This window comes from Zingiber officinale, chromosome 5A (genome assembly GCF_018446385.1).
Source record: "Zingiber officinale cultivar Zhangliang chromosome 5A, Zo_v1.1, whole genome shotgun sequence".
In the NCBI taxonomy this organism is placed as follows: Eukaryota; Viridiplantae; Streptophyta; class Magnoliopsida; order Zingiberales; family Zingiberaceae; genus Zingiber; species Zingiber officinale.
The window spans coordinates 131915476-132055442 of record NC_055994.1 but is presented as its reverse complement, the minus strand read 5'-3'; the positions used below and the strand labels follow the sequence as shown (position 1 = coordinate 132055442).

The following is a 139967-nucleotide window of genomic DNA, read 5'->3' as shown; positions in this document are numbered from 1 at the left end:
GGAGCTTTGCCCTTCCTATGATCCCGAACGGGAGGCTCATCAGATGAAGATCCTTGCTCCCCGTGAGCGGGCGCGATTTCTGGGGGAGTACGGAAGAGTGCCTGAGGGAACCCTCCTGTTGAAACATATTCCGGGCTGTCTGCTTGCGCCGCCCGGCCTGCTGAAGCCGAGGTTGTTTGCTGTTGTGCTCGCTCAGCTTGTGCTTTCTCCTTTTGCTGCGCCACTATCTTGGTTGCCCTCACCTCGACTATAGCGTCCAACTCTTCTTGTGAAAGCACCACGGTATGTAGTCTTCCAGCCTCATCCATTGCCTCTGCTCGGATGCAGGTGCGTTCCCATAGACGACGCCAATTTGATCCTGTCCGAACCAGGAGTCAACGGACGCTAGGGATGTGGCGCTCCCTGCTGGATCCTCGAGTGCTCCGACGAACCTGCAACAAAACCGGGCCGGGAGGGGTGTCCCGGCGACGGCCCTCCGACGCTCAAGTCAGGCGAGGAATAACAAAGAGGTGGCTTCAGAGATTCAGACCAGCGTACCTCCGGTGAAGAAATGGAGACCTTATATAGACCTCTCGAAGGAGCCTGGGCGCGCCAATCAAAGCAATCACCTGCTTTCGACTATGCCCAAGTATGGGTCTGTCAGAAGGGCATCCATAAGGTCATACCGCTACTGTATCGACCTCTCCATGATGTGACGGCAAGACCCTCTATCGTGAAATCTTGTGTACGACATAATCATCAGACATGCCTTTGCTGACATCACATATCTCGAGCCGAACGAATAGGTCGCTCGGCTAACCTTTGTATCCTCGCCCTTATCCTGGCCGAACGGACTACCCGCTCGGCCCTTCGGTTCCAGCCGGGCAGACACCCGCTCGGCTATTCAGTCCTCCCGCCTTGGCGTCGGAAACCCAAGCCTATGGCTAGGTTATCTCTGGCTCCGCTCAGACCTGCTCAACTGCTTGACGCAGCCATTACCCGCTTAGTCAGCCCTCCATCCGTCCTCAGGCTGAGACCCTTCAGGAAGTGGGTCCCCCATTCTTACCGCCGGATCAGTAAGTATGACAGTCGACTGGTATCGAGTTGTTAGTCTGTAACGGTCAATTTTTGTTCTTAGAGGTCAGTCGACTAGTGACTTTACCATTCGACTAGTGGTGAGAAACACAGTTTACATTTTCTCGCAAGCTCTATTTAATAGAGCTCAGGGTGGCCGACCATGGTTGACAAAATATATTTGGTTAAAGTCTATTAGAAGTCTCCTAAGTGCTCCAAGCTCTTCTTGTGATCTAAGGATTTTTGGATCAAGGTTGTGGTGAGGTTTCTCCACCGAGAATAAGGTTTGAGCTAGCCGAATTTTTCTGAGAAGTCATCCACCGATGGATCGGGATCATCCACCTTACAAACAAGTCATGGAGTAGGAGTAAGTTATCTCTGAACCACGTTATATAAACATCATAGGTTTGTGTGTTTTCTTCTTGTTCATTGTCTTATAGATTAGCTTTCTTCTTGTTAGTATTGTTTGTATTCCACTGCGTACTAATAAGTTGTAGGAGGCGAATCGAAGTGGATGATCGACTATTCACCCCCAGCAGCCGGACATTAAGGTCCCAACAAGTCATTCTTGAGAGACAGCAAGAGCTAATATAGTACAAACTATAATGGGCTTGACCACATTGCTAAAGGTCTCAACATAGTCAATTCATGGTTGTTGGTGAAAATCCTTAGCAAACAGGCGGGCTTTATAACGATCAATAGAGTCGCTTGCCTTTCATTTCAACTTAAATACCCATTTATAGCCAACAATATTTTGATGAGAAGTACGAAAAACTAAGGACCATGTACCATTACTCATGAGAGCATTATACTCCGACATCATAACATCTCGCCAAGTAGAATCCTTACTAGCGCTAGAATAGTTAGTCGACTCAAAAGGGTCAGAAATGAGAACAAAGAGACCCGGTCTTGGCATAGTGGTCATGAGATGTAAAAAACAAGCAGGAAACTTGAGAAGGCCCGTGTCAGACGTTGTTGGCGGGGAATCCGAGGAGGATGGTAGAGAATAAGCAGGAGCCCTGAAAAGGCCCCTTGTCAGACGTTATCGGCGGAGAGTCTGAGGAAGATGGTACCTCAGCTGGACGAGGAGAATTTCTAGTGATAGTGGAGGGGTTACCGAGCAACAATGATAAGAAACCATTGGCAAGTGACCCAGTAAGAATATCCAATATGATAGGAGTAGGAGCATGGAGTGATCCGAATCCTTGTGATCAATAAAAGGAAAAGAGGTCTCATCAAAAATCATATGCTGGGAAATAAATAGCCTCCCTGTAGAAATATAAAGACAATGATAACCCTTGTGTGATGGGCTATATCTTAGAAAAACACACTTGATGGATTGGAAAGTTTTCTTGTGACGATTGTATGGATGAGTAAGAGGAAAGAAATTGCAACCAAAAATTTTAAGGAACCATAATCAGGAGACCGTTGAAATAACATCTCAAAAGGAGAACAATAATCCAGTGTGGCAATGGGAAGGTGATTGATTAAGTATGCTAGAGTAAGAAATGTTTCATCCCAATAAAGGGCATAGAGGTGTGATCTAGCATAGCAAGACCCGTCTCGTGTGTGGGCATGATAGGCGATGTTGAATACCTTGCAGTTCAGGAAAATTATGGACACTACGAAATTCTCCCTCCCCCTAGCCCCACCCCAATCTATATGTATTGCTTTGATCATCCTATTAAATTGATTTTCAACAAAAGTTTAAAATTGGAGAAAAGTTGAGAGTACATCAGATTTGCGTTTAATAAAGAATATCCAAGTATAGCGACTAAAATCATCCACAAAATGCACAAAGTAGCGATATCCATTAGTAGAGAAAATAAGGGATGGTCCCTAAACATCATAATCTATCAAATCAAGAGGTTCTGCAATTCGAGACTGAAATAGCAAAAAAGGCCATTTTATGGGCCTTTCCAAATTGACATGCATCACATAAAGAAATAATCTTATTGCCTAAAGTAGGTAGATCATAATGAGAGATAAGACGAGCAACTGTAGTAGACGTTGGGTGTCCTAAACGATGATGCCCTATGTTGACAGACGTGCGCTCTCCAAGATAAGCAGATTGCCTAGTAGCGGGCTCACCAGTCTGGGCTAGACGATAAAGACCGTCTTTAAGGGTACCTCGAAGTAGTTCCACCTTCGTAGCCTGATCCTTAATAACACTAATGGTCGGATGAAATTCAAAAAATACACTATTGTCAACCGTAAAACGAGCAACACTGAGTAAATTCTTAGTGATGACAGGCACATGTAATATATCTCGAAGTTGCAATAATATGGCAAGGGTAAAAATAGATGAGTCACCAATATTTGATATGGGAAGAGTCGTACCATTGTCAACCATAATTTGTTTCGTACCTTGATAAAAAAGAGTGAACCTATACGTTCTCTAAATCACCTGTAAGATGGTCAATGACCCCAGAATCAAGGTACCAAGCAGGATCAGCGACCGTGCCAGGTCGACTATCATAGCTAATGGTGGTGGTGGAATCTTAAAATTTTGGTCAAAGTGGTGTTGATACAATGCTACAGAATGACACTTCCCATCACAAATTTGGAACTCGTATGATGTATGATAATTTGCAGCTATATGGCTAAACTTATTACACAATTAACACTTGGGTCGCCTATTTCCATTATGCTGACCTCCATAGTGTGAACGCCCTCTGCATTGTTGATTATGGGTCGAGAATCCATGTGAAGATATAAAAGGAGGTAGACTCGGATTATCTGAATATTGGATTTGAAATTGGTCAGGTGACCCATAAGAGTTGGGAGTAAGGGTTCAAAGAAGGGGGTGTCTAACATAGGGTCTCTTGTAGTGCCTATATGGAGCGGCACCTCCGTGAAAGTTTCTCCCAGGCGATTCGAGTGCCAAGTATGCCATTGGAGATGGCTTGGTGGCATGTAGCTGCTCCAAACATTGCTCATGAGTAAGTAGCATGTTGGTTAACTCTTCTATGATTATTGTTTCACTTTTGGTTGTTATGGCAACCACCATAGATTCATACTCGAATCTGATTCCTCCAAGGATTTAAAGCACCAGATTGGTTTCTGGAACCCGATGTCCAACGCCTGTGAGATCGTTCGAGATGGATTTTATCTTTTGTAAGTATTCAGTCATGAATAGCCCACCCTTCTTCACTGTCCATAGTTGAAGCCGGAGTTGCATGAGGCGTGCACCAGATTGTGAGGTTACCATTTTCTCCAACGATGTCCATGACCATAAGAACCTTTAGGTGGTGCAAGGGGGGCCAGTGACTTGACCCAAGACTTCCTCTAATAGTATTGACAGAAGCCAATTAAGAAGACATTGGTCTTGCTACTCCCAAATTACATATTCAAGATTGGCTTTGATCTCCTCTACACCGATTTCATTTCGAGTTACTATCGTCTCAACTGGTGTTACGGACTCTCCAGAAATGAATTGAAATAAGCAATGACCTTTTAGCATAGGTAGTACCTAGGATTTCTAGAGTGTGTAGTTCTTTTGGTTTAGTTTTGTCAATATTTGTAGTGAACGAGATTTCAGCCATAGGATTGTTGAAATTTTCGTTATAGCTCTGATACCAAAAAGAATAAAAACAAATCGATAGAAGGATATATTGTATTAATTCTTATCGTACAACCACAATTGTTGATACATTATTTAAAGAAAAATAATGATAAGTAAAGATTCATAATTTGTGGGATTAGATTCTTAATTTACGTGATTAGATACCGTCACTAAAGATTTGGAGATAATTGTAAACCTGATCCGGAATCTCTAAAATCATGAGAAATATATCCTTAACATGAGGGATGGTAACAAGGGTGATGACTCTACTTGACCCAACCTGACCCGACCCGACCCGGTTACCCGGGCCCCATCAGACCGCCTAATCGATTTTAACTTTTTTGTCATGAATGCTTTCGTGTTCAGCTTACATTCTCTTTTGATTTGGTGCCAGCTTAAAAGCTGTGAAGAGGAAGTGGCCACAACAACACAACGTATAAGCTTACGTGACGCTCTGGACTCTCTTTCCATTTGCCACTGATTAAACTTAGTGGCACTAGTCTCCAATAAGTCAACATTTTGTGATAATTTTAGGTCCAATTCCAAAGGAACTCGAGAGTCTCAATTGGAGGCCCAACATCATGCGACATTACAACTGAAGCTTCACAGAAGTTTTCAATCAAAGCCAATAACACTGCCATTATATAGCTCTCCTCTCTCCCTTCATCAGTCATTTTTGTACCAAACTATTCGATATCAAAATGGCAGGTCGCACGATAGTCCTGATCAAGGTGGTTTTGGTGGTTTTCTTATCAGTTTTTCTTCTTCGTTTGTCCGTGGCTCGCCTACTTCTGAGTGGAAGTGAAAGCTCAAGCTCAAGCTCAAGCTCTGCAAAGGAGGGAGTTGTGTTTGAACAACTTAACAAGGGCTTGGATTCGCAGTCTCAAACTTCCGGTTGCACCAATGGGCCTAATACCACTGGTGTTCCTTGTCCAATTGGTCACTGAGTTGAGCAACTAAGTCGAACCGTGGCTCTGTGTTGAATGGGGTAATTAAACAAGATATAGTCTTCCTTATATTTCGATTTTAATTTCTCAAGTTTAGCAATCTCATGTCATGTACTTGATTGTCATCCGATCGAATCCTTTAACTATGTGAATGCTTAAGAAAAACAATTACAGTAATCAGAGTGTTTCTGAGTAAAAAAACTGTGAATGTCTTTGTTCATAGAGTTTAATTGATCCCAGGTAAGCAACTATTGCATTCACCATCATACAAGAATTTTACCTCTGGGGCATAGCCGAGTTGGTCATCATATAGTAGATTAAAAATGAACAAGAATTGATTCCCGGCAAAAATACCCTCTCATATGGTGGCCTTTTCGATTTCTTAATTTATCTCTCTACATATGGATATAGGGTTAATTGTGTGTGGCGCTTAGAGTCAACGTATGACCTTTTATAGAAATCATTAAAGAATCTTGGCCCCACGGGATGCTACAATTGGTACTCTAATAAAAAATGATAATCTTAATTAGCCTCATTGACTATCTCTGGGGTGATTGATCCGACCCCACGGAAGTTTCCCATCGGCCACCAGGGTAAATCGGAAAGTGCATGTGGCGGTCAGCCCAGAAGCCTAACATCCTTTGATTACACCCCCCTCCATTTGGAGGAAAAATTTCTGTAAATACACCGTAGCTTAAATTCGAACCGCAGGTACCTAGGTGATAACCTAGATGTTCTACCGTGACACCATGACCCCGGGGGCGCAATTGGTACTCTACTAAGTCTTAGAGTTAATTCCCAATAGGAGAAAATTATGTTTTCGTTCATGTAATTTGTACTTTTTTTAATTTTAGTCATGTTATAAATCAATTTATATTTTTAGTCCAATAACTTGTAATATTTTTTAATTTTAATCATTTTTCTCTAAAATTAAAATTTTACATCAAAAAATATCCAGCTGACGATCGGAATACAGAGTTGTAACTTGAATTTAGGGGTTTTGATATTTTTTTATATGACCTATGTGACTTTTATTTTTTATGATCCATGTGGATTTTGTTTTTTTTTTAAAAAAAAAAATTGAAATTGAAAAATATTATAAGTTATTAGACTAAAAATATATTTATTCACTAAAATTGAAAAAAAAATATAAATTACATGACCAAAAACGTAATTTATCCTTCCTAATAGGTAAAAAAATACCTTCTTAAGTGTGCCTAACCTTTCTATGCAAAATGCCACTTAGTAGTAAGGGTAAAATACTTTATGATTTATCTACTTGTTTCTTACCAAAGGGCCAATGATATTGAGCTGACTTTGGACACTTCAGGTTATATATCATTGCTTTAGATTTTATTAGTCAATATCGTGCAGACGAATCGAGCCTATTCATAGCTTTTCGAGCCAAACTGCATGGAATATGTTTAATTAATTTTTTTAAGCTAAATTCTAGTTCATAATATGTTACTTCACAGATAACTAGCTAAAATCTATTTATTTTTTTCATAATTTTAATATAAATATACTCAAATTAAGATTTAAATTACTCCAAATCTATTTTAAATTATAGTTAATTCAATTTTACTCGAATCAAGGAACTCGAATTTTAAAAATTCTCACATAATTTTAGTCATGAACGACCCATTTATTCATGAACTCGAGCTTTTATGCAATGCGAATTAATTAAAAAAATATATGAAAAAAATTATTCTCAATCAAATCTCATTAATTATATTAGTTTCTACCCATGATTCACAAGGAAAGATTGAAATTTTTCAAAACTTAAATATTAATATTTTCATATTATTAGATTACATTGTATTAGCTAGAGCATCCATAATACTCTCATTAAACAATGTTAAAAGGGTTGTGAAGGGGTGTTATCCCTTTTGAACGCGTTCAAGTGGGCTGGGGTGGGTCAGCCCTGTCCCACCCCACTAATGTATTTTTTTTATTTTTTTAAATTTTATTTATTAAAATAGTTATAAATTTTAAAAGTAAAAAATTGAATAAAAGAAGTAAAAATTAAATATGAGAGTGTTTTTTAATAATAATATTATTATTTTTAAATAATTGAGTGTACTGTGAGAAATAATGAGTGTTAATGATAAAATGAATATACGTGAAAAAGATATATTGTTATAATAAGTATATTGCAGTGGAACTTATATTTTTTGATGAGATGATGGATATTATATGAAGTTAGTATTGTGGATGCTCTTAGTTTGCATTCTTAATTATTAATTTGTTTGCACACTAATAAGATAACCAAAAAAAATCTTTTCTACTCGTCCTGAGAAAATCAAATCCAAAAGTAATAGTTTGTAAATCCCAACGGTAGACATATATATATGCGTTAAATAAATAGTGAATACAATCATGAGCTGAATCGACAAAACTCAGTATCATGTTTTATTACAGAAGAAGTAAATTAACTCTGATAGCTAGCCAAATTATAGACCGTATTATTCCAAGAACAATTAGCAATCAGCAGAGAAATTAACTGCACGGGCACGCAGCGATCGGAGCATTCAGTAGTACTTGGGCATGTGGAGCACCACCTTCTTGGGCAGTTCGTCTTTACGCGCCCCGACGATCCTATCCACCACGCGCCCCTCCTTCAGGAAGACGAACGTCGGCAGCGTCTCGACTTCCAAATCCATGGCAACCCTCTGCCATTCAATTAACGACACCGAGCAATTAATTAACTGTAACAGCATGCAGAAGACCGATCGAAGAATTAATTTTTACCTTCAGTTGGTTGACGTCCACCCTGAGGAAGATGACACCGGGGAACTTCTCGGCCAGCTCGGAGAAGAGAGGGGCGATCACACGGCAAGGCCCGCACCAGGGAGCGGTGAAGTCGACCACCACCTGTAGGATCGATCAGCCCCAGTAGTGTTCAGTTCGTTTTACTGGAGGAGCAAATTAATTAATTGATGAATCGGATTCGTACCAGCTTCCTGGCTGCGTTGGCGAGCAGGATTTGGCGATTCCAGTCGCTGGGGGTTTGGCATGCGATCACGGATCCCTCCATTGCCATCCTCCTGGGCTTTTCTCCCTCGAATCACAGAGCAAATTACCAGATCAAAGAGGACTCGCTGCTGCTGCTGCTGCTGCTGCTGTCTCTCTGCCTCTGTTCAGCGTGCTCTATTTATAAGCCAAAAGGCTCGAATTAATGTCATTTCTTTTGAAAATATTGTATAAATACATAAATTGGAATTCCCTTGTCATCGTCGCTCCAATCGCGATCGCGCTATTTCGCCGTCTTTAATTTAGTCTTTCTGCAAAATTAAGAGTACATAAAAAAAAATTACGCATCGCTCACGTTGCCATCCACCGCGATAAAAAGGTTGGCGGCTTTGAGTTGCCACTTGGTGTCTCGATGCCTCGAATCACTTGCGCATTCGAGCTTGCATTTTTGGATAGATTAGTGCAATTTTACCACTGATCCTGAAAATTAATTATGAAATAGACTGTCCGACTTCATATTTTGTCCATAAAAAAAAATTCAGTAAGCACGATGACTTCTAAAATGATGTCCCGATTTCACCTGTAATTTAATCGTCGTAAGTGTGTCCTATATAAAAATTATACCCTTGGTTATTTAAGAATCATCACATCTAGTCCCGGCGCAATCGATTTTTATATTCGTTTACACTTTTGAGTGCCTAAACTGTGGATAGCTTGTTGCCGGATTAAACATGATTGTAGTTTAGAAATCATTGTGGAAATATGATTCTTGCTTGGTGGCGTCCACAGCCACTAGAAGTGCTCGTAATTAAAGAGATAGAATCGATTCAAAGAGGAATGTATGGATTTAAAATGCATGAGACGTCCTATGTGAAATGTCAATGGAATATTATGTTGCTGTCTTTCGTTATTGGACGCGTCTAAGTAAAAAACTACTGGCTGTCGAGATGTGAAGCGAATATCGAATTGTTTTCGAGGATAGCCGCCGTCCATTGGCAAGTTTTTTAAAGACGGGATGGGGACTAGGGTCACATCTCACTTTTGTGCTGATTTATGGACTAATATAAATCACAATGTTTGACATCATGATTAAATTATTTTAATCTAATATAAAAATTACAGGTCAAATTTAAACATTTCATCGAACTAAGCTTTTTGGTAAATTGAACGGAAACATTGCCTAAAAAAGATAAATATACGTTAAATTATAGAAAAAAGAGATTTTATACATCAAATTATTCCATCAAGTATAATCTAGTATTATAAAGGTTCATGCCTGCTCAGGGAGCTAAAAGATTGATAAATCACTGACACATCTTACTGCAGCTTTGTAAAAGATGCAGGTTATTCAGTACAAATTGGTGAAAACTGATACTTCCACATGATAATTACAAGAAAACGATTATGAACAAGAGAATGGGTCAATTAAGTCTTCTAATGCGAGTAGACTTTAATGTCACGACCCAAACATATATGTAAGAAAGAACTAGGACATACAAGAAAGAAGGAAAAAATGGTACAACAAAAGTATTACCCTCTGTGATCAATGAACTCCGTCGAGCATTAGGCTGTAGTGTCCAAAGCATCAAGCTGTAGTGGCCCCCGCTGGAGAAACAAACACATCCTTTATTTGAAACCTTTATATTGACTAGTAATAGCTAATAGAAAATATACCTGTTCTGCTGCAGTTATGCTCAACCACTTTGCGCCCTCTTCCAAACAATCACAGTTCCATCTGAATCAGATGAAGCCAACAAGTTCTCTCCATGATTCCAAGCAACTCCAATAACTGTGGAGCCATGGCCCTGCGGGAAGAAGAAATTCGATCGTAATCACAATCAAGTATGGAGAGTGCAAAATGAATAGCAGAGGTCTGAAAGAAAGACCTGAAGTTTGTTAACGCATGCATGCTTGGGCCGAGTCAAATCATAGAAGTAGACATTTGCATCTTCACTTCCCGAAACTAGAACATAAAATCAACTATTTAGTCAACTATGTGACCACTGAACGGTAGGGGAATTGGAAATTATGGTTTAAACATTAAACTCCATTAACAAACCAGAGAATAAGATCAACATATTAGAGCTCTTACATCAAATATTCTCATACAATGATCACAACATAAATGATGCAAAACATATGGTTAAGATTTAAGTTAGATCATAAAAGTAGAAGATTATTTTATTCTCAAGTGCTTTTCCAGCTGTAACATCCTTTTAGCCAATACCTAAGTTTCCAAAATACTCAGAGAGTCGTGCTTTTCCAGCTGTAACATCCTTTTAGCCAAGTTTCCAAAATACTCAGAGAATCGTAAGGGAGAGTTGTAAGGGGGATATTTGATTACATTTTGCTTTCAACACTATTTGAAATAGATTTTATTAAACCTTATCTAAAGAAATTGGCTTTCATCTACTTCTTCAATCATTAGCCTTGTCATTTGTAACTTCTTTTATAATAGTATTCATTCTCTTTGTCCATCTTCAATGGAGAAAAAATTGACCAAGCAAAAAATATCCTCTTTTTTGTGTTCCTGAAGGAAATGACCCAATCTTTAGTCACAATACCATTCTCCATGCTACTGACTTCAAACAAGAAAAATATCAACAGCTGAGACCATGATTTTCACAGATCCGAACTAACGTTTAAAGAAATACCTACACGATTTCCATGACATACGAAGAGCAGTACATGGAAGTTGAGTTATTCAGATCGTGCAGTAATCTGGGATAACAGTAGCTAGTTGACTTGCAATGCTGACAGAAGCATCCAACTAAATAATGATGGAATCTACCAGTAGTAACACAAATAAAACCCATTTATCTCCTAATATTGGTAGGTGCTTTCGTAGAGAGAATGCATGCAGAAGGTTTTGCGTCAAATCTTCTGGGGAGGTATTTTCTTGTTCATTGCTGAATTCAGCACCCCCTCTCACTCTCAGGATCAATAGCAAGAGCATAGGCATCACAGATTTAGGATCAATAACAAGAGCGTAGGCATTTTCACAATTGAGTAAGAGGGTGTTTGGCTGAGCTTATAAGCTCTCTAAAACAGCTTATAAGCTGTTTTGGAGCTTATAAGCTCTTCAAATTTGTTTGGTAATTTTTTTTTCAAACAGCTTATAAGCTGTCAAAATAAGCTGTTTTGGAGTTTATAAGCTGTTTTTTAAAAAGTATGGAAGACTCTACTTTTTAAAAAAAGATCTTATTTTAATAATTTGTTTATCTAAAATATCCTTATATAATTTCATAAATCCCCATCTTATCCTCCATAAATTTTTATAAGCCTAATATTTTTTTATCTCCGCCGACTTTTCTTCCAACGTTGTGTCATCTTCTCCGCCAATGCCTCTTTCTAATTTTCTCTCCCCCGATGTAGAAATTCACCCAAAACCTTCTATTAATAAAAATCTCAAAATCCTCTATTAATAGTATTATACCCTTTTTGGTAATTTTATTAATAAAAAGATCTTATAATACCAAACACATCAATATCTTTAAGTTGATTGTAATAAGTTCACCCGAATACTTTAACAACTTATTTTTAAAATAAGACCTAACAACTTATAAGCTCCTAAAACAACTTATAAGTTGTACGAGCTTATAAGCTGTTTTTAATAAGTTTAGCCAAACACCCTCTAAAATGACATTGCTTGGAATCTAGATTTCCTTATCAGAGCGCTACTTGTATGCACTTGGTGAGCATATAACATTTGGGCTTCATTCCAGAAGCTAATCATTTGACTGATTTTAAACACCGACCAATTTACCCAAGGGATGGGCAAAAATCCTGACAAATCCAAAAAGAAAATTCCAATTTCAATTTGGGTTTCATATTTTTTAATTATTTGAAAATTTAGGGATATACCATATAGGAAAAAAAATATATTATACATTGGATATTCTTTGATTGATGTACAAAAAAGAGAATTATTTTTCTCGAAAATTTTGGGTTTTGCATACGGATAGTTTTGATAATTCACATCCTTCCAAGTCACCCCTAAGTTAATCAAGCATCTTGATCACTACCCATAATCATAAGTTATACTGTTGTTTAAGCAATAACTCACTTTTCATAAACATAAGACATACTGAAAATTTGAGCAAAGAGACCGGTTAGAAAGAACACTAGATTAGTGTGATATACAAAAGATCAATACCAATTTTTTTTTTTTTTGCTATATTGACTTTACTAAAAGAATTAGATTAACAGAAGTATCAAGCTTAGAATTTTGCAAAACACATTGCCAAATAGAAATGGACATACCTACAAACTCCCCCTTTCCGAGGGAAAGCAGAGGGCAGAAAGAAGCACCAATGTTATGCGACCTTGGAGCTAATTTGAGAGAACACAGTAGAGTTAAATATCCTTGAACTTCCAGAGCGACACTGTAAAATGAAGCATAAATTAGTTGAATAAAGATAATTGTTCAACTGGATGTTGGTATAGGACCAAGGAAAAATCACTAATAACCTGAAGAAACAAATATTTCCATCTCGGGCACAGGCAAGAAGTACAGGTCCTCGTGCAACAAATGAGAATGTACGATATTGTACAGTTGTAATTGGAGATTTACTCCTGATACTTCGATTCTTATGAGACCTAGATATTGCTCCTGTATGAGAGTTGACTTTAACAGAGTATATACATCCCTGTGATTTTTCACTCAAATAGTTATTTTTTGCAATTAAATTGTATTTAAGAAATGTATTTAGTTCATGTGCATCAGACCATAACCTGAGCGTCACCAGCAAAGAGATGTTGTCCAGTGTGATCATTGTCCATAGCTGTAATCTCATTTTCAAATAGAAGTTTAGTAACAACATGTCCTGTGCTAAAATTGAGTTCCTGAGCCACAAAAGAGGGTCAATCAAATAATAAATCAAAGAAAGCAACCAAACATTGAAGTAGGTTTTACAAGAAATAGATGTAGGAAATGGAAACTTACGTTGATTTCTTTGTTCCCATTTCCAACAGAAAGCAAGTTGTTATTCACCTACAATACCCAGCAAAGAACATGCATAACAAGGATGAAATATAGTATATGAGGATACAATTTGATAATTGTGACTGTAAGAGTAACTTTCTGATTTCAAATGGGAACAAGACTTGTCCTTCAAAGAGTTCCATATGGGGAACAGTGTATGTTTTATTATTCTTCCTGGAACTTAGCAAGAAGGAACAAATTGCAATAGTTTAATACATAACACAAAAATTACTAGAGATTTTAATAATTCAATACAACTTGGTGTCCTGAGGTAAATATTGTTATTGAAATACACACACACACACAAGTAAAGCCAGGGTAAAAAAAAAAACATACAAAGAATAAGTTGCCATTTATGAAAATACAATGAAATTACACAACAATCTCAAAAAAAAAAAAAAAATTTAAAATCCTTTAAATATTTCAAAAATAATTAATTTCTACATCTCTCTATTTATTAAAGAAAAAAGTTCTCCTTTATTTGCCATTTATCTGCCTTATAGTTAGCAGCAACCAATATCCACTAGTGACTCACTATAAAATCACTCTCTCTTATTAGGCTTCACCCTTTCTCCTTTTTTCTTGTCAGATAATTCAGTTCATATACAGCTTGCAGGACACAGCCTTACAGGTTCACTAGACACTAAAGCAAAACAAAATAACATTTTGAATGGTAGAATAAGCAGATAAATATCTTCCAGAACTGATATTCTTGGTAATAGTTATTGGAAGTAATGCTGCAAAATTGATAAAATAGTCAAAAAGACAAATTGCCATGCCTTGAAGAACTAGCAAAGAGTTGGCCTTATTCTCCCCGAGTATCTTCTACTGGAAATATAACCAATTTAAAATATTATTTTTTATTTCTAAATGAGGATTGTGAACATCCATGAATGAGATTGTTTCCTCAAGAAAATGAACATAATTTCTTTCTAGGGTGCACAACACTTCAAGCCTACTTGCTCTTAATACCCTCCAATAGTAATAACAATTGGCACCTGTTGGAGACCCCATTATGTATCTCATTTTGTTCAGTTTGGTTTCTCAGGCACAAATATTCAGCAATATTGAGTATTTTAACAGTCAATATACCATAATGAAACCAACTACAATCTTGGCAAATAGAATAAACATGGAGAGTATTGCAACACATCATAGTGAAAACCCACCAAATGTGGCTTCTCAACTAGATGAGTTGATGTGTGCTCACTAGCCAGAATTTGTCATGGTGTATATACTTTTATTAATTCTAAATAATAATTGCATAGAGCGACAACCAGTGAGTCAACCTCCAATAAAGATCCCTTGTACACCAAGTCATGATACTTTCATTATGATCCAACTTATTAATTAAGAATACATTGAGAATAAAAATCGATGCACAACAATATCCTCAGAAAGTATATGAAAGATATAAATGCTTATACAATAGAGCATGAGGATCAGTGGCACCAACGTCGTCTATTTCTGAAGCTAAGCATTTTCCAAAGCACAGCAAGGTAGTTATCTCAATGAATATAATATAAATAATATGTAGAGAGACCTTAAATATAGAAAAAATAAATAAACTATCATTAAAACTCGCAATGGTTTCACATTATAACTACATGTTGATAGCTAGTAATAGAAGTATCAACTCATGTTGAACCTCAGATTCTCCCATTAGGGCTTATAAATATACATCGCCAATTTTATTGTCTCTACAGATTTGGCGGCTAATGCTAAATAATTATATTTCTTTAGAAATATAATAGATCTTATACTTAATTAATTTTTGTAAACATCATTTATTCTAAATAATTTTTCAGTGTTCACCAAATATGTGTCACACCACATGAGCCATGTTGTGACCCAATCACATGTTGTTTGTGATCTTTTTAAAATCCTTGCCTATGTTCTTTCTTGATTCCTTGGTTTTTATTCATCAATTCTCTATAATTTTTCACTGACCCTGCACTTTGGAGGGTGATACATGCCTTAAAAAACTATTCATTTGGAAAATGGTTAAGAGCATCTGTAATTGTAAGCACTTGCTTGGCCTAATGACTCTAATTGCAATAGGTGCCCAAGGGAAGCCCACCTAGGGAAAGATAAGAAACTCAAGCCTCTCCTTGCCAGCCTTAGGAGCTAAAGCAAGTGCCCAAATGCCTTTCAATATTTAACTGCATTGGATGCTATAAGTTTGAGAGTTGCTAATTCTTTAAGTAGACATGCTCCAAGCCCATTAGTTTTACATTGACAAGTACAGCAGCCTAATATATAAATATACAATTAGTATCTTTCCTAATCTTAATAGTTTAAATGTTTAGGCAATTTTAACATGGTATTAGGAGGTCCAAGCTTCAAATTTGCTTGTCAAAAAAAAATAATAGTTACCCACCCATAGCTCTGAGTCATGAGCCATGAGCCATGTGAGCGTGAGGGGTGTATTGAAGTTGGGATGCTCCATACCCATTACTCTCACGTGGACATACAACGGTCCAATATATAAATATAAATGTAGTCTCTTTCCTAATACTCAAACTTTTGAAATTAGTGTTAGTTAATCAACTTTAACAATAATAATTGCTTGCAGAAGCTAGTTTCATATTTTAAGACTCGGGAAAAATTACAAAAAGCATACAACAGGTAAAGGGATTTTAAAAGCTACAATTCAGCACAAATTGTTTCAATCTAGTTAGAACATGGAAAATAATTTTCCAAATAGGATCACGAGCTTATGAAAAACTTCACAACAAATGGAGAACTAGTGCAATGTTGAGCCAGTAGTTACTATTTTTCTCATGCAACAATATGTCATGCAAAACTTGTGTAAATCATATTGAATAATCAAGCATTATCAGTAATTATGATCCATGGCCAGTTTTTCCTATGTTGTATCTTTCACACCAACACAACAAATACAACAAAATGTTGTATAAATCTCATTGAATAATCAAGCATTATGAGTAATATGATCCATTGCCAATTTTTTCTATGTTGTATTTTTTCCACCAACACTGCAAACATAAGAAATTCTCTAGGAAGGATTATGTGTACCTTATCACATTCTCTAATCGGAGATGATCTATTAGTTATGAAAGAAAGAATATAGATTCTCACTCTTGTTGTATTTATTCGATTGTTTCTATTAATCAAGATAAAAAGAGCTAAAAATAATCAAAATTCTTGCGATTTTCCAGAGAACAAGAGAGAATTAAAAGAAAAAGAAAAAGTGGGCGAACCGGATGAAATCTAATGCATAGTTGGGGTGAAACTCCATATATTATTCGCATGCAATGACCTTTTGATACATCCCAGACGCGGACAGTTTTATCCATTGAAGATGAAGCAATGTACTGATTGTTGGATGAAAAATCAAAATCTGTAATGCAGTTAGAACTTCAAATAGAGCAAAGGAAAGATAGCTGCAACAAAATTTGGCATGAGCATCTTCATTTATAAATGCTGAATATTGATAGGAAAAAACAACATTGTACATATTGCACAAGAAAAAACAATCATGTATCTAGTTGCTAAAAGACTGAAATAATTGTTAAATGGGAAAAAAATATGTTTGCTTATCTTGTTACATATACACATTGCTATCTTATTTAGTTGCTATTATAACTATGCAGCAGTAAATGCAAAACCATCTTCTCATTATTTGTAGTGTGCTTCTTTGATGAAAGAGGATCCGAATATCTTTCATACTATTTTTAATAATTTTTTAGTTTTTTTTGGTATTTAAGGAATTTTTGGTATTAGGGTATTTTTAGAAATTTTCGTCTATTGTTTTTTTTTATTTTGAATCAGTTTAGGGATTTTAGGATTGTCAGTCTATTTAGAATTTTTCCTTTCTATCAGGATTTATTTCTTTTTTGTGTTTTAGGGTTTGAAGTCTATATAAACAATTGTTTGGGTTGATGTAAGGAAGTTTTTGATTAATAAGAATTTGTGGCCGCACCGTTTCTTCTCAAATGTCAAGTTTGGTTATCTATCTCCAGACATACTACAAAATTAATGGGATTTAGAAGATCGCTTCTAGTATTCGTGCGCAAATCAATGAAATCGATAGTTTACGTGTATGAACGTGATATGGAGCAACGAGTTCGAGAGATGATTGATGAACTGATGGGTCAGATGGACAGGGTTGTGGAACAACTTACTAAAAGGATGGATGCAATGTTTGAAAACCAAGATAGAAGAAATCCAGTCCAACTCCGTCACCTGACAAACTCGGATGTTGAAACGGGTGATGGAGGGAGGAGGATGCTTATGAAGAAGAAGTAGAGGAGGATCGCAGGCGTTGGGAGACAAGTATGAGAATTGAAATCCCTGAGTTTCATGGCAGCCTACAACCAGATATATGCATCCGCTCATTCAACGAGGTGGATGAAGTCGACGACGATGAGAGAGACGAGCACAAGATCGAAATATTTGGTGATCTAGTTTATGATGATAATGAATTTGATGAAGTTGGAAGAAGAGGATGATGACAATAAAAGTGTGTCTTCGCTCTTCTTTGATGTTCGACATCAAATGGAAGTTTCTCCGACAAACTGCCTCCCGAAAGTTGATTCCTTGCCCGATAGCTTCATTGAGATTTGCGCTGACCTCTCTTTGCCACCTCCTCCTGACTACGAAAAGGGATAGCGTCGAAGATTGTCCCAATTCAATGGGGAGAGATAGGATTTTAGAGTCAAAACCTGAGCAAGCATACCGAAGAGTGAGGTTTTCTTAGGTACAACAACCGGAGGAAACAGCCAAAGAGACGACAAGAGTTCGGAAACAGGAACAAAGGACAAGATGGAATTGCATCCAATAAGTCTAAAGGAAAGCAGTGAAACAAAACATAAAACTATAAAGCGTAACACAAAGTCAGATAAAGAGCTGCTAGAATTTACTTTGAAGTATCAAAAAGTTGTAGCAAAAAAAGATGTAGCGATCTCTGTTCGTGAGAGGCTTGAGTTACTTTGCAGGGAGTTGCAATGTCAGAATAAAATGTTGATGGATGAATGTCAAAGAGTATTCACTGAAGGACTAAACATGAGACAAGATTTATTTACAATGTTCAGTGATGCAATAAAGAATATCAGCAACAAGCTTGAGGTGCAAGAAGATGAATGCCTTTCTCAGCTCAATGAAAATGAAATGCTGAGAAATAAGTCAAAGCTCCTTGCTAACCAATATGCTCTGCTGAGCAACACTTTGGCCAAAAGTTACAGTAGAAGGCATTAGAACTTCAGTTTGCTGATCTCAAACTTTAGCAACAGGAAGAGAAGTCAGCTAAGGAACAAACACAAATTCAATTATATGTTTAACAACTTTCATAACTTTTGACAATAGAAAAAGATTAAAGATTACAACTAGCAGTTGATGAGGAGAGGTTTTACTAGTTCCGTGATGTCATGCTCGTCGGCGGATCGACGAGGATTTCCAAAGTAGCTGCCAATAGATTTTACCTAGTTGATGTCAAATGATCTTCCTCCTAGGCTACATCCCGATGTCACTATTCTAAACTCGAGGATGATTTTTTTCAACCCGGGATGACTAATGCAGGAGAATCCAAATATCTTTCATATTATTTTTAGTAATTTTTTAGTTTTTTTTTGGTATTTAAGGTATTTTGTCATTTAGAGTATTTTTGGTAATTTTCGTCTTTTGTTTTTTTGGATTTCGAGTCCGTTTAGGGATTTTAGGATTGTGATCTGTTTAGAATTTTTTCTTTTTGTCAGGATTTCTTTTCTTTTTTTTTTGTGTGTGTCTTAGGGTTTAGAGTCTATATAAACAATTGTTAGGGTTGATGTAAAGAAGTTTTTGATTAGTAAGAATTTGTGATAGCATCGTTTCTTCTCAAACTTCGAGTTTGGTTGTCTATCTCCTAGCATTCTATGGAATCAGGGTTTAGAAGATTACTTTCAGCATTCGTGCTCGAATCAATGCAATTGATAGTTTTCCGCTGCATCAATCTTATTCTCAAAATACACGTATAATCAATTCTCGTACTGCAACTTACACGATAGAGGCTATTTTAAAATTTTAAGCCTTACATGGTATTATATATTTTATTTCCTCAAATCTCTTAACTTATAATTAAAAAATGTGTTCAGAGTTTATTCATTTTAAACTAAATTCAATATACCCATTTTGAAACAAGAGCCAAAACTTATTTAGCACTCATACCATGCTTTTGTGATCATGGATTTCATCCATAATTTCATCTTTTTTGGAATTCATAAAAATCTCATGCACATCATGCATTTTTTATTATTTTGCATCATAACCTTTGCTGTCAACTAATATTTTCACAAAAAATATTCTATGGTGGAATATTTTTGTTCGAACAAGAACATATGACATCCTATCCAATAGACAAGAAATGTCAAAATTTTCTTTAAACAAAAACAGTCAGCCCATAAACAATCTCTGATCACTATCTGAATCATTGCTACTGTACATAAACCTTATGCCTTAGGAATGCATCATGTGTATAATAAACTTACAGAAAAAGGTTGGCTTGATATACCAATTTAGCTAAATTAATCTAGCTTAATCATTTCAATCCAGCATCTGGCCTAATCCTAGTCCTTGTCAAACAAGTTTTAACCATTTTGCGCAAAGGTTGAACTAGACTCTTAGCTAAGCATTATTTGGTTGGCACTGGTTGGGAAGATTCTATGTACAGTTAACCCACTGAACAGAAATTGACTTTACCTGGCCATCCTATGATCAGTTTTTGATCTTCTCTTGTCCTTCTTTACCCCAAAACAATCCTAGTCAATCATTGTCTGATACCTAAGAGTGTTCAAAATTATCGCATAATGCATATTCTAGTTTAAACATTCCTTCTTTATTTCCAATAGTGTTAATTTATATATTTTACAACAGAACAAATGTCTTGAATAGAAAATTAACTGATACATTGACATGGATAGAAGTAACATATGTGGAGCAAGAAAATTAGTATTGTGACAACATCATGTTTCACCATGGAAAAGAACAAAATGCAAAAGAGAGCCACCAAAGCATACTTTGGCATCCAAAATGAGAACAAGACTAGAACTTCAAATCTTTATAGACATACTAAAAGATGCTCTACTGGACCTAAACAATTAAAGAGCCTGCATACATACATCATCACTACAAGTGGATCCAGATCAAGGAAAACTATATGTGTGTGTGTGTATCTTACTATCTTATTAAGAATTTGGACCCTTTACTAACTAACTAACTCTCAATTAATTTGGTAAAGCCCAAAATTAAATTACGTTAATGTCCTTTTTTCTTTTCACACCGAAAATAATTTCAAGTTTTATTAGTAATTTCCACAGACGCATTAATCAGGGATTTAGAGTTCAAGACTCAGTTACGATGTATTATTGGAAATTTAGAAATTTTTCTTATTAATCAATTAAGATCTAGAGTTTGAGACTCAGCTACGGTGTATTATTAGAAATTTTTCTCATTAATCAATCAGGGATCTAGAGTTCGAGACTTAGCGTATTATTGAGAATTTTTCTCATTAATAAATTAGGAATCTAGAGTTCGCAGCGTATTATTGAGAATTTTTCTCATCAATAATTTTCTCTTTAGTCCCACATCTTAGGATCGACAACACTACGAGCAAAGAAACTTCTATAAATATCTTGAGTCGGCGGCGTTAGAAAGTATACTTTTCTCGACTTTTTGGCTAAAATCAAGTATGATATTAAATTAATTTTTTATAAGGGGAGTCCATTACAATAGCTTGCTGTTGGGATTCTCGAGCGTCACCCTCGCATTGCACTATTGCATGGGTTTGGCGCACCCTTACCAAGTTTAATTTATGGGCCTTTTGGCTAAGATTAAATGTATTATTTTGGCGCCATCTGCATTGCATTATGTCAAAAAAAAATTTAGAATAAATAATATTATCATTGAATAATGTTGGCTAATTACTTACAGAAAATATTCTTTTTATAAAATTTACGTGTATTCATATATTATATTACACATGCAACGTGTGTGCATGATCACTAATATATATAGGAAATCTCATACAAGATTCATCAAATTACTTGTTGAGAACATTTCCATAGGTATCCTTAAACTGAAATGATAGATCATGAATATACAAATCAGAATTGGTGAAGGGACTCTTTTGTTTATATTCCGAGTCATTTTCCTATTTTGTATGCATGCGAAACACATCTTAATATTCATATCTATATGCAAAATACTTTGTTCCTAGATGAAAGGAAATATCTGCACAACTGAAATGGTGGAAATATTAAGATGAAGAAAACACAACATATCAATGTGCTTGGACATTTTTTAGGCTCAATGAACAAGCAAGACAAATATGAACATTAGTAAGCTCAACAAGTTAAGATTTTTGGATAGTTTCTAAAAAAGAAGGTCAAGCAAGCTCTTGACAAAAGCTCATTTATAAGCTCACTCATACTACAAAGTTTCATCAACAAGTATTGAATTATTAATTTTATGCATGTATATTATTAGCACAAATTATGATGGTATGTTGTTTAAATAGTTATTTAGTTTGTATGTTAATATGCTCACATACTAGAATGATTAAGAGTCTAGTTGAGCTTAGTACTTGCTAAGCTTCAGGCCAACAAGCTTAAGAATTGACTCTTTTATTTATTAGGCCACTATGCGAAAATGTTTGAGCCCAAGTTAATAGTATCTAACTTATCTAAGCTTAAGTCTCCTCTGTTAGCCCATAACTAAATGGATTAAATGGGAGTGTTATAATCTCCCTCACTTAAGGATTAATGTTCTCATTAAAACCAAAACTCTAACTCATAGCCGAGAATCTTCTCTAATTGACAGCGTGTGAGGCCCAATGGTAGCTTCACCATCACAAAGGCAACCATTTACAGTACCTCACAATGCCTAGGATTAGGCTATCTCACTATGCATAGGATTAGGTTGCTCTAACACCAATTATCACATCCTACTTAGATGAGAGAAAAGACTTATTAACTTAACAGAAACTACCATTGGGCCAAAATATTTAAGCTTAAGTTATCAGTAACTAACTACTCATCTAAACTTATAAAGCTCCTCCATTAGCCCATAGGACATCATCTTGGGTATTTGATAAGCTTGATTGACAAACAAAGGAGAGTCTAGCCAAGTTTAGCTTGTTTATAGTAGCAACATCAACTTTGAAATCCTCAATATGGAGGAAATGGAAGGGAGACTAAGGTAAGCAGAATGAAGTAGAATAGAATGGAATCAAATTTGAGTCAACCAACCTGTGATAGCTTTTGAATGTCCTTTCAACTGATGACTTAGAGATGGTTGCTCAGAAGCGTTACAAATTGTCAAGCTTCCATCCGATGCACCATATGCAAGTAAATTGGAACTCATGTGTCCAAATTTTACAATTGTAGCTGGTAGTTGGACATTTTAGTTAATATCAGATTATTGGCTTTAAATGTAAGAGAAAAAAAAATGAAAGGATTCTTTCTTATCAGTTCAAAGTACCTGAAGCTCTACAGTTGTCAAAGATACAGTGCATTCCAACAAATGAATATGCAGGTTCAGCATGCCGGATCTGCCTGTCTGAATCAAGGCTATTATAGTGGCCAAAAGATAGGTTGGAACCTCTTAGATCCTTCAGTATAAAAGTTCCACAATTGGTTGTTTAGGTAGTGAATAGCAAAGAACATATAAACCTGAAAATAAAATGTGAAATCGTTGACAAAGAAAATAAATGCACCACCTACTCTGCTAGAACCCCCAGTGTCTGTGTCATAAAGTATAGATTGTGGAACTGATGATGGAACCCCACGGCCACTGACACATCAATTTAACATCAAAAAGGGAAAAAAATATCAAGTTATAAAGAATAAACATTGACAAACAAAGAAGAAGATATTAATTAGAGGATAATTTGACAAAAAGTAATTGAATTTAGAACGGGTCTGTTGAATTTGGCAAGTAAAAAATAACCAGTTTAATTGATCTTCAAAACTATGTAAAGCTACTCTGTATGCAAAAGCAACGAACATCCGACTTCAGTGCCTACCTGTTACCAGCACTGCTTGACTGGCTGGCAACATTCTCCCATTTCCTAGGCCTTCGAATAAAATTCCGATATGCGACGTATCCTCTCCCATTGCATCTCCACTCCTTACAACACGAATTCCGTATTCAATCACAATCCCCCAAAATTTTACCAATTTTACCGACAAAACAGCTAAGAACCGAATTTTCTATATCTAGTACGAAGGAAAGCAGTACCTGCCGACGATCGATACCCGGCGAGGAGACAGCTTTACGGTGGATAAGGAGGCGACGAATTCCAGTGTAGTTCGGGCTGTGGTGAGTAATCGGGGGCTGGAGAATGCAGCTCAAAAACTCGGGATTAAGATTAGGCCGCGGCTCTGCTTTCTCCTTGTCAGGCTCCACTAGTTCTTCACCTGCCTCCGGCATATCTCTCGCGTCAAACAAGATGCCTTTAACGAAGCTCGCGTTCCTCCTTGGATCTAATACCAGAATAACTCGAGGGGTTAACGATGCAGAATAAATGGCTACAGCATGGCAGCAGAAGTGTAATAGGAAACGTACCACACTCCGGCAAACATCAAGCTCCAGTTACTGGAACCGATTCAACTAGTTCAACGAGATTGAAACTTTGTTTGCCGCAGTAGATAAATCGTCGCCACCGAATTTGGGGTCGGATCGGATGTCTATGGACGCCAATCAGCGGATGGTGATTCCGCGTGCACAGCTAGCGGAAGGGAAGAACACGGCAATAGTCGAATCAACTGGAAACAGAAGGGAGATCGGAATAGATGTTCGCCGCCTCAAGCCTTTCCGGATCTCGGCCGAGGAAGAAGAGGAAAATGGATTTCTTTTGCAATTCATATGATTTTTGAAAAAAAATAATTTGTGAAAATGAATGGACCTTATGGTCAAAAGACCAAGATGTACGACTCTATGTCATCCGACGGGGCTGCTTCACTCATCGAATCAATGGCTTGGATTGCTTTCACCGGACATGAAATAACTCGGGGTCCACGTCGGATCCACGCTGGGAACCAATCATTTCCACATCAAATCTTAACGGTATGATATTTTGATGAATTTAGGAGAACAAGTCAGAACTTATTTCAATAATTATTTTTATAAAAGGCATATCTTAATTAAAAAAACATTTTTAAAAAATATATATATATTATATTTTACACCCTAAAAATATTTTGTTATAGGAATTATGTCTGTTATAATATAAAATAATATAAAGTAAAACCAGTTTATTAATGCTATTAATACATATTCATACATATTTTATATATAACATCTAACCTATATCACATTATAAGGAGGATATGTCAAGTAAAAAAGTGTGAGCGAGCTTTAGAGTGGGTAAAAGAGAGAAATGATAAGGCATGGAACTAGATTACATCGCTCCTAATAGAAAACTGGTCAATATCCCATGATGAGGACCACAGATATGGGCATGTGAATATAAATGTAGTTGAGTGTGTCAATTCAATTATGAAAGATGTTCGTCGTTTACTTGTTGCTGTCCTTATCGAGAACATATTTTATAACATGGTCAAGTACTTTGATAATAGAAGAAATGTGTACTCTGATCAGATGGCCAATGACAAAGTGAACATATCGATCGTAGTGCCTCAAACTGCTTGATAGACGTCTGAAACTGCATACACCCATCAAGTAACCTCTTTCAATCGTGAAGATGGAGTTTTTGAAGTAAAGATCGGATACTCCCGCGAAATGTGAAAAGGAGGTAATAAGTAAATAGTACATCTTTGCCTTTAACATTGCAGTTGTGAAAATTTTCAGGAGACGAAGATACCTTGCATGCAATAGCAGCATGTATGACAACTGGAAGACATTAGTTTGTTTATGTAGATGCTATGTATTTATTATCAACTACAATCAAATATTATAGAAGTAGTATTCATCCCTTGGATAATGAGGCCTACTGACCAATTATGGAAAATGATGGTTGTTGATGCCTAATACTTGACCAAAACACGAAGAGAAAAAAAGGTAAGCCAACGGGAAGAAAGAGAAATGAGACGGGCGTTGGACCATCCACAAGAGGAGTACAACATTGTCGACATTGTGGCCAACCTGGACATAGTAGAAAAACTTGTCCATATATTTGACTCTTTTTCATGTGTAACTTCAAATATTTTGTACCTTTGTAAAACATGTGTTTTTTAATTACCTTTGTAAGCCATTATTGATATTATGCATGATGTACTTATATTGACAAAGATTATGTGTGTAAGTATGATATAATATTTGATATACATGTATTCATTTGAGTCTGCATACAGATATGGACCATAAGCTTAGCCACACCGATTATCTTAGACATCCAGGTCTAGTTGACAGTGAATTATTACACATGCAGACGTTGCATAGATCTGAAACAATGTGGGATAATGTGGTAATAAAATAAATTATGTCATTGATTTCTTTCCCAAAGTATTTGTACGCATATGTTATAATCATGATAAAATTAATTTGTTGTAAATGTTTCTTCAGGTTAAAGCAAGTTGGGGTGAGTCATATGACGTCAGTTACCTTGAACTTTTACTTGTGAAGTGAATCGGTCTACATCAAAATGAGTATAATATTCAAAATGATCATTTTATTTATTGGATGAACTAGCAAAATTCTTGAGGGTTTTCCAGGTTGTATATCATCGTATTGATAGAACACTTTGTTAGGACCTTCGGACGCGGCTAGAGAGGGGGGGTGTGAATAGCCGACCCCAAATTCTCGTTTCTTCCTACAATTTGAGTTAGCGCAGCGGAAATAAAAAGTAGAAACGAAAATGGAGAAGATCAAACCTCAAACATGACGATATAACGAGGTTCGGAGATGATACTTCTACTCCTCGGCGTGTCCGTAAGGTGGACGAATCCTATCAATCCGTCGGTGGATGAGACCCCGGAAAACCGGCTAATAAAAACTCCTTCTGGGTGGAGAAACATCGTCACAATCTCTCTTGCAACAGCAAGATCAGAGTACAAGAAATACAGCAAGAAGCCAAGAACAATATGAATGTAAAAACACTGGTTTGCTTGTCTTCTCGTCGACTGTTGATGAAGCAGCAACTTCACGGATGCCAACCACAGCAACAACTGTTCAGTTGGAGACCCAGCCGAGGGAAGCTCACACGAAGCTTCAGGAATGAAGAGCTCAGCAAAGCTCAGATCGCAGGAGCAAGAAGAGGTCAACACCTTACTTGTTGTTGTTTTTTTTTCTGTAGAGGCCTTCAACCTCGATTTATATCCTGAACCTGCGAAGAAGACAAAGAAGACACAGAAATCTAGCCGTTGTGACTCAACGACTAGACCTGGACCGATCAGGCTCCACCCTGATCGATCCAGGACGGATCTGATCAGTCAGGGGACCGATCAGGCCCTACGCTAATCGGTCCCCAAACCGATCCCAACTCTCACAGAGAGTTGGTTGCGATCCTTGATCGGTCTGTGGACCGATCAGGCCATAGGCTGATCGGTCCCCAGACCGATCCCAACTCTCACAGAGAGTTGGTTGCAGAGCCCTGATCGGTCTGTGGACCGATCAGGCCATAGGTGGATCGGTCCATAGACCGATCCCCCCTATTCCTTCTCCCAATCTGTTTGGTTACTGATCGGTCACCAGACCGATCAGATGACCCACAGTGAGAATTAATGTATCACTGGATCGGTCAGCAGACCGATCCAATTTCCCAGCCTTAAACCCTAAAGCCTTCCTGATCTAGAGAACGAGCTACCGAGCCCTCTCCGACTTCCACGTCCGGTCCAGAGAACGAGCTACCGAGCCCTCTCTGACCTAGTCCGGAGAATGAGCTACCGAGCCCTCTCCGACTTCCACGTCCGGTCCAGAGAACGAGCTACCGAGCCCTCTCTGACCTAGTCCGGAGAACGAGCTACCGAGTCCTCTCCGACTTCCACGTCCGATCCAGAGAACGAGCTACCAAGCCCTCTCTGACCTAGTCCAGAGAACGAGCTACCGAGCCCTCTCCAACTTCGTCCGATCCAGAGAACGAGCTACCGAGCTCTCTCTGACCTAGTCCGGAGAACGAGCTACCGAGCCCTCTCTGACCTAGTCCAGAGAACGAGCTACCGAGCCCTCTCTGACCTACCATGCCAAGCTTCCATACTTGGACTTTTCTCCGTGTCCAGCTCCCTGCTTGGACTTTTCCCGTGCCAAGCTTCCATACTTGGACTTTTCCCGTTCCAAGCTCCCTGCTTGGACTTTTCCGTGCCAAGTCTCCATACTTGGACTTTTCCCGTGTCAAGCTCCCTGCTTGGACTTTTCCCGTGTCAAGTCTCCATACTTGGACTTTTCCCGAATCAGGTCAACTCAAGTCGGGTCAACCAGGTCAACCTTGACCAAAGGTTGCACCCACAATCCCCCAAGTTCCTATTCTTGTCAAACATCAAAATATAACTTCTCTATTCTTGTCAAATATCAAAATATAACTTCTCTATTCTTGTCAAACATCAAAATATACCTCGAGTCAGGTCAACTCGAGTCGGGTCACCCAGGTCAACCTTGAACTAAGGTTGCACCAACAATCTCTCCCTTTTTGATGTTTGAAAAAAACCATAATCAAGTTAGGTTAACCCGATAACCTAACTTAGGTTTTCCAATAGTTCTCCAATGTTCTTCCTTGAACATTCTCTGAACATTTTCCCCAAACTCCAATGTTCTTCCTTGAACATTCTCTGGACATTCTTCCCCTTTTTGACACACATCAAAAAGAGTGAATCAAGGTCAAGAGTTTCTTCCTAATGAAAGTCTCATACCTTTCATTGAAACCCTTAATTTCCCCCTTGATACTAAAGTCAACAATCAACTTAGTGATAATCCCATATCACTCATCCTCAGAAATCTTGACGAGTAAAAACTCCCCCTAAAAGTCAACTCCCCCTTGACCAATAGATAAAACTCCCCCTAAAGGTCAACTCCTCCTTGACCATTGCACCAACAATGTCTTGGAGAGTTTCAACCCTTTAGAAATCTAAAGCACCAACTTCCATAGCTGAAATTTCAGACAACAGTCGAAAATCAGCATTTTGGCACGCTCTGATCGGTCACCAGACCGATCAGGACTCCACTGGATCGGTCACCAGACCGATCCACACTGCCCTGGATCGGTCCAGTGACCGATCCAGACTTCCCTGGACCGATCAGAATCTTCTCTGATCGGTCCACAATTCTTTGATAAGAATTTCTGATTTTTCTCCCGAAATTCAGAAACCCCAAAAAAATTACAGAAAATTCCAAAAATTGTAAAATTTTGAGGATATATTCCTCATAACATATATTATCATGGAAAAATAGTTTTCTATGAAAATAACTCCCATTTTTAAATCTTGATACAAAGTTCGAAAGACTTTGAAATAGCTCAAGGTTAATCCATCTTTGTATCAACTTGCTCAATTATGAATGTTATCACTAGAAAAGCTTCATCAAGGTTTTTCAAATCAATTTTGAAATGATCTTAAACCATTCAATTTAGGACCACGATCTTAGGACTAAATGTACATGACTTGTACACAAGTTTTCCCTATGATCCTCAAATTCGAATTAGGCTCATCTAGGTACAAGAACTATGCACCTTGATCCTAACTCATAATCCTAATATCTCACACACATCTAAGGTGTATCAAACACATCCAAGTCAATTTTGATGTGAGATATGGGTTTAGGTCATCTTAAGCTAAGCTCTCATGCATTTTCTAAACAATAATTTGATCTCCATATCAAATTGTATTTCTATCCTTAAATCAAATTAATTGATCATAAATGCAAGAGATGATGACATGGCATAAAATAATATTATAAGTGGAAACATGTGCCAATGTCATGTCATCAAGTATGAAACTTAAATAAGGCATGACATATAACTAACCTAAGTATTATCATGACATTTCAAATGATAATAAGTTAAATATGATGTCATGGCATGGCATATGTCAAACAATATATGACAAATAACATATAAAGGTATAGAAAATATCTAATTCTAGCCTTAGTTGCCATTTTTGATAATTTTGATCATTTTACCATAAATTCTATATTCCTAAGTGTAATAGACCTAAAATCATCTACTAAAGATTTTTAGATCACTATGTACCAATTAGATTGATCCTAGAAAACTCCTCAAATGTGGTTGGCACATTCTAATCACCTTAGGAATAATTTTTAATTTCATTTTCAAGGCTTGATTACACCTTGAAAATTCCTAAAATGTCACCTTTTGCCATGAGTAGGTTAACTACCTATCCAATTAAGGTTGGCACACTCTAAACCATCTAGCATGAAGGAATCACGCTCCTAGGAACCCAATACCTATTTGAGCTCATTGGGTTCACTAAATATTCACTAGGGATGACTTCCCTAGCAACCCTCCTAATGACCCTCCTAGGCTTTAAAGTCTTGGTCATTTGGGACTCATCAAGATCAACTCTAGGGGTGACTCCCCTTGTGACCTTGGTGATGGTCTTCTTAGCCCTAGGTCTTGTTCCATAATCGAATGGAACATTATGATAAGCGGGCTTGACCACTTGAGACTTAGGTTTGTGACCCAAACCTCTCATATCCTTGGGCTTTGATTTTTGACCCTTAGACCCTAGAGTTGACTTCCCAAAAGTCAACTCTGGTTGACTTTTTCCGTCCGGTCGCTCCGCTTCGGTTCAGCTCGTCTCGGTCCGGGTTTTCTGTTCCGGCTCCACTAGCTTGGGTGATCTCGGCCATCCGGAATAGGGCTCACCCGAACCCATGTTCCGGCCTTCTCCTCGAGCAGCCTTCCTTCCCGGTTTCTCGTCCCTCGAATGTCGCGCACGTTCTTCTCGTCCACCGGTGTACTCTTCCGCGGTCACCTCGTCCCTCGGACGCACCGATCCCGTCGGCTCTCTCCCCGTGCCGTCCTTCTCGCTAGCCGCGTCTTCCGCTCGACTTCCTGTGTTCCTAAGCTCCTGCACACTTAGACACAAGGGTTAAACAAACGCAGGACCTAACTTAGCTTGTTTGATCACATCAAAACACCTTGGGTTCCAACAATCTCCCTCTTTTTGATGTGAGCAACCCAAGTTAAGTTAGGGTAACCATATGCAATAAAAACGATTTTATATTCCAAAATATTTTTCAATTGAAAAATTATAGTACCTCCCCCTAGACTTAACATACTTCTCCCCCTTTGATCACATAAAAATTGGGGTTATAAATAAGTCTAAGGTAAATTCAAACAAAAACTTTAAGTGTAAAATAATGTCTAAGTAACATTCAATTTAAAGACACTCTTCAGAATTTTTCTTTCGAAAAAAAACATTTAAGTAAAACATTTTTCAGATAAAACAGTCATAAAAAAATTTTAAGTTTGAAACTTATCTGAGCATCCCCAAAAAAATTTTCTAATTAAAAAAAATTTTAAGTTAATATTCATAAGAAACAATTCTAAGTCAATTTTAAAAAATTATAAGGTAATATTATCAAAAAAAAATTCTAAGATAACTTAAAAAAAATTTCTAAGTCAATTTTCATAAAAATTTCTAAGATAATAAAAAATTTAAAAAAATAAAATATTTTCTAACACAAATTGAATAACTCTTTTAAAGCATCAAGTAATTTAAATTAATGCCTTTTCAGTTAGTCAATTAAACTTTTCATTTCGATACTTGGCTTCCAGGTCGTGGCGAGGCACTAGGCCTTCTTGGTTATTGGAGCAACAACCACTTCCTTAGACAAAGTCTCATAAAGAAATTAGTTGTTTAATTTCCTTGCTGAAAATGCTAAGTCTAATTTTTAATTTTAAATTAAATAGGTTTTTGGAACCCAATAGAGGTTCCTACCTACAGGATTAACCAAGTATTTCCTAGGTATATAGATTTTTGATATATTTCTAATTTGATTTTGATGAAATCTATAATATCAATTTAAACCTCCATAATTTTTAAAAGTAGAAATATTTGAACCATTAGATTTTTTCAATCTTTCTATTTCTTCTTTTAGTTTTTCATTTTCAATTTTTAATTTTTCAAAATCCTCTATAAGACATGATTTTGCCAAAATTCTCTTTGTTTCTAAAATTTCATTTTCTAATTTGGCATTTTTATTTTCTAATTTATACATGGATTTAGTCATAGCTTTGATACCAAAGTAAAGTTCATCAAGGGGTAAGAGGCATACCTCACTTACCATATCAGACTTGAAGCCTGAATCTCCCCCTGCTTCGCTACTTCCATCTGAGGTCGCTCCCCCTTCATCAATGCTGGGTTCTGATGTACTTTGTCCTTCGTGGCTTGCCATCAGTGCAATCCCCGCATATTCTTGAGCTTCTGATTCAGATGAAGAAGTGTCATCCCAAGTTGCTTTTAGGTTGTGTTTCTTGGGTGTCTTCATTTTAACCTTCTTGAGTTCTGGGCAGTCTTCCCTTAGGTGTCCCTCCTTCTGACACTGGTAGCACCGTACCTTTCTTCTACCTTTTTGATTCTTTTTATTCTGCATTTTAAATTTATTAGATCTAAATTTTTTTTTAAAGTTTCTTACCATGTACGCTTCTTGATCGTCTTCGGAGTCTGACTCGGGTTCATCCTTGTTGGTTGCATTCAGCGCCATAGTCTGGGTTGTGTCCTTTGATATCTCTGCATATCTAGTTTCGTGTAATTCAAGGGTAGAAAACAACTCTTCTAAAGTACTTACCTCCAAGTCTTTTGAGATGTAGTAAGCATCGACGATTGATGTCCATTCCGGAGTTCTTGGAAACGCATTGAGCACGTAGTGAATAGTATCCCGGTTTGTTACCGTTTCACCAAGGTTTTCGAGACCAGTAACTAGTTCTTTTACCTTTGCATGTAAACCGGCTACTTTCTCACCTTTCTCCAAACGGATGTTCATCAGTTTGTTGTGGAGGATGTCCCTTCTAGCGAGCTTTGCTTCGGACGTGCCTTCGTAGAGTTCCAAGAACTTCTCCCAAAGTTCTTTAGCAGATAAATAGTTTCCGATGCGGTTGACCTCTTGAGGCGGTAACACGCTCAGCATGGCTGTTTGCTACCGACTCATTCTGCTCCTTCTTTGTCCAATCGCTCTCTTCTTTTTCTTTTCCATCTTTATCTATTGGAGCTACAAAACCATATTTCATAATAAACCGAATTTCAAAATCTGTTTTTAGGAATACCTCCATACGACGCTTCCAGTCTGCGAAGTTCCCCTCGAATTTTGGTGGGACGATACTTGGTCCCGCCATCTTGTTGCTTCGATCGGCGGTTAGTCCTCCTGAAGCGCCTTGGCTCTGATACCACTTGTTGGTCCCTTTGGAGGCCGACAAGAGAGGAGGGGTGAATTGCCCTACAAAATAAAACTCGAACCTTTCTCGGATTTCAACTATATAATGAACACTTGTAATAAATAAATAAAAGAGACTAAGTAAAGAAAAGCAGACACCAGAGTTTTACTTGGTTTGCAATCAGGGGATTGCTAATCCAAGGAATGTGAGCGCACTATCTGATTCTCCTCTGGGCGGAGTAGCCTCTTTACAACGTTGACAGCACAAATGAAAAGAACAGAATTGAAAGCACAGAAAGAATTGATTACAAGTTCGTTCAATAAGCTGTGCAGATCAGTGCTATATTTATAGCACTGGTCGGGGCGCCTTGAAGGGGTTCCGGGCACCCTGGGGGGATAAATTTTATCCCCCAACGGTAGGATCGAGTCAAATCTTGATCCTGGTCAAAAAGTCATCTCCGGGCGCCCGGAAGGGTTCCGGGCGCCCCGGAGGGGTCCAGGCGCCCCGGACCCCAAAAGTCAACTCTGGTTGACTTTTTCCGTCCGGTCGCTCCGCTTCGGTTCAGCTCGTCTCGGTCCGGATTTTCTGTTCCGGCTCCACTAGCTTGGGTGATCTCGGCCATCCAGAATAGGGCTCACCCGAACCCATGTTCCGGCCTTCTCCTCGAGCTGCCTTCCTTCCCGGTTTCTCGTCCCTCGAACACCACGCACGTTCTTCTCGTCCACCGGTGTACTCTTCCGCGGTCACCTCGTCCCTCGAACGCACCGAGCCCGTCGGCTCTCTCCCCGTGACGTCCTTCTCGCTAGTCGCGTCTTCCGTTCGACTTCCTGTGTTCCTAAGCTCCTGCACACTTAGACACAAGGGTTAAACAAACGCAGGACCTAACTTAGCTTGTTTGATCACATCAAAATACCTTGGGGTTCCAACACATGTATCGGTTTCTATGGTTATCATGCTTATCATTATTGACAATTGCAATAAAACTACTAGCATGTGTCTTATTAGAATTGCAAGAATGTGCCTTAAAGGATACCTTAGGGTTTGCCTTAGCTCCCCCCATAGATGTGCTTGGTCTCTTGTCCTTGTGAGGTTACCTCCCCCTTGGACATTGACTCCTATAATGTCCCCTTTACTTGCATTGAAAGCATACCACGTGCTCCTTGTCCTTGCGTATCGGGACTCCGGCTTCCTTGACTTTTGGTGCCGGTGGAGTCTTCCTAATCCTCTTTAGACATTTACTCTTGTAATGCCCATAATCCCTACACTCAAAGCACATTATATGTAATTTACTTAAGATTAAGTTGCTTGAGTTACCTAGGGTTGAGGATGGATATAAGCTCTCTCCTTCATCCCTTCCGGAGGTAGAGGCTTCTTCTTCTTGCTCCAATCTTGAAGAAGAACTCTCCTCCTCTTCTTCCTTAGATGTTGAGTAGTCCTCAACTTCTAATTCTATACCTCCATGATGTGAGCTACTTGGCTTACTTGACTCTTCTTCATGACTTGAATTGGAGCTCTCCTCATGGAACTTAGCCAAGTTGTTCCACAACTTCTTGGCATTGTTGTATCCACCTATCTTACACAAGATATCATTAGGTAATGAAAATTCAAAGATTTTCGTTACCTCGTCGTTGATTATGGATTGGTGGATTTGTTCCTTCGTCCACTTCTTCTTCTCGAGAGGTTCTCCTTCTTTATCCACCGGAGGAATAAAACCTACTTGTACACAATTCCAATTTACTAGGTTAGTCATAAGAAAATACTTCATTCTTACCTTCCAATACGCGAAGTCGTTGCGATCGTAGAAGGGTGGAATCGTGACGTCTTCTCCAAGTTGATCCATTCTCTAGCTCGTGCTCCCCCGGGTGTTAATCCGACGAAGAGCGACCTCGCTCTGATACCACTTGTTAGGACCTTCGGACGCGGCTAGAGAGGGGGGGTGTGAATAGCCGACCCCAAATTCTCGTTTCTTCCTACAATTTGAGTTAGTGCAGCGGAAATAAAAAGTAGAAACGAAAATGGAGAAGATCAAACCTCAAACATGACGATATAACGAGGTTCGGAGATGATACTCCTACTCCTCGGCGTGTCCGTAAGGTGGACGAATCCTATCAATCCGTCGGTGGATGAGACCTCGGAAAATCGGCTAATAAAAACTCCTTCTGGGTGGAGAAATCTCGCCACAATCTCTCTTGCAACAGCAAGATCAGAGTACAAGAAATACAGCAAGAAGCCAAGAACAATATGAATGTAAAAACACTGGTTTGTTTGCCTTCTCGTCGACTGTTGATGAAGCAGCAACTTCACGGATACCAACCACAGCAGCAACTGTTCAGTTGGAGACCCAGCCGAGGGAAGCTCACACGAAGCTTCAGGAATGAAGAGCTCAGCAAAGCTCAGATCGCAGGAGCAAGAAGAGGTCAGCACCTTACTTGTTGTTGTTTTTTTTTCTATAGAGGCCTTCAACCTCGATTTATATCCTGAACCTGCGAAGAAGACAAAGAAGACACAGAAATCTAGCCGTTGTGACTCAACGGCTAGACCTGAACCGATCAGGCTCCACCCTGATCGATCCAGGACGGATCTGATCGGTCAGGGGACCGATCAGGCCCTACGCTGATCGGTCCCCAGACCGATCCCAACTCTCACAGAGAGTTGGTTGCAGAGCCCTGATCGATCTGTGGACCGATCAGGCCATAGGTGGATCGGTCCACAGACCGATCCCTCCTATTCCTTCTCCCAATCTGTTTGGTTACTGATCGGTCACCAGACTGATCAGATGACCCACAGTGAGAATCAGTGTATCACTGGATCGGTCAGCAGACCGATCCAGATACCCATAGTATCATTGGATCGGTCAGCAGACCGATCCAATTTCCCAGCCTTAAACCCTAAAGCCTTCCTGATCTAGAGAACGAGCTACTGAGCCCTCTCCGACTTCCACGTCCGGTCCAGAGAACGAGCTACCGAGCCCTCTCTGACCTAGTCCGGAGAACGAGCTACCGAGCTCTCTCTGACCTAGTCCGGAGAACGAGCTACTGAGCCCTCTCCGACTTCCACGTCCGGTCCAGAGAACGAGCTACCGAGCCCTCTCTGACCTAGTCTAGAGAACGAGCTACTGAGCCCTCTCTGACCTAGTCCGGAGAACGAGCTACCGAGCCCTCTCCGACTCCATCCAGTCCAGAGAACGAGCTACCGAGCCCTCTCTGACCTACCATGCCAAGCTTCCATACTTGGACTTTTCTCCGTGCCCAGCTCCCTGCTTGGACTTTTCCCGTGCCAAGCTTCCATACTTGGACTTTTCCCGTGCCAAGCTCCCTGCTTGGACTTTTCCGTGCCAAGTCTCCATACTTGGACTTTTCCCGTGCCAAGCTCCCTGCTTGGACTTTTCCCGTGCCAAGTCTCCATACTTGGACTTTTCCCGAATCAGGTCAACTCAAGTCGGGTCAACCAGGTCAACCTTGACCAAAGGTTGCACCCACAATCCCCCAAGTTCCTATTCTTGTCAAACATCAAAATATAACTTCTCTATTCTTGTCAAAAATCAAAATATACCTCGAGTCAGGTCAACTCGAGTCGGGTCACCCAGGTCAACCTTGACCTAAGGTTGCACCAACACACTTATTAATGCTCTTCTTGAGAGATGGAGGCTGAAAACTCATTCATTTCACATGCCCAAAGGAGAGATGATAGTTACTTTGCAAGATGTTGTAATTCTGTTGGGACTACCTATTCATGGGCTAGTGATATATGGTAGAGCGAATATTTTCATATATTATTATTGTTTAAGGTTCCTAGATCAAGTTCCATACCCCTCGTATATGAAGCTTAGACATCTTTTGATTGGGTGGCTGGCTGAAACCTTCGATCTAACAAAACTTCCAACCAATACAACCGACAAAACTATACAATGTTATGTTTGTGCCATTATATTGCGAATGATAGATGGTGATTTGATGGGCTTTAAAACAAATGATTATGTGCATGACATGTTCTTTCAATTTGTCGAAGATTTACATTGCATGGAAGAGTATAGTGTTCGGGATCTTATGTCCAGATAGAAGGGAGTTGGATAGACGGTGCCCCCAAATCGATCACTTCATACGTATTTTTAGTTTGCGCAGTGGAATAATACAAATAAAAAAAATAGAAAGCTAATCTAAAATAAAAAAGGAAATACAAACCACTAATACGACGATTTACATGGTTCGGAGATAACTTGCTCATACTCTACGGCTATCCGTAAGGTGGATGATCCCTCAATCCGTCAGTGGATTAGCCCCCGGCAAACTCCGACTATCTCAAGTCTCCTTGTGGGTGAAGAAATATCACCACAACTCCAACTAAGACCTCTTGGAACACAAAAAACTCTTGAGCACTTGTTGACTACTAATTAAGGTTAACCACCACTAATTTCGTCAACCTTAACCAAGCTTCCAAGCCTTGGTTATATAGGTCAAGGGTTGGACAACCCCGCCTACCAGTCAGCTAGTGAAAGTGTCAGTCAACTGTCCTCTGTAAAATTTTGACCGTTACAACCCAACGACTCGATACCAGTCGACTGATAGTCAATTGCTCCACACTGGCTGAGCGAACAAAAGTATTCTGTTCGCTCCCAGTCGACTGATGAAAGTACCAGTCGACTCGTACCCCGAGTACAATCCCTCAACACTCGGACTCTCACCCTCGTGACTCACTTGACACTTCCTTGCAGTCTTGACCTTTTGCCTTCAAGCCTGCTTCCTTCGACTTTCGTCCCTCAGATGCATCTAAGCTCGTGGTTCGTCTCAATGTCATCCTTCTCGTATGCCTCAAAGTCGCTTCCCTCAACCCTTGTCCTTGTTGCCTTGTCCACAGTCTCTCGGATGCTCTATCTTTCACCGGACCCGAAGCCATCAAGCTGAGTTATATGTGTATCCTGCAAACCTGCACACTTATATACACATATCAAATATAAGGGTGAACGTAACTTAAATTCTTTGTTCAAACATCAAAACACATGGTCACATGGATCATTAGGATTGCTCCAACATATAGTTAGGGTAATACATGTCTTGCATACTTATACTGTAATTTGTGTAATGTTGTTGACCCATATATTAGTCAGATATCGAGTCCCTTATTGCTTCTACAACTATGAACATGGGAGCAATTCACTCAATGTCGTCCTATTATTAGGGGTGAGATAGAACATACGCCCATGCTTCCGCTCAGGACTAGGTACAATGGTTATTTATTCATATCATTTCATATTAAAGTATTTATGCTCATTCACTTAATAAATTTCAGGTGGGCAAGCAAGAAAGAAGTACAACAATCACCGTGATTCACTTTGTAGGGATGACACACCACCAAGTAAGATCTTTGTTATTTTAACCTTTGTCATTTACAATGTTAGCTATATTAATATAAAGAGTAATTGATATGGCCTTATGTAGATCTCTTGGGAGACATGCACAATTTATCCACTAGTTAGATCCAACTTGTCTAGGGCAAGACATTTGGATGGCTCAAGTACCCTTGATATGCTTCAATATCATCAAATGGTATTATCCAAATAGGGTATGACAACAATTCGACTAGCTCCAATTTATCCATGTTCCTCCTTTTTGTCATTGTGATTATCATTCAATCAATCAAAAGGGAAAGTATGAGGCTGATTGGAGGGTTGAATGGACAAAGGAGATTAATATCTGGAATAACTGTGAACAATTTGTGGTTCACAGTAACATCAGTTTATTGACCCAACACTATCATAGTCAGTATGGAGACTGGTATAAACGAGTAACGCTAAGATTTATGACAGTCTAGGGGGTCACTCATGTAGGAAGTGTAAGATATCATGAAACTCTCTAATTATTTCGCAAATTAAAATTCAATTGCACTTTAATCTCTATTATATTTATTTTTTCTTCTTCTGCTAGATTGATATTCACGAGAGAGCATGGATCTCTTCGTACTCAGATAATGCTCCGATCAGACAACATAATCGGATGGTTGGGGCTATTCTTGGTGCTTTCTGAGAGCAGCAAAGGTACGTAGACTACCCAAGTGAATATATCATTTAGGACAATATGCATATTCCTGATTGGGTTCACTCCTACCACTAATGCACCATCAGGTAGAGGTCCGAGAACCCATCAACTAAGGCAAAGGTATATAGATCCTCCTCGTATGAGTTGTGATACTATTTCTGAATTGCTAGTCTAGATAGATCTGTCAATGCAAGCTGGCTTATCTTCATTCACACAAGCTCGGACAAGTTTTGATGGTTATCCCACATTAAGTGGGTTTGGCCAGCACTTCAATCCCTAATCATCTTGAAAGTCATTTCCGAGTCTATCATCGTTGCCAACCTATAAATATTTTTGCCACCCGACCACTTTAGAATTTTCAATGTTTGGATCAGACTCTCATTTTCAGGGCAGTTTGGGACCTGATTATTTTACTCCCTCTATAAATATTTTTGTTCCATTTCAAATGGAACACATGCCCGCAATGTCTAACCTCCAATCAGTATATATATCTAGTATGTGTTCTCGTTTATCTGAAGCTAATGACAATGATCCACAAGACAATCATGGGGATGACGAAGAGGCTTAAAATAATGCAGATAACGACGCTATAGTCCAACAATCACACTAGCGAAATACGGATGGTAGAATTTCTTTTCTCAAACGATTCCTCCCACATCAATCAAAATCTTTGATGTCCAAGATGTGGTACCCGATTGAATATAATTTGTAGCATATTTGATAAATATTTTTATATTTAGATGTGTCAATCTTTCTATCAATAATATAAATATCGATTCTCCTTATATTTAGATGTGATAATCTTAAATATATTTACTAAATCTCCAAATTTCTTTTTTTTTTTAATTTTTATTAAAATTATTTGCTAATATAACTTATAATATATTTAATAAATATATATGTAAATTATTATTATTATTTAAATATATGTTAATAAAATAATTTAGCTTTGTAAAAAAATTATAAAATTGATTAGGACTTTGATTTTTTTTTTAGAAAAAAAAAATAAAACTTAAGCGTTAAAAAAACATGAATTTAAATCTCGTTATTATAAAAAAATTATCGGAATTTAAATCTCGAAAATAGAAGGTACTGGGTTTAAATCTTGAAATACGAGGAAAAAAATATAAAAAAATACTCATCGGGATTTAAATTCTGAATATGAATTAATCTCATCTAAACCTGTAAAAAATTTTATTTTTACATTTGTTTGTTTTGTAATAACTTTAGTATTCACGCTTAGTTTTAAAAAAATTCCCGATATCTTGTGCCATAGAAAATTTTCCCCCAAATTCCAATTGAATTGAATTCTCCATCTCGAGTATTCCGAGTTCCGACAAGACTGAGAGAGATCATTGAATTCCCTGATCAAGCATTTATATGCTCTTAAATTAATAAAGCGTTCTAAATTCTATTTGTGATTCGATTTTTGTGAAGAAGGGATCATCGCATGGTGCGTCTGGTTTGTCCCCAGATCCGGCGATGAAGGCGGCCTTCAACTCCCTGCACGGGCGGCAGGCAGTGATGGCGGCGGACCGGAAGTGGATAGCCCCTTTGGCCGTCGGCGCCACCGTCTCCCTGGTGCTTCTCCTCTTCCTCACCACACTCTCCTCCCCGGACGTCCCCCTCTCCCTGCTCCCTCTCTCCCTGCTCCCCTCCGCGCTACTATCACACCCTTTCACCGCCTTCTACGCCCCTGTCTACGTCGAGTCCAAGCTCCGTCAGACCCCTCCCTCCTCCTCCGTGGGCACCTCCCCGCCACCACCCCGCCTCGCATACCTTATCTCCGGAACCGTCGGCGATGGCAACATGATCAAGCGCGTCCTTCTCGCCCTTTACCACCCCGCCAATTGCTACGTGGTTCACCTCGATCTGGAGGCCCCCGCCGAGGAACGCGATGATTTAAGGGATTACGTCGCTAGCCATCCGCTCTTTGCAGCCGTCGGGAACGTCAGGATGATCACGAAGGCCAATCTTGTCACGTACCGGGGGCCGACCATGGTGGCGAATACTCTCCATGCCGCGGCGATATTGCTAAAGGAGGGCGGGGATTGGGATTGGTTCATCAATCTCAGTGCTTCGGATTACCCCCTTGTCCCCCAGGATGGTAATCGAGTTGCCTTTTCATTTTCTTTTATTGAATCAAATTTTGTTCTCTTTCATGGACAATGCAGTGATAGGCTAATTTGTTGGTGTTTGAATTAGATTTGTTGCATATGTTCTCATATTTGCCAAGGGATCTCAACTTCATCGATCACACTAGTAATATTGGGTGGAAGGAGTAAGCCATTTTCTATTGCGTGTCGTTTAACTTGTTAGGATTGGAAAATCGTTCAGAGCGATTTCGTTCATCCTTTATAGGTTCCAGAGGGCGAAACCCATAATTATAGATCCAGGGTTGTACTTGACTAAGAAAGCTGATGTCTTCTGGATTCCACAAAGGAGGAGCGTGCCCACTGCCTTCAAACTATTCACTGGTGAGTGTCAAACCAATCTTTACTACTACTGATTGCATTCTACAAAAAGGATTATTCAGATTTTAGAGGCAATCTGCTCCAAGCTTAAAATTTTGAGCTTGTTAATCTAGAGAATGACCTAGTATATTAATTATACATCCTCACTATGACATACAAGTGTCTTGTGCCTACCCGTGCCTAGGTCAATATGAGTTACAAAGGTCATTTAAATGAAACATACAAGGTATCAAATTTTGTACTATGAACTAAATAGACTAACCTAAAAAATAGAATAAATCTGTTGACGTAAATTCACTATTCATACATGGCAAGCAGCATCAACAATTTAATACAGATATGTATTACTAATTTTGATCCACTAAGCAGAACAATTTGTTATGAAGTTGATATTTCGGGAGATATTATTGATTCAAGAATAACCTTATTAAAATCAAATTTACAGTTTCACAAAGGTGTCTTGAGAAGATAAAGAATCAGTGATGTATAAATATTACCTTTGTTAAGCTAACCTTACATGATCTTCCATGCTAATTTTCTCACTGAGAAAATAATGCCTTCATCAACTAGATATAAAAATAAACTATTAGACGATTGAATTTTGAACCATATTATGATAATTTATATGATGCCTTAGCTATTGTTGTGGAAACATATGAATCTGATAAGGAAAGCTATCCATATATTTGATATGGTGCGAAGTAAATAGCTGAGAAATATGTGAAATCATGGAAGTTTAGTTCATGTCATACTAGCCATGTACACAAAGCATGGTGGAATAGCTTGGTCAAGTTAGCACTCTATCCAAGCTTTTTTGGGGTCCTGTTTACCAATTGCCTGATAAATTAGCATGTGCAAGTCACATAAACTCTGAATTTCTTATGAGTTTAAGTGTCTTAGTGTTTTGCATTCTGAAATTGAAGATGGGCATGCCTATGCTATAACAAAACTGAAAAGGACTAACTATGTAAACAATTTCAACTTGATAGTTTCTCTTTCATCACACTGTAAGTTTGGATAAAGATTTGTGACCAACCACAGATAAATTTAAAACTTCATCTTGCTGGCCTACGGAATGAGTTGTAATTGATTTAAATTTAGCAAATTTGCATTTGTTGGTATCAGCTATTGTTACCAGCCCTTTCCTAGCTAAGTAGGTTAGTAAATTCTTGTAAGAGCATCTCCTCTATGCTTTACCTAGACTATGTTTCTTGTATGCCCATAGTGAACAAGCTATGAGTCCAAAATTCTCATAAAATGTGCGAGATTCTAAATGTCCTAAATAGATCAGTTATTTGTGTGTGTTTACTTCTATCTGGAATTGTAACCATTACTATAGCTATATTACTTGCTTTAAGCAAATGGAATCAAAATGCTTTATGCTAGTATATTGCCCGTCATTCGACATATGCTACTATCATGATATTACCAAATAAAAATTTCACTTGGATCAGAAACCTGGTGAACAGTAATGTGTTTTTTCTTATATTGTCTAAACTATCCCTTCTTTTTTTCCCTTCAAGTCCTATAGTTCTGTCTATTAATATTGTGTTGACAGTGAGAGAACCAATACTTTGAATCAGTTTTAGGCCATAAGTGATGACACTCTTTTGCCTTTGCTGCCCTTTATAACTTGTTTCCAGTATAAATTTTTTAGTATATTCCATGTTTTCTGCAACAGGATGTCAGCTCATGTGTTTTACATGGTAAAGAACACTTATTCAGTCCTTTAATTGCGACTGGAACTTTCTGCATACTTGTGAAACTTATTATTTTTGTATAGTTATTTTGTTATATGCAAACATTCTTTTTCCATTTGTTTATCAGTAGTGTGGTACTCAAAATTGTTATGTTGTATCACCAAATATAATGATTCAAGTTTCACTTTGGTTCTTTTGCAGGTTCTGCATGGATGGCTCTCTCCCATTCTTTCGTTGACTATTGCATCTGGGGTTGGGACAACCTTCCACGAACTGTCTTCATGTACTATGCCAATTTCATCTCCTCACCAGAAGGTTACTTCCATACTGTCGTATGCAATGCACAGGAATACCGCAATACCACTGTCAACCATGACCTCCACTTCATTGCATGGGACAATCCGCCAAAGCAGCATCCTCACTACCTCAACCTTAATGATATGTCACGCTTGGTAGATAGCAACGCACCATTTGCACGCAAATTTCGAAGGGATCATCCTATACTCGACAAGATAGACGCTGAACTCTTATTTCGTAGGCCAGATATGATTGTTCCCGGAGGGTGGTGTGCAGGTAGTAAAGAAAATGGCAGCGACCCTTGCCTGGTTGTGGGAAACACAACCATTCTTCGACCTGGTCTTGGTGCGATCAGGCTCGAGCAACTTATGCTATCACTTTTATCAGATAAGAATTTCCGCCCAAGGCAGTGCAAGTAATCACACGGAAGCCTTCAATCAAAATTGTAGGTTGTGTAATTTCATGTAAGCACATGGTTAGCTCGCGTCAAGCACGATGAGATCAAAGGGGTGCATACAGAAGCTTGTTTCTTTATTAACATCAAATCCAGAAGTGCTCACGTTGAGATTGCTTTGACTGCGTATGTGTGTAGCCTTCATGTTGAGTCCATGTTAGCCTTGACACTTATTTCTTTGTTTCTTACATGTTCCATTACATAAAATTTTGAAATCCATCTGAGGTTGGAGAGAAAGAGCTGCATACAATATTTATGCTTCTAGGTATGTTTCAAGTTATCTTGTATTATTGTATTCTTTTTTCTTTCTTTGATTGTCTTGTCATTCGGAAGGCAGGATGTTTATATCTTCTTGAGGGATCAGGTAGGTCGAATTGGAAAGGCTATGGTGCATGTGTATCTCCCAGGTGAGCGGTTCATCCTCCAGATCCTAATTTGTTAGAATGGTTGACAACAGTTGTGACTTCTAAATGAATGAAAAGTTATTTTGGATACGAAGAAATCATACTAATAAACAATTTAAGATCGTCAATATATTTCAATTCATTAATTTGTCAAAATTAACCTCTACCGCTCTACCATTGCTTATGGGCTATTTTTACTTTTTCTTAACAGAAGCTTAGCAGCTATCAACCCAGCGTCATCAATCAATCGTCCATTAATTTACTAAAATTGAAATTCGATTAGTAAATACTTACAATTTTAAGAAAACATTCGGCCGCTGTACATGGTCCCGGAATTACTTGCACTTTTTCTTAATGGAAGCTCTTGTTGATCCATTTTTATTGTTGTTGTTATTATTTTCTCTCTAAAGCGGATTACATCAATTGAATAGCGCCGACACGGCGGCAATCCGTTGTGCCGTGTTCGCCAAATCGCCTACACTTTTTCGTTTGCTTCCGCACGAAACGCATGCTACTTTTCTTTTTACCCTTTTAAAAATAACGAATTACCTCCTCAGTTATTTCAAAGTACATCTCTTTCGGAAGTTATATTTGAATTCTCGAAATATCCGTCCTGAAATTACAATGTGATAATTCAGTTGAGAAATCAAAACTTCCTAACAAAGCCCCTATAATTAGAGATATTTTTTTATGCCCGCAGAAACACAAACTTCTGTTGGGAGATGCCTTTCCTTCTCTTTTTCCCCCTTTAAAATGCTTCACTGCTTAAGGAGGAGCCAAAAGTGGAACGATCTCCTCTTCTCTTCTCAGCTTTATTGCGTTCTTCTACCTTTGAGCTTCCTCCACCAGATCTAGCGTTAGGGCTTCCTCCTGCGAGCGTAAGGAGTTCAGATGGGGCAGCAGACTCTCATCTACAGCTTCGTCGCGCGGGGGACGGTGATCCTGTCGGAGTACACCGAGTTCACCGGAAATTTCACCAGCATCGCCTCCCAGTGCCTCCAGAAACTTCCCGCCGCCAACAACAAGTTCACCTACAACTGCGACGGTCACACATTCAACTACCTCGTTGAGGACGGCTACAGTGAGCTCCTGCCCTTGCGTTTCATTCTGTGGTTATTTTGACTTTAAGTTTGTAGCTCGATCTGATCTGTTCTTGTTTGACTGTTTATGCCTTGTTGTGTTCATCTTGAATTTTTGGGTTGACTTCCTAGTCAGATTCCGATGATTGATGGTAAATTTTGAGGAATTAGGTTTTTTAGTTACATTCTTTTGGTATTTGGGGAAGAATAACGGATTACATTGGTTGCTTCCTTATGTATGGCTTGGAATCCTTTGACTCATACGATTAGGTGGGGGAAGAAACAATTGATCTTAAGATGCATCTCAAAGTAATGAAGGGTGGCCTTAGTATTATTATTATGCGGTAGAAAGAAATTTAACTAGTTCAGAGAAAATTGGATGAGATGTTCAACTTTGGCCCTTTTCTCTGGATATTGTTGAGATGCTAGTAGCGGTCATAGCTATCAATGAGCTAAAAGATCTATAGAACAGTTTTGTGGAGTGAAATTTTTGGCATACAGCATAAATATCTCTAGCTGCTACATGTTCTTTTTGTATAATTGCACTTTACCTGCCTTTATCTCTCATGAAGCTAATTGTTTTTTCTCCTTTTTTGCGGTAGAGAAACAATTATTAATTCTTCTACTCCGTGATGTGTGTATTTTCACTCATTTTAATGTAAAATTGTGCAATTTATCTATACAATCATTTTACAAAGCAATCTATGTGATTGCTTTAGCCATAATACACTTATGAAATGGTTCGCTGCAGCACACATGCATATGCAGTCACTTATCTAATATCTCTAGATCCAGTTAGTTTATTAGTTCAGCTTGATCTTTAGGAATATATGAAAGAGATTTAATAATACAGTTTATGTTTAATTAATGCTAATATAATCAATTGGCAAAGAAGAGGCCACTTTCACTTGAATTTTGGATGTGCTTCAAAAATGATTGAAATCTCCATCCAATTAGATATTTATCATAGATCTCTATGACTAAGATATTTATTATAGATCACTATGACTAAGTTTCTGTGATCTAATTGCGCATATGCTGAAAACTACAAAATAATATGTAAGCACTCATTAGTATTCTTAAGAATCGTTTGAGGAAATGATGCCATTATCATTTTCCTTATTGATTCCTCAAAACCATCAGAATCATTTATACTCTCATTTAAATCAAGTTGCTTGCTATTATGTATTTTTTTATTGAAAAAAATAGAGTTTAAGACCTCTTATTGTTTCTACACTTTATTTAAATCTTATTCCTATCACTTTGTTGATTCTTTTTTTTTCCTAAAAAAAACAGAATATTAACTGGATAATTTATCATGTTCATGCACAATCTATTCATCAAAATAATATATGTATTTGAATGTAGTAAATTAGAATAATTTAGGTGGATTGAAGATTTGAATTGAATTTTGTGAATTATGCACAATGTGGTTCATTATCTCTTATGTGCCTAGTCTATGCATATACATTGCATCTATATCTTCAATTCATGATAATCAACATATAGAATATGCAATGCAAAGCACTAGTGCTTATAGAAATGCATCCCGGTAAACTGCTTTTTGGAAAACAATGTTGATCCATTCCTTGTGTCCAATTCCTATTCTAAACTTCTTTACGAAACATTGCAGATCATATTTAAAGTGTTCAATACCTATCCTGAATTTGTTTTTATGAACTATGTTTGGATTGCAAGGAATGTTGAGTATCTAGACATAATTATACTTGAATGATTGACTATTGCCATTGAGGAACTTTGTTCCAAGTATTTATAGTTGGCAGCCCCATAAACTATTTTCCCAAACAATGCACGTCATATTTCCAGTTTCCACTACCCATCCTGACATTGTTTTTCTAACTAGGTTTTCGACTACAAGGAGTGGAGTATGGAAGGATAATTATAGTATAACGGAAAATTTGACAATTTCTATTGAGAAATTTGGATTTTAGTATATATAGCCGGAGACATGTTATGCCAATATGTGATTATGACAAGAACTTATATGATACTACTGTAAGCAAATTTTGTTCCCTAAATAGGTAAATCTCATGTATTTGGTCATCTATCAATAACAAGAATGTTCATACAAAATTATATCAATCTTTGTCAGCTAAATATCTCTATTCAATCTATTTTCCCTATAATCTTAATCCCATTATATCAATGGGAGATTTTGTTAGCCACTTCCGTTCATCCTTCCCCATTATTAAGTAATTGATGTTGTTGTGAATTCCTTAAATTTCTCAATTCAGTCTCAGCGACATTAACTGATATTTGATGTAATGGGATATCTTGGTTTTGTTTTTTTGTTTCACTTAGCTTTTTTTTTCTGTGGATTGCAAATGAGAAACTTTTTATAATTTTGTCTGGTTTACATACTATATATGTACTAAGTTGATAATGCATTTTTGTTTTCATAAACTGGTGCTTTTTTAGTTGATACAAGCTTCATATCAGTAAGGGCACTGTAACCTATGCTTGTTGACGTAAAGAGTTGTGGGTTTTCCTATCTTTTCTAGGGATCTTGCAAACAAACCTGTCAATTTTACTCATCTGTGATATTCCAGCAAATGCCTTTTTGATGTAATATTTGCTACTTGTGACAGAGCGGATGGAGTCTATCTTTTTTTCTTGGATTGCCTAAATTTTTATTCACTGACCAATCTAATTGTACTTGACATATTTGTCCATATACGGATATACCTCGCATTGCCCATGAGCTGGCTTACTACTATGATCTGATATCAGACATCAATTTTGCAGCATATTGTGTAGTTGCAGTTGAGGCAGCTGGCAGGCAAATTCCCATTGCTTTCCTTGAGAGAGTTAAGGAGGACTTCACTAAAAGATATGGAGGAGGAAAAGCTGCAACAGCTGCAGCCAACAGTTTAAACCGAGAGTTCGGGTACCTTTTTAGTCTAGCCAACTAAATATGGGCTTTTGCTCAAGCATAGTTAACTAGAACCACTGACTTTCATTTACATCTCAGGTCCAAGCTTAAAGAGCACATGCAATACTGTGTGGACAACCCTGAGGAGATCAGCAAGCTGGCAAAAGTGAAAGCTCAAGTTTCTGAAGTAAAAGGAGTCATGATGGAGAATATTGAGAAGGTAGGAAATATCGCTGTTAAACACTCCAAACTGATAACAGAAATCAAACATTCCAAGTTGCCATATTGTTCTAGATATTTATTTCGGTCTCTACTGATCATAGGTGCTTGATCGTGGTGAGAAAATTGAACTGCTAGTTGATAAAACTGAAAACCTTCGCTCCCAGGTAACGATTGGCAGTGGCAGCACATGTTGCTTGATTTGAAGTTTCAGCACTGTCATTCCATGGTTTTAATTCTCATTTGTCCTGTGATTTGTGGTCAGGCACAAGATTTCAGGCAGCAAGGAACAAAAATGAGAAGGAAAATGTGGCTACAGAACATGAAGATTAAGCTGATTGTTTTGGCGATCATTATCGCCCTAATTCTGATCATTATCCTGTCCGTTTGCCATGGCTTCAAATGCTGATGACCTGATGCTTTTGGGAATATCGATATTGATTGTTGCTCAAACAGAATTGTTAAATTGATGATAATATATGATCTAGGGCATTATGTTACAGGTGAGAGTTTTACTACTTAGACAATTTCTTATGAAATCAGATAAGATCGACTACATATGACTCGATATATTTCAATGTATTTCTTACTGCTAAGAGAGTTGATTCCTGTGATTTGAAAGTAGCATATTGCCCTTATTTATTGTGTTCCGTTCTAAGAAGTAAAAATTGATGAAATAGCGGCAGCCACGCAAAAGAGGAAATAAAGAACCTTGAATCTCCTGTTTTCCTTGGCTCTCTTGCACGGTGAATGCATCTGTGTAACCTTCAAGATCGACCACTGTCAGCTTAATTAAACAAGTAGGTTTAATATGTGCACGGTGAATGCATTTTCGTCCATTAATACTTGGAATTGAAAATGTTTGAAGGAACCGCAGATTGAACGCAATGATTTACACATGAGACTTAAAATTATATATTAAGATTGCTTCTACTCGAGCTGATGATTGAGGTTTCAATACAGTTTAAAATCAGTGTTGTACGACCATCAGAAAATGGAAACTACAAAAGTATTTTTTGCATTTATTATATTGCATGAATCTTATGGGTCATTAGATTCAAAAGCTAATAGCATTCGTTAACAAGGCAATGCTAACACAGCAGAGGCACCTTGAATCAGTTCGAGTCATTCCATCATCCATTCTCTGCTGAACAAGATTTAGGAAACTAGTCAGCCCCTATGGAGAAACAAATGCTCGGCAGTAGCATCCTCAGCCAGCGAAGAATGAGAATAGCCTTGACAATAAACCGGCTAGAAGTCATAAACATCATTCAGTTGGATGCCTAAGCATGCCTGCTTTAAGGGAGGGTCAGCATGTGGTCCTTCTAATAAGCTATTTGCAATTGCTCCATAAGCTGCCTCGGTCAGGTGAATGCCATCCCAGGAGACTGAGCGAGATGGATCACTGCAAACCTTTGCATTTATGTGGCCACAAGCAGCATTTGGGTTGACGCCATATGGGCCATCGCTTCCGCAGCATGCACGTAGAGGAAACTTAAATCCTACAATCACAAAGATATCGATAAATCAGGATTCTGTCATAGAGTCGTCGTGTTCTTTTGAGCACGCATTAAACTTTCCTGGGACATCCCTGCGCTGAAAGGAACTGGATCTAAAGTTGTATCAGTTTTGTTTTCCTAAGTCACATTGACTTTAAGTAACTCATAAAACTTAAAAGCTGCTGATCAAAACATAATTTATGCAGATAACTTTCAGATATTTCTCTCGGTACAGCCATTTTCGCTATTGAAGAGAAATGGAGTTCAAACAGCATGCTAGATTTGCTACCAATCAAAATTTGGCTAGATTAACAAGTGTCAGAGGTTGCATTAGACTCAAAATGCATCCTCATATTTTATCAGATGATGAATAATCTAGTTTCACATTGTTATAGGTACTAAGACAATCTTATTCCAAGTTAGACCTAACGACAAGAAGTTCTATGACATCTTCCAATAGATTCTAAAGCATCAAAGTCCCGGGCTAGCGTCTGAAAAACTATTGTGCACAATATGTCAAGAACTTAAAACATGGTCAGTAAACTTCACTAAAAACAACTGAAAGATGATTAGTAATATTTATCTTTTGTCTGATAGGAGCGAGAGAGACACACACCGAAGACATGTGGAGCGCGGAAGAAGCTTAGCATGGCATCATAGTAATTAGCATAAATAATCTTCACTTGTGGATGAAGCTTCCGAAGCCGATCCAACTCCTCCTTGAGCAAGCGGTTATGGTACTGAGAGAGCTCATTCAACCATTTGATGCAGCTTGTTTCTGACTCATAGTATTCAACATTCTCAGTCTTGTAGATATCTAAATACACAGGCACACATCCAATCGGGAAGTTTCCCGGAACCAACATTGTCTTTGCCCCAAGACTGATTAACTCCTACTCCAATGAGAAAAGAGATTTCATTAAAGATCAAGAACATTAATCTAAGAACTAGAAGTAAAACAATAATCATAAGCAGAGGCCTCACATTGATCGCTGAACTAATTGAACCAATTACGTCAGGAACAAAGCTTCTTATTTCCTCCACTGTTCTTCGTTGGAAGAATGGATGGTTGTAGTCATTCCCACCAATCTCTCCCATCAAGATTAATGAACTATTCAATACATCTTTCGGATCTGGCATAACATACACAAGATTCACAATTTAAAGAGCCTCTTTTCATATAGTTCTTGGCTAATATAGCTAACAGAAAAATTATATTTTCAATGAAATTAAAATCTGTCTAAATATCTCTTCGAGCTATGACCTTAGCCAACTGAATCTCAATCCATTTTTGCAAGGTAAAATAAAACTATATTTGTCTTCATAAACTTTCTCTACTTTTGGTAATTCTCTCATTCACAGCAAATCTGTCTTATCTTATCAACAATCAATTTTTCTTTTCTTTTAGGCAAATACTGTTTTCCATTCAACCTTTGTTCAGTGGATGTCATGACACAACACCTAATCAAACTAAAGCCTAGCTCAAGTTTCATGTCAGCATAACTTAGACAATGTAAAAAAAAACAATTTTTTTTTTATCATTCTTATTCTCTTTTTCCCCTAATCAATGTTAAGCAAACATGGCCCAAAAGTTGGATGCAACACTAGGAACAAGGGGATAATTTTGTCATGAAGTCAATTATAGACGATGGGTGAGTCAAATAGTAAGATGGATTTGTCACAATCATAAAAAGATAAAGAGGATTCATGTATCTAGTATTCAACTCACATAACCATAAGCATAGGCATACCGTGACCAGGAAAAATCGAAGGCAGCAATTGCTTGAACAACCCGATCTGCACATGCAAGGATCTGTCGGTCCAGGTAGCTTGAATCCCCTTGGCTCTAAAGAAGGACAGATCGAGCGCAGTGGCTCCAGCGACCGCGAAGTTAACCCCTTTCCGGAAATCCTCGCCGCTCCCTCCGCCGAGATACGGCGGCACCAGAGGCAACCCCAATCCTTGCGCTGCACAATCCGAGAGCGCAAATCAAACATTTAGCCAACATTCCTCTTTCCGTGAAAGTTTTCGATCGACATTCTAGGGAACAAATGGGATAAAATGGTTGCGAAAGACGTACCGATAAAGTCGATCATGAGGCGGCCGTCGGAGAAGCGGCCGGTGGGGCGCTGGAAGAAGGTGCGTCCGTAGGGGAGGTTCCCGGTGGGGCCGCCCAGGGAGCCGAGGCGGATGGCGTTGCCGGTGTCGGCCAGGGAGTCGCCGAAGCTGTAGATGGAGGTGAAGCATTCGGCGGCGACGAGGGGGAGCGCGAGGGAGAAGGAGAGCAAGAAAGAAACGAGGAGATGAGGCGGAGCCGCGGCCATGGCGATCGCGAGAGAGATGGAGAAGGCGGCGTTGACCAGCTGCCGAGGAACTGGTCAGTTTTAGTAACCGGAAGCCAATCACGCGAGAGTGCAGTACGACGGCACGCATCAGTCTGAATATCATTAAGGTAAATTTCTTCCTATCTGGTCCTGATTTTTTTTTTATTTTTTTTATTTTTGAGAAACTAGAAAAAAAATGATATAATTTTAAAGGAAAAATAAAAGAGCATCCCTGTTTTTTTTTAATCATTAAAGTGACATCTGTATTTTATTTTAAAAGGGCATCTAACCGTCAACATGTTAAAATGATATAATTATCTCGAAAACACTAGCTGCGTTTAGTAGGATGTAATTTACCTTGTAATATAATCCAGATTATATTACAAGATTGATTATTTTATTTGGTTTCATTTTTAACTTGTAATGTAATGTAATCTGGATTATAAAATATAATGAAGTTTTGTAATCTGGATTACAAAAGAAACACATTGTAATCCGATTACATTACGAGGTCACCTTTTAATAAAAATTTGAATATCAAATATACCCCTAGTTGTCGCCGCCCATCTTTGCCCGCCGCCACTGCCACCGCCCACCACCGCCACCGTCCACCACTACCCCCCGGCGGCTGCCGACGATGGCCGACGACCGGCGGCGGCCAGAGACCGACGGCAGCGGTCACCGCAAGCTCCGACAGAGATGTAGCGCCTGCCGATAGAAGTCGTAGGATATTTTTGTCATTTTATAATAATAAGAATTCCATTCCTTATAAAAATAATTGACACCAAATAAAAAAATGTAATCATCTTTGTAATCAAAGATTACATATATTTCATTACCAAACGTAGTAATGTAATCAAGATTACATTACATTACACATTTGATTACATTACAAGCTCAATTACATTACACCCAACCAAACGTAGCTTAAGACATTATTATTTCTTATCGCACATATTAAATTTTAAATCCATCGATTAATTATATGCACATAACATGGCATGTCTATATTTAGTAATTACAAGAGCATCCACATCAGATACACTATTCAAAAATTTTACCTTAAATTTTAAATAAGGTAGTTAAAAAATTTTTGAATAAGCTACCCTATCCATTCTCTAAATTATGTATTTATGAACAATGCTTTTCTAAATTTAGAGAATGGATTCCATTCCCTAAACATTATAGAGGAGAAAGAAGAAATAAAGAAGCTGATATATGATATATTGAAAATTAGATATCTAAATTTAATAAAGTAACTTTTTTACCTTAAATTATACATTTTGGATTGGGAAACTGACATGGATACTCTTATAACTTGCTATAATATTATAATAGCTAATTATAGTTATAATAGTTATAGTTCATAGTTATTACAATACTAACTTATTTTGTTTAATAACATTCATGTGATAATAATTATGAAATAGTAATTACTATAATTACGATAGTTGAACTACGTAGATATAATTGCTATAATATTTTAGCAACTACAGTATTGATATAACTAGTTTATTGATTCAAGATTTAATATACGTGATAAAAAAAAATAATAATACCGAACAATCTATTTGAGGATGAAATGTCACTTTTAGGTACTATTTTGAATTTAATTATTATTTATTTCATTAATGCTTATTTTGTGGTGCATATCACAGAAATTTATAAAAATGAAGCCTTTCTATTCGTTATGCAATAATTATTCAATAATTAGACATCTTTTTCTCAATCAGAATTATGATAGAGTTTGCACTTTGTGTAATTCTTTTCCTCAATCACAATAGAACAGTACAACTCTTTGCAATTTTACTTGAGGCTCGAGTACAAAGAAGTCATTTGTTGAGAAATAGGGATTGCATCAGTACTGGTCCACCATACAAATATCGGCATTGGTTAATCTTCAAACGATCGCAACCCGAGATATCACACATTTTACAGTCCAAACAACAATTAGGCAACCAACTCGGAGCATCAGCCTGACAGATTATTCGCCTTGCCCATTATACATTTACTAGAGATTAACTTGGCTCCACGCTGTGTTTCACCTTGACATCGTTGATTTGCGAGGCCGTTTTCCCTCCATGGCGTCTTTCTTTCTCCGGCAATCATGGCAGAGGTATGGACCCTCCCACGGCCTTGATGTTGCAGGAAAAGAATCACTGGAATGAACTAATTGATCGTCATCTTGTACTTGGTCTGCCTGGCAAATAGCACAGCGTTGATTCCCTGAGTTCTCCATCGACGAGATGTTCTTTCCCAGTCTGTGTACAGAATGGCATTAGAAAAGACCAAGTTATGTCTAAATTGCAAATTTTGCTATTTCTATATATTAAGCATGGCTCCATTCAGAAAAGATTGGCAGTAATAAAAGAGATGCGAGGTGGACAACAATAGAAATGATGCCTCATACTAAATTGTATCGGATCGTTTATGAACGATGAATGATTTTTAGCACGTAAACTTGTAAACTTCAAAACACGATTAGAAACACATTCGGTCTCTCGGTGATACACTAGAAATGCTTCAAACCATGGCTTTACAAGGCATATATATAGTGGCATATATTCAGTTGACGGGCATATTGCAGTTGGTACTAAAAAAATACTACTGATATGTATGCAACAAAACATATTAATCAATAGGTTTAAAATTGTGCATGTTCTATCAAAAGATTTGACCAGCTTATTAAATGGATTATCTAAAGGTAAATGTGTTGTAGACAAGGAACATGATTAATTTATGACCCATTGATTTGAATTACCACCCCCATCGAAAACTCAGAACTGAGGCTACACAGCATCCATCTGGTTCACCACTTGCTGGATAGCCTTCCCTGTAGACTGTAGTCTCCTTCATCCAGACCATTACAAATAGGAACCAAGGTTAGGAGGGACAAAAGTAGCACCACCCACTTCTGGAATTTCAAGCACTGCAACTCATGACATATTGTTGAGACCAGATCCAACCTCCTGTATGGTTGTTGTTGGAGTTGAGCAGCCTGTAGCAAGAGTGGTTAGCAGTCATGGGCATCAGTTGTGAACCTATGGCTGTGCTGTTGGACCAACCAGCTATTGGTGCAAATATAGCTGCCAAGTATAATAAAGGGAGATACAGACCATCAATAAGGCTAGTGTACTCCCCTCCTTGGCCCAGCACAGTTGAACAATCATATGCAAGAGCGCAAGCGACATGAGGACAAGTTTCCCATGCCACTGAATTAAGTGCTTCGATGTAGAACCTCCAAATTCGACCCTAAAGCAACATATTCATCATTGACAGTTGAATATCCTTCAACTGGCACCATCCAATGTCTGCATTGCTTATTAGCCCTGTGATTCATGATGCCAGTCAACTCATTTCGCTTCCATATTCTTTCCTTCTTGATCTCGCCACCCTTATTGCATTCTCTCCACTTACACCTGACTGCAACCTCAAGTTCCTTGCAAAGATTCTTCCATCTCACAAGAAGTTCCAGTCCCTGCTTCCTCTTGCTAACTGTGCAAATCCAACCTCTGCTGTTCTTTTTGCATCACGATGATAGTACTTGGGTATAACTTGCTCCTTGTGTTTGTATTCCAGTCTGTTCTACATCGACCTCCTTAGGCTGGTTCCTGCACTACCAAGCATTTTTTTTTGTTTCCTTTCTTCTTTCAGCACATTCTGTAATATCCAACAAAGACCTAAACAAAGAAAAGGTCATGTTCCCAATTTGCTACTTCAACAAAAGGTCTAATTGTGCTTATCCATCTTGAAAACACAATCAGAAGAAAGGTTTCATTTGCAATTTGCTACTTCCAAGAAAGGGTCAAGCTTTGTTATCCATCTCCAATGAAGACCTAACCAGAGAAAATGTCATGTTCTCAAATTGTTGCTTTCAATAAAGGGTTGAGTTTCCTTCAGAACCCTCAAGTGCTTTTGTTTTCCTCAGTGTATGTTGTATGCCTAAGATTTATCTTCATCCTTGTTTTACTTTATCCTTTCTACCTTTGTCCTCTCTTTTTATTGATGTGCTAATCTAAGGTTAATGGGACAATTGGTTGCAAGCTAAACTAATTCCTTAAGTTGTTTTACAGCACGTGGGCATTATGTTTTCATTTCATTATGTTCGTGCCTTCAGTTTTAAGGGATTGATAAAAAAGAAAATTACTCTTATTGAAACAGATCAAGTGATAGCTTCGTCTAAGCTAAGGCATTGCAACACCAAGCCTCTCAGTTGTTTAATAGCGTTGCAGTATCTCAAACCTGAGCGTGATCAATATCTTCATCAAACATTCACTAGAATTCATGATTCAGGACTCATGATGTAGATTAATTAGGGAGTTTTAAATTTTATGTCTCAAAGTAGAATGTTTTAATTTTGAAAATGAAGTTTCAAACTTTTATGGGCTTTAAAAATTATGAGAATTTGTAAGAATTTATTTTGGCTCATTCGTAGCAAACCAAGCAGCTTAAATTGTTATTTAGAGGAATACACTATTCCAGGATGGCTATTTATTTCCCACGTTTGTATGGTTAGATTTATTACCAAGTTTTAAGGAGAATTGTCTATGGTTGGGGCTTTTAAAAGAGGCCCCCAATTGCTCTGGTTAGTTCATCTTTTTAGTTAATAAACTCTGAATCACTTAATGCAGTTTGCTTTTCCTCTGTGATTTTTGTTCATCTCAAAATTACATCAAATATTATAATAATTCCTAGTTTGGCTTGTCGGTGATTTTCCTTCAGCCACCGCCCATGCTCTCTACCACATCTGCCTTCTCTTCCACATGCTATTGCATTTGATCCACATCAATCAAGATCGTTTATCCTTCTCATCATTCTAGCATTGCACATCTCTCTGTGAATCCATGTTTCCATCAGATCACCACAAATCCGACCAAATTCAATCCACGAGTTGCAGCAACACACTCTTCCTCCAAAGGCAACTCTCACTGCCTCATGCAGAACCCAACACCAAGAGGTCTCCATTGCAGGTCAACTTTAATTAATAAAAAACCTTCCTAATTAATTTGCATCGTCTCCTTTAGATTGTACAACTTGAGAAAGTGTTAGGTTGGTTCTAGATGTCCACATGAAGCCTGATCCAAGTTAACCTCTGTTTATGTTAGCCATCAATATACATCACATCATTTTCAATTAACTTCTATTTTTTTTCAAATATAATATTTTTTAAATAAAGAGATTGATAATTGATGCGGTGATGATGAAGGGCCCCATCCCGCTGCCACGGTGGAGGTCAAAGTCAAGGCGGTCAACGTATAGATGGCATCAGTGGGTCGGGCTAAGTATGCCCCATCCGGGGAGAAGGCTCCGACCCGCCGTCGCCTTCGACACGAGGAGCAATCGAACAACCGACGCTCAAGGGAGACAATGTGCAGAAGCCGAGCCGAGTGACTACTCCGCTCGGCCAGACAACAGAGATCGATGTGTGCAGAGTTCAACTTCGGCCGAACGGCTATCCCGCTCGACCTAGCAACAGGTTTCAGCCGAGCGGCTACCCCGCTCAGCCTGACAGCAAGCTTCAGCAATAACACAGTGGACCTTCGGTCGAGCAGACACACCGAGGAACAGCGAGGTTCTGACCGATCAGACGGGACACCAGGGCGGCGAAATTCAAGTCAAGCAGCCAACCCACTCGGCCTAGCAGTACACTCCTGATGATATCCCGTGATATCCTTTTGGGAGTTGATGTCGCCGACACCGGGTATGGGCTGCCAGAAAATCGTACGGCGAAAACTTCCACTATCACTTCAGAGATATGCTCGGCCTGTTAAGGTACTGTGTGACACTTTTACTGACAAGTCTTTTCAGAGAAAGCTTTGAGGAGCGTACTCGCCTTGGGAAGCGTGCACGCGCGCTACCAGAGCTCTATATAAAGGGGGGTCCAAGTATCAGCGGAGGTATGCGATATTCACTATTTGTGCTATAGTCTTCTTGTTGCTCCGCTTTCCATTTCATCGCCGGTGACTAATTTGAATGTCAGAGGGCCAACGTCGGAGACCCCTTCCCTGACTCGGCACTGTCGTAGTCTGTGTTGCAGGTTCACACGGAGTCCACAGGAGGCCAGCGTGAGCGCCACATCCCCAGCTTTCCGTCTCCTCGACTTTCAAACAGGATCAATAATCATTACATATGAACTATTCCTAAACATATACTTCAGACTGATATAATAGGCTAACTTGATTGAGATGCACTGATTAAACTTTAAGTTAATATGATAATATCTGAGTGCATTTGCATATGCAGACATGTGATGCAATCAAGCATCACATGCGTCCAGGTACAGCATATTAACCACTTTTTAAAAAGTGGATAATCTAACTAAAATAAAATGCACAACAACGTGAAGGTAAAATCTAGAAGTTAAGATATATCAAAGCATGACTGGTCAAGTGAAATACTAATGGCAGATAATCAAAGTGTGACCACAGTAGTACCTTTCTTCCAGCATAGCCGACCCTTCCTCAAACAATTCCTCCACAGCTCCAACAGAAGACAGTTTGGTAGGTTTACCAGCACCATTCTTCGACTTCTTCCCGAAAAGGAGGGATCTGAACTTGTTTTGCTGCTTTAATATTGAAGGTTGTACAAATGTACAATCTGGTGGAATGATATCAACAACTAGGCAAGTTGTGTCATCTTTTAGCCCACTTTTTCGTAAAGCTTCCTAATCAAGTTGATCAAACAAGCATTCTTCAAGTGGTCCTGAGGAAGGAAAATTGTAACCAAATCAATAGAGACAAATTGGTTACATTTGTGATCACCTTGACAACAAGCTTCGCAGCAAGTTCTGCAGGAAGTCCTCGGCAAGCTTTGGCAGCTAGCTCAGATGGAAGAGCGTCCCAAATGCCGTCAGAAGCAATTATTAACCGTCCTCCAGCAGCTGAAAGCTGATCACCCAACAATCTAACGCAAATTAGTTCAAATAACAGGATAACTATGAATAACTAGACTCAGCAACCTTCACCTTCACTTGCTTCACATGAGGAATTGGGACAATGAACTCGCCTACATCTGTATCTCCAATCGACCTCGAAAGGCATAGCCCGCCAGGCCAGCATCGGAGTGGCCCAATCTGAGAGCAGCATCAGATGGATCTGATAATATGGGGCACAAGCTTTTGCTAATATTGAAACAATGCAGGAATTTTTTTTTGGTGATCCTTTACCTCTTTCCCTCCACAAAGGTTAAGTCTTCCAACCTCCCCACCACTGGCAGTAACACGTTCTCTCTCCTCAACATTCTCTTCCAGTCTATGGTCGACCGTTAGCAACGAAACTACGCCATCCAGTGAATCCAGTATGCAGCGAGAATCACCTACAGATGCAACCGTCACAGTCCAACCATCGATGACAACGAGTGTCGCCGTTGTCCCAGAAGTCTCCCCTGGAGGAACAAACAAGGCTTAGTTTAAGATTGGTCAAGAGCACAGAATTAAGAAACCAGACGAAGAAAATATTGCCTTTGCGCTGGAACTCGGTGTCTGCCTTAACAAAACCAGCAACAAGTGCCCGAGGAAGGGCTTCAAGCCACTCTTCTCTACCAATTCCCTGAGGAATCGTGCTCATGACGTGATCCAAAAGGTGCTCTTTTGCAAACACAGCAGCAGAAGCTCCATTGTGCCCGTCAAAGATCTGCCCACTAGCTGCTGTCAAACGAAAGGAAACTGCGGAAGCCCAAGACGAAAAGGAGAAGAGGATACCGCGAACACCGAGAACAAGGACGCGGGGTCGCCAGGAGCCCGGAAGCAGACGGGCCTCAGAAGGAAGTAATCTTCCCCCCTCTTAGCGAAACCGGCGTGGCCATACTTAATGGATGGCTTCTGAGACTTGCCGCCTCGGATCTCCCGGCCGATGAGGGTTGCCAGGGGTACCATGGGGGGCTGAATGCTCGGATCTCGTGGCCGTACGTCGGTTGCCATCGTTCGCCGGTGAGGCTATCGCCAAGGAACCCTAATACATTCCCCTCCAGCGAAATACTCACTCACCTTCACTTTCCCTCATCCCGGCACGGCACGTTGCCAACCTCGCATGCCAAACGAAGACGAGGACGATCAGACAAAGGCCGAGTCTTTGACCAAGAACTGGCTCCGACGAATGGAGCCCGATGTGCCGGCTGCAGAAATCGACCTCCCAGATCGAGAGGAGACAAGCGTACGGCGCGCGATTACATGGAAAAAATAAGCCAAATTGGGCGAACAAATCGAGATGAGACGATAAAGCAAGAGAAGCGGAAATGCTCCACACCAGATCAATCAACGGACCTGTAGGCTGCTACAAAGCAAAGATGACTGAGAAAAGAAAAAGATTCAACAGCGTAGAGAGAGAAAGGGATGAAAGGAACCACTTTTATGTGTCATCCAGTTGTTTCCCTTTCCATAACAGCGCGCTCGCTCTTCACTGGCAAATCTGAAAGCTCTCTCGATTCGCCTGGGAGTAGCTGGACGCCTCTTGTGCGCAGACTGGGACTGGACTGGGACTGGCCGCATGTGCAAGGCAGCAGAATGAGTGGACCACCGCCCACTGTCGCAATGGCTCGGAACAGGAATCGAAGGTCAGTCAATTCGACTGGATTGAAACAACAAGAATATCTCGGCTGAGTTGTTTCGGTCGGAAAAGATAGGATCCGTGACTTCAAGATGATCCAATCTTCTACTCTGGAATTCCAGATCAATGCTAGCACACAAGAACGCCGGTGATGATCGGAGGGCAACAGCAACAGGTTCGAAGAGGTCTCTCCCATTTTACAGATGATAATCTTCAGAACCTTTGCTAATCATATCATCGATTTCTTGTTGGGGATTTTGAAGCCTCAGTTGCATTACAATGGGGAAGTTGATGCATTGGCGATACGATTGATTTGGCATATTGAAGGTAACTCGAAAAAAAAATGGGTATGCTTGTATTCACACAGCCTTTGGCTGGATTTGCTCGAAATCAAACACTTGAAACATCAAGCGCCTCACATCCGGTTTGCCGTAGATGGTATACGCAAGCCCGTGTATGGCTTGCTGGACTGCAGTCGATGCAGGATTTCTCAGCCTCCGGTTGTGCTCAAACTTATCTTGAACCGACTCTCCGTAAATGATGAAGTGATGAAGGTGCCGATCCCTCAAGTATCGGCCGCAGAACTTGTTCATTAATGTGCGCCGGTGCCTTTCTTGTATCCATCTTCCGGGGGCATCAAGATGCTTCATTAGCAATCTTTCTGCCATCACGAGATCCTGAAGAAGAGATAAAAAAATGAAATCTTCTTATAAAATCTTCTTGGATGTTAGTTGGTAAAAGGATGGGAATTGGTTGAATATATTTCCCCAAATTACCCAATTATTTCATCAAATTCCAATTGTTATTGTTAAAAAGATTTCATCTTTCCTTTTAATAGAAGCCAAAATGGATGTTTGATACTACCGGAAAAACAGCATCAAGGAAATAATGACCAAGGGTCAGTTTCATGATAGAAGTTGTACCTGAATCTTTTGCCCAACATATTCCAACCGTTCTAGACAAAATCTTGGATGCTCGAACTTGTATTTGGATGAGTGTAAAAATGCCAACTGCCATATGCTAAATTGTGTTAAAACTGGATGACAGAATAATTGCAGGTTCGTACGAAACCAAGATATTTGTAACCTAATGAAAAACCAAAATAGTAGCGTGTTGATTTATCAATAGCAAGAGAGCGAGAAAAATCTTAATAATTTTTATACAAGGAAATGAGGAAGAACAGCTTCAGGCAACATTGATAAAGAAAACATTCCTAATAAAAAAGAAACGGATCTGATTCAGTGAAGAAGTTGCAAGGTAGCTTAGTCCAGTCCTATTGATCTGTCTAACAGATATTTGTCATTAACTATGTTTGACTTGAATTCTTCTATGGAATTTTTAACAAACCTATCGACTACATGCGAAATCTTTGTTTCTACTCTCATTGGAAAAGTATGACAGCAAATTTCCACCAAAATATTTGTCTCAAAGTACTCATACAGAGGCTATAATCAGGTGGCATCATTATACTTATTTCAGCTTTTCCAAATGTAGCCTATTCTGATGGAGTCATAAAGGTGCTGTAGTGAGATCATATTTCTTTCTTTCCATGATTGCTCCAGATGATATAATAACCAGTACTCGACCAAACAACTAGCAAAATGTAGCTTTAGCTATTGAGACAACACTGGATAAGGGAATAAAATGATGTAATTCTGAGAGGAATCATATGTAGTCCGGCACGAGCATGACAAGTTAGAGCACATCGCTAATAAATCACTAGTAAATTATGCCAGAACCGACGTCCAAGGGTAAGTTAGTTCTACACATAGATTTCTCAGGATGACTGCACCAATGAAAATAAGAGTGTTGAGATTTTTTTTCCTTCATACTGGTCTTCCTTGGTCTTACTTGAAAACACTCTACCCTGCCTGATTTCATTTTCCTAGATAGAAGTGAATATGATAATGTTGTCTCAGAACTCAGGGAAAATAACTACTAATAGGAGAGAAAGGTTTCTGCCAAAGTGGGCAACTTCAATAAATTTCGAGTAAATGGAAATGAAATTTGATTTGTCAAGGTTGTGATTGGGAATTAAAAGACAGGAAAAAATGGCAATAAGAGCAGGTTTGATCTACCTTTTGGCAGCATAAAGAAAGTTTGTACTTTATGATCCATTAGGATTTTAATCATATCACTGACAAGTGAATTAGAGAAAACAGTAGAAGAATTAGGAGGACAAATTTGTCCACAAAGAAGCGAAGCTATTAACTGATCGAATCTCCTTCCAATATTTCAGTTAATTACTTTCAAGATACCAATGCACCAAAAGACAACATGGTGTAGAACTTAGTAGGGAAAGAGAAATTGGAATAGGAATTAGACAAGATGTGAGGAAGGAAAGAGGAAAGTAGTTTGAGATAAAAGTACAATATATGTTTCCTGGACTCTAAAACATTCCCAAAAAAATATTAAAATCTTAAACTACCACATCCTTTAATGAACCATATAGTCTGTGAGTTCTAATGCAATCAACGAAGTCCACGCAATCATTTAGGTCTCTCGTGCAATATTTTGGAGTTCCATGCACTAAAAATGTGCATACTTTTGGTTGTTCTAATACACTGTCTGCTTATTTTTGCACCTAGAATACATTTTCCTGAAGTCCCTTACAAATCAATATGGTTCTCCATCATTTTTCTCCTGTACAAAAGAACCGCAGTTCAGAGGGTGATGTGAGAGACACTAGTGATTAAGATCCACTTGAAGTTGATCCAAGTGACAAAAAAATATGGCCGATTGTGTCATTCAATGAGAAATTGTTGCAAGGAACTAGAAGTAGAAGAAACAAGGTGGCCTTTGAGAATAGCGCCAGTTTCATCAGGTTTTTGTTGGAAGGGTGAAGTTTAAGGGGCAGTCAACCGCAAAGACACTGGTGGACAAAGAAAGTATCACAGCAAGGAATTAAATCATCCTCATGAAAATTGATTTGAAGTAAATCAAACTAATATGCATTAGATTTAAGGTTTAAGGTTCATGGGAAAAGGAAGAAGTTGAGTGCTAAGCTTTTTAAATCAAAATCTCTCTGCTTAAAGGCTTTACCATGACATACCAACTTAAATGATCCTGCAATATGTACTTGCAGTAAGCTTATAATTTTCATTGCTGAAAGTAATTTTTCTTCATGAAGTGAGCCTTGGCGCAACGGTAAAGTTGTTGCCATATGATCAAAAGGTCACGGGTTCGAATCCTGGAAACAACCTCTTGCAAAAAGCAAGGTAAGGCTGCATACAATGGATCCTTCCCCGGGACCTCGCATGGCGGGAGCTTCGTGCACCGGGCTGCCCTTATTAAAGTATTTTTTCTTCATATTTTATCATGTGAGCGATATATTAGCCATGGAACTGGTTGGCTCAAAGTGTCAGGAGCATAACTAAAGGACATAGCATTTTCCTCCATTGTAACTCTGTAACATGGTACATATTATCTAAGTTTTCACAAATAAGAAATAGTTAGATCTTATCTAGTTAAATCAATGTCCTACAGCTCATGATGCTTGCTTGACATGACACAAATAGATGAAACATTGGGAGATCTAAACATCATATGTATGCCAATGGACCCTGGACAAAGGCAGTATTGCGCCCAGACGTAACAGTAGAAGGGGGTTCAAAAGAAAATTATACAGATGATCCAAAACACCAGAACCATGAATAGTTAATAATTTCATAGTCAATCAAATTCAAACAAGTATAAACTATACAGCTGCCAATGGGTCCTACAAAATCAAAACAGAATATTCAGGGGTTACCTGAAGACCAAGGCCAAGTTCAATATTCCTTGCCTCAGCGACTTCTGGAATTCGATCATTCATGAACAAAGGATATCCCAATGCTTCCATGATTTTAGGCCTACTGTCAAAGTCCCAGATATTCCCTCGAAATCGATGCATACCTGGTGGTACACATGCTCTAAAAAGCCTTGGATGGGCAAAAAGAGCATCTTGTGGAGGCTGTATGGAACACGACAAAATGGCATAATCAATGATTTTTCAAGATTCTTAAAAATTAAAGATATAATGAGATGTTATGAACATGGAACAGCATGAATGATCAGTAAAATAATGCACTTGAAATAATCAACAACAGTGGCATGCCCTGTATGAAGCCATATCTTGCCAGCTAATTTGTTTGTTCTCAAACTCCGCCGAGACATAATCAACATCTTCCAATTGCCGCCTCAATTTTGGTTGACAGCTTTCATCTTCTGGGTCCATACCAAATGCCTCAAATAGTACACGATATACTTCAGGCATACCAAAACACAAATATATGGCTCCAAACAATGCCCAAAATACAGACCTGAAAAAAAAAGACAATACACATTATATGTAGTAATATCAATCGCCCCCACAAAACTTCCAAAAATAATCCGCCTTCAGAAAAAATAACAATATTGATTTTTCTTCCACTAAGCGGTCATAGTTGAGACCATTTATCCATCAAAAGAAGTAAAGAGTAAAGTTATGCTTAGGTTATTAAGGGTTGTGTTAGGTTATCAGCCAGCATTAAAACTATGGCAAATGTTCAATGAATAGATCTATTAAACTAATATTAATGAGATAATTTTACTAGGAATTAATTAAGTTTATTTAAATTATCTCAATGTTGGGAGTTGATTAAAATTATTAACCTAAAGTTATTTAATTAAACTCTAACTTACAACTTACCTGCGTACCCTGTTTCGGCCAAGCGACAAATCTGACGTGTCGCTGGGACCACGCGACAAGTCAGGAAGCATCGCCAAGACTGCACAGTGCGTCCGGGCCCATCGCCCGGGCTCGGGCAACGCTTCTGAGCCTATCGCTGGGCTTGGACGACGCATCCTAGCTCACGCGACGCATCGCGGTGATGAAATGGCGACGACGGTTCCAAGCATGGCGGTGGCGGAAGGAGGTGCGTTACCGCCTAAAACACTGTCTCAGGCAAAGGCAGTGCGATTGATGTCCACCTCCCGCCAAGGCGGTGCCCTCGGCTGCCATTTAGAACACTACTCATTAAAAGCAGGGAAGGGGGATAGGGACACAAGGAGGATCATATCAACGATCATGTATGATTTATCATTAGTTTATTTTTAGTATATGGTTTATGTATTATCACTATTTTATTTTTAGTAAGAAACACATTCTAAATGCACTTTTACCTATTGCTTAGCAAAGCAATTTCAGAGATGGTAAGTACTAAACTAGTTTTAGAGAATCTGAATAAGTATTTTGGCTTCGTCCTTTTGAAATCAATCTTTGCAATGCTAAAACCTCTCTTATTATTATCTCTTTTAAAGAGATATTTTCCTGATATCAGAATGGAAAAGGTAATTGTTACATCAATATGTCAAAGTATGCTTTGACCCATCTACCAAATTGTTCTCTTGTTGAATTAAAAACGAAGTTAAATTAATCTTTGCTTAATTTCCTCTACTTAGTATATTAGCTTCAAATTATCTTAGAACAACTTAATTTGGATTGGAAAAGTCTCTCAGACAAGGAACTAGAACATCTTTTGCTGACCATGTTGAATCAGCTTTTGAACTACAGTGGATGAACCAATAGCCCTAACCAAGCTTCGCTAGAATGGGCCTTAAAGAGTGCACAATATGATTCTTCTGTAGGTTAGAAAGGTCTTAAGACTTTACTAGTTGAGATATTAGCTGATTTGATGACTTGGCAGTAGACAAAGGGCATAAGTCTTGGAGTTTGAATAATAGCATATCCTTCTTCAATTATTTGAAATCCTACAGAAAACTTAATATGCAAAAAAGAAATGTCATCATTATAACTGAAATCAATCATTTTATCGGTTGACTAACCTTTTCAGTATATTCTATGCTTAATACATCTCTATTGTCTGACTTCAAGGCTCATGTTATAGTTTGCCTTTTGTATAAGAGAATCCGATCTCCAATTTCAAGTTTTTGCTTAGTGTTAATCTTGCATCTGTACTAATCAAACTACACACGTATAAACATCCATCAAGCTGGTATTTGTTCTAAACTTCTAAAGCCTGCCAAAAGATTAGTATGTCCTGCTACATCAATATTTTTTAATCACTAAAATGACAAAAACATCCCTCACCAAACCACTCTGTTGAACACAACAAGGTGAATTGTACAACATAACACACGCACACAATGGGATGTGTTGAATAAGTCAACTCCAATGTCTACATAGTGGAGTTATCCATTGACTTGCAAAATTTGTCAATCCTACCACAAGATTTTGATGGGGAGGAAATTGAAACATGAACAAAGCTCAAGGATCTTCTCTAGAGAAACAAGATATTATTAAGGAAGCCTCAGATGTTAAAATGTGAAGCCTCAGAAAGGAATCTAAAGTTTTTTTAAATCCTGCAAGGATTATCAAGCCACATCTCTGAAATACTTATATTAAAAACTGTTCTATTTTGTTTATCCTACTTCTTGATATCACGTACTTTTTTCTTGAGCAGCCATGTGGATGTGAGTCGCTAGGCTCTGATGGTAGAAATTACATGGAAATGAGTGGAGCTCTATGGATGAGATTAAAGACTATTATGACTTCAAATAAGCATTCTCTACTTCTATTAGATTATACTGTCAATATACTCAATACCTAATTCAATTACTAGTCTTGAATACATTTTATTTGGGATAAACATAGATGAGAACTAGTGGAATTTTAGGGCTGAGATTAGGACTATTATGACTATAATAAACATTCATTTACATTCATTTAGGCTGTGGAACTAATACATAATTTCTGGTTTTAGACTCCTGGATCCATTTTCTACACAAACTAATTATTAAGTGCTGCTTTAGTTTTGACGGGGGAAAATGAGCATTAAAAAAACGATAACTAAACAAGACTTACTTCGCTGGAGGTTCCTTATCCTTGCGAATCATTTTATCCATATCATCATAAGGAAACACCAGGTTGTGCAAGCTAGCTGCTTTAATCCATTTGGGAAGATTCCTCTTTCCTATCAGTTCAAAAACCATCTCCCTCATTGGCGCAGGCGATTCTCGTGGATAACGTTGCAGGAAATACTCAGCGAATGCAAGCTCAAGCACGTACTGCCCCAGGAAGCTGAGTCTGGAGTGTCCGTTCCTGACGTGCTTGGCATTGGCACGCTGGCAGTCTGGCGCCGGGTGCTGGAACGCTAGGTACAGCAGTGTGTCAAACTGCTTGGCTGGATTCCCATCGTCAAGTTGGTCGGACGAGTCGAGGGGGTACCCCAGGGCCTGCTTGGCCTCGAGGAGGTACTCGTCTATCCAAGTGCGGTCAGCATTGTTAAGGCGGGCGGAAGGAAGGCAGGAGCTAAGAAGCGGCAGGGACTTGAGGGACAACTGAGGGCTGTTGAGGAAGCGCTGGGTGAGCTTCGCATCGTCGAGCGGAGGTTTGAGGATGAATCGGCGTGGAGGAACCTTCTTCTTGGGGAAAGCGACCTTCTTGCGCTCGGCGAGCTCACGGAGGAGGCGCTGGGGACTATTTGGGGGAGCTTCTGGCACGGGCGTGCTGGCGATGGCGAGAGCCCGGCGACGGGTAGTCGTCCGGCGGGACCTGACGTAGGAGCGAAAGGGGAGAGGAGAAAGGGAAGTGGAGAAGGAGAGGTCGACGGATGAGAGGCCATGGAGCGGAGAAAAGAGCTCCATTTTCGATCTGTGGGTGTAGGAGAGCGGCGGTTAATTTTAGATTTTTGCAAGGGTTTGGAGTGAGAAAAAAAACAAGCATCGGCGATAAGGAAGGTGGAGGATTTGCTGTTTGGAGTGTTGGAAGATACGACGTGCACTTTGGTTGGATTTTTTTTTTTTAATTATCGGTAAAAGGCACTTAAAAAATATTTTAAAAAGACTCTCGTCGTACACCTCCACGATCCAGTGGATGAGATCGCCGGGGAAGGTTTGCATTCCAACCTCGCCCCAAAACTGCCGGCACCATCCCTTCTTCCGCTTCTTGGAGAGCTGCCCCAGAACCCTCTCCGCCTTCAACCAAATCCACGGCCAGTTCATCGCCACCGGCCTCGCCTCCCACACCTACCCCCTCTCCCGCCTCCTCCTCCTCCTCTCCTCCCTCCCTCCCCCCTCTCCTTCCCTCCCCCACGCCGCGGCCCTCCTCCGCTTCGCCTCCTCGCCTTTCCTCCCAAACACTCTCGTGTCTTCCCTTGCCGACGCCGGCCGCGCACACCTCGCCCTCGCCCTGTACTCCCACCTCTTCCTCCGCCTCCGCACGGCCAAGCCCAACGGTCACACTTTTCCCTCCCTGCTCAAGGCTTGCGCCGCAGCTGGCTCTTCCTTCTACCCCTCCGGCCGCGCCCTTCATGCCCACGTCGTCAAGTTCCTCGACCCCGACGCCGTCGACCACTTCGTCTCCGCCGCGTTGCTCAGCTTCTACTCCCGCTGCGGAAATGTGGCATCTTGCCGGCGCATATTCGACCGCATCAAGGACCCCGACTTGCCCGCGTGGAATTGCATCATCTCGGCGTACGCTCGCTCCTCCGGCGACGGAGGGGATGCTGACCCCCGCATGCAGAGCCTGTTCCTCTTCCGAAATTTGCAGCTTTCCTCTCCTTTTCGCCCTAACGAGATCACGCTCGTGGCAGTGATCGGCGCTTGCGGCGATCTGGGCGCTCTAGGGCAGGGAATTTGGGCGCATGCATACATGAAACTCAACCATTTGACTGTGAACCAGTTCGTGGCCACGGCTTTGATCGATATGTACTCCAAATGCGGACGAGTAGATCTGGCCGAGCAAGTGTTCTCTTCATTTCCGCACAAAGACACGCTCTGCTACAACGCAATGATTCGAGGGCTCTCTGTTCATGGTCGCGGCCAGCATGCAGTTGAGTTGTTCGACAGAATGACCAGAGAGGGCGTTGGGGTCGACGAGGTGACCTTTGTGGTCGTCATGAACGCTTGTGCCCATTCTGGATTGGTCGATGAGGGGCAGAGACTGTTCCATAGAATGAAGAAGGATTTCGGAATCGATCCAAAGACGGAGCACTATGGATGTTTGGTGGATCTGTTAGGTCGATCAGGTCTGCTCGAGGAGGCTAAAGAAGTGCTCGAATGCATGCCTATGAAGCCTAATCCAATCTTGTTCAGGACCTTGTTAACAGCTTGTGCAGTCCATAACAACTTGGAGCTCGGAGAAAGAGTGATGGCGAAGCTAATGGATTCAGAGCCGCTGCACGGTGGCAACTACGTGCTGTTGTCGAACATGTACGCAAGAGCAAGCAGATGGGACGGTGTGATACAGGCCAGAGCCCTCATGAAGAACAAGGGCATCGCCAAGTCACCTGGTTCGAGTTTTGTTTAGATTAATGGATCGAAGTTTCTGATGGGAGACGAGGCACACCCACTTTGGAAGGAGATTCATGAGACGCTGACTGACGATGGATAAAAGGTTGCATGAGTCGAACATGACAAGGACAAAGGAGTAGGGTTACGAGAGCCCAGCTGAGTTTTATAGTGTTTAATTTTATTTAACAAAGATTATCGAGTTGAGTTAAATCGAACCTAAAATGTCATTGAAATAATTATTCAAAGACTTTATTTCTTTTTTTTTTTTTTTATGTTACAGACCTCTCAATTTAAATTTATTTAATTATTTAAAATATTTTTATTTTAAACTTATTTGATTGGTTATAGAACTTAATAATAGAAATGTACTCGTTCATTTTGAAAAAAAAATATTTATTTATACGATGATTGATCTTGTCCAAAAGTGGTAAAGTCGGTCAGCTAGGGGCATGTCTCTGTCATTAACCAAGTGAAGATTTTACATTATCCTATGCAATACAGAGAATGTTAATGTCAGATCAGAGAGCGAGTTTTCGGTGTTAACCTTCTGATGCTTAAGCCAATGATCAAGTTGAGTAGATGAATAATAAACATTATAGTAAAGTGTGTGTAGAGAACTATATCATCGCATACCTTCACATGTAAATAGAGATTCTTTTTTAAGGACAAGTCGAAAAGTGTCTCTGTACCTTTCCTTAAACGAGCACGCAAATCTCTATGATTTAACAGGCTTGAAGCTTATAAAGCACGATTTGCTTGTAGGATATTCTTTGTCTTTTATAGCACAAAGTTTCAAAATAGTACAACTTAGCAAGTATATGGGGCCCATATTAGGCTGACCGGTCATCACTTAGGGAGGTCGTTAGCTCGACCTTATGGGACGTCCTCCACAACTCTGTCTTCACTTGTTCTCTCCCTTAGCTGTAAAGACACAACATGTCCAATCGCTCGACCTCCTCAATCGGCTGATGTAGTCGGGTTAGGTTTAGGAGCGCTAATTAATGAAGCTTGCCTGACGTGGATCTCCGACCGGTCGTATGGTCCTCCGACGAACCTGCAAGGAAGTCGGGCCGGGAAGGGGTTCCCGGCGACGACCCTCCGACGCTCAAGTCAGGCTAAGCTCAACAAGAAAGTGGCTCCAAGAATCGTAGAATGCGTACCTCCGACGAAAGATGAGGGTCTTTATATAGGGTTGTGGAGAAGCGGGTGCACACATACCGAGGTGTACACGTGTCCTCAGCCCATACCCCAGTAAAGACCTGTCAGTGAGCTTACCTGACCCCATACTGCTACAGTCCAAGCACGTCTTCGATGGGACAGCGGAACCCCCTGTCATAAGGTTTGGAGTACGGCCTAGTCCTAGAGCATGACAGCTGTCAGAAGATGTTCCTTGTCCTTCTCTCCCTACTCCATGCCGTGGCGTCCGGCCGGTCGGCACTCACCTCCCGTCCGCCCGGCCGGCACTCACATCACGTCCGGCCCTCCATATGCACTAGTATGCTTGGGAGATCCTCGATAATGTGCTATGTGGGGACTGTTCGCAGTATGCTACCTTATGTCTTCGACCGAGCGTGTCATCCGCTCGGCCCTATGATCCTGTTCAGCGAGCGTCGAAACCCCGACTCCCGCCGGGGCACCTTTTGCCATCATTTAGACACCGTGGGCCGTCCGGGCGTTCGACCCACCCTTATCCGGTCGGCCATCTGCCCTTTAACTTCCACGTGACGTTGACTTCCCACAACAGGGGTCCCCTGTTCTTACCGCCGGATCACTTGCCTCCCCTTCAAGTCTAGTCGAAGGAGGCGATTAGTCCGACTGACTGGACTGCGAATCTAGCCGAGCGGCGCCTTCGTACCATTATCCTCCGCTCGGCTGACAGCAGGGATGGCCTTGTAGGCAACAGCAACATTCCTTGAATCTCCTCGTAATCTGCGCCAATCTTCGACATTAAGGCTGAGCATGCGCTCATTAAATGCTTCGAATGGCTGAATGTCACGTGGTGCACTGTCGTCATCGTACGGAGGCGGCGGCGTGGTGCTTTGATGGGATCGAAGCGGTTCGAAATGAACGACGTGATGCGCGCTTTGATTCCCGTGACCTGGATCCAACGGTGGAGGCCGCCCGGACTCCACCCTATAAAATCTTCGTTTTCTCCTCCGTCGCCTTAATCCTTCTTTCGCGTGCTCCCGGTTACTCCTCGCGTTCTAGAGCTCCGGCGATCGTATTCTCCTGCTTCCGTCGATCCTAGGTGTTCTTCCCTCGATCCTCCTTTTTCCCGTAAGATTCTCCTCTTTTCTTTCTCGTTTCCGGTGCTTTCTTTGCATGTCTTTCCCCAGTTTTCGCTTCCAGGGTACTCTTTTCGCTTGCTGCCGTCTTTCTTCTACCTTTTTTATTTCTCCCGCTCGGATCATGGCTAGTTCTTCTCATCCTGAAGACCAGTCCCTCGGCCCATGGTACACTACCATGCAGTCCCGATTCGACCAGCGTGACTTTGATGTTCTGACAGACAATTTTGAAATCCCCGATGATTTTGAACTTCTTTTGGCCGGTCCCTCCGCTCGGCCACACAGGCCGCCGCGCGGAGCTTTCTGTGTCTTCCGAGACCAGTTTACTGCTGGTCTGTGTTTCCCTGTACATCCTTTCATTATAGATGTTTGTAACTTTTTCGGTGTTCCGCTCGGCAGTCTAGTACCCAATATTTTTCGCCTTCTCTGCGGGGTTGTTGTTTTGTTCAAAATCCACAACATCCCCCTCCGACCGGACGTTTTTTTTATTTCTATTACCCTAAGCAGTCCGAGCCGGGCACCTTCATGTTCCAAGCTCGGCCCGGTCTAGTCTTCTTTAACAAACTGTCTTCTTCCAATAAACATTGGAAGGAGTTTTTTTTCTATATTCGTATGCCTGATCAGGCCAATTTTCGGACCAAGTGGCAGGTCGACCTACCCCCCACTCCTGAGCTGAAGAAATTCAAGACCCAACCGGACTACCTCCATGCTGCAAACATGCTAGCCGGTCTACGGCTCGACATCAATAAGTTTCTTCACGAAGGAGTGATGTACATCTTCGGTCTGAGTCCCATACGGACTCCTCTTCCGACCAGCTTCGGTAAGAATTTTACTTGGGCGTTTGCTTTGATTGCTAACTGATTTTTCTCCTTTCTTTTGCAGCGGACATCGTAATGGAGTCGGTAATGGCCGACATTCTGAAGAGAAAGGCGGCGGCGCTCGAAGCCGCAAAGGAGATGGAGGCACTCTGCATCCAGCCGGTCGGCTCGCACAAAGAAGGGAGCGGGACACATGCTGGGGAGTCGGTCGCTCAGGCTTCTCTCCCAGAGCCAGCGGCTGGGGCAACCCTCAGCCAAGAGCCCTCCGCTCGGGGTGACGGCTTAGCTCCAGAAGAGGAGCAGCCTCACCCGAAAAGGCGCCGAGTGGAGACTCCCGTCCGCTCAGCCACATCTGCTGTTCAACCCTCCGGCCGAGCCACTGCAAGTGCTCGCGGTAAGGCTCCGGAGATCGAAGTCATTTCGTCCGATCGGACTCCTTCAGAATGGGACGAGCCGGAGGCCCCTATTGAGGCTATTCCGGTCAGCACCCTTCCGCCCTCTCAACCAGTCAGGCGTTCAACCATCCACTCTCAGTTTTCGGCGCCGGCCTCTGATCCTCTTCCGGATGCCGGTCGGACGACCCCAGGTCATGGTCGCACAATACGACTCACTCTTCATCTTCCAACTGAAGAACTGCTGCCAGAGGCTGACCAACCGACTGCGCTCGAGCATACCATCACTTTGAAGGGCCCACTAGCTGAGATGTGGGCCGACGCTCGGGCACGCGTCGCGCTCATCCCCCTCTGAAATTTGGCCAATAGCCATATGCAGCAGGCCACGGGGGTAAGTTTATTTTCTCCGAGTTTTGTATGCATTCCTTCCGATCGGCCAATAACAACTTCTTATTTCTTTTGTCAGAGATGGGTGGAGGAGATTGTTGTCTCCAACCGCCTGGCCTTGGTAGATGAAGAACTAAGGCAACTGAAGGCGGTCGTCGGTCCGTCCGGCTCTAAAGGCTCCTCCTATTCTGAGCTGCAAAAGGAGCTGAAGAAAGCTCAAGATTTGTTGGCGGCCGAGCAGAAAAAGACGGTCGATCAGGCCCATGCCTTGGCCGAGCCCGAGCGACAAGTCAAGTCGCTCGACACAAAAATAACTCTGGCCACCACTCGAAAAAACACGGCCATTTCCGACTTGGAGAAGAAGAACGTGGAGGCTCGGGGCCTGGAGCTGAAGGTAAAGGAGCTGATGGAGCAGCTTGATAGAGAGAAGGCGGGCCGCTCGCCCGATGCGGACAAGCTTCAAAATCTAAAGGATTCCCTTACTGCCTCCCAGGCGGCCCTCAAAGAATATCAAGAGGCCGAGCCGAGTCGGGTCGCTGCCCTAAGACAGAGCTACATCCGCTCGCCTGAATTCACGGAGAAAATCTGCGAGCGGATGTACACAGCCTTCGACTTGGCTATGACCGTCACCACCACGTATCTGAAGTCTAAGGGTCTTCTTCCGGAGTCCACTACTATTCCAGTCGGCGATCAAGTGGCGCTCCTGGACAACATCCCCAAGGACCTTTATGATTACATTGAGTAGACGTCTTTATATGTAGTTAGGCCGCTAGGCCAAAAAATGATTTATTATTTTTTTTTTTTGTACTTAGGCCGCTCGGCCTAAAGTTTTAATTTTAATGCAATGTTTTCCTTTCGCATACTTTGTCTTTTTGCTAGTTAATGTGTGTTGTCCGCTCGCCTATTATCACACCTCTGGTATTCGAAAGAAACTTTTACGAAGTATTTGGCGTTGCCCTTCCGCTCGGCTAAATATGTAATATTTCGAATACGTAACATTCCGCTTTAATAGCAGAGATCGCTCGCTAGACACCGATGAAGTACCTTTGGGTACTGGGCCGAGCGAAACGTAGAGACGATCGAACGATATTGACGGCGAGTTTCTTGGACAATTGCAACCTTTTTATTGGCCTCATCCGCTCGGAGGGTTTATAGACGCCGGCTCGTCTCTCGATTTTTAATGTCGGAGCTCGATGGTCTTCCGCTCGGAGGGTTTATAGACGCCGGCCCGTCTCTCGATATTTAATGTCGGAGCTCGACGGTCTTCCGCTCGGAGGGTTTATAGACGCCGGCCCGTCTCTCGATATTTAACGTCGGAGCTCGACGGTCTTCCGCTCGGAGGATTTATAGACGCCGGCTCGTCTCTCGATATTTAACGTCGGAGCTCGACGATCTTCTGCTCGGAGGGTTTATAGACGCCGGCCCGTCTCTCGATATTTAACGTCGGAGCTCGACGGTCTTCCGCTCGGAGGGTTTATAGACGCCGGCCCGTCTCTCGATATTTAACGTCGGAGCTTGACGGTCTTCCGCTCGGGGGGTTTATAGACGCCGGCCCGTCTCTCGATATTTAACGTCGGAGCTCGACGGTCTTTCGCTCGGAGGATTTATAAACGCCGGCTCGTCTCTCGATATTTAACGTCAGAGCTCGACGGTCTTCCGCTCGGAGGGTTTATAGACGCCGACTCGTCTCTCGATTTTTAACGTCGGAGCTCGACGGTCTTCCGCTCGGAGGGTTTATAGACGTCGGCTCGTCTCTCGATTTTTAACGTCGGAGCTCGACGGTCTTCCGCTCGGAGGGTTTATAGACGCCGGCTCGTCTCTCGATATTTAACGTCGGAGCTCGACGGTCTTCCGCTCGGAGGATTTATAGACGCCAGCTCGTCTCTCGATATTTAACGTCGGAGCTCGACGGTCTTTAAGGCTAACTTGACACAGTCGTTCGGCGAAGCTATTTGCCATCCTTCAATTATTTTGGCTTCCTACGTTACAAGTACATGGGCAACCGAAACGTATACGAAATTACATCAGCGCACCTCTTACCCAGCTCGGTACGGCTGAAGATGATTCGCACTCCACGGCCGATCCAGCTACCGCCCGTCTTCGTCTTCCAAATAATAAGCGCCCGAGCGGAGCTTTTCGATGATTTTGAAGGGGCCCGCCCTAGGAGCTTCTAGCTTGCTGACGTCGCCGACCGACTTCACTTTCTTCTAGACAAGGTCGCCGACCTGGAATGATCTGGGGATGACGCGCCGGTTGTAGTTTTGCTTCATCCGTTGCCGGTACGCCATCAGCCAGACGGACGCCTTGGCTCGCTCCTCGTCAACCAAATCTAGCTCCATGTTCCTCCGCTCGGCGTTGCCATCATCATAATTCTGGATCCGGGCGGACTCGACGCCGACTTCAACAGGAATCACCGCTTCGCCGCCGTACACCAGATGGAAAGGCGTGACGCCTGTTCCTTCCTTTGGGGTCGTTCGGATGGCCCACAGAACGCCCGACACTTCATCCACCCAACTTCCTCCCAGATGGTCGAGCCAAGCGCGCAAAATGCGAAGAATTTCCCGATTGACTACTTCAGCTTGACCGTTGCTTTGGGGGTACGCCACGGACGTGAAGTGCTGTTCGATGCCATAGCTTTTGCACCAATTTTCGAGCAACTTTCCTGTGAATTGCCGCCCGTTGTCGGAAACAAGTCGGCGAGGGATACCGAACCGGCAAATGATATGTTGCGAGATAAATTTCTTGACCATCTGCTCGGTGATCTTGGCTAGCGGCTCAGCCTCCACCACTTGAAAAAATAATCAACCGCCACCAATAAAAATTTCCGCTGTCCGGTCGCCATAGGAAATGGACCCACAATATCAATTCCCCATTGGTCGAACGGACAAGACACAATAGCTGCCTTCATTTCTTCCGCCGGTCGGTGAGAGAAATTATGATACCTTTGACAAAAAAGGCACGTCGCGACGGTCCGAGCGGCGTCTGCTTGTAAAGTTGGCCAGAAGTATCCGGCCAGCAGGATTTTCTTAGCCAGCGATCGTCCGCCCGGATGCCCTCCGCAGGATCCCTGATGAACTTCTTGGAGGATGTATGTCGCATCTTCCGAGCTCACGCATTTCAACAGTGGGCGAGAGAAAACCTTATTGTATAATTGGTCTCCAATGAGTGTGAACCGACCGGCTCTCCTCCTTAGTAGCTGGGCCTCATCCCGATCGGACGGTGTAGCGCCCGAGCGGAGAAACTCCATGATGGGTGTCCACCAGTCGCTCGGGAATGAGAGGCCTTCCATCCGGTCGACGTGCGCCACCAAAGCTACTTGTTCGACTGGCTGCTGGATGGCGACCGACGTTATTGAGCTTGCGAGTTTGGCTAACTCATCGGCCGCTTGATTCTCCGCTCAGGGTATCTTCTGGATAATAACCTCTCTGAAGTCGGCCTTGAGTTTCTCGAAGGCTTGAGCGTAAAGCTTGAGCCGAGCGTTGTTGATTTCAAAGGAGCCTGAGAGTTGTTGAGCGGCCAATTGGGAGTCTGAATGTAGCATCACCCGTCCGGCCCCTACATGTCGGGCAGCCTGTAAGCCGGCTATAAGGGCTTCACACTCTACTTCATTATTCGTAGCTCTATAATCAAGCCGGACGGATAGATGCATCTTTTCTTCTTGGGGAGAAAGCAACAATACACCAATACCGCTCCCGAGCCGAGTGGCCGATCCGTCCACAAATATCTTCCACATGGCTTCGGGTTCTGACCTTTGTACTTCGGTGACAAAATCCGCCAAGGACTGCGCCTTTATCGCCGACCGGGGCTGGTATTGGATGTCGAATTCGCTCAACTCCGTCGTCCATTTAATGAGCCGTCCGGACGCTTCGGGATTCAACAACACTCTTCCCAATGGGCTATTCGTCCGGACGATGATAGTATGAGCCAAGAAATAAGGACGAAGGCGCCAAGCGGCGAGAACCAAAGTGAAAGCCAGTTTCTCGAGCCCAATGTAGCGAGATTCAGCATCTTTTAAAATATGGCTCAGAAAATATACAGGCTCTTCTCCGCTCGCCCTTACTAGTGCCGAGCCGACGGCTTGCTCGGTTGAAGATAAGTAGATACAAAGTGGCTCACCCATAGTTGGCTTGGCTAGTACCGGAAGAGAATTCAAATATGTCTTCAGATCTTCGAAAGCCCGATCACATTCTTCGTCCCAGTGAAACTTAGTGGCTTTGCGCAAAATTTTGAAAAAAGGTAATGCCCGGTCGGCAGTCTTGGAGATGAATCTGGACAGAGCAGTTATCCGACCGGTCAAGCGCTGCACTTCCCTCAGATTTCTTGGGGGCGGCATATCTTGTAGGGCTTTCACTTTGCTGGGATTTTCCTCAATGCCCCGCTCGGTCACTATGTAGCCCAAGAAACGCCCGCCCTTGGCTCCGAACAGACATTTCTGGGGGTTGAGCTTAACTCCATACCTCCTCAGCGTTCTGAAAGTCTCTTCCATGTCTCCAAAGAGATCGGCCGCTCGGACGGACTTGATGAGAATGTCGTCCACGTATACTTCCAGATTTCGCCCGATCTGCTCTTTGAACACTTTGTTCATCAATCACTGATAAGTGGCTCCCGTGTTTTTTAGTCCGAATGACATCACATTATAGCAATAGGTGTCGTCGGCTGTAACGAAGCTGACTTTTTCTTGATCTTCACGGGCAAGCGGCACTTGATGATAGCCTTGGTAAGCGTCGAGCATACATATCAGCTCGCAGCCAGCTGTGGAATCCACCAGTTGATCGATCCGGGACAAGGGATAAAAATCCTTTGGGCACGCCTTGTTAAGGTCCCAGAAATCGATGCACACTCTCCACTTATTGCCGGGATTGGAGACAAGCACCACGTTCGCCAACCAGCTTGGGAACTGGACTTCGCGTATGTTGCCTGCCTCCAGGAGTTTCTCCACCTCCGCTCGGATTATGACATTCTGTTCGGCGCTGAAATCCCTCTTTCTCTGCTTTACTGGCCGAGCGTCCGATCGGACATGGAGCTCATGTTGCGCTATACTTGGTGAAATTCCGGGCAACTCATGCGTCGACCAGACGAAGACATCATGGTTTTTCTGGAGGCATTGGATTACCTCCTCCTTCTGGCTCGCCTCCAGATCGGACGCGATGAATGTCGTGGCCTCCGATCGGGTCGGGTGAATATGCACTTCCTCTTTTTCTTCATAAATCAAAGAGGGTGGCTTTTCAGTGATAGCGTTCACCTCGATCCGGGGTGTCTTCCGAGCGGCATTGGCTTCTGTTCGGACCATCTCGACGTAACATCGCTGAGCTGCCAGTTGATTCCCTCGTACTTCTCCCACTTTGTCCTTGACGGGGAACTTGATCTTCTGGTGGAAAGTGGAAATGGCCGCTCGGAATTCACTGAGAGCCGGTCGCCCCAATATGACATTGTATGCCGACGGAGAGTCCACCACGACGAAGTTTGCAGTACGCGTCCTTCTGAGCGGCTCCTCTCCTAGCGATATGTCCAGCCGGATCTGTCCGACCGGCTGAACTTCATTGCCCGTAAATCCGTAAAGAGGGGTTGTCATGGACAGCAGCTCGGCTCGATCAATTTGCAGTTGATCAAATGCCTTCTTGAATATGATATTGATCGAGCTTCCTGTGTCAATAAAAACGCGGTGAATAGTGTAATTGGCTATTACCGCTTTGATGAGAAGAGCGTCGTCGTGGAGAACTTCAACTCCTTCCAAGTCTCTGGGCCCGAAACTAATTTCGGGTCCGCTCGCCCGTTCCTGGCTGCAGCCAACCGCATGGATCTGGAGCTGCCGGACGCTCGCCTTCCTTGCTCGGTTGGAATCTCCTCCAGTCGGACCACCAGCTATGATGTTGATCTCGCCTCGGGAAGTATTACTTCTATTTTCTTCTTCCCGAGCGGATGGTCGGGGCCATTCTCTAGACATCCGGAGATTCTCCCGCCTTGGAGAGCGATGCCGCTCGGGAGTCTGTTGTTGTCGCCTGTCAGCTTGCGTCCGATCGGCTTCATGAGTTCTCTGTCGCCTGTCGGATGATGGCGATCGACGACCGCCACTCCGGGGCACGGGATGAGCGATCAAGGGAAGACTTCGACAATCCCTTGTGTTGTGCGTATCCGTCCTGTGGAAGGAGCAGAACATTGGGGTCCATTTCTTCTTTGGCTTGGGCCGCGCGGCAGCTACCTCTTGCACGTGGGACCTAGCATAGGGGGGAGCGGATTGCTTCGGCCCTCGGTCCTCTGGGTGGCTGATGAGCATCGTGCGGCTTTCGTTCGGCAGGAGGAGCCCGCTCGGTTGGAGTTTCTTTTTTCCTGGCCGCTTGGGCTTCCTCCACGTTGATGTATTCGTTGGCCCGGTGTAGCATGTGGTCGTAGTCTCAGGGCGGCTTCCGAATGAGTGATCGGAAGAAATCTCCATCCACGAGGCCTTGTGTGAAGGCATTCATCATGGTCTCCGAGGTGGCTATTGGAATATCCAAGGCCACTCTGTTGAACCGCTGGATGTAGGCTGGGAGCGATTTGCGGGCTTCCTGTTTGATGGCAAACAGGCTGACACTAGTCTTCTGATAGCGCCGACTGCTTGCGAAGTGGTGGAGGAAAGCCGTTCGGAAGTCTTTGAAACTTGAGATAGATCCGTCCGGCAGTCTCCGGAACCACCGTTGAGCCGATCCAGAGAGGGTGGTGAGGAAAACCCGACACTTCACCCCATTTGTGTATTGATGCAGGGTTGTCGTGTTATCAAACTTACCCAAATGATCATCCGGGTCGGTAGTTCCATTATATTCACCGATCGGCGGAGGCACATAGTGCTTGGGCAGAGGGTCTCGTAGAATAGCCTCTGAAAATTAGCGGTTGATCTGCTCGGGCGATGCGTCCGTTCGAGAGGCTTTCCCTTTTTTGTTATCTCATCTTGGCATTTCATCTGAGGATGATCCTCGATCTCGATTAGTTGCTGCGACTTCAGGAATGCGGAATAGGGCCCGATGGAATGCAACGGTGGCCTGAGGTGCTTCCGCTCGGCCTCCTGATGCTGATGTTGTTTGCTGCTCTGCCCGCTCAGCTTGTGACTTTTGTCTCTGTTCCATAAGCTTGGCGGCTCTTGTCTCGATCAGAGTGTCGAGTTCCTCCGTGGAGAGCATCACCGAGTGCTGTCGTTCAGCTTCGTCCATTGCTTCCGATCGGATGCAGGAGTGTTCCCACAGACGGCGTCAAATTGATCCTGTCCGTGTTGGTTGCTACTCGGAAAACCTAATGGTTATACTGTACAAAAATTTTGTACAAAGGTCTGAACATTTTCCTAGCTACCATATGTTTTTTTAAATTAAACCTGGATCGCCTGCGAAACTTAACACGTTTGATCCATAGTTTAATTTATTTGTTCCTTTTGGTTTTGACTTGGATCTCCTGCGGAACTTAACACGTTCGACCCAAATCACCTTAAGTTATTAATTCCATTAAATATTAATTTCCATAATTGGTTCCCAGTACTGACGTGGCGAGGCACATGACCTTCTTGGATATGGGAGCAACCACCACCGACTAGACAAAACCTTTTATGGAAAGCTAATATTTAATTTCCTAAAATAACTTTAGGTTAACCGAAAGGAACAATCAAATCACAAGAAAAAGAAATAAACATAAGAACACTACATCGAAAATAAATTCGAAATACTAGAATCGTAAGCCTCTTGTATTTGGTATTATTTCCAAAAATAACTAGTATGATGCGGAAAGGAAAAATTACTAGTTATACCTTCTAGAAAGACCTCTTGATCTTCTACCGTATTCCTCTTCTAACCTCGGACGTTGTGTGGGCAACGATCTTCCGAGATGAGAAACCACCAATGCACTTTCTTCTCCTCCTAGCTAGGTTCGGCCAAAACAAAAGAGCTTTACCAAGGATGAAGAAAAAACCACCAACCAAGCTCCAAGGGATGCAAGCTTTCTCTCCTTCTTCTTCTTCTTCTCCAAGTAGTATCCGGCCACCACAAGAGCTCCAAGCAAGATGAAGGATTCGGCCACCACAAAGAGGAAGAGAGGAAGAGAGGTTGGCCGACCACAACACCAAGGAAAAGAGGGAGAGAATAATAGAAGTTGTCACCCATGAAGGCACCCCTACCCCTTCTTTTATATTCCTTGGCTTTGGCAAATAAGGAAATTTATTTATAATAAAATTTCCTTAACTTTCCTTGACAACAATTAATTAAGAAAAATTAAATAAAATTTCCTAATTAATTGTATGTGGTCGGCCACCTTATGTAGAACAAATAAGATAATTTTTAATCATCAATTAAAACTTCCTTATTTGTCTTTGGAAATTTTAAAAAATAAAATTTTCCTTTAAAATCCCTTCATGATTGATAAAAAGAAGTTTTTATAATTTTAATTTTTCAACATGTGAATAATTTTCAAAGAGAAAAAATAAAATATCTTTCCAATCTACAAATAAGGAAAGAGATCTAATATCTTTCTTTAATCTTTTGTAGATCTTTTTAAGAGAGATATTTTAATTTTAATTCTCTTTAATAAATTATATCTTCCACATAATAAAAATAATTTTTTTTTTAATTTAATGGGGGTCGGCCACCTAAGCTTGGGTTCAAGCTAGGGTCGGCCACCCATGAATCAAGGCTTGGCCGGCCCTAGCTTGAACCACAAGCTAGCTTGGCCGACCCCCCATGGGTATGAAGGTGGGTATAGGTGAGTATAGTACTCTATAAATAAGAGGCTACGATAGGGACCGAGAGGAGGAATTGGTTTTGGTCTCCCGATAAAATTAAGCATCCCGTGTTCGCCCCGAACACACAACTTAATTTTATCAATAATAATTCATTCCACTAGAGAACTATTATTGAACTACCGCACCAATCCGAAATTACATTTTTGGGCTCCTTCTTATTATGAGTGTGTTAGTCTCCCTGTGTTTAAGATATCGAATGTCCACTAATTAAGTGAGTTACTGACAACTCATTTAATTAATGTCTTAGTCCAAGAGTAGTACCACTCAACCTTATCATCATGTCGGACTAAGTTCACCTGTAGGGTTTAACATGATAATCCTTATGAGCTCCTCTTAGGGACATTATCAACCTAGTATCTCTAGGACACAGCTTCCTTCTATAATCAATAACACACACTATAAGTGATATCATTTCCCAACTTATCGGGTTTATTGATTCATCGAACTAAATCTCACCCTTTGATAAATTAAAGAAATAAATATCAAATACATGTGCTTGTTATTTAAGAGCACACACTTCCATAATAACTGAGGTTTTTGTTTCTTTATAAAGTCAGTATAAAAGAAACTATCTCTAATGGTCCTACTCAATACACTCTAAGTGTACTAGTGTAATTATATAGTTAAGATAAACTAATTCCTAATTACACTACGACCTTCCAATGGTTTGTTCCTTTCCATTTTGGTCGTGAGCTACTGTTTATAATTTATAAGGTACTGATAACATGATCTTCTGTGTGTGACACCACACACCATGTTATCTACAATATAAATTAATTGAACAATTACATTTATCATAAATATAGACATTTGATCAATGTGATTCTTATTTCTAGATAAATGCTTATACCAAAAGCTAGGCTTTTAGTATACATTTTAACAGTTCGAAAGCTGAATCAACGGGCGCTGGGCACGTGGCGCTCTCCGAGTTGTTGACGTGGATCTCCGACCGGTCGTACGGTCCTCGGGCGAACCTGCAAGGAAGTCGGGCCGGGAAGGGGTTCCCGGCGACGACCCTCCGACGCTCAAGTCAGGCTAAGCTCAACAAGAAAGTGGCTCTATGAATCATAGAATGCGTACCTCCGGCAAAGGATGAGGGCCTTTATATAGGGCTGTGGAGAAGCGGGTGCACATATACCGAGGTGTACACGTGTCCTCAGCCCATACCCCGGTAAAGGCCTGTCAGTGAGCTTACCTGACCCCATACCGCTACAGTCCAAGCACGTCTTCGATGGGACAGCGGAACCCCCTGTCATAAGGTTTGGAGTACGGCCTAGTCCTAGAGCATGACAGCTGTCAGAAGATGTTTCTTGTCCTTCTCTCCCTACTCCATGCCGGGGCGTCCGGCCGGCCGGCACTCACCTCCCGTCCGCCCGGCCGGCACTCACATCACGTCCGACCCTCCATATGCACTAGTATGCTTGGGAGATCCTCAATAATGTGCTATGTGGGGACTGTTCGCAGTATGCTACCTTATGTCTTCGACCGAGCGTGCCATCCGCTCGGCCCTATGATCCTGTTCAGCGAGCGTCGGAACCCCGACTCCCGCCGGGGCACATTTTGCCATTATTTAGACACTGTGGGTCGTCCGAGCATTCGACCTACCCTTATCCGGTCGGCCACCTGTCCTTTGACTTCCATGTGACGTTGACTTCCCAGAATGAGGGTCCCCTGTTCTTACCACCGGATCACTCTTTATTGTCATATGACCCATATTTAGTCACATTAAAAGTAAAAACTTATACATCTCTCAATTATTAAAAAAAATCTTTCCCATAATTTTCATTATATATTTCTTATTTTTAATTTATATTTTATCTTATATATAATTAAATTTTTATAAAATTTAAATTCACATATTTTTATAAAATTTTTATAATAATCTCTCCTTCCTATTTCTCGTCTTTTTTGTTTTTAAATTTTTTATTCCTTTAAACAAAACGACTCCGTGTTCCATTTTCTCAAAATCAACAAGAAAGTAGAACTTCCTCTTAATATCCACATCATAGTTGGCTATGAATGCTCTTAGAATTTAGTATGCGACTAGCATACTAAATAATTTATAGTCACATTCGTTGATATATTAACGGGGAGTAATGACCTCCACGTGTAAAATAGATAGGGGTCATTATTCCCTACCAACATATATAAGTGACCCTCTATAAAAGTGGATCTTGACAATTCATAATATAATTAAGCATTTTTTTAGTATAATAAAATTAAAATTATGGGTGAACAACCTAAAATAATCAATTAAATTAAATTAATAGTAAAATTTTTCACTATTAAAATCCTTTAGGATGACACAATTTTTTACAAAAATTATAATTAAAAAATTATAGCCTCTGAATATTTACTTTAGTATATTTTTATAATAAACATTTATAATTAAAATATAATTTTAATTTTCAAAAAGGAACAAAGTGAAAAGAGGAGCGCCACTCCCCTACCTTCCATTAATTTGATTATTTTAAAAGTATATTTTTTTTATGAATATCAATTATTTTAATTAAATCAGTTCGATTTTAATTATAAATTTTAAAAATAAATTAAATCGATAAGCTTTTTTTTATTAAAACAATTATTTATGCATTAATTAAATTATAAAAAATTATTAAGATTGACTTTCTCTTTAAACTTTGGTATTGAATATAGGCTTGGTAATAAAAGGAAGTCTATAAAATGATTAAAAGTTTTATTTTTTTATATTTTCTTATTTTTTAAAAAAATTGATATTTTTTATGGGTCCGATTTATTCATATTCAACAATAAAATTTAATCCATTCAATTAATAAAAATTAATTATTTAGTAAGTTTGATTTTTGTCTTTGAATATTCATGCATAAATAAAGTTGGTTTTAACTTAATAAAAGGATTATCATGGCATTTTTAAAAGAGTTTAGTAGATATTCTGAACTTCATGGGTTAAAATAAAATTTAGGTAGGATCAAGGACACAACAGATACAAGTGGGAGAGAATTTCATGATATATATTTATATATATATCTTACCCTATAGTTTGCATAAAAATATAATGAAATTATTATAATATATTATCATTTAATTTTTATAAAATCATAACAAAATTAGTTCGGCTATGAATGCTAAAATGAAATCTAATCAAATTTTAAATCTAATATTTCCTGATTTATGTTGATGGCTCATGAGAAAATTGATCATCCTCAAAATTAATAACACTAATATTAACTAAAAAAGTCATTATCTATTTTACTGTCTGGGGACATGAAATTTTTTTTTTATAAAATAATAAAATTTTAAAATAAAACTTTAAATTTTTAATAAAAATTAATAGACGTTTTTAATAAAATTAAATAATTTTTTATTTTTTTAATTAATTATAAAAAATAACAATCTAAATATTGTTTAATAAATTAAATATTTAAGTGCGTTATTAATAAATTTAGAGTGATAGCGTACTATATTTATTTCTGCCTCTTATTCCTGCTCTTGCTGCTTAGGGTTCTTATTTCCGGTAGATTTAGGTTTCTCCTTCGATCGCAAAAAACACGTTCGCTCTCAAAATCGTGCGGGCAAAACTTTGACGATCCGATCAATGGCCGGACGAACGGTGCTCTCCGATGACGAAGGTGAAAAATTCGGTGTTCGATTTGTAGCAATCCTAAACCCTAACTTCTCTTTCTTTCGGCAATAAACTCACCAAACTTCTCTTCCCTTCGCACAGAGGAGGTTGAGGTTGAAGAGGACGAAGAAGAACGAGCGATGGAGCAGGATGCGGATGACGTTGCGGACAGGGATAATGATGATGAAGAAGATGAGGAAGGTACAGTTAAGATCTTGATTAATTTGGACCGTAAATTTGGTGTCTTTTGGGGATTTATCTTCCCAGGCAAGGGGCTTCTAGTGCCTAATGCGTTGTTCCTGTTGTTAACCGCAGAGGGCCAGGATGAATACGAACAGGATGGATTCATAGTGGATGAAGTGGAAGAAGAAGAGGAAGAGGAGGAGGAAGAGGAGAAGCAGGATAGTGATGAGGAGAGGCATAGAAAAAGGAAGAAGAAGAAAAGGTAACAGATTGAATTTACTTGTGTGATTCTAGCAATTGATAAGTAATGGACATCTGAGCTGTGTTTCAGAGATTCGGAGAAGAACTATGTTCTTGATGAGGACGATTACGAGTTGCTCCAGGATAATAACATAACTGGCTTCCATCGACCCCAGCCGGTGTGCTTACTTATATCGTTACTCATGATTAACATTGCGTGGGTATGCGTTTCTGATTTTCTATTCTTTTTAATTTTCTGCAGGGTAGCAAATTTAAGCGTTTGAAGAAGGCTGGAAGGGATAATGACATGGAGGATCGATCTGGGTTTTCAGATGAAGAAGACTTGGATAAGAGCAGCCATGGTAGCCGCACAGCTGAAGAGAAACTTAAACGTAGTTTGTTTGGGGATGATGAAGGTAATCACATACAATGAATATGTTTCACTAGCTGATTAGTATTTTGCAACTACTCACCCTTCAATCTCATCACTCAGTGGTGCCACTTGAGGACATTGCTGAGGAAGAGGAACAGCCAGAAGAAGAAGAAGAAGATGCAGACATCATTGGTGACGATGATGAAATGGCAGATTTTATTGTTGATGAAGAAGATGTTGATGAGACTGGTGCTGTTTTAAGGTGTGATACATTTCTGCTTGCTGGACATTTCTGTGTACTCTCTTTGTATTTTTCACTGCTTTCTAAATGTTTTTGGGACGCTTACTTATGACAGAAAGAAAAAGCTAAAGAAAAAGAAGCCAGGCCAAGCTCCAGGAGTTTCATCTTCTGCTCTACAAGAAGCTCATGAGATATTTGGTGATGTTGATGAGCTTCTAATGCTCCGGAAGCAAAGTCTAGCCTCCAGTGTTGGCGATAGTAGTTGGGGTGAAAAGAAGCTGGAGGATGAGTTTGAACCTTTTATTCTTTCAGAGAAGTATATGACCCCAAAGGATGACAGTATACGAGAAACAGATGTACCTGAGAGAATTCAGGCAACGAACTTCACTGCCAGTGTTTTAATTTACCTATTGCAGCATGATCAATTACCTTATTTCAGATTACTAAATATCTACTGATGGTTGACTTTCTTTACTTTGCAGCTGTCTGAAGATATTACTGGGCCACCTCCAACAGATGATAAGAGTATAGAAGAGGAGAGTACCTGGATCTACAGCCAACTTACAAATGGTGGTATCTCTCCTCTATTTGGTTATGACCAGTTTCTCAAAGAAATAAACAAAGAGGAAATTGGAAATGTATTGACAATGATTCATGTGCAGAAGTTTGATGTAGGTTTTATTTTGGATGTTTTAAATTATGTATCTTGAGGGCTTTTGAAAAGATGGAATACTCTGTTGTATTTTTTCCAGGTTCCTTTCATTAGCATGTATCGCAAGGAGTTGTGTCATAGCCTTTTGAAGGATCCTGATGCCAATGTGCAGGAGAGTGAAGGTACTTCAAAGCTAAAATTTCATAAGGTACTTGATAACTAATTCTGGTGTATCTTTTATGCAAATAGTTTGGAGATGAAATATGTTCTTAGAGCAATCTCAATTGTTGTTTAGGTTCTTTGGGCAGTTCAAACCTTGGACAAAAAATGGTTGTTGCTTCAGAAAAGGAAGAACGCCCTTCAATCCTACTATAACAGACGCTTTGAAGAAGAAGCCCGGAGAATTGATAATGAATCTAGACTTGCGTTGAATCAACAGCTTTTTAAATCAATCACTGAGGCATTAAGGGATGCAAAATCAGAAAGAGAGGTTGATGATATCGACGCAAAGTTCAATCTACATTTTCCACCTGGCGAAGTTGATATGGAGGATGGGCAATTTAAGAAACCAAAGAGAAAATCATTGTACAGCATGTGCCACAAAGCTGGGCTTTGGGAAGTTGCCAACAAATTTGGTGCAAATTCTGAACAATTTGGTTTACTTCTCTCGTTAGAAAAGGTGATTTTTTTTTAAAAACTTTTTCCTAATTTTATTTTGCCAAATAAGTCAAAGGTGTATGTGTGTGCTATTTCATCATTCAGTTCGTGACTTGACATTCTCACTAAACAAGTTCATGTTGATGGGGTTTATTTTGTGTTTCTTCCATAATAAAAGCTCGTTGATTTTTGTGAAAGAGGTTCTATTATTATTTTTTACATTTTTCTTTTTTTATTTCCTTCCAACAGATATCAGATGAATTGGAAGATGGAAAAGAAACACCTGAAGAAATAGCTGCAAATTTTACATGCACACTGTTTGAAACTCCTCAAGATGTGCTTAAAGGAGCTAGGCACATGGTATGCATGTCTATGTGCCATCTTTTCCTGTTTATGCATGCAGTGTTCTTGAAATAATCTTAGCCTGAAGCTTTATTGATCTTTTGTAGTTATGTTCTCTTGCAGGCAGCTGTAGAGATTGGCTGTGAGCCTAATGTTAGAAAACATGTGCGCAGTATCTTTATGGAGAAGGCTGTTGTGTCAACAAGCCCTACCCATGAAGGAAATACCACAATTGATCCTTACCATCAACTTGCAGGTGTAAAGTGGCTTCGCAACAAGCCATTGTCTGAATTTAGTGATGCACAGTGGTTACTTATCCAAAAAGGCGAAGCAGAGAAACTGATTCAGGTCACAATTAAATTACCTGATGAAATTCAGAAGAAATTGTTATCGGATGCTTCTGAATGTTATCTTAGTGAATGTGTTAGTACATCTGCTAAACTTTGGAATGTGCAACGGAAACTGATATTGGAGGATTCATTTCTCACTTTTATTCTTCCAATAATGGAAAAGGAAGCTCGGTCACTTTTGACTGCTAGGGCAAAAAACTGGCTTCTTATGGAATATGGAAAACAATTATGGAACAAAGTCTCCATTGCGCCTTTCAAACGGAAGGATGCAGAGAATGATTTGGAAGATGAGTCTGAATCAAGAGTAATGGCTTGTTGTTGGGGTCCTGGCAAGCCAGCTACTACAATTGTTATGTTGGATTCAGCAGGCGAAATGGTGGATGTATTATATGCTGGTTCAATAAGTGTTCGGTCCCAGGCTGCCGCTGATCAACAGAGAAAGAAAAATGATCACCACCGAGTTTTAAAGTTCATGACAGATCACCATCCTCATGCTGTCTGTGTTGGAGCAGCAAACATGGCCTGCAGGCAACTAAAGGATGATATATATGAAGTACGTAATGACTGTCTTTCTCTTTTCCATCTTTTTGATTATTTATTCATTTCTGTTAACTCTTGTATACAACCGTGTTAAGAAATTTTGATACTTTTAGCAACCTTAAACTTGTTATCATTCACTCCTTTTTATGCTTTGACTCGTGCAATGCCAAGATTCAGCTATTTTATATTTTTGTGATGACCAATCCCCACACAAATTGATTGTGACCTTGGGATGCAACAATTATAGCAAAGATGGATGAATTGTTATCAGAAGGGTCCACTATATATTTACCAAGGAGTTGACACGATGATTGATAAAATAATTATAGACTTAAGGTTCTAATTTGTCAAGTATTTCATATTCTCCAATTCAAAAATGTTTTCCATACATATTGTATGGTTTGTTGACCCGTCATCAACTTCATGTTTGAGGTACAAATTTCTGATTTCCGATGCTTAAAGTGGGATTTGTATGTTGGAGAATCATAATATATTTTTGGTTTATATATGGTTCTATATTAGTGATTGTTTGGTCTTTTATCAGAAGATATTCTTCTGGACACAAGTCAGTAGTTAAGATCATGTATCATGTTTACTCCAGAAAAGAAAAAATTACTTGCTTCAGAATATGTATGCCCCGGGTATTTAGTTTACTGTTGACTATTGCAATTTTTCAGATTTGTGCACTTAATTGCTTTGAAAACATTGTTTGTGGCAGGTTATTTTCAAGATAGTAGAGGATCATCCAAAGGATGTAAGTCGAGATTTGGAAAACATCAGTATTATTTTTGGTGATGAATCCTTGCCACGTCTTTATGAGAATTCAAGGGTTTCTTCAGATCAACTTCCTGGTCAACCTGGTAATTGTTTTTTTTTCTTTGGATTATGTACTGATTTCATGCTATATCTGTTTTAATGTTAATTTTTTAAAAGGTATTGTGAAGCGTTCTGTTGCTCTTGGTCGATACTTGCAAAACCCTCTAGCCATGGTTGCTACACTTTGTGGACCAGGAAAAGAGATATTGTCATGGAAACTTTGTCCCCTGGAGCATTTCCTTACACCAGATGAAAAATATGAAGTTGTTGAGCAGGTTATGATTGATGCTACAAACCAAGTTGGCCTTGATATAAACTTGGCTGCTAGCCATGAATGGCTTTTTGCTCCTCTACAATTCATTTCTGGTCTTGGGCCTCGAAAAGCATCTGCGTTACAAAGAGCATTTGTTCGGGCTGGGTCTATTTTTAACCGTAAGGAGATACCTATGGGGAAAATTCTTAGAAAGAAAGTGTTCATTAATGGTGTTGGCTTTTTACGTGTCCGTCGAAGTGGTGCAGCAGCAGCTAGTAGTCATATTATGGACCTTTTGGATGATACAAGAATTCATCCAGAGTCCTATGATCTGGCAAGGAATCTGGCAAAGGATGTCTATGCTGAGGATGCTCCAGATGAACCAAATGATATGGATGATGATATACAGGAGATGGCAATTGAACATGTTAGGGAAAGGCCAGACATGCTTAGGTTGCTTGATATCAATGAGTATGCCAAGAGTATTTTTGATAGGTATGGGACTGACAAAAGTGAGACCTTGTATGATATAAAGATGGAGCTTCTGCATGGATTCCAGGATTTGCGGAAACCATTTAAAGATCCAGGTCCAGAGGAGGAGTTTGCTATGCTCTCCGGTGAAACAGATGAGACAATCTCCCCTGGGCGGATTGTTCAGGTTACAGTGCGTCATGTGCAAGAGAGCCGTATTGTTTGTGCATTTGATTCTGGTTTGAAAGGTATGATTATGTCTGATGACTACTCGGATGAAGGGTTTGATCCTGAAAGGATACACGAAGGTGATATAATTACCTGCAAGATTAAGAATGTTAACAAGAATAGGCATGTGGTTTACTTAACTGCTAAGGCTTCTGATTTGAGGAATAGGCCTTTCAACATCCGTAATCGTGACCCTTACTATCATGAGGATGAGATTAGTTTGCAAAGTGATATGGAGAAGGCTAGAAAGAAGAAGGAACTTGCAAAGAAGCATTTTAAACCAAGAATGATTGTTCACCCTTGCTTCCGGAATGTCACTGCCGATGAAGCAATAGAGGTGTGTTGCATTAATAAATTGCACATGACGATCTGACAATTATTTGATTTTCTAATCAGGTAATATATTGAACTTGATTCCAAATATTTTTATTTTGACAGTACCTATCTGATAAGGAACCTGGTGAGAGCATCATCAGACCAAGTTCTAAGGGGCCATCATTTTTAACTTTGACTTTAAAGGTTTTTGATGGAGTGCATGCTCACAAAGAAATAGTGGAGGGAGGAAAAGATCACAAAGATATTACCAGTTTACTACGCTTAGGGAAGACCCTAACAATTGATAAAGATACCTTTGAAGATCTTGACGAGGTTTGGTTCACAATTAATACTTTATTAACATAATTTTCATCTCTTTGCAGGTGTATTAATTTGATTCCTGAACTGTCATTAAAATTACAAAAACTATAGCTGACATATCATTCATTTTTGATGCAATTTGGTTTAAAGTATTGACATCTTAACATGCTTTATAAATGATTAATATCATTAATCTCCATGTGATTGCTTGTTATACTATAGATGCAAACAGTAGCTATGGTTATTTTCCAGCTAAGGCTTTGTAAACACTTCTGTAATATTTCTTACAACTTGTAACTCAGTAGAAGTAAAAAGTCCACATTAGAACTTTTTATTTATAAATGATAGCTTGATGATGAAGTTTCAATTTTTTTTGGATACAAATTGATAGGATAGAAAATACCGTGGAGAGAATTTTGTTGCCACTCCACTCCTATGGTGCAATGAACACTTCCATTATCTATATTTCCTTTTCATCAATGAAAAGTGATATTAAGATGTTGGAGTGGGACCTGTTGGCAGGATCTCAGTATCAAAATGCGCAGGGCTGGCAGTCAGTAAGATTGTGTCTGTTTGCACTTGTGACAATAGTAGGCATTCTCGTTTCCTTTTTGCCTTTTCCCCTTGCAATTATCACCGTAGTAGGGTGGTGGAATTTGTAATTTGCACTTGATAGCCTGATTGATCATCTCTAACAATTTTTTTTGGAGATGTAAATGAGTCTTAAGCAAATACTGACTTTAGTTCAAATGATGAAAAGATTTATAATGGATACCTAGGCACCTAAAGACAAGGAATGGAGAAACGAGAAAATGCTTTAGGGAGCTGAAAGTAAGGATTATTGGGTTTATTTTGCCACATTCTCTAGTGATCAACTAAGTTTTAGTGAAATATTCTTCCAGGCAATGATATATCTTTCACTTTCTTCTTCTCATGTCAAATTTTCCAAGTCATGGAAGTGTATGCAGGATGACAACTGTGACATTTCTTAACTTTTATGTAATTAAGAGGAGCTTTTTCTAGGCATCTAACTGGTTAATATTTTGCAACTTTTACGTCATTCTGTTTTCCGCATATAGGGCTTTACTGGTTTTTCCATTTGTTAAATCCCTCATGTACCAATTTTGATGATTAAGTTACAGTTAGTTTAAGAACAAACTAGCAAAATCTAATGTGACACTTTACTTATTGACTTCCAGGTTATGGACAGATATGTTGATCCATTGGTAACTCACCTGAAAGCCATGCTTTCTTACCGCAAATTCAGGAAAGGGACAAAGACAGAAGTTGACGATTTGTTAAGAACTGAAAAGGCAGCAAATCCTATGAGGATAGTGTACTCGTTTGGCATTTCACATGAGCATCCAGGGACTTTCATTTTGTCCTATATTAGGACTTCTAATCCACACCATGAGTACATAGGGCTGTACCCAAATGGTTTTAGATTTCGGAAAAAGGATTTTGACAATATTGATCGTTTGGTGGCGTATTTTCAGAAGAACATAGACAAATTACCACCTGATTCTGGCCCATCCATACGAACAGTTGCTGCAATGGTACCCATGAAAAGCCCTGCATGGGCTTCCTCTGGTGGTGGATCTGTAGCCAGTGCTTCAGCTGGCAGTAATGATGGCTGGAGAGGTTATAATTCAGACCGGGAAAGATCAACAACTCCCGGTTCTAGAACAGGTTTGTATCAGAAATCTTATAATCCATTAATTTGTTTCTATTGTTATGAATATTCTAGATCCAAACTTTTGCTTCCATCAGAAGAATTTACAAGTCTCTAGATGTTGACATGTCACATCTGTTGAGTATTCAGTTCTCTTATTGCTACTAGTTTTGGTATTCTAGTTTGAAACTTGTGTTTAAACTTTGTTTGATATTGATCGTAGTAAGGAGAGTAGCTTCTTTAGTCCACGTAGTGTTCTTTGCATCTCTTTGCTGCTACTAGTTTTAGTATTCGGTCCTTTTTGCTTACTAGTTTTGATAATTTCGTCTGAAACTTGTGTTTAAATTTTGATTTTGATGTTAGTAAGGAAAATAACTTCTTTAGTTCACATAGTATGCTTTGCATCTCTTTGTTGCTACAAGTTTGAGTATTCATTTCTCTTATCGCTACGAGTTTTTGTAGCCTAGTTTGAAGCTTGTGCTTGAACTTTGTTTGATATTGGTCATGCTAAGGAAAAGAGCTTCTTTTGTTCAAATAATATTGTTGGCTAGTGTTGTTCACTTGTGATGTTTGTTTTACAAACAGGTGACAGATTTGACTCCAGGAGCATCAACAGTAGAGATGTCCATCCTAGTGGGGTTCCACGTCCAGGCCGAGGACGGGGGCGACCACATGGAAAAGGAAATAATTATGGCGGCATTGGACACGATTCTGATTATGGCACACCGAAGTGGAGCATGAACGAAAATGATGGCTTGAGCACCTTTCCTGGTGCGAAAGTTAACAACTCCCCTGGAAAGGATCCTTGGGGATGGGGCAGCGGGGGCAGTGGGAGAGGCAACATCACTGGTGATAGCAGCAGTGGTGGTGATTGGGCAGGAGGCCATGCAGATAGAAGCAAGGGAGGTTCGAGGGAAGGCAGTGGCGCAGGGGGCAGAGGCAGGGGTGCCTGGGAGGTCGGAAATGGCGCTGCTCCTGGCTGGGCCGGGAATGTCAGTGGCCGAGGTGGCTGGAGTGGAGGCAGTGATTTTGGTGGCAGAACTGGAGAGGAATTAGCAAATCCTAATGGTTCAGCCGCCGGCTTCGCAGCTAGCACTGGATGGAGTGATTCTAGGAGGTGAACATCGTCTCGCCTGCCTTCGATAGCACAGGTGGATGGTAACTAATACTGCTACTCATGTCCGTCTTCTGTAACGGCAGTGGGCTAACGTGTAAATTAGCGTATTTATCGTTGCAACTCAACGAACGATCTCAATTCCATCTGAGAGACAACTCAACAATGGCCTTGGCTTGTGATGTTTCTAGGTTACCGCGGTAGGAGAGTTTCAAGCTTCGACCAAACTGTAACTGGTGAAAAGCCTGTCAGGAAATTCTCAGTCTCTCTGTTGTCTCGTTAGCATGTACTTGATATATGTAATGTGGGTTGAACCATCCTTGTAACCTTGTTTTTTCACAGGACGTGGTCTCTTGCTAAATGATTGTGTAGGGTTTGGGGGATGCTCATGTACATCCATTCATTTTGTTTTTATTCACTTTTGTATTCATCAAGTTATTCGTCCTTTACTCAAATTTGAGTGCTTTCTTGCTCTTCTTCAAATAAGGAGTGGCCTTGCACACTTGAATGAAGTTGCTACTTTGTATCCATTAGGAAGTACTGCAAATAAAGCAAACCATCCTCCTCTTTTACATATCTCCACGTCTTAGTGTTCATCAATCCAAAACTCACCTTCTCCACAGTCCTTCCGCCGCCATGAACCTCATCGGCAAGCTCGATGAAGATTTGAGCCTCAAACCCGGCCTCGGCCTCCGAGCAGCAAAATGCCGATGGGTACGGCAGCTTCTCAGAGAACCACATCTCTCTGTTTCCGACAGCCCTCGCCTGCCCTTCGAATTCCATCAACCCAAATGCCTCGCGCCACTCCGCGGTCACCACCGTCCATGCCACCCTCACTTCGTCGCAGGAGTCGAGCGCCGCCGGTTCCTCTCCGTTCATCGGCACCTCGAACCGGAAGACGCCTCGGTGCGAAACGAGCTCCGACCCCGCTCGGGCCAGCGACAGCACCGGCGCGCCGCGCTGGAATACGTCGAGGAAGAAAATCAAGCGTGGGAGGTGGAGGAGGAGCTGGGAGCGCGTTCGGCGGCGGCGGGAGGCGGCGGTGTGCAGGAGCTGGAAGAGGTGGCGGGAGGAGACGGCGGCGGCGGTGGCGTTGTAGGCGGAGGAAGGGAAGAGGGAGCGGCAGAGAGGCGTCCATAGGTGGTCCGAGGTGAAGACGGCATGCCACGATTTGGAGACGCAGCATGCGACGGCGAGAGACTTGGGATCGCCCACGAACTCGGAAATGAGGCGGAGGACTTCCCACGGAGGGGAAGATCGAGCTTGTCTTCTCGGCTGCGGCATCGCCATTGTTTAATTTGTCGGACTCGATCTCTTCGGAAGGAGTATATATGTCCGAGGGCGGCAGCGTAGGCGTGGCGGAGCATGGAGAGCACAAGGTGTCGCGAACAGCCCGCGCTCGAGGTTCATGGCGGCGCCGCGTCGAACGCACACAACACGTGCAGTCGGGACGTCGTCCACGTGGTCCTTACTCTTTCTCGGACGGTCTCACGAGTGTTCAAAAATCCTCGTCATCGATGGATTATTTTTATTTCAAAAACTATTTTAAAATAATTTCAGGCATTTTTTATTTCTAAATTAGATGAGCTACTTAAATCAGCATATCACATCTACATTTTAACAAGATTACATCTCAAATTGGAGAAAAAAATATTTATCTCATTGAGTTCTTGTTGCTCTTGTTGACTCTCTGATTCTAAAAGCGATGAAACACTTAAAGTGGTTATTAATTTCCTCGAATACTCACTGATTTTAATAAATCACAAATATAATAATTTTTTATATTTGATCTTGATTAAATTTTTAGGATGTAACATGATGGTGTTCACATTCCTCTCAAGCTCCTTAAATGCTGCATGATCTTTGCTCTTCGACTGCAAACATTAATTGGCCAAAAGGCGATAACGCTCGCCCCCAACGTTCCCGTGGACCTTGCCCAAGGCGATCACGAGGAGGGTTAATCACGGTAACTGAAGTGGTTAAGGGCGCAGTGGGCTGAGGGACACGGGGATAAGGGATTTACGCCCTTGCTGCCGCCACGATTCGAACCTACGTTCTCATTGGGCAAACTTCTACGCCCCAACCACTTTGGATAACCCCGTGGGGCACCGACTGCAAACACTAATGATCCAGTGGTAAGAGGAGGGAGCCCGTCTGGTAGAAGATCAAAATGGTCAACATACTACAAAATGGTCAACATACTACACCCGGCAGAAAGTCAAAGTGGTCAACATTCGATAGACGTTCGACCCGGGCGGGGGTTACCTTCCTGATCAGTAGAAAGATTAGCCGACCCGACATCTCTGTAGCTCGGCCTGACGTCGAATTTCCGACGCTCATAAGACAAAGCAAGAAGAAACGGAGGCCGAGCGGGATGCCAAGCGGGCATCTGCCTGAAGGCCGTTAGCCGACGGGCCTCCACTCGGCCCGGGAAAGGCGCTAGCCGAGTGGTTCCTCCGCTCGGCCCGGGAAAAGCGCTAGTCGAGCGGTTCCTCCGCTCGGCCTGGTAAAAGACAGAGGGAGCAGGTGGCGAGATCTTCCTAGGAACCAATGTCGCCGACAAGAGGTATGACCAACGACCTGGTCGAACAGAGAATCGTACGGTGGAAACTTCCATTGTCGCATCAGGGATATACTCGTATTATTGAGGTATGGTGTCAGACATGCTTTCCTGACACACTCATTCCAGGTATGTTTCTAGGGACGTACACATCTCGGGGAGCGTGCACGCGTATCTGGGGAGCCCTATATAAGGACCCCCATATTTCGACGGAGGTATGTTTACATCTCTACTGTAGCTACAATTCTCGCTTCTGCTATACTTTTTTATTTCTTGCTGCCGGAAGTTTGACTTGAGCGTCGGAGGACCATCGCCGGAGAACCCCTCCTCGGCTCGGCACTGTGTTTGCAGGTCCGCAGCAGCGAGGGATCTACGTCTCTGAAGTCTTCGACCAGTCAACAAAAACGTCACGTCCCCAGCATTAATCGACTCAGCACTCGGATATGATCAAGTAACATCCTGCAGGTTTCTATAGGAAGTAGGATTGATTACCTTGTTTGTTTGTTTTTTTTGCCTTTTCTCTTTTGCTACAAAAGAAAGATGTTTGAAGAGATAGGACTTATTAAAAATTAAAAGCTAAACTATTATTCTTCGGCATTTTACTGACCGCTCATGTATATTTCGGGATTTCTCATTTCGTGTATTTAACTTTCACGATACCAAAATCACATAGCGCATTCCTGATAAACCCTTCCTTTCACTACTCTCTTAAAAGTTTCTCTCTCTTCTCAAAATATGTTACTGCACTCATTCAAAAATTTCTTGCACTCAATTTACACCGTTGAATTAAGTAGACGTCTAGGAGTATATTGATTTTGGTTTGTAGTGTTCAGAATCCCTTAGGTTAATTAGTTAATTTTGTATCCGTACGCTCAGATTTGAATTCAATAGTCTAAATTGATAATAATGAATTTTTAAACTTGTAAAGTTTATAAAATTTTTTACAAACTTATTATAAGATCTAAGATAATAATATTCACTAACCAACAACACCAACAAATTCATAGGACTCCCTTGATTCGAAAAATATTAAACTTTTAAATTTTTAAATAGTGTAAGTCCATAAGTGAGTTTTATCCAAAATTGATTGGTGGATATAGAGAACTCTAAATCTGAATTTGACCGCTTAAATTGAGAACATTCAATTTTTGAATGGGCATAGCAAAAATTTGAAAAAGAGAGAAACTTTTGAGAGCAGTGAAAGGAGGGATATAATGGGAATGTGTTGCATGATTTTGATATTTTGAAAGTTCAGTACGCGAAATGAGAAATCAAGAAACAATCTTTCCTGTATTCCACATGTTACACCGACAATTATGTCTAGGTATAAACAAGACCAACTTGGGGAATTTAACAAGCAACTAATGCACTAGGGTTCTTATTCAAGGAATGTGAATTTGCTGTATTTGTGTTTGGACTTTTTTCAGGTTGCAAAGGGTAATGCTGATTTTGACAAAACTGAAGGTCAACTCGAAGTCAATGCAGAGGCAGCAATCCACGACTCACCGTGTCGATATCACAGGGGAATGGAAGTTGTTTGGAGCCCTTAATTTCGCAGCTCGCCTCTCATCACATTCTTGTTATCGCAGATCCCAGGTTTTCTGTTTGTCTGTTGTGGATCGACTAAGAAAAACTTTAGACACTAAGCATTAGTATGGAATAATTTTCATCATGCAAAATTCTGTTTTCCTTGGAACGTAGGAGAATACTCTGCAATTCAAATCAAGAACTACACTATAAAGAGTTTCAGATTATCATTTCAGTAATCTCTCCGATGATTCATTTTGTTTTGTGTTAGAGGAAAGCCATCTTCTCCATTACTGCAGTGGAATGCCATTTCAATTCCTTCATCGTGTGACATTTGGAATGAAATCCTATTCCGATGATAGATCCACTTGCCTAAACACTAGAATTCAAAAGAAAGCACCAGCAAAGTTCGTGATCGAGTTGTTTGTTTCGAAAGAGACGATCACTCTCGTCCTTTAATGAAAAAATAAGTGTGGTTTCTATGGAGGTTCCTTCACATTTCTTTTCCTTCAATAAACTATACAATCATGATGAAGATATGAATATGTTCGCAGATCATAATTTAATTTTATCCGTGTAAAATACAGGAATTGATCGATTCGAGTCATCAACACATTGGAATACTCAATCTTTTTCTTGCTAGGGACATCAGTCTGCGAATCGATTCTATTCCAATCAATCATTCATTATCTAGCCTTTGTTTTTTTTCCCCTTAGCTCCCTTCTCATAATGTTGAATGGGATTTGATTCCCTTCTCCAAAAGCTTCCTTTTGATCTTCAATTCTTGTCTTCAGTACTTTAAACCCGAATAAACGAGAAAAAGAAAGCAACAGCGATTTCCATATTAACGACAAATGAAGTAATGAACCATTATTTGGACTAATGTATATGATACGCACATAGTGTGGGAAAATTTATGTCTCAAATTCAAGCACAATGCTCACAATTAAAAGACGACTTTAAACTAATGTAGGATTATATTTCATATGATCTCTCCATAAGTTTCATAGATAAACATTAAACAACAACGACAATTTCAAAATGAGAATATTACTACATATCGACAACCCTGAAGGAGTCGCGGTTCTTGACAACGATGTCGTACATATGGATGGACTTGAAGCGGGCAAAGTCTACGGGGAGGGAGATGAGGTCGAGCGAGGAACGCTTGTGGAATTGGAGGAGGTCCGGGTCCTCGTAGTAGCGCTCCCAGCCTAAAGCCATGAGCTTGCGCTCGAGGGAGGCATAAGAACCGATCACCTCATTGGTGGGGGTGAACACAAGGACTTTGCGCCGCACGGTGGACAGCTGCTCGTTGCCGGCAGCGCTCTCGACCAGCCGCACCACGCCGTTCTTGAACACCCAGACGCCGGCCATGAGAGACTTGAGAGGTAGTTGGGGTGGAGGAAGTTGTAGCTCATTGGAGACATTTATATAGATGGACTAAGATATGATGGGAAGCCGAGAAGGAATTGATCAGAATATAATTTACAGTCGAAGTTGAAGACAGAATCTAAATTTTGAAAGAAAGAAAGAAAGAAGAAATAAACAAGACTCTAGCTCTTTTTGGAATGATGAAGTCATTTTCCTCAACCAAACTGCCACATTCTTCGTTAAATAACTTGTAAATGTTGCCATTGTTTAATTTGGGTGCCACTTGTCTTGCTGACTAAAGTCTGAAAGAACTTTTTGTTATTACCCTCATCGCTCAATTTACATCTGGTGTTCCGAGAAATTCTTAAATATTTTAGATGGAATTTTGGATCTAAAGCGCACTTTTTTCACATTAATTTTCAAATCGAGAGCTCATCACAATTCACACATATCCTCGATGTAGGGGATTGAGGAATCCTCGCGAAGTTTTGCAATAGTTTTCTTATGATATAACATGTTCTTCGCTATCTAATTTTCTTATTCTCCCCCCAATTCACATTTTGCTTGGTGGGCGAAATGTAAAGCCAGACCGTCTTCCCAAGGATTAATAGTATGAAAAAAAAAAAGAATCAGTGGCAATATTAATTCAAGAATATGATCCTCTCCATTAAAATACGTATTGCACATCATATTCACTTCCTTATCATCTCGAAGAACCACTACACGAGTTCTTTACCCTAATCTCCATCGGTCAGAATTGAACTCTAAGCTAATTAATCAAAGTATTAATCAAGTTAAGCAAGATGAGAATATATAAAAGGAACGGAGAGTGGTGTCAATTCCTTGAAAAATGTCGATAGCAATTGGTGAAGTGGCTACTTGTTTAAGAGGAGTATTTATTCCGTTCCATTAAATTAAGTAAAGAATCTATAAGCCGCAATCCGGTGCATGTGAAGTTCACGTGGGGAGTAGCCTTTAGATCGAAAGGAACATCCACCCAGAGTGAAGAATGTATTGGAGTTTCATTTGATCTAACTCACTTTCCATCCAATGCATGTGAACTTCACGTGGAACTTTATCAAATTATATCGACAAGCCAAACTATTCTACACAGTGTGAAGTTTACATACAAGGTTGATGGGCATTACATGGTCGACGCAACAGCGGTACGTGTACGCAACAAGTTCACATACATACGAGGCATGGTAGGCATCAAGCGGTCGAAGCAACAGCGGTACGTGTACGCAACAAGTTCACATACATACGAGGCATGATAGGCATCAAGCGGTCGAAGCAACCGGGGCAGTTTTGGCGAGCAAGATTCGGAGTCCATCCGCACTAGTGACTGGTGGACTGCACGCAAAGTTCTGGCACACATGAGCTACCACTGGCTCGTCTTTTGGAGTTCCTTTTGCCATTTCAGCAACGTTGGGGTTGTAGTGCTCCCAGAATTCCATCTCCTCGCTGTTGTTGGGGTCTATTTGGATCACCTGCAATTTTTAATCTCAAACTTTCACCTAATCTATACAGAAGAGGACGAAGAAAAAGAAAAACTAGAATTTCATCGTTAGCTTTAATATATGGACCGATATTCTTGTTCGCAGTGTAGTTCCACGAGGATGAAGAATCTAATAAAGCACAGTCATACAAAATATTTGGATGATGAACCAGAAATTGGCAAAGCAGTATATCGATACAGATTACTTCAGTTTTATGTTCCTTGGAAGGAAATGGACTTAATGCTTTATAGTACTTCCCTGGCCAGCAATGCTAAGAATGCTAATTGTACCAATAACCATTTGATTGTTTCCCAATAGTTCTACCGTTGAACCTTTCGGAAAAAATACCAGTAAACATATCACCCTTAGCCACCTCCAACATAACAAGCACAAATAAAGAATACTGACAAAAAATGGTGAAAATGAAGAGTAGAATTTACCGTTCTGTTGGGATCGTATGATGTGAAAACAGCAGTCACCATGTTGGCAAATTCGGAAGATGATTTATCGCCAACCAAGACAACCTGTTTCCTTGAAGGAACAGTGAGCATGTGTGCCGCACAACACATAAGTGGGATGGCAATGCTTTGATCTTTTAACCTCTTTTCAAAAACAGCCTGGAGAGTAGTAGCGTTTGGGATCAATAGAGAGATGAAAGAGGTTGCAACTAAGACAATGTAATATTATTACAATGGATATGTTTAATTAATGGGCTTCTTCCTTGTAAGATGTTGCTTTGTGACCAAAAGGTCACGGATTCGAATCCTAGAAATAACCTCTTACAAAAAGCAGGGTAAGACTACGTACAATGGATCCTTCCCCGGGACCCCGCATAGCGGGAGCTTCGTGCACCGGGCTGTCCTTTTTTCCTTGTAAGATGTAACTAAAAACAATTTGTAATTCATATTTCACCTGTCCTTCACAATTTGTAATTCATTGATAGATTTCCCTCCATAAGATAATCTAAATTGCCATTGATGATTTAGAATAACAAGAAATACAATAAAAAAAGGAATTTAAAAACTTGCAAATTTGACAGTGATCCCACAAGATTACCGTAGACCAAATGCCATCTCATTGTTAGACTTTTTATCTAATCTAAGAACTAACAAGCTCGCCGTACAACATTACCGAATTTAATATCTGTACTCTGATCAGTATTTCGTTTAACTTACAGATTTACTCCAAGAGAAAAGGCCTATATTTTTCCAATGCAGAATATGAAAAGCAAGGATCCTTTCATACATTATATTCGATATCAAGGAAGTAAATATGAGTTCAAGGGGGGCTCATTTTTCAAATGGAGAAATGAAAATGCCACCTTGTTTGCAATATTATTTTCATTTTTGGTCACAACCAAAGGGTTGATATAAGGAAATTATCTATCAAATGGCTATGCTTTCACTGAAAGATTAAAATGAAACTGGTAATTAATGAATAAATCTTTTTCTAGTGCACCATCAGCAGGGCCAAGACTTGCGGAAGCATGAATTGTCTATTATACCAAGCAATAACATACCAGAAGATGTTCCGATGTCCTCCTATAATTGTCAGACCTTGCACCAGCAACCATAGATGACAACCTTATCAGATTGATTGCTGAAACTGAGTTTCCAGATGGCTCTGCTCCATCATGATCTTCCTTTACTCGGAGGAGGATGGAAGGATCTTCACCTGGAGTATTATAATAACCTCCTCCTTGTTTGTCCAGGAACAATTCATCCTGGCAAAGGAGTCACGTGTATCATTAAATAATTAAGGCAACATAAGCAAGGCCACAAAAAAAAGAATCAACAATTTGCTTGCCTGTGTAGCTTGTAACTCAATTGCCCAGGACAACCAGTCAGTCCTACCACCAAACTCATAAAGATCTAGCAAACCAGAAATGAGAAAGGCATAATCATCAAGAAAGCCAGGTGCTTTAGATGGACCATTGCGAAAGCTATGTTGCAGTCTGTGAATAGTTGAATCATACAGTTTGCTCTTGATAAAGGATACTGCTTTTTCTGCAACTTCTAGGTATTCATTTGGCTGCAAAAGGAAACAACATGCCAGAAATGAGTATCACACCATTCAAGATACTGGTCAAATAATGCATTAGTTTGCTAAATATGTTCTTATATTCTTGATACTTGCAAAGATGAGTGATGCTCTCTCAGATATAATTCAGATGCTAAAAATTCATCTATCCATTTCCCATGATGTAAACATCAAGATTGAATAATCCAATATGCAGAAACTAAGCTTCTAAAAGCAAAAAAACATGCTTCACAATGGAATTCAGATGCCTTTTCACAATTTTCTCTGAAAGTAGACGACAAATAAAATCTAGATCTGATCATTGGGCATAAACATCAAGATGAAATAATTTGTCGTTTTGTACACTGCAAATAAGGCTATAAACACAAGGTATATTAATCAGACACACTTGGACATATTCTGTCATAACTATGTAGCCAAGAATCGTTTAAACAACAAAGAAATGCTATCAACCCTTAATGAGATTCAATTTCCAGCACTTGGAGCTACATAATTTAGATTGGTAAGACTTCCTTTTGTAACTTTTATTGTTTTAGACAAGCAAAGTGTTTCCAACAAAACAAAATCAAATTATCACAGAAGGCATACAATGAGAAGCATCAGTCAAGATATTTTATTGAACTCTGAACAAAATGTAGCATAAATCTGCTCGTCTCTTCTAATAATGAATGGCAGTTCTATTTAATCATTGTTCAGTACATTTTCACGTATTAGTTATTAATCAAACATTAATTTGACAGAAATCTACAAACAATTGTATCAAGTTGTTCAGACCACTTGCATCTGTACCAAAGATAAGTAGTAATCTGAGTTGGTTCATAAGATGTGGAAGTATTGTGCAGTTAATATGTCTGGATCTAGAGGATAAGGTATTCAGAAGCTAAGCAACAATGAATCCAAGTTGAAGCCTTAACGATCTAAATTATTTGAGAATACTCGAACAGAGTCTGAACTGATATCTAAGCATTGGATATCTATCAAGACTTGTCACAATTAACAGAGCATCCTGTTGCATCATGCTTCTTCTTTGAAAGGATATGGAAATGCCTAACAATGCATCATCATCCTGTCTCCATTGCAAGTATGGAGAGGTACTTGTCGCTAAAGATAGTGAGTTCTACATTGTAGTCTTTATGAAACTAAGATTATTTATTACAATTGCATTTGATCGATAACATACAAAAGAATAACAGAACAATTAATTTTAGGCAGAGAACAGAAATATGTCCTACAAAAATTTCTGGAATGACCATTACAGCAGAAATAACAAGAATGGATCAAGCTCACATCACATCCCATCACCGGGAAATAAAATTGAGTTTCCTTGGGTTCTGCTTTGAGAACTTTAGAAGCTCTTGCAAAAGAAGAAATTGCCAGCCCATTCCATGATACAATTACCTGGAAAAGCAACGGACTCATTAAGAAGCCTTGTTAATACTAGTCTTCCAAAAATAAGGAATGTTTTATGCATAGAAGTAAAATACCTTGTCATCCAAATGTGGTCTTGGCCGTTTTGACCTTGCATCATATAATTTTTTACGGCATTCTTCCAAAATCTGATTGTATTCGTCTATAGACTTGTCCCATTTGGATGCCATGGAAGGAGCATCTTTTCTCTCAATTAGAACATTTTTTCCCTTAAATTCATCATGAGGATCACTCATTGGAGAAAGATCACAATTTCCTGATGGTTTAATGTAGTAATGATCTTTAAACAAATTTGCATGTTCTCCGAGAATCTCTTCAATCTACATCACAAAAAATAAGAACATTAGTGATATAAGAGGAAGACAATGAAAGAAGATGCATTAAGCAACCTCCTAAATGAACATAGAACTGGCCAATTTAATATGATAGAAACATATGATAGTAGCTTGTTTTATATAATTTTTTTCTCTTGGACTATAATGTTAGATGCCAATCTCACACCAGATCTTAAGTTATGTTCATGGATGAATGTTTTACATCAATCAGCATATATCGCTTGTGCTAGATAAACTCAATGTATTAATTGTTTTAGTTGTTGTTCAAATCACATATACTTGTTATTAGAAGTTCTGGTCCATTCAGGAACTTTATCTCTGAATATTTGAGTATAACCAGTCATTTGCTAATCAGATAATATTTTTTTCAAGTCATTATAAACACTCAATGACTCTATGAGAAGGAAAAAAGACCTCCTGACTTGTCCAGATATAAAAAGATCCTTCCTTCTTTGTTGTAGCACCATGATATTCAGCACTGTCAGCATCCTCCGCAGAATAAATTTCACCAGCATCTCCAATCTTATCTCTCCTCAAATAATCCAAAATATCATGAGCAACAGATGAGTAGTAGGTGTCCTTTGTGATCGAAAATGTATCTAAATAGGCATTAGCAAGCTGACCATGATCGTACAACATCTTCTCAAAATGAGGAACTGCGTACCATGGAAATTGCACACTGTTTAAACTAGGAAATGATAACTCCTGCTTAAGGAAGTCATTATTCATAGCATAGTGTAGGAACCAACTAAATACAAATAAATCAGTTTCTGGTAAGAGGAAGAGAAGATAAGCATCAATATTTGCTAACTACAACAAAGTGAAACTAGTTGACTCTAGCACATGATTTTATGTACATTTGGAAGATACCATAGTGACAGACTGACAGGTACTCTACTAGTTCAATATGGAGTCCAGCATTGTGGGAATATGCTTTATTTCCTTATTTGATCCGTTGATACTAAATGGTAATGCACTCTGTGTTTTCTGATGATTTTTTGCACATTGGGAGTTCATTAACCTTTGATATATTGAACACCTTTTCCTCGAAAGAAAAAAAAAAAACAGAAATGATGTTATCACTGTTATTAGTCATCACTGGTAGTATCTTTCAATATACTGAACCACCTCCAACTGTCAGATCCAGAATTTAATTAGAAATTGATCAACTTGAAATGTGCTTAACCTAAAATAAAATCTATGCTTTTATTAGATTTGTTTCATCTCGGACTGCAGTGGTGGCAAGAGACGGGCAACGACATTGAGCTCGGGCAATTAAAAGTTGATCTCATCAGATTTGACTAAGGTAGGATTGAAGCCACTATGATAAGAGTAACTGTGGGAACTCATAGTAGCGATAACCATAGGATTTATTCAGATATCTGAAATTCTAAACCATTCACAAACAATCACATTAGTTATAACTGTAGTGGCATTTTCTCATCCTCATTCTTTACTCTTGACTCAAATTTAAAGAGTATTGGTCAAGTTTGCAGTATTATGTTAGTTGTTGAGTTTACCCAATAGAGATACATGGTTTATTTTGTTTATGTTCTGTTAGGATACTAGTAGTTAATAATTGTTTTATTGTGATAGTTAATAGTTGTTTTATTGTGATTCCAGACAATCATTGGTGGATTGACCTTAAGCGGGATTACAGATACAAAGATGGTCATGTCACTACAATCCCATGATGATTCCAATGGCTGACACTCTGCATGCTCCTTTTGTTTGTATATGGCTTGCAGTTAAACATACTGATGTTTTTAGTTGATAATAAAGAAAATTAAGGAATATGAGTTATTAGAAAGAAAAAAAAGAGTCAAAATATGACAATCAAGGAACAATAATACATAGTATGGATAGATGATAAAATGACAGACTAGATTAAGATGGTAGGACATGTTAAAAAAAACAAGCAAAAGTTCTACAGTTAGACATGTTGAATTGATTAGACTTTTATATATAAGGGGAAGAAGAAAAACAAAAAAAAATCTTTAATGCAATTAAAGATGATGCAAGATATACCATTATTGCTACAGTTTGCCTAAAATTAACTAGAGGTATAAGATGTATAGCCAATATGAAATGGTGGGGGGGCTAAAATGGATTGTTATATTAAGTATAACTTTTTTTTAAAAGAATAAAAAAATTCTAACTGATTTTCAAATCTCCATTAGCAAGTAGTGATTCTACTAGTATTTTCTATAAGATTAGAACATTTATAGCTTGCTAAAATTATAAGAGAAACTACAAAAACTAGTTGTTGAGCGCTTACCATGCCAATGTTCGTCCACACTATACCTGTGAAATCCACCTCCAATATGATCATGGATTCCACCTCTAGCCATGCATTGCAAAGTATGGCAAACCATCTCCACATTTTTATTAGCATCACTTTGCCGACCTTCTTCCATAAGCTTCCTTGACTCATAAAGCAGAATATAAACTTCCACTGGCCTAGGAAATTTTGGAGCAGTACCAAAACCACCAAACTTTGGATCATAGCTACTTGCAAGCTTAATGAAAAAACCAATCAAAAATTCTGTCAGACATCAGTGGGGGAAAAAAATCTCAGTGCTCAATACGAGGAAAATATTATTGTAAAAGAGGAAAATAAATTGATGCGACTACTAAATAATTAGCTCGGCGCTGTGAAATCTGCACTCAATGGGAATAAGTCTTTGTTAAATCACCCAGCTGTTAACTATTAATTTCACTAAAAAAGGTACCATTTATGCAATTCTTTGCAATAGCAGGCCCTTCTAGCTGCATCTACTTCCCATAAAAAAAATGTACTAGGAAACATCAAAGGGCTGGGACCTAAAAGCAGTTCCACCATGTAAATCTAATATTTTCAGAGAAAAAAGATTTTAGTGAAACGAATTCAGAATAGTGTAGCACTCAACTCATCCAAGGACATGTTGGCTAGAGGATTGCTATCTGTCACAGAATTGCTTCATTACAAAAAACTAAGGGTGTGTTCCAAATTATGAGATGTCTTAATTCTTGTATAAACAAAATATCAACCACAAAGATTAATATAATATCATTATAATATTACAGTATAATAGTTTATATTCTATGAATATATGATGTGTTGTTATTATGGTTTCAAGTGTTGATGAATATCAGTTGGCACAACCAAAAGGAGAAAGATATCATTTCATTCTTTCAATATAGTGTCAGCACAGGTAAATACCACTATGCTACACATGCAAAGAAAATTTCAAGGGTACCCATTGAGACAAAGTGTACATCAGTTAATAGGGTGCATAACTGACCGAGACAAAATGATGCTCTTCCAAATACTCAGATTATGTTCGTCAATCATGTGTAGAAGGTAAACACTAAAAGAAAGTAGGAAGAGCAGCACCACTCAATGGTTATAGAATATTTTTCTTCTCATGGTTGATTCCTCTATTCCATTTGTTAGTCATGTGGAGTAGATGAAACACTGATGCTAGGCTCTACTTTAAGAAAAGAAGAGAGGAAAGAAAGCGCGTCGAGGGAGGGAAGAAGGGAAGGAAGAAAGGGAGAGGGATTTCCTTTGTTTTGTCTATTTGAAAATGAGACAAAATGACAACTTTCGTGCTTTGAATCTATCATTTCCAAGGCATGCAAGTTTATGCTAATCTTTTCAATATTTTTTCACTATTTATGTCCTCTTCCACCCACTTTTAGAAGGAAGTCAAAGTGGGGAAAATCGAGTCAAATTGTACCCCTTTTTCTTTTACCTTCTATTCCTCTACCTAACCAAACAAGGAAAATAATTGCTTCTCTACCCTTCCCCCTCTATTTGTGCTTCCTTCCTCTCAAGTAAACATTGCATAAAAGAAGATGCATCAACTACAGTACTAGAAGTAGTAAAGAGGATGACACAAGAGCTGAATAAACTAAGATATATTTCAACTAATATCTTGTACCTATAATTATTTCATTTTTAATTATGATATTTCAACTCTTCATACTTAACCGAGATATACTTATGAACACGTGTAGAAATCAATCTTAGGGGGCGTTTGGTTTAGGGGAATAGGAGTGGGGAATGGGAATGAGAATCATTGATTACCATTGTTAATGTTTGGATTATAGGAATAGGAATAAGAATAAGGGAATGAATCCTTGAAATTGGGTAATAACTCATTCCCATGTACCTCCCCTTCAATGAGTCATTACCCTATTTTCATCAATCAAAATATTCTCTTATTCCAAAAATACCCTTGACCTAAAACTAAAATTTTCTCCCTTAATATCAAATATCAAAATTTATTTATTATTTTTTCTTCATATCACTTCTCTCTCCTTGTTCTCTCTCATCATATTTTCTCTCTCATCATTTTATCACACACTTTCTCTCTCCTATCACACTTTCTTTCCTCTTTTTTCTCATTACACTTTCTCTCTCATCATACTTTCTCTCTCCTCAACCTCTTCCATCACACTCTCTTCCTTCTTTTTTTCATCATACTTTCTCTCTTATCATACTTTCTCTCTCCTCAATCTCTCCCATCACACTCTCTTTTCTCTTTTTTTCTCATTACACTTTCGCTCTCATCACACTTTCTCTCTCCTCAATCTCTCTTGTCACACTCTCTCCTTTTTTTTTCTCAACACACTTTCTCTCTCATCATACTTTCTCTCTCATCATCTCTCCCATCACACTCACTGTTTTTTTTTCTCATCACACTTTCTCTCTCATCATACTTTCTCTCTCCTCAATCTCTCTCATCACACACTCTCTCTCCCCTCATTTTTTTCTCATTACATTTTCTATCTCTTCATCCTCTCCCATCATAATTTCTCTCACATCATATTTTATCTCTCATCATGCTCTCTTCTATCACACTCTCTTTTCTCATTTTCTCTCATCACACTTTCTCTCTCTTCATTCTTTCTCATCACATTTTCTCTCTCATCATACTTTCTCTCTCATCATTCTCTTTCATCATATTTTTCTCTCACATTCATCTTTCTCTCACATCTATTTTTTTTCTCTTATTTTCCTTTAAGGGTAAAAAAGGAAATATTGATTTATTCCGATAGAAAGTATGCAACTAACCAAACATTGCTTTTAAGAGTGATATTCATGCTCATACCCATTCTCATTCCACAATACAATGATTCTCATTCCGATTCCTATTCCCATGCTCATACCAAACGCCCCCTTAGTACTAGACATCTAGGAAGTATCATTAATATGGGTCTAAGAAATTATAATGTTACAAGAACTAATATTCATTTTAGGATTAGAAATGAATAATAATGAATTGAGATGTTCATTAATTAACTAGTTGCTCTAAAATTTTAATTCAATTTAATTTATAATTTTTGTGGGCTTGTATTTAGATAATCAAACTAAGTAGAGGGGATTATAGATTAAAAATCTCAACATGCCGACTCTTCACATGGAACAATCCTGAAATTGCATCATTCCTATTAAATATTGAAATCTTAGAATGGGGAAATCCTTTAAAACTTTGGCTATTATCATATCTAATATGACACAACTTTTCAACCACAAAGGAGCTGGGGAATGGCATAAAAGAGCTAATTTGAGAATTTCAATTCAGTTAAGAACTGAAAGGTCATCCGTCATGAGTGTATCCCTTAAGATAACAAGATTACCAAGAAGAGTAATCATTAAATAACTTCTAATTCAATGGTGGATGAAGAGACTAGTTTCCAACTGTGAACGTCATATTGTTTTAGAAAATTATGCATGTCAAACTTAGAATGTTACTCATGGTGATTAGTGTGTCTTCTTCCAATAATATATCTTTGCATAGTTATTGGAAATTCTGCTAATGAGATAAAACTAGTAGATACATTTGCTGGAGTAATATAAACCATAAATACCTGTCTAGAACATCTTTTTAAGGAAACACGAGCTAACTCATCCGATATTTTACTGGAGTTAGCTGTCGAAGAAAGTGCTTCTGAAAGTTGTTCAATTGCAATAGTCCCACTTTTTTCCAGCATCTCACGTTTAGTCTCCCAAGCTTCTTTCACCTTTCTAGGGAAAAGAAGTAACAAAAACATAAGACAAATTGTTAGATTTCATGCAACTCTGACGGTAATAGACAAGGTCAGTTACCTAAGGATTGTCTTGAAACCAGGTCTTCCATACTTGTCATCAGGCGGAAAATATGTTCCACCCATCAAGGGTTTCAGATTAGGAGAGAGGAAGGCACTCAACGGCCAACCACCACCACCATATAGTGCAGAAACATATGTCATATATACCTACAAAAGGTCACCTTAATTAGAAATAGAAGCTAAACTCATCACACAAAAGTCAAAAAAATCACGCAACTTAGTACAAATGGATATCTTCCGGACCCTCTCAAAGTTGAAAGAAGAGATTGACAGATGAAAATTGGATTGCTATGATAATTCTATTACCTTATCAACATCAGGTCTCTCCTCACGGTCAACCTGTTTAGAGACCAACAAGTCAGAGAAGTCATCACACAATACATCTAGGCAGTCATAATATGGAAGCACAGAATAGAACAGTATCATAATGAAAAAGGGGAAGAAAATTATATAGGACAGTAAAAAAATATTGGTATTTTATATTGATGTATGAAAGATAAATAGTGTGCTTTACTTTTCTTTCCTTCACAAATTTTCAGTTGGTATAGTGGTATTTCTTTGTATGGAGGAATAAGATCTATGTAGCCGACCCCAAATAGTTAAGGCCAAATACTACTTCATGATGATAACATTAACAATAACTTCTTTATAAATTTTCAGGTTGTAGAAAGAAACGGTGTTTTGGCAAAAATATCATTCACCAGATATACATATGTTTTATAATCATTCTACAAAACAATAACAACCTTGATGCTAACAAACCAATCATTTAGCATTTTTGCAATCTCTTCATTCTCGAATGACTCAACTTCCATGACATGGCACCTACAATTACAAGGAAATTAAATCCAAGAGAAATCATGGTAAATAATTTCATTCTAGCTGGAGCAGGCCAGGAGAATTTGAATGACAGAGTAGCTTAAAATAAACATTAAAATTATATTTCAGTATACTCCTAAATGAAGCATAAATAGTTCTTCTCTAAGTGCCATATAGCACCTTCCTTAATCCTTCGTAAGAAAAGTCACACTAGCTAAATCTCATAGCTTTGACAGAACTGGACAATTGTGTGAATAAACAAGAAGGGAAAACAAATAAATACAAGATGAGAAAAAAAAAAAAAAAAGAGGGAGAGAGGAATTATGTTCGAGTTAAACTATTGGGCTCCTATGAACTGATGTGTAGCAGCTAAAGTAGCCATTATGTATCATTGGGTTTCAACTGATACTGACACTATATCTCTAATAGCATAGCAATATGATACGGGAATATCTCGAAGTGCATTCAAAACCCATCCGTTGTATTGCCCAAGGATGGGTCTAATTACTCAAGTACGTTTCCAAGGCCATTATAGGATTATGGATCTATTTATTAGATTTGTCTTTTCAATGAATGAGTTATTTGAATTTATGATTTCAAAGGGTCATGTTTAAATGCTTACTTGGAGACTTGTTCCAAGAGGCCGTATAAATAACTGTTCAAATAATGTTGAAAGGGGGTTGGAACTTTGAACCAGTACACAAGCTTCCCTACAGAGAGGAGGACTACTTCTTACTGTCTCTGTATCCCTTTTGGGTGGTGAGACATTCTTTTCGTTTCCCTTCGAGAGTGGTGGTTATATCCTGTATCTCTTGAATCGTGAGTGGTATTCGTCGGCTCGCCGCAACCTCCTTACGTTTGCTGGTCAGGCCCGACATCAAGTGGTATCAGAGCCTATAACCCGCAGGTTCGAGGTTATGGCTGGTGGTCGTCGTCGTACACAAAATGTTGATGAATCAGTAGCTCCAGTAGCTCGTGAGCGCGATCTTCGTGATGTGGAAATGGCCGACTTGAGACGGCAGGTTCAAGAACTTGAGCAACAGCTTCAGGCGATGCAACGTAATGACCCTCCTCCTAATCTTGAACAGAGGGGCATGGAAGAAGAGGAGATTAATCCTTTCCATGAAAACCGTTCTCAAGCATCCAACGAGAGAACTCAGTTTCGCCGTAATCGACATGCTCGGGACTTCAATTATGATTTTGGGGTCAAGGTTGATATTCCAGAATTTGAGGGCTTGATGCAGCCCGAAGAATTCATTGATTGGCTAATAAATGTAGAGTGAGTATTCGATTACAAGGACGTTCCGGAAAACAGAAAAGTTAAACTCGTCGCCATCAAACTCAGGAAATATGCCTCCATTTGGTGGGATAATTTAAAGGGGCGTTGAGAACGTGAAGGCAAACGACGGATTGAAACATGGCAAAAGATGAAAAAGGAATTAAAAAAAAAAATTCCTACCAGGAACTTACAAGCAAGATGCCTATTTGAAGTTTCACAGTTTTAAGCAAGAGGGCAGATCCGTGGAGCAATACACCGCTGAATTTGAACATCTTATGCTTCGATGCGATATCGAGGAACCAGAGGAGCAAACCATTGCTCGTTATCTGGGCAGCTTACATTCGGAAATATCAAATATTGTGCAACTGCAGCCTTATTGGACTTTCAACGATGTCACAAAATTGGCTCACAAGGTTGAAAGGCAATAAAAGGTGGTCAAGACCGGCGGCAACCATCTCCATCCCAAGGGAGGCTCGTCCAACCGAGGTAGCATTCTTCCCTCTAAGCCTACCGTACCGCTACCGTCAGCATCTTCGAAGAGACCATCAGGCAGTGAGGAAGCAAAACCGTCTAAAGCTTGCTCTCGTCAGTGTTTTAAATGCCATGGCTATGGGCATATTGCAGCCGATTGTCCAAACCGACGCATCATCACTCTTGTTGAAGAAGAAAGTCACTACGAGGAAGCAGATGTTGCTAGCCTCGCAGAAGAGGGCGATGTCATTTATGCTGACCAAGGGGAGCTCCTTGTTTGTAGAAACTTGAACAGTCAAAGAGAAGAAGACGAATCCTTATGGCTACGTCATAATATCTTCCATACTCGGTGTACCTCCCATGGAAAAGTTTGTGACGTTATCATCGACGGAGGAAGCTTCGAGAATGTCGTTTCAACCAGAATGGTGGAAAAGCTAAAGCTCCCGATAGAAAATCATCCAAAGCCTTATAAACTCACGTGGCTAGACAAGAACAAAGAAATCAAAGTGAGTAAGCGTTGCCTTGTTCAATTCTCTATTGGTAGATACAGGGATGAAATTTACTGTGATGTAGTCCCTATGGATGCTTGTCATCTACTTCTCGGGAGACCCTGGCAATTTGATCGGAGAACTCATCATGACGGCTATCGAAACACGTATTCTTTCACAAAGGATAATGCCAAGGTTGTTCTGAGTCCTTCCAAATTTGAAGAGATGACCAACCCAGCAAAAGGAGAGGGGCAGAACTTACTCTCTAGATCCAAGTTTTTAAGGAAAGCAAAAGCTCTGCATTCAGCTTTTGCCCTTGTTCTTCTAGAGGAAAATGAATTTTCTACTGAACATCCCATTGAAGTACAACCTCTCTTAAAAAAATTTACGGATGTTGTCCCTGAGGAAATACCTTCTGGGTTGCCACCAATAAGGGATATTCAACATTGCATCGATTTTATTCCTGGTTCTTCCATTCCCAATAAAGCAGCGTATTGGATGAGTCCAAAAGAGCACGAGGAACTACAAAGACAAGTGAAAGAACTTATCAATAAGGGCTTAGTTCATGAGAGCATGAGTCCTTGTGCGGTTCCAACCTTGCTTGTCCCTAAGAAGGATGGTACCTAGCGCATGTGCATTGACAGTCGGGCTATAAATAGAATCACCATTAGCTATCGTTTCCCCATCCCTCGCCTTGAGGAGCTTTTAGATCAACTTCATGGTGCTGTGGTCTTTTCAAAACTTGACTTGCGAAGTGGATATCACCAGATTCGCTTGAGGCAAGGTGATGAATGGAAGACAGCATTTAAGACGCGCGATGGGCTTTATGAATGGGCAGTGATGCCGTTCGGCCTCTCCAATGCACCCAGCACTTTTATGCGGTTAATGAATCATGTGCTTAAGCTTTTTATTGGCAAATTTATGGTCGTTTACTTTGACAACATTCTTGTTTATAGTAGGAGCAAGGAAGAGCACCTGGATCATCTTTCACAAATTTTCCAAGTTTTGCAGGAACAGAGGCTATATGTCCATTTGAAGAAATGTCAATTCCTAACCAATAGTCTAGTATTTCTAGGCTATGTTGTTTCCTGTGAAGGGGTAAAAATGGATCCAAGCAAGGTGGAGGCCATAGTAGGCTGGCCAGAACCTAAAACCATTCAAGATGTTCAGAGTTTTCATGGTTTAACCTCTTTCTACAGACGGTTCATTAAAAATTTTAGCTCGATTTTTGCTACAATCACTGAATGTTTAAAAGGAGGTGTATTCCAGTGGACTACAGAAGCCCAACAAAGCTTCCAACTTCTTAAGGCAAAGGTGTCAAGTGCTCCTGTCCTCTCATTACCAGATTTTGAAAGGCCTTTTGAGGTGGAATGTGATGCTTCTAATGTGGGCATCGGTGCTGTTCTAAGTCAAGAAAGGAGACCAATTGCCTTCTTTAGCGAGAAATTAAATGCAAGCCGAAGGAATTATTCCACTTACGACAAGGAACTTTATGCTCTTATCCGTGCTCTTAATCATTGGAGCCAATATCTCCTTTCAAAGCCATTTATTCTATTTTCAGATCATGAAGCTTTGAAATTTCTTAAGGGGCAGCAAAAGCTCAATCGGCGCCATGCAATTTGGGTGGAGTTCCTTCAAGCCTTTGACTTCGTCATCAAGCATAAAGCGGGCTCTCAAAACAAAGTAGCAGACGCTTTGAGTAGAAGGCACTCACTATTGTCTACATTACAATTAAGTGTTCCTGGCTTTGAGGTGTTAAAAGAGCTCTATGAAGGAGATGATTTCTTTGGCCAAATCTGGAAAGAGTGCTTCAAGAGACCCTTTAAGCAATTCTTCATACAAGATGGTTATCTTTTCAAAGGAAATTGTTTGTGCGTCCCTTTATGTTCTTTGAGGGAAGCTTTAATCTTTGAAGCACATAGCAGTAATGTTGGAGGTCATTTTGGTCGGGAAAAGACTTGTGCCGCACTGCAAGAAAATTTTTATTGGCCAAAGATGGAGCGAGATGTTAGAAAGTACATTGCAAGGTGTCGAACTTGTCATCTAGCAAAGTCTCATTGTAATAACACGGGGTTATACACACCCCTTCCTGTTCCCAAGACTCCCTGGCAAGACATTAGCTTGGATTTTGTGCTAGGGTTGCCGCGAACTCAACGTCACAAAGACTTAGTCATGGTGGTGGTCGATCGTTTCTCGAAGATGGCGCACTTTGTTCCATGCGCAAAAACCTTTGATGCATCCAATGTGGCTGAACTGTACTTTCGGGAGATTGTCAAACTCCATGGAATCCCTTTGACCATGACTTCTGACCGTGATACTAAATTTATCGGCCACTTCTGGAGAACTCTTTGGCGGAAACTTGGAACTCAACTTCAATTTAGCACTACTGCTCATCCACAAACTGATGGTCAGACGGAGGTCGTGAATCGCAGTTTGGGAAATCTTCTTTGAAGTTTTATCGGCAAGAACATTCGTCAATGGGACCTGCTATTGCCCCAAGTAGAGTTCGCTTACAACCACTCCATAAATCGAACAACAGGGCATAGTCCCTTTGAAATTGTTTATGGAGCAAATCCAATTAGCCCACTTGATTTGGCACCTCTCCCAACTAATGACAAGTTCAGTAGTGATGCTAAGGAAAGGGCTGGTCAGATCAAGAAGTTACATGAAATGGTTCGTGAGTGTATTTTAAAGCAAAATGCCAAGTATGCTGAACGAGCTAATAAACATCGAAAACCTGCTGAGTTCAAAGAAGGGGATCTAGTCTGGGTTCATTTTCGCAAAGATAGATTTCCTGCGGGGAGCTACAGTAAGTTAAAGCCTCGGGCAGATGGTCCTTTCAAGATCCTAAGGAAGATTGGAGAAAATGCATATAAAATTGATCTCCCGGCTGAGTATGAAGTCTCCAACTCTTTCAATGTGGCTGATCTTTCTCCATTTCTTGGTTATACTGCCGACTTTTAACTCGAGGGCGAGTTTTCTCGACCAGGGGAGCATGATACGGGAATATCTCGAAGTGCATTCAAAACCCATCCGTTGTATTGCCCAAGGATGGGTCTAATTACTCAAGTACGTTTCCAAGGCCATTATAGGATTATGGATCTATTTATTAGATTTGTCTTTTCAATGAATGAGTTATTTGAATTTATGATTTCAAAGGGTCATGTTTAAATGCTTACTTGGAGACTTGTTCCAAGAGGCCGTATAAATAACTGTTCAAATAATGTTGAAAGGGGGTTGGAACTTTGAACCAGTACACAAGCTTCCCTACAGAGAAGAGGACTACTTCTTACTGTCTCTGTATCCCTTTTGGGTGGTGAGACATTCTTTTCGTTTCCCTTCGAGAGTGGTGGTTATATCCTGTATCTCTTGAATCGTGAGTGGTATTCGTCGGCTCGCCGCAACCTCCTTACGTTTGCTGGTCAGGCCCGACATCACAATACCATGTTCCTACTCCCAATATGTATAGCTACAAAGATTGTATGGATAAGACACCCTCTTCCAGGATGCTAATAGCAATCATAGTGAGATATCATTCGACCCAACATATAGTGGAAATTTATAATTTATTCTTTCAACAATAAATCAAAACCCATTTTGAGTCATCTGGGACCAAATTCATCTTAGGAGAGTGTGCATTAGCAAAGGATTCGTTCTTTGATTTACTGCTAAGAATAGAAAAATCAATCAAGACAATACATCATGATTCTGAATAACATAAAACAACTACATGAATGAGAAATCTTACCAGTGGCACGTACTATATCCAACTGCAAGTGCAAAACCCATGTCAAAACAAAATGTGAAGAAACAAAATTAAAGGACATGAGAAAAAAAATTCGTATTGATCATGTATTCATTAAGCCATGAATTTCAGTATACACACTCGATAAAAAAATGGGGATGTTTCTTTTGCGAGCTTTCTCAAAAGCTTCTTCACCCCAAGGATACCAGTCAACCTTGAATTCGGAAAGAAAACAATGATAGTAATAAGAGAATTAGAATCAGCACGACATATATTTTGAAAAGGACTCAAAAATGTAAGAAAAACATGCATATCTTTAAAGATTCATGGCTTGAAGAGTTCAATACTCCCTAGACTTTATCTTGAACAATGAGATAAAATAGTTGTCATGTTGTTACAGGAGCAAATAAACCTCTAGTTGTTAGATCAGTTATATGGGCCAAGTAGGCAACCAACAGCACAGGTGCATAGCCTAGTGCTCAAACCAGTTGTGGCCCAACCATGAACTTTGCTTTAAGGAATTTTTTAGGGAGTTTATAATAACTATGATGATTCTTGAAGTTCTCTACACTTGTCAAACCTGGGAAGCATGTCGAAGATATGATGATGTTTGTGCATAAGGAAACCATGGAAAATTAAAGATACTACAGGGAGAAGTTTTTAACTACGAGAACTTCAGTTTTCAATGAGCGCTTAAGGTCACGTATTGCTTGATTTCTCTATGGGCAGTTAGAGAAGAGTTAAGAGAAGTTTGGAGAGGCTTTTGTATACAATATGGGCAATATCCTGTACCAAGTTTTCTGACATTTTTGCTCTCATATAATACCTAATGAATTTGCTTAAGTTTAACCATATAGTCTTACTCTTGTTCTTTTTGTGTAATTCTGTTTGCCAATTGATGGTGCAAAAGGGATTTTTCTAGATTGCACTCAAGTTGTTCATTGCCTACCACGGGAGTCGATGATTTCGTTACATGGCTCTGTAATAGAGATGATTCTGCATTCTAGGCATATTTTTCAATGCACAAAAGATGATTTCAAGTAATAGATTCGAGCACCAAGCTTATTAGAGTGACCTACCTGTGGCCTTTTGGTAATGTATGTACCAGCAAATGGTGCTAGAACAGGTTCAATCTCAACGAGTAGTATCAATTGCCAAATTGGAATGGTGCACCTAGGACTTTGTAGCGAATGGAACAATCAACACGAGGAGACAGATTTATTTTGTGGATGGCAGAGGCTTCAATCATTATCAAAGGGTTCTCGACTTGAGAGTGGTAGGGGGGAGGGTCTAATTTCTCATTTTAGCAATTAAGGATGCCAACTCTATTGATACAACAAACAATGAAGGTTTTAGAGTTGCCTTGCGTTATAGTGAAAAAGCTTTTCGTCAGGACAAATATTGAGAGGGAATGCGCAAGGGGGAATAAATTGAAAGAAATATATCAATTTTAGTGTGGCTACTTAGCAACCTAAATACTAAGAGGGAATGCCCAAAGTGAAAAAAATTGAAAGAAAGATATCAATTTTAGTGTGGCTACTTAGCAACCTAAATACTGAGAGGGAATGCCCAAAGTGAAAAAAATTGAAAGAAAGATATCAATTTTAGTGTGGCTACTTGAGCAACCTAAATATTGAGAGGGAATGCCTAAGGGAAAAAAAAAATTGAAAGAAAGATATCAATTTTAGTAATATAATGGACCGAGCCAATGCAACAAAAGAGAATGTGGAGCCCATCAAATACAAGAGATACATGCACAACAAATTTAGAAAAAAAGGGTACATATCAAGAGAATTGAGTCAGCTAGAATAATTGATTTTTAATTGAGTCAAGTATCTTTTTATTTTTGGTAAGAATAAACCTTTTTTATTCAATGATTGTTTTCTTCCTTTGTCGGGAAGGAACGCCTGGAGTTGTATTTAAATGACCGGAATAGTTCAATAAAGATATGAATTTAGTTTACAAAAAAGAAATCAAATCCATAGAATGAAAGGTTCTCTAATCCCCCACGAACCTCAAACTCTCCCTACCACCATAGGTCGTCAAGGTCGTAAAACTAAGAAGACGAAAATTGATCCCGCCGATAAGCCGGTAAACCGTCTCATTACGCGATCCATATCTAAAGGGCATAACACATACCTAATGAATTTACTTAAGTTTAACCATATAGTATTACTCTTGTTCTTTTTGTGTAATTTGGTTAGCCAATTGATGGTGCAAAAGGGATTTTTCTAGATTGCACTCAAGTTGTTCATTGCTTACCACGGGAGGCAATGATTTCATTACATGGCTCTATAATAGAGATGATTCTGCATTCTAGGCATATTTTTCAATGCACAAAGGATGATTTCAAGTAATACATTTGAGCACCAAACTTATTAGATTTACATACCTGTGGCCTTTTGGTAATATATGTACCAGCAAATGGTGCTAGAACCTCAATCTAAACGAGTAGTATCAATTGCCAAATTGGAATGGTGCGCCTATGATGCAGACCAACCCAATCTAATATAACCCCTTGAACTTTAAAGGGACATAACTTTTGATTCGGGACTCGGAATCAGATTCTGTCAATGCTCACGCGTGCAAAATTGGAAGATCTACGTTTCTTATAGGGAACCGTAACCGCAAGTTTCGGCCCAGAAACTACAGTTTAGGCTCTCATCCGAGCCTTTGAATATATTTTTACTATTTTTAGTAATTTCCGTTTTTATGATATTTAGTGTATTTCTGGCATGCCTGGCATTTATGGGTTAGGATTAAGCATCCTGTTTTGGTAAAATCTTTCTGCTAGGATTTTTATTACATTTTTTCCTTATCTAGCATAAACTCTTTCCTTTCTTTATAAGATGGGAATTGAGGTTATATATTAGGGTTTCTTTCCTTATTTGGGTCTTAGGGTCTGGAGTTTATATAAACAACCTGTTTAGTTGCTTGAGGATTGATCCTTGATATTGAATAAAGTTTCCTTTTTTGGTAAATGACGGATTTCTCTTTGTTTCCTCGGTTTCTTTTCTTGTTGTCTCCTCAAATCTCCTTTCTCGCTAGCCTATAGGATAATTGCTATCCTACTGTCAGCCTAGGACTTTGTAGCGAATGGAACAATCAACACGAGGAGGAGACAGGTTTATTTCGTGGATGGCAGAGGCTTCAATCATTATCAAAGGGTTCTCGACTTGAGAGCGGTAGGGAGGGAGGGTCTAATTTCTCATTTTAGCAATTAAGGACGCCAGCTCTATTGATACAGCAAACAACGAAGGTTTTAATACAAAGATCAATCAAATTCTTCCGTTTATCGCAACAGGCTCGTCGGACGGAAGAGGGGATCTAATCGAAAGACCAGAAGATAAAACACCAAAAGGCGCAAAATTATTCATGGGTAAGCGATAGTAGCGATGGGAAATACCGGATTGTGGGCGTGCTGGAGAAGGTATGGGCTGTGCTCGGACGCAAGGCGGTTAGTGTGCCGATGGGACTCGGCGGAGCTCGAGGACCCGGCCATTGCGAGGGCCACAAAGGCGGCGATGGGGCGTCGCCCGCAGCCGGAGCGAGGAAGGCAGATGCAGAATCTTAGCGGGAGGGAAGGAAGTCGGAGCAGAGAGGAAGTGGTGGCAGTGGAGACGGCTGAGGCGGAGATCATTACTAAGCGCAGGCGAGCGGCGATGGCGAGGATGGAACGCCATCTGGACATCGAGATTGCGTTTTATAACCGAAGTCGCTGGAGAGTGGATGCTGTTTGGATTACCCATATCCCCACGTATTCTGCCCCAAACGCTGAAGGGTGGCATAGGGTAGGCACTCCAGTTTCATCAGTTCACACTGACAGTGGATACTAGAGGAGCTTAGATCGGTCCGCAATCCCTGAGTACTTTTTGATTCATTTTATAATTTAGATGTCGGATCATCATTGATCTTCCTGATTCATCTAACTAGATTATAATTTTGAATCGAGACAGATGATCAGAGGCCGTCGGAGGTGGATTAACTATATGATACTGAACAAGGGGTGGCTTGTCTACCATCGACGGTCTCCAGCTACCTGCCTCGACCTAAAATTACAACCTAGGTGAAAAGGTGAATTCAGGAGAGATCGCAATTTATTTTGATCGGATTCTGATTGTGATCTGATATAAATTACGAAAGAGACCAAAAGAAATCATATATTATGGACAAAAGAATCTAGACTCATACTAAAGTGGATGTAAAATATCCCAATGCATGTTAATGTGTCCAGATTGAGTTGATTTATCTTCCTCCATATGTATGCAGGTAGGATCCTCTGGTCCGTAAATTATGGACCAGAGATTGATCCACTGTATTATTGATTGGTGGATTATAAATGCAGGCAGGATCCACTGATCCGTAAATTATGGACTGGCTACGTTTGGTTGAGTGTAATGTAATTTAGCTTGTAATATAATATAATGTAATCTTGATTACATTACTACGTTTGGTAATGTATGTAATCTTTAATTATAAGGATGATTATATTATTTTGTTTGGTGTCCATTATTTTTTATAAGGAATGTAATTCGTATTATTATAAAATGATAAAAATATCCTATGACCTCTACCGACGGTCGTTGTACTTCTGTCGGAGCTTGCAGCAACTAGCGGCCGTCGCCGTTGGCCTCCTCCGTCAGCCGCTGCCGACCGTCGACAACCGGCGACGACGATGACGACTACTGCCGCGGGTGGCGGCGGTGGCTGACGGCGATGACGATCGCTGGCGGCAACAACCGACAACTGACGGTGGCGGTCGACAGCAGTGGGTAGCCGTGGGCGGCGACCGTAGTAGACTAGGGGTATATTCGACATTTAAATTTTGATTAAACGATGATATCGTAATGTAATCGGATTACATAATATTTATTTTGTAATCCAAATTATAAAATTTCACCACTTTTTTGTAATATATTATATTACATTACAAATTTAAAATTAAATCAAATAAAATAATCAACGTAATATAATCGTAATTATATTATAATATAAATTACACCATACTAAACGTAGATTATAAGATTGGTGGATTATAATTTATCAAAATGAATTAATTGATACAATTTACGGATAAAGGATTCGTGCTCTTATGTATGGACCAGGTTCTGATGGTTCCACAAGAGTGGGTGTAAATTTGGACAACGATTTATTTCTACGAGAGCGGTAGGATGGGAAAAACGTGCTACGTGGCCACTTAACTTTCCTCCTATAGTTTAGGAAATCCGATCGCTGTTGTAAGGGTATTCTGTTAGCGCTCTAAATGAGAGCAATTGTGATCCACTATGCATCTTAAAAAAAAAAAAAAAAAAACTTCTCCCTATAATTTATTATATGAACTCTATATTATTAAATCATATATTTTTATCTATAATTTATTAGTAAATGATTTTATTTGGTATCTCCTATTATTACATTTCTAAATGATTTTTTTTTTATGATTTTAATGCCACATCAATATCATACAACAACATAAAAATTTACTATGTTTTTTATTTTTTTTAGATCCTATATTATCGAATTACACATATTTATTTCGAATGGTCCGCTCACATTATCAATTCCGAGAGAAAAAAGATTTAAAATTTTACTACTATCCTTGAAATAAAAACTTCAAATCTCACATCCACCATGATTCAAATTTTTTTTTTTCAACTTTTTTTGTCATTTTACAAACCTCTAAACAATCTTAAAGATGCCCTAATTTTAAAAGAAAAACAACTTAAAAATTTTACTACTAGTCTTAAAATAAAAACCTCAAATTTCACCTCTGCATTCAAACTTTTTTTTTTTTAATTTCATAATTTTTTCAAAAAAAAAAATGCTATCCCCGCTTATAGTTGATAGAGACCAATAATTGTCATTTTAGAATAGGGTTCACATAGTCAAACTTTTCCATCGTTGTTAGTCCGATACCCATGGGGCCCATCAGCACGTAGGTAGAGTGAGATTCCCAGTGGCACTCTGACTCATCCATTCAAGGAACAGCCGCTCGGTTGGATTCCCTTTGCAATTTGATACTCGAGCTTCTAACTTAGCTTGAACAGTTGAACTCATCTATTCAGATTGAACGTTGTTGGCGGACCCTCCGTATTTTGAACCTTGACCTGCATTACGATCAAGTAACTAAAACCAATGACAAACAGTTTGAGATTTTGAAAATCTTTTATTTTATCCGAACTCTCAAATTTCTACGCACTTTGCTTTTACTGTCCGATCACATTCAGTAAGAGCATCCTCAATTCATCATTGACGGTGGAGGTCGATCAGTATGTGTCCAGCTGCAGGAAGTTATATTATCGGCATCCAATGAGATGACAGATTTTGGACGTATCGCTACCCTTATAATTAAAACCTATGGTCCCTTGTTAAGTTGGTATGAACTCAGCCATACACAAGCTAAAGGTTAGGTAGGAGGAACCCGAACTTGCAATGCTTCATCGATGGTGGCCCAATCGAGATATTTATTCGCGGTCCCTGATTAAGTTGGTTGAGCGTAGTGAATTATGAACAGAGAAAAGGGCGGGTTACTTAATGGAGAGAAAGGGACAGAGAGTCGTCTTGTGTACGAAGGAATTCATGCACACAAAAGCTCGTTTCCCCTCAAAAACGAAGGAACAGAGGTGAAAGAATGAAGAATGTCCAAATTAGACCGTCAAACTCGGCCTCAACTTTCCTATCCTCTCTCTTTAGATTTGCGGAGGGGGGTTTTTTTTTTCCGAGAAAAAGAAGCGCACCAGATGGAGTCCACAAGCACTTGCGATATGAAGACGCGGCTAGCTTTTGACTTGCGCGACTTCGGCTGCCGAACTTTTGAAGGAATTGGCATTTAAGATTGGACGGGCTGTTGCACCTTTCCCAGAGTCGTCAGTAACCACCAGAATGGATCTGTGACTGATCAAATTGCGGAATGGAGAAGCTTGGGAGCTCAGATTCCAGGCAGAATCACACCGCCGACGAGTGGCAGACGGTGGCGCACCTGGCCTTCCACGCCGTGCTCTTGTCCGCGGTTGCTCTGCTATTCCTGCTCCACTTCCCGTCTTCCCTCACCCTCCGCCTCCTCGGCGCTCTCTCTGGCTCCCTCGCCGCACTCGCCGCGCTCTGCCTCCTCCGCTCCGCCGCCGCGGCCGTCCGTTCCTCCCTGGCCGAGCGGACCGCCCGGCGGATGGTGGCCGCCGTCCCGGACTGGTCGGCGGTGCGCACCGCTCTCGACGTCGGGTGCGGCGCCAGCGGGGGCACGCTCCTCAGCGCCGTGGCGAGGCAGATGAAGAAGGAGGGCTCCGGGGGGCGGGTGGTGGGGGTGGACCGGCGGCGGGAGACGGCGGTGGCGGTGCTGCGGCGGGCGGGGGACGAGGGGGTGCGGGAGCACGTGACGTGCCGGGAGGGGGACGCCCGGAGGCTGCCTTTTGCCGACGGGTACTTCGACCTGGTGGTGTCGGCGAGCAGGCTGAAGAAGGCGGAGGAAGGGGTGGCGCTGGCGGAGCTGGTGCGGGTGCTGAAGCCCGGCGGGGTCGGAGTGGTGTGGGGTCTGTTGCGGGGGCCCTGGTACGCGCAGCGGCTGCGGGACATGCGGATGGAGGACATCCGCCTCGCCGACGCCGGCCTACGGCGAAGCCACATCGTCTCGTTCCATAAGCCCATGCAGATCTTGGAACAGGACCAGTTCAACTCGCCGGCTGCGGCCGTCGACATCTGCTGATCCATGGATCGTCCTCCACTTCACGCAGTCCCTCGAAAGTGTAAACCCTCGAAAGTGTAAATGTCACAAACTGGCGAATGTAATTTCAAAGAAGTGAAAGTTCCCAGGACAGTTTAAGGGGGTGCTTGGTCCCTAGAGGGGAATGGGAATATGAAAGAGTATGATAGAAGTCAAGAATGGGAATGGAAAGGTTTCCATACCCCCCAAAATGGTATGTAATGGCTCATTCCCATGTTTGGAGGAATGAACCCATGGGACCCACCATTAATTACCCAAACCAAGCACCAATATTTCATTCCTTTCCCATTCCCCATTTCCCATACCATCCAACCAAGCACCCCCTAAAATTTCCCCTAGTTTTGATCCTTCTGTCGAAGGGTATCGTATAGCAAAAGTAGCTGGACTGATATAATATTCGACTGCGCAAGGGCCTCAGGTGAGGAGTAAAACAGGTGAAATTCACCATCCCAGAGGCTCCACGTGATCGGTTTATGAGAAGATAAATTGAGAAACATTATCTAAAATCAACTCTGCCCATCGGCCATTGTAGTAAGTTCTGTCCTGCAATAGTCAACTCAACTATACTTGACTATACCTCGGACTTAGATGTCTCAGCCACGCTGAATCAGATTCTATTAAGGGTTACTAAGGATAAAAGCAATTGAATAGTTTTGCATAGAACAATCTACCAGCAACCAAAGACATATTCGCATGTTACTAATTTTCATGAAAGTTATGGTATATGTCCAATTGTCCATAAGCTATTAATATCAACATTGGATAGATATCCCAGCATTATCCTCTAATCTGGATCTTATACAACATCTAATAGGAGTGAACTTTTAAAACTTGCTAATGAAATCATATATGAGGTCAGATATGTCATGGGGCTTCTCCTGGTTGATGAAGTGCCCAACCCCTTCCAACACCACGATGTCTTCGAGCAACGGAACAGCATTTTTGAATCCACCTTTGTGTATGTAGTCTTGGATGCCTGGAGAATGATATGCTAGGTCAAGATCACCCACAATGAATTTGGTAGGCACATTTACTTGGACCCCAACCCAAGGTGCAGTCAGTTCCCAACTCCTGCATTTTAATAAACGTAGAAATTATCAAATAATAAAAAAAAAATTAACCCCAATCTGCAAATTTTGTTGATGGGTACAAGCCACCACTGTTTTGGGTAAAACTATCTAAAGAAACTTACAAGTTCATGCACCGATAATAGTTCAATCCTCCGGTAAATCCTGACTTTTCGAATTTACTAGCGAAGTAGTTTATATCTTCTTCTGTGAGCCATGAAGGCAAGCTGATTGGGGTTTCAAGGGAACCTTCAAATCCTTTCTCCTTAGGTACCATTATGGCTGCCGGACTGCGGTAGGTCAAGAACTTTTTCAGAATCGTGGCAGTACCAATCTGCGCAAATTCAGCCTCTATTGTTCCATGTTCCTAAACAATTCATAGGGTCATGATGTCACAAAAGGTATTCATGAAAAAGACTAATTCATGTTTTTGCTATATGAAAAATTAAGAAATAGCATTATCATTCTTCTGAGAATAGTCATATTGCCATGTATCTCGACCGCAGATTAATGAGATGGTATTTGACAAAACAATAGCTTACTAAAACTTATGTACAAGAGATGATTCCCAAACAACCATATGCAGCAGCAACTGGGATGGATTTGGAAGCTAAGCCACCGCTGACTTTTTTTTGCAATTGATTATGACATAATTGTCCCACCACGAACTCAATGGATGCACAACCAGAAGACACAGAACCAACTAGACCATATGTTTTATGCTTGTTCACTGCATATCTGAGAGCAATGTTGCTCATGGGGTTTTCTAATGTTTGAAATGGTTTACAAGGTTTGCATGTAACTAGTGATATAGTAATGCATAGAGCTTGACGGAAGAATAAGATCCATATAGCTGGTCTAAATATAATTGAGATAGGATGTCTTATCGCAAGATTGGTTGCATCTTTTTTCTCAATTGAATATATTACACACCAAGCAATTGTCACGTCATTTATTTGTGGGTAGGTTAGTTGACATTGTGCAAAGTTGAACATGAACTCACAAAGAGGAAAGTTGCACACCAAGAAGCAAAAAAATAAATAAATAAATAAAGGAAAACACCTATTTTATCAACTATTGAAGCTATACAAAATTGTTCGCAAATATTAGTTTTTTTAATATACATTTTGATTAACTGCATATCCACCATCTTGACATTCTCATCTCCACTTCCTTAATTGTTTTTGAGTGTTGTTTACTAATACATAAAAGATTGTACCAATCTTATAATAATCCTTGTTACCTAAAGGACATGAAAATCACACAAAACTCTAGAAGCTCTCTCCATTTAAACCATCTATGTCTTATACTATTAATGATGTCTTCACCAATATGTTCTTGTTGTTGAGTAATAGTTCCAAAATATTTAAAGTTCTTTGGTTCATCCATCTTCATCACTCTCATATCTGAACAATCACATATCCTATAAACCAGGGCAGAAAGTTCAACATTGCTAAGGAGACCAGATTCAGGTAAATTATTTTATATCCTATCATCTCATCGACTCTTCCACGAAATTATTGTATGTGCATGCAATTTTTATTTTATTTTCCTACTAAAATTATTACCACTAATTGTTAACGCGTCAACAATTTCATCAAGCACCTAGTGGTGTATTCAACAATTATTGGGAACCTCTCAATTAATCATCAATCATAGATTAGCAGCTCAATTCACTAAATAGCTACCTGGAATCGACAAATGTAGAGATCCTCCCCAAAAATACCTCTGATCGCATCGACTGTCCTCTGTTTGGGATCGCGCAGGCTGTAGACCACGCTGAGGTTCACCAGCGCCTTCACCTTTTCCGGCCGCAATACGCACAACCACCAGGCGACATTCGCACCCCAGTCGTGCCCCACCACGAACACCTGCACATAAGCGCCGACCAGTCTTCACCATCATGCATAGTTCCTATACATCGGAAAGATTTTTCGGAAAGCGAAATACTTGGTCCTGGGCGAGGGCGTCGATGAGCGCGACTATGTCGCCGACGATGTGGAGGACGGTGTAGGCGGAGGTGGAAGAAGGGGCGTCGGTGTCTCCGTAGCCGCGGAGATCGGGGGCGATGGCGCGATATCCGCGTGCTGCGAGGGAGATGATCTGGTGGCGCCAGGAGTACCAAAGCTCGGGGAAGCCGTGGAGGAGGATGACGACGGGACCTTCTCCCTTCTCGGCGATGTGCATCTCGATGCCGTTCACCTGGAGCGTCCGGTGGCCTATCCCTTCCATCGCCGACGCCGCCTCTCTCTCTCGCTCGTTTTTTTTTTTTTTTTTTCCTTTCTTTCTTGTTTTTTCCCTAATACGAGGAGGGCTAAAACCAAATGAAAGACATGAACGTTTCTAAATATCCTCTTGGCACATTCGGCTTGCGGAGTAGGATTAAGTTGACTAATACCGAATAGAGTTGTTGGATGATAAACTAAATCGCCGGAACAACCCCTTAGACGGCCAGGAAAATTGGCCGGAACCCGAACTTGGTTGGTGTTCACGTTGACAAACGTGGACATCATCACGTTCCTATTGGTCAACAATACAGAGCAACGTGAGTTGCTTCGCTGCTCACATTCCAATTGGATAGTGACACCAAGCAATGTAAGCAACACAAGTCCATGCAACTCATCCTCAACAGCAACCGGCTGTTCACGTTACACACAACAACATGAACGGCTGCAACTCATCCATAGCAACGTGAATTGCTTGAGTTGCTTGTCCACGCAAACGTGGGCTGTGGGCTGTGGGCTGTGGGCCGTGGGCGGCGGCAGGTCTCTGTTACGCCAAACTCAATAAGCAAACTAAACCCGATCAAATCCTATTAATACACCTCTACATAAAACATTTTTTTTCTTAAAACAATTTTTTAAGAAAAATTCTTAAAAACCCAATTCTTAAAACAGTTTACACAATTTTTTTTGTACTTTGCTCCCATCAAATCCTATTTATACACCTCTATCTAATATCTAATTTGAAGAATAAGTCATCTCCCAAACTTAATAAGGAAAGTAAATCCTATCAAATAATATTAAGATTAATTTTGATTCAAAATTAAATAATTTTGGTTCATAATTAAATTAAATCCTTTTGATTTATTATCAAACCATAATAAATCCATATCATTTACAATAGGCATGATCCATCCGTACTTCTAGTATGCCAAACTCATTCCAATTTTCTCTTCGATTGGTCTAATCAGACTTAATCTCTTTTAATCTAGGAATCCAATTCTCAAATTTATTTTAAGTCTTTTGGATAAACTCGTAATACGTGTGACCCAATAAGTTCTCGGTTAAGTTGGTTGTCCATAATTAGCCATTAATTATAGATTGATCATAAATGTGGCACCTAGTAGTATATCATGATCTTCAATTGACTGAAAAATCAAACAGCTGATTCCATAATCACTTTTGAACCTTTTAGCAACTACATTTAGTCGTGCCTCGTTCTTTTTACTCATCTTATACCCACTTAGTTCAGAATATAATCTATGTGTCAGTCCTCATTAAGATGACTATGTCACACATAGCCTAAATAATACTTTTTCATCTTACGGATTCAAATTACTCGTACATATATCCAAGAGTATAATGTCTTAATATGTAATGTTTTAGTCAAAGACTTTGAGTAACAATCCTGATAAATAGTCATAGAGTACACATCTCCTCGCAAGGAGTGGTGAATTCTTTATGGATTATCCAACCACCTTCGAATATTTCGATTTATACCCAATTATCCCAGGTCCACAACTCTATGGAGATGTTCATTAGTTGTATCAAATCACAAGTTCTCTCATGTTATGAATCGCATTGTGAATATTCAATAAATGAGTTTAAGATTCAATTATACATATAGGAAATATGCACTCAAATAGTGAATTTCATTTATCTAATAAAAGATACAATATCTAAGGTGATTGCCTTAGGACACCTCTTAAATATAATAAGAGTCGCTACCATAGGACAAGGGTTCGGATCTCAGTAAAGTTGAGAAAAAAATGTTGGGGTTGCAAGGTTGTAAACATAGTCCCACATTGAAAATATATAGGAAAGATCATGGATTTATAAGAGAAAGATATCTCCATTGGTATGAGACCTTTTGGGTAGAGCCCAAGAGCAAAACCATGAGGGCTTAGGCCCAAAGTGGATAATATCATGCTATTGTGGAGATATCTAAATTCTTTTCGATCCAACAATTGGTATCAGAGCCTGGACTGCCAGAAGGACTAACCACCGACTGTGCACAAGAGCCATGGTCCAATCGACCATGTGGGTGGAATATTGACCTCGAACAAAGAAGTGGGGGCTCCCGTGTCCGGATCAAGAGAACCAGACACTAGGCAGGAAGTCCTAGTAGGTCGGGTTGACTGAGGGGCAAGAAGTCCTAGTTGCGGCTAGGCAAGGAAGTCCTAATAGGTCGGGTGGGCCGAGGGGCAGGAAGTCCTAGTGGGTTGAAGATCAGACGTTAGGGAGCTTGTGGTCCTTTGTTTGAAGGGGGGGGATTGTTGGGGTTGCAAGGTTGCAAACATAGTCCCATATTAAAAATACATGGGAAAGATCATGGATTTATAAGAGAAAGATATCTCTATTGGTATGAGACCTTTTGGGTAGAGCCCAAGAGCAAAACCATGAGGGCTTAGGCCTAAAGTGGACAATATCATGTCATTGTGGAGATATCTAAATTCTTTTCGATCCAACAAAAAAAGCCCTCCCTACACTAGCCAACTATGGCTTCCCGATTTATCTCCTCATATATGATGGTGAGACTAGCGGATTCCAACTTATGTTACCATTGATCTTTGGCACATTCCGTTTATATTGACATTGATTTTGGATTTGCTAAATCAAATAGATTATACAAAGTACTTTTATGTGATGAGCTTTTCTTGAGCATGCTCTCTCCATGATATCACTATTGGAACATCTCCAACAAGGTTGTCATTGTCCTAAAGTTGTGCCCAATGTATAGTTAACTTTGAGCTCTGTCCCATAGAGGTTAATGATGAAACACAGGAAGAAAAGGTGGTCAGTTGTCTCGTCCGCCCTCTGGCACAGTAGACAGGTTTTGCAGTCTACATACAACAATCTATCCTTAGTGTACACTTTGCCATTTATGAGCTGTCACATGATGAACTGGTGCTTCGACATAATGTAAGACTTCCATACAACTGTTGCCCACGCCTTCATGCTACTTCGTGGCTTGAAGAAGTCATATGCAGCAGCTTTACAACGCAATTTTGGATCAAACCATGAACTCAGCATTACCGCAGCCTGAATAGCAGAAATAGCCCCCTTGTTGGACTGTCAAGGCTGTTACTATTTGGAGAAAAAAGAGTTATTTGACTTAGACCCATTTTCTTGGAGGGTCCATACTTTTGGAAAAAAAAATTCAATTATAGTGTAAATTGGTTTAATATAATCCTTCACACTCCAATCTTTCTCGTAAACCGATTGAGACCCTTTTTTTTCTTTTCTTCCCCCTTTTCAATTCTTAAAAAGTGATGAAAGAAGTTATGCTAATAGAATCATTTTCCAGTAGCTAGAAGGTTTGAATTTTGCTTGGTGTGGTAATTTGATACAAGTTGTTGCATGCTATCAAAACAGTGAGAAAATTTCTTCAATATGAAGATATGGATATTGATATTGCTATCAAATGTTTATAAAGAATTATTTTATTTCTAGAAGAATTTAGAAAAGATGGTAATCCGGCGGTGAGGACGGGGGACCCCCATTGAGGGGAGCCAATGACACGTAGAGGTCAAAAGTCAAAAGAGTCAGCATGAGGTCCGACCGATCGGAGAAGGGTTGGGTCGACCGGCCGAACGGGTCCGAGCGGAATCAAAGACAACCCGACGGGGAGTCGAGTTTCCGACGCTCATGGTGAAAAGGGTCACCAGGCCGAGCGGGTAGTCCGCTCGGCCGAGGCATAGAGCAACACGGCAGGAACAATGTCAGCCAAGCACGTGACTGGGAATCTCCACGGTCGGGCCAACACCTACGCCAGGTTGGAAGTGATGTGCCTGTCAAGCAGCTGGACGCTCAGCGCGGGGAAAAAGGAGACAAGGACAAGGGGACATTGGGGAACATCTTCTGACAACAGACATGTTCGACGACCAAGCCATACACAGAATTTTAAGATGGAAGGTTTTGCCGTCCCATCAGAGAGGTGCTCGGACTGTAGCAGTATGGTGTCAGACATGCTCCTCTGGTAAGCCCATACTAAGGTATGGTAAATGACACATGTACGCTTCGGTAGGTGTGCATAAGCCTCCCCACAGCTCTATATAAGAGCCCTCAGACTTCGCCGGAGAGACGTGATCCCTGATCTTTGGAGCCACTTCATCGTTATCCTCTTGCCTAACTTGAGCGTCGGAGGGTCGTCGCCGGGAACCCCTTCCCGGCTCGACTTCCTTGCAGGTTCGTCGGAGATTCGTTCAGCCAGTCGAAGACAACGGAGAGCACCACGTCCCAGTGTCCATCGACTCAGCGCTCGGACATGATCAAATTGGCGTCGTCTGTGGGAAGACCCTCCTGCCGGAAGACCGTCGAGCTCCGACGTTAAATATCGAGAGTCGGACCGGCGACTATAAACCCTCCGGCCGGAAGACCGTCGAGCTCCGACGTTAAATATCGAGAGTCGGACCGGTGACTATAAACCCTCCGGCCGAAAGACCGTCGAGCTCCGACGTTAAATATCGAGAGTCGGACCGGCGACTATAAACCCTCCGGCCGGAAGACCGTCGATCTCCGATGTTAAATATCGAGAGTCGGACCGGCGACTATAAACCCTCCGGCCGGAAGACCATCGAGCTCCGACGTTAAATATCGAGAGTCGGACTGGCGACTATAAACCCTTCGGCCGGAAGACCGTCGAGCTTCGACGTTAAATATCGAGAGTCGGACCGGCGACTATAAACCCTCCAGCCGAAAGACCGTCGAGCTCCGACGTTAAATATCGAGAGTCGGACCGGCGACTATAAACCCCTCGGCCGGAACGAAAGACGCTTGAAGAGAAGCGGCAAGGAAAAGTAGTGACAAGTCATATGCCACCTACGCCCGCTCGGGAGGCCTAGTTGGCCGAGTTGTGTATCATAGGCCCCGACCAATCGCCCACAAGCATGCAAAGTAAAAACGAAGTTGCACAACACAGATAAATTTTTCATTGAAATTAGAGGAATCAAGGCCGAGCAGCCGAATTACAAAAAGGGAAGTTTTTGGCCGAATGGCCGAATTACATAAAGACTTCTATTCCAGAAAATCATAAAGGTCCTTAGGGATGGTGCTAAGGAGCGCCGCATAGTCTTGGGCCGGGATGCTGGCGGAGTCAGGGAGCTGACCCTTGGACTTCAGATAGTCTGTCGTGGCAGTGATGGCAAGCTCAAAGGCAGTATACATCCGCTCGCACACTTTTTTTGAAAATTCGGTCGAGCGGATGTGCTTTAGCCTCAGGGCTGCGACTCGGCCGGGCTCAGCCTCCTGGTACTCCTTGAAGGTAGCTTGGGAAGCTTCAAGAGCCTCCTGTAATTTCTTCAGCTCGTCCTTATATTTGATGGCTTCATCCGAGTGGCTCGCCTTCTCGCCATCCAGCTGCTCCATCAGCTCTTTGACCCGTTGCTCCAGGCCCCGCGCCTCGATATTTTTCTTCTCCAGATCGGCGATGGCCGTCTTTTGCCGATCGGTGGCTAGGCTTACTTTCCGGTCAAGTGACTTGACCAGTCGTTCGAGTTCAGCCATAGTATGGGCCTGGGCGGCCATCTTCTTTTGCTCAGCCGCCAACAGATCTTGGGTCTTCTTAAGCTCTTTCTGCAGCTCGGCGTATGAAGGACCCTGGGAGGGCGCACCGCCCAAACTCCTTAGCCTCTTTAACTCTTCGTCCACCATGGCCAGACGATTGGAGACAGCGATCTCCTCTACCCATCTCTGATATAAATAAAATCATTAATAGCCGATCGGAGAAAGCGCGTAGAAGACTCCAAAAAAAACATAGTTACCCCAATGGCCTGCTGCATATGACTGTTGGCCAGATTGCCGAGTGGAATCATCGCGACACGTGCCCGAGCGTCGGCCCACATCTCGACTAGGGGCCCCTTCATGGTGATCATGTGCTCAGGCGCGGTTGGCCGGTCGGACTCGGGCATCAACTCTTCGGTGGGGAAATGCAGGATGACCCTGATGGTACGGCGCCGACCGGGAGTCGTCTGAGTGGAAGCTGGGGAAGGATCAGAGGCCGGTGCAGAAAACTGGGACAAAATGGCCGAGCGTTGGACTCGGCGGGGAGAGGGCGGAAGGGCGCTGACAGGTATGGCCTCGAGGGGGTCCGCGGACGCGTCCAGTTGGGATGGGGTCCGATCGGACGAGATCGCCTCAACCGCTGGGGCTTTGCCGCGAGAATCGGCGGTGGTCCGTTCGGACGGCTGGACCGCGGAAGTGGCCGATCGAAGTGGTGTCTCCGTTCGGCGCCTCTTTTGTCGGAGAGGGCGCTCTTCCTCCTGAGCGGAGCCTTCCTCCTGGACGGTTGGTCCCTCGGGTGGCGCCTCCACTGACCCGGGGAGAGGCTTGAGCGGCCGACTCCTCGTGGGTCGCGCTCTCCCCTTCGTGTGAGCCGACCGGCTCAATGCCAAGCAACTCCATCTCCTTGGCAGCTGCGGCCTCGAGCGCCGCCGCTTTCCTCTTCAAAATCCCGGCCATCACGGACTCCATGACAATGTCGGCTGCAAAGGAAAAAGGAGAAAATCAGTTAGCAATCAAAGCGAATGCACAAGTAAAATTCTTACCGAAGCTGCTCGGGAGGGGAGTCCGGATCGGACTCAGGCCAAATATGTACATCACCCCTTCAGGTAAGAACTTGTTGATGTCGAACTTCAGACCGGCTAGCATGTTGGCAGCGTGAAGATAGTCCGGTCGGGTCTTGAACCTCTTTAGCTCAGGGGAGGTTGGCGGTCCGACCTGCCACTGGGTTCGGAAAGGGGCCCGTTCGGGAAGACGAAGATAGAAGTAGTACTCTTTCCAATGTTTATTGGAAGAGGGCAGTTTATTAAAGAAGACTAAACCAAGCCGAGCCTGGAACATGTAAATACCCAGCTCGGACTGTTTAGGATAATAAAAATAGTAAAAGACCTCTGGTCGGAGGGGAATGTTGTGGATTCTGAACAAGACAACAACGCCACATAGAAGGCGGAAGGTGTTAGGGACTAAGCTTCCGAGCGGAATAACGAAAAAATTACAGACTTCTACGATAAAGGGATGGAGTGGAAAGCGCATACCGGCTATGAACTGGTCGCGGAAAAAACAGATAGCTCCGCGCGACGGTTTGTGTGACCGAGCGGAAGGGGAGGGTAAGATAAGTTCACAGTCAGAGGGGATGTCAAAATTGTCCATCAGAATCTCGGCGTTGCTCCGATCGAAGCGCGACTCCATGGTGGTATACCACGGGCCGAGGGCTGGGTCTTGAGGTTGAGAAGAGCTGGCCATAAGCCGAGCGGGAAAAGGAGCAAGAGATGGACGAAAGGGCAAAAAGCTTAAGAGAGGGGAACGAATCGTAACCAGGAGACGAGAATGCGAAGAGAAGAAGAAAGCACGAGGAAAAACAAGAAATGAAAAGAAGATGGCAGAAGGACCTTACGGAAGTAGACGAAGATCGAAGGAAGAATGCGAGAGGTCGCCAGAAGAAGCAGCAGCAGGATCACTGGAGCAGGAACGACAGGGAAAACTTCTGGGCACGCGAAAGCAGGAATGCGGCGGAGGAAGAAGGCAAAAGCTTTATAGGGTTGGGCCCGAACGGCCTTAGCCGTCGGATGCAGGTCGCAAAAACCAAGGACTCTATTGGGCCGTCCATTTCAAACCGCCTCGGTCTCGTCACCCGCGACGCCGCCGCCTTACGATGACGGCAGCAGTGCCATGTGGCATTCGACCACTGGAGTGCATTTAATGAGCGCCTTCACAAGGTACAGAGCGCATGCCCGGCCTTAATGTCGAAGATTAGCGCAAATTTCGAAGAGATCCGAGGAATGTTGGCGTTGACTGACGCCATAGCTACCCCCGTGGGGGTCGAGCGGAGGATAGTTTCACAGAGACGTCGCTCGACGTAACTGGCGGTCCAGTCAGTCGGACTAATCGCCTCCTTCGACTAGACTTGAAGGGGAGGCGAGTGATCCGGTGGTGAGGACGGGGGACCCCCTTTGAGGGGAGCCAATGACACTTAGAGGTCAAAAGTCAAAAGGGTCAGCATGAGGTCCGGCCGATCGGAGAAGGGTTGGGTCGACCGGCCGAACGGGTCCGAGCGGAATCAAAGACAACCCGACGGGGAGTCAAGTTTCCGACGCTCGTGGTGAAAAGGGTCGCCGGGCCGAGCGGGTAGTCCACTCGGCCGAGGCATAGAGCAACACGGGCAGGAACAATGTCAGCCGAGCACGCGACCGGGAATCTCCCCGGTCGGGCCAACACCTACTCCAGGTCGGAAGTGATGTGCCTGTCGAGCGGCTGGACGCTCAGCGCGGGGAAAAATGAGACAAGGACAAGGGGACATTGGGGAACATCTTCTGACAACAGGCATGTTCGACGACCAAGCCATACGCAGAATCCTATGACGGAAGGTTCTGCCGTCCCATCAGAGAGGTGCTCGGACTGTAGCAGTATGGTGTCAGACATGCTCCTCTGGTAAGCCCATACTAAGGTATGGTAAAGGACACGTGTACGCCTCGGTAGGTGTGCATAAGCCTCCCCTCAACTCTATATAAGAGCCCTCAGACTTCGCCGGAGAGACGCGATCCCTGATCTTTGGAGCCACTTCATCGTTTTCCTCTTGCCTGACTTGAGCGTCGGAGGGTCGTCGCCGGGAACCCCTTCCCGGCTCGACTTCCTTGCAGGTTCGCTGGAGATTTGTTCAGCCAGTTGAAGACAGCGGAGAGCACCACGTCCCCAGCGTCCATCGACTCAGCGCTCGGACAGGATCAGATGGTTATGATAATTGTAAGTACCACAGGATAGTTTTGATGTGGTCAACTAAATTTAGTTAGGTCCTGTTGTATTTGATCCTTGTATCTAAGTGTGCAGAAGCTTAGGAATACAAGAAGTTGAGCGAAAGACGCAGCTAGTGAGAATGATGGCATGGGAAGGGAGTCGACGGGCTTAGTGCATCCGAAGAATGAAGTACTACGGAAGAGTACACCGGCGGACGAGAAGGATGTGCGCGACAGTTCGAGAGATGAGAAGTCAGGGAAGAAGGCTGCTCGAGGAGAAGGCTGAAAGATGGGTCCGGGTGAGTACATTTCCGGATGGACGATATCACCTAGATGATTGGAGCAACGGAAGAGCAAATGAGGAGCTTGTTGGTTGCTACTCGGAATATCGTACCAGTTCCCCGTACAAAAATTTTGTACAAGTCCCGAACCTTTCCTAACAACTTATTATGTTCTTTAGAAATTAAATTTGGAATCGCAAACAGAACTTAACATTATTGATTCCAAATTCAACTTATCTGTTCTTAGAGGTTTAGACTTGGATCGCAAACGATGCTTAACATTATTAATCCAAATCCACCCATGTTACAAATTTGATTAAATATTTATTTCAGAGATCGACTTTCAGGTTAAACATGGCGAGGCACTAGGCCTTCTTGGGTATGGGATCATCCACCACTTCCTAGACAAAGCCTTTCAACGAAATTCAATATTTAATCTCCTTACAGTAACTCTAGGTTTAACCATTAAGAACAATCGAATCACAAGATCGAAAAACAAAAGAAACACAAAATCGAATCATAAATCCGAAACCTAGAATCGTTAGCCTCTTGTGTTTGGTATTTCAAAATCCATACAAAAGATGAACTAGTTATAATGCGGAAACAAAACTAGTTATACCTTTTGTAACTTATAGACCTCACGATTTTCTGTCGTATTCCTCTTCTTATCTCGGACGTCTTGTGGGCGACGATCTACCGAGATGAGAATCCACCCAATCCTTTTTCTTCCTTCCAAGTGTTGTCCACCACCACCAAGCTCTAAGGGATGTTAGGAAACAAAGCCTCCTTTCTCTCTTTCCTAAAACAAGATCCAGCCACCAAAAGCTCCAAGAGATGTGATGCCGCCGGCCTCCAAGGAAGAAGAGAAGAGGATGAGCAAGAGAAGAGGGTCGGCCACCACCAAGGAAAAGAGAGGAGAGGAATAATAGATGTGTTATGTCATGGGGCAACCCCTCCCTCTTTTTTATAATCCTTGGTTTTGGCAAATAAGGAAAGTTTTAAACATAATTAAAACTTCTTATTTTCCTTGCCAATGACAAAAAAAGAAAAATTTAATTAAAAACCTCCTTTTAAACTTTTAGTGGCCGACCACCTCATTGATCTCAAATAAGGAAAGTTTTAAACACAAAATTAAAACTTCCTTATTTGTTTCCGAAAATTTTTAAAATAAAAATTTCTCTTTTAAATTCCATTCATGTTTGGTTTTAAAAGGAAACTTTTATAAATTAAAATCTCTCTTTTAAAACATGTGGATGATTACAATTAAGGAAAGCTTTCTCCAAAAATTA

General features: G+C 40.6%; 13 protein-coding genes and 2 pseudogenes across 22 annotated transcripts; 6 read left to right on the top strand and 9 right to left on the bottom strand.

Moving 5' to 3' along the window:
- Window positions 1-7880: 7880 nt before the first annotated feature.
- On the bottom strand, window positions 7881-8799 carry LOC121983254 (thioredoxin H1-like). Its single transcript, XM_042536205.1, has 3 exons — window positions 8522-8799; window positions 8317-8439; window positions 7881-8237 (listed from the first exon to the last, which is right to left on the bottom strand). Exons 1-3 carry the CDS (start codon window positions 8606-8608, stop codon window positions 8097-8099), a joined length of 351 nt encoding a protein of 116 aa, XP_042392139.1. The 5' UTR covers window positions 8609-8799; the 3' UTR covers window positions 7881-8096.
- A 1035-nt stretch (window positions 8800-9834) lies between these two features.
- On the bottom strand, window positions 9835-24379 carry LOC121981867 (WD repeat-containing protein 13-like). The gene is made up of 14 exons (XM_042534626.1): window positions 24083-24379; window positions 23756-24000; window positions 23541-23644; window positions 23239-23308; window positions 22997-23126; window positions 22765-22902; window positions 16747-16886; window positions 13484-13531; window positions 13273-13383; window positions 13009-13187; window positions 12802-12923; window positions 10425-10501; window positions 10213-10343; window positions 9835-10143 (listed from the first exon to the last, which is right to left on the bottom strand). Exons 2-13 carry the CDS (start codon window positions 23945-23947, stop codon window positions 10233-10235), a joined length of 1422 nt encoding a protein of 473 aa, XP_042390560.1. The 5' UTR covers window positions 23948-24000; window positions 24083-24379; the 3' UTR covers window positions 9835-10143; window positions 10213-10232.
- LOC121983684 lies at window positions 21174-21316 on the top strand (annotated as a pseudogene).
- Window positions 24380-40128: 15749 nt separating the features above from the next.
- LOC121981865 (beta-glucuronosyltransferase GlcAT14B-like) lies at window positions 40129-44067 on the top strand. Its single transcript, XM_042534624.1, has 4 exons — window positions 40129-40940; window positions 41039-41114; window positions 41195-41310; window positions 43209-44067. Exons 1-4 carry the CDS (start codon window positions 40316-40318, stop codon window positions 43721-43723), a joined length of 1332 nt encoding a protein of 443 aa, XP_042390558.1. The 5' UTR covers window positions 40129-40315; the 3' UTR covers window positions 43724-44067.
- Window positions 44068-44917: 850 nt separating this feature from the next.
- Window positions 44918-48949, top strand: LOC121981866 (vesicle-associated membrane protein 721). The gene is made up of 5 exons (XM_042534625.1): window positions 44918-45243; window positions 48008-48149; window positions 48234-48354; window positions 48458-48520; window positions 48619-48949. The coding sequence occupies exons 1-5, from the start codon at window positions 45054-45056 to the stop codon at window positions 48760-48762; spliced, it is 660 nt and encodes a 219-aa protein (XP_042390559.1). The 5' UTR covers window positions 44918-45053; the 3' UTR covers window positions 48763-48949.
- A 399-nt stretch (window positions 48950-49348) lies between these two features.
- Window positions 49349-52286, bottom strand: LOC121981864 (GDSL esterase/lipase At1g28600-like). Its single transcript, XM_042534623.1, has 5 exons — window positions 51933-52286; window positions 51604-51819; window positions 50837-50985; window positions 50469-50745; window positions 49349-49855 (listed from the first exon to the last, which is right to left on the bottom strand). The coding sequence occupies exons 1-5, from the start codon at window positions 52174-52176 to the stop codon at window positions 49605-49607; spliced, it is 1137 nt and encodes a 378-aa protein (XP_042390557.1). The 5' UTR covers window positions 52177-52286; the 3' UTR covers window positions 49349-49604.
- Window positions 52287-53911: 1625 nt separating this feature from the next.
- LOC121981861 (ribonuclease III domain-containing protein RNC1, chloroplastic-like) lies at window positions 53912-68567 on the bottom strand. 4 transcript variants are annotated; one of them, XM_042534618.1, is made up of 11 exons: window positions 67564-68567; window positions 64816-65020; window positions 64471-64671; window positions 61643-61729; window positions 59876-61396; window positions 59636-59807; window positions 59342-59559; window positions 59141-59248; window positions 58938-59063; window positions 58611-58840; window positions 53912-54437 (listed from the first exon to the last, which is right to left on the bottom strand). In XM_042534618.1, exons 1-5 carry the CDS (start codon window positions 68343-68345, stop codon window positions 61079-61081), a joined length of 1593 nt encoding a protein of 530 aa, XP_042390552.1. In that variant the 5' UTR covers window positions 68346-68567; the 3' UTR covers window positions 53912-54437; window positions 58611-58840; window positions 58938-59063; window positions 59141-59248; window positions 59342-59559; window positions 59636-59807; window positions 59876-61078. The 4 variants fall into 4 exon arrangements, with proteins under 4 accessions (XP_042390552.1, XP_042390553.1, XP_042390554.1 ...); XM_042534619.1 differs by lacking the exons at window positions 53912-54437; window positions 58611-58840; window positions 58938-59063; ... (2 more) ...; window positions 59636-59807; window positions 67564-68567 and adding an exon at window positions 65389-65663 and having other exon boundaries at window positions 61008-61396; XM_042534620.1 differs by lacking the exons at window positions 53912-54437; window positions 58611-58840; window positions 58938-59063; ... (2 more) ...; window positions 59636-59807; window positions 67564-68567 and adding an exon at window positions 65389-65654 and having other exon boundaries at window positions 61008-61396; window positions 64789-65020.
- On the bottom strand, window positions 55099-60049 carry LOC121980030 (probable protein phosphatase 2C 33). Its single transcript, XM_042532002.1, has 8 exons — window positions 59876-60049; window positions 59636-59807; window positions 59342-59559; window positions 59182-59270; window positions 58938-59079; window positions 58611-58840; window positions 55478-55691; window positions 55099-55428 (listed from the first exon to the last, which is right to left on the bottom strand). The coding sequence occupies exons 1-8, from the start codon at window positions 60047-60049 to the stop codon at window positions 55099-55101; spliced, it is 1569 nt and encodes a 522-aa protein (XP_042387936.1).
- Window positions 68559-70274, top strand: LOC121981863 (annotated as a pseudogene).
- Window positions 70275-86058: 15784 nt separating this feature from the next.
- Window positions 86059-95444, top strand: LOC121981859 (transcription elongation factor SPT6 homolog). The gene is made up of 17 exons (XM_042534616.1): window positions 86059-86237; window positions 86333-86431; window positions 86546-86675; window positions 86745-86832; window positions 86916-87069; window positions 87147-87288; window positions 87383-87641; window positions 87750-87938; window positions 88020-88127; window positions 88215-88598; window positions 88826-88936; window positions 89042-89821; window positions 90527-90668; window positions 90742-91913; window positions 92015-92224; window positions 93412-93901; window positions 94470-95444. Exons 1-17 carry the CDS (start codon window positions 86204-86206, stop codon window positions 95003-95005), a joined length of 5028 nt encoding a protein of 1675 aa, XP_042390550.1. The 5' UTR covers window positions 86059-86203; the 3' UTR covers window positions 95006-95444.
- Window positions 95445-95506: 62 nt separating this feature from the next.
- Window positions 95507-96295, bottom strand: LOC121981860 (probable F-box protein At5g04010). Its single transcript, XM_042534617.1, has one exon. The coding sequence runs from the start codon at window positions 96286-96288 to the stop codon at window positions 95515-95517; it is 774 nt and encodes a 257-aa protein (XP_042390551.1). The 5' UTR covers window positions 96289-96295; the 3' UTR covers window positions 95507-95514.
- A 3736-nt stretch (window positions 96296-100031) lies between these two features.
- LOC121983253 (flowering-promoting factor 1-like protein 1) lies at window positions 100032-100504 on the bottom strand. The gene has a single exon (XM_042536204.1). The coding sequence runs from the start codon at window positions 100460-100462 to the stop codon at window positions 100139-100141; it is 324 nt and encodes a 107-aa protein (XP_042392138.1). The 5' UTR covers window positions 100463-100504; the 3' UTR covers window positions 100032-100138.
- A 1017-nt stretch (window positions 100505-101521) lies between these two features.
- LOC121981858 (spermatogenesis-associated protein 20-like) lies at window positions 101522-122352 on the bottom strand. Of its 7 annotated transcripts, none has more exons than XM_042534609.1 (15): window positions 122069-122352; window positions 118804-118876; window positions 118666-118687; window positions 112607-112685; window positions 112167-112199; window positions 111859-112007; window positions 111621-111777; window positions 108040-108280; window positions 106176-106417; window positions 105483-105746; window positions 105286-105396; window positions 103765-103989; window positions 103478-103681; window positions 102399-102575; window positions 101522-101949 (listed from the first exon to the last, which is right to left on the bottom strand). In XM_042534609.1, the coding sequence occupies exons 1-15, from the start codon at window positions 122300-122302 to the stop codon at window positions 101740-101742; spliced, it is 2421 nt and encodes an 806-aa protein (XP_042390543.1). In that variant the 5' UTR covers window positions 122303-122352; the 3' UTR covers window positions 101522-101739. The 7 variants fall into 7 exon arrangements, 6 of the variants coding, with proteins under 6 accessions (XP_042390543.1, XP_042390545.1, XP_042390547.1 ...); XM_042534611.1 differs by lacking the exon at window positions 112607-112685 and adding an exon at window positions 114150-118582 and having other exon boundaries at window positions 122069-122324; XR_006111944.1 differs by lacking the exon at window positions 101522-101949 and adding an exon at window positions 102766-102921 and having other exon boundaries at window positions 102437-102575; window positions 122069-122351.
- A 2800-nt stretch (window positions 122353-125152) lies between these two features.
- LOC121981857 (demethylmenaquinone methyltransferase-like) lies at window positions 125153-126472 on the top strand. The gene has a single exon (XM_042534608.1). It carries the CDS (start codon window positions 125573-125575, stop codon window positions 126359-126361), a length of 789 nt encoding a protein of 262 aa, XP_042390542.1. The 5' UTR covers window positions 125153-125572; the 3' UTR covers window positions 126362-126472.
- Window positions 126473-127073: 601 nt separating this feature from the next.
- On the bottom strand, window positions 127074-129820 carry LOC121981856 (epoxide hydrolase A-like). Its single transcript, XM_042534607.1, has 4 exons — window positions 129397-129820; window positions 129135-129317; window positions 127572-127813; window positions 127074-127450 (listed from the first exon to the last, which is right to left on the bottom strand). Exons 1-4 carry the CDS (start codon window positions 129676-129678, stop codon window positions 127204-127206), a joined length of 954 nt encoding a protein of 317 aa, XP_042390541.1. The 5' UTR covers window positions 129679-129820; the 3' UTR covers window positions 127074-127203.
- Window positions 129821-139967: the final 10147 nt, after the last annotated feature.

What these genes read in the sequence shown, in the direction of transcription:
- LOC121983254 (XM_042536205.1), bottom strand. Translation starts at nt 8,608, where the DNA reads ATGGCAATGGAGGGATCCGTGATCGCATGCCAAACCCCCAGCGACTGG. An exon ending in CCAACGCAGCCAGGAAGCTG is followed by an intron (nt 8,440 to 8,521) that starts GTACGAATCCGA and finishes TCGATCCTACAG; the next exon opens with GTGGTGGTCGACTTCACCGC. An exon ending in TGGACGTCAACCAACTGAAG is followed by an intron (nt 8,238 to 8,316) that starts GTAAAAATTAAT and finishes ATTGAATGGCAG; the next exon opens with AGGGTTGCCATGGATTTGGA.
- LOC121981867 (XM_042534626.1), bottom strand. Translation starts at nt 23,947, where the DNA reads ATGCCGGAGGCAGGTGAAGAACTAGTGGAGCCTGACAAGGAGAAAGCA. An exon ending in ACATTCAAAAGCTATCACAG is followed by an intron (nt 16,887 to 22,764) that starts GTTGGTTGACTC and finishes ACTGCATTACAG; the next exon opens with ATTTTGATTTTTCATCCAAC. An exon ending in CATGCGTTAACAAACTTCAG is followed by an intron (nt 10,344 to 10,424) that starts GTCTTTCTTTCA and finishes TTCTTCCCGCAG; the next exon opens with GGCCATGGCTCCACAGTTAT.
- LOC121981865 (XM_042534624.1), top strand. Translation starts at nt 40,316, where the DNA reads ATGAAGGCGGCCTTCAACTCCCTGCACGGGCGGCAGGCAGTGATGGCG. An exon ending in CCCCCTTGTCCCCCAGGATG is followed by an intron (nt 40,941 to 41,038) that starts GTAATCGAGTTG and finishes TGTTTGAATTAG; the next exon opens with ATTTGTTGCATATGTTCTCA. An exon ending in AGTAATATTGGGTGGAAGGA is followed by an intron (nt 41,115 to 41,194) that starts GTAAGCCATTTT and finishes CATCCTTTATAG; the next exon opens with GTTCCAGAGGGCGAAACCCA.
- LOC121981866 (XM_042534625.1), top strand. Translation starts at nt 45,054, where the DNA reads ATGGGGCAGCAGACTCTCATCTACAGCTTCGTCGCGCGGGGGACGGTG. An exon ending in CCTCGTTGAGGACGGCTACA is followed by an intron (nt 45,244 to 48,007) that starts GTGAGCTCCTGC and finishes TCAATTTTGCAG; the next exon opens with CATATTGTGTAGTTGCAGTT. An exon ending in AGTTTAAACCGAGAGTTCGG is followed by an intron (nt 48,150 to 48,233) that starts GTACCTTTTTAG and finishes TTTACATCTCAG; the next exon opens with GTCCAAGCTTAAAGAGCACA.
- LOC121981864 (XM_042534623.1), bottom strand. Translation starts at nt 52,176, where the DNA reads ATGGCCGCGGCTCCGCCTCATCTCCTCGTTTCTTTCTTGCTCTCCTTC. An exon ending in TTCGATTTTTCCTGGTCACG is followed by an intron (nt 50,986 to 51,603) that starts GTATGCCTATGC and finishes ATGTTATGCCAG; the next exon opens with ATCCGAAAGATGTATTGAAT. An exon ending in CAATTAGTTCAGCGATCAAT is followed by an intron (nt 50,746 to 50,836) that starts GTGAGGCCTCTG and finishes TCATTGGAGTAG; the next exon opens with GAGTTAATCAGTCTTGGGGC.
- LOC121980030 (XM_042532002.1), bottom strand. Translation starts at nt 60,049, where the DNA reads ATGGTACCCCTGGCAACCCTCATCGGCCGGGAGATCCGAGGCGGCAAG. An exon ending in ACCTTTGTGGAGGGAAAGAG is followed by an intron (nt 59,271 to 59,341) that starts GTAAAGGATCAC and finishes CCATATTATCAG; the next exon opens with ATCCATCTGATGCTGCTCTC. An exon ending in GATTGGAGATACAGATGTAG is followed by an intron (nt 59,080 to 59,181) that starts GCGAGTTCATTG and finishes AATTTGCGTTAG; the next exon opens with ATTGTTGGGTGATCAGCTTT.
- LOC121981861 (XM_042534618.1), bottom strand. Translation starts at nt 68,345, where the DNA reads ATGGAGCTCTTTTCTCCGCTCCATGGCCTCTCATCCGTCGACCTCTCC. An exon ending in GATAAGGAACCTCCAGCGAA is followed by an intron (nt 65,021 to 67,563) that starts GTAAGTCTTGTT and finishes TTTTTTTTTCAG; the next exon opens with GTCTGTATTTTGGGCATTGT. An exon ending in AACTTGGCCTTGGTCTTCAG is followed by an intron (nt 61,730 to 64,470) that starts GTAACCCCTGAA and finishes AGCATATGGCAG; the next exon opens with TTGGCATTTTTACACTCATC.
- LOC121981859 (XM_042534616.1), top strand. Translation starts at nt 86,204, where the DNA reads ATGGCCGGACGAACGGTGCTCTCCGATGACGAAG. An exon ending in AAAAGGAAGAAGAAGAAAAG is followed by an intron (nt 86,676 to 86,744) that starts GTAACAGATTGA and finishes GCTGTGTTTCAG; the next exon opens with AGATTCGGAGAAGAACTATG. An exon ending in TTCATGTGCAGAAGTTTGAT is followed by an intron (nt 87,939 to 88,019) that starts GTAGGTTTTATT and finishes TATTTTTTCCAG; the next exon opens with GTTCCTTTCATTAGCATGTA.
- LOC121981860 (XM_042534617.1), bottom strand. Translation starts at nt 96,288, where the DNA reads ATGGCGATGCCGCAGCCGAGAAGACAAGCTCGATCTTCCCCTCCGTGG.
- LOC121983253 (XM_042536204.1), bottom strand. Translation starts at nt 100,462, where the DNA reads ATGGCCGGCGTCTGGGTGTTCAAGAACGGCGTGGTGCGGCTGGTCGAG.
- LOC121981858 (XM_042534609.1), bottom strand. Translation starts at nt 122,302, where the DNA reads ATGATCTCCGCCTCAGCCGTCTCCACTGCCACCACTTCCTCTCTGCTC. An exon ending in GGTTTCAAGACAATCCTTAG is followed by an intron (nt 111,778 to 111,858) that starts GTAACTGACCTT and finishes TCTTTTCCCTAG; the next exon opens with AAAGGTGAAAGAAGCTTGGG. An exon ending in TTGAGTTACAAGCTACACAG is followed by an intron (nt 103,682 to 103,764) that starts GCAAGCAAATTG and finishes CTCCTTTGCCAG; the next exon opens with GATGAATTGTTCCTGGACAA.
- LOC121981857 (XM_042534608.1), top strand. Translation starts at nt 125,573, where the DNA reads ATGGAGAAGCTTGGGAGCTCAGATTCCAGGCAGAATCACACCGCCGAC.
- LOC121981856 (XM_042534607.1), bottom strand. Translation starts at nt 129,678, where the DNA reads ATGGAAGGGATAGGCCACCGGACGCTCCAGGTGAACGGCATCGAGATG. An exon ending in TCTACATTTGTCGATTCCAG is followed by an intron (nt 127,814 to 129,134) that starts GTAGCTATTTAG and finishes TGAATTGTTTAG; the next exon opens with GAACATGGAACAATAGAGGC. An exon ending in TATTATCGGTGCATGAACTT is followed by an intron (nt 127,451 to 127,571) that starts GTAAGTTTCTTT and finishes ATTAAAATGCAG; the next exon opens with GAGTTGGGAACTGACTGCAC.